Genomic DNA, 144,179 nt, shown 5'->3' with positions numbered 1-144,179 from the left:
TTTTCATGCTGTACTTTACTCTACAACATGTTCCCCTCTTTCTTATTGTGCAGGTGGTGTGGAACCAGCATATGCAGACTCAGCTGAAGAGCTGCCCGTGGGGTCTATGAAAGTGCCTATCCTTATTGTCCCCAAGCCCGGAGGAGTCCCCTCCACAGGGATGGAGTGCCCACCCTTTCAGGACATAAAAGGGTCACATCACATGTTGGCATCACAGGCTGGTGGAAGAGCGCGTTCACTGGATGACTCCCCCACCATCAAACAACGTTTGGCCCTGAGGCTAAATGAGAAAAAAGGGCAGGACTCTGATTCTGCCATGTCCCAGTCCCTGAACCTCCTTAGTCCTCACAGCAAAGGCAGCACAGACTCTGGTTACTTTTCCCGCTCAGAGAGTGCAGAGCAGCAGATCAGCCCTCCAAATACTAACGTCAAAACTTACGAAGAGATTATGTTTGGTCGGACTTGGTACTACCGACCCAACTCCAGATCCAGACAGTCCATCACAGTGGGCATGGCAGGGGCAGACCCCAGCAGCTTGGCTAGCTTGAAGCAGCCAGGTGCCATTGTTGACATGGGAAAGATAGCTGAGGATCATATTTGTTTCAGAGGGGATGTAGGAGTCTCTGGAGATGCCAAGCAATATCCAACAGGACCCTGTCAAAGCAGTACAGGGCTTCTGGAGCCTCCTTCAGATTCTGGGACCCTTATTAGGAGTAACTCCATGCCAACTTCCTCCCCTCCTAACCTCAGTGTCCCACCAGGGATTCGAGGCAGTCACTCCTTCGATGAGATGATGACTTCAGATGATGTGTTTTACCCACCTCGCAGACTCAGAAGACAGGCTGCATTTGAACAATCAGCTAATGAAGCCCATGTAGGAGAGGCTGAGGGCTACGGACACATGCCCAAGAATGTAGCTTCATCTTTGGGTATGAAAATTGGTGAGCGCAGTCCAGGAGTTCCAGAGCACATTGCCTGCAGCCCTTATGGTACTAAAGTTAGCATGTCAGAAATAGCCACAAGAAAAAGGAGGAAAGAGAAGAGTGTTGGGGATGAGGAGGACAGTCCTGGACATTGGGACAGTAGCTGTAGTGGTTCTGTAGAGATGATAGGGGACTATGAGTATAAACAAGGTAGTTTTGATGGATCGAGAGGCACACCAACAGGGAAGGGCTCTCTTCACAGTGCTCACAGCCAGTCGGACAGCTTTGATACCTGTGCCAGCATGTGCTCTGAGGACATTGCACTGTTTCCTGACTCTGAGGGCAGGAAGGCAGCTGGGAATGTCATATCAGTCATACAGCACACCAACTCCCTCAGCCGGCCAAATTCCTTCGAGAAGTCTGAGTCTTTTGAGCTGCCAGGGTATCAGCCTTCAGATAAAGCTCCATCTAGCCAGTACTCTGAACAGTCAGACACAGAGATCTTTGAAGATGCTCTGAGTCCTGAATCTGTCCTACTGAGGACAGAGAGCATGGAGCAGCAGCTGCAAAGTGACAGTGATCTGGCCTCCCTGTCATCGTCATCAGCTGCAGCCTCACCCGGCCAGCCTTATCACATCCCACATAAACTAGTCCGACAACCCAACATCCAAGTTCCTGAGATCCGGGTGACAGAGGAGCCAGACAAACCTGAGAAAGATACAGAAGCTCCAATGACCAAGGAACCGGATAAGCAGCAGCAGCACGTGGAGGAGTTCCAGCTGCCACAGAGGAGCGACACGCTCTCCCAGATGCCATCGGAAAAGCTCCCACCCAAGAAGAAGAGGTTGCGCCTGACGGACATGGAGCACTCGTCTGGGGAATCGAGCTTTGAGTCGACCTGCACCAGCCTGTCTCGCAGCCCCAGCCAGGAGAGCAACCTGTCCCACTCATCTTCCTTCTCCATGTCCTTTGACAGAGATGAAGTCCTCAAGTCTGTCTCACCTACCAAACAGGTACCCCATACTATGTTTAATACTTTCAAGTATCCTAAAGTTCCAGTATGGGATTCTGGAGAAAGATTGCTGATTGAAGAGTGTCATTCCTGGCTCGTCATATACCGAGGCTTTAGGCTAATTCAAACCCTTCAGTATTTGACAATCTGGGATTGAGACTCAACAATCAACTATCTTTCTCCAGAAATGTCTATTGCAACTTAAACTACCTTACTGGCTTTTATAGTATTGTTTTCATGGCACTTGTAATTGCTCTTACCGGCTTCATTCTATTAAAGATAGAACATTCCAGGTGGAAAAATGAAGGTTGGAACCATTTTCTTTAACTCTGAACTAGGATGACTCGTTGGCATCTTGTGGTGGACCTAAGCAGTCGGAGTTCCTGACAGTGCCTGGCAGCGGTCACTCCAGCCACCACCAGCAGAGGGAGATGAGGAGGTCTTCATCGGAGCAGGCACCATGCACACTGCCCACAGAGTTGCCTGAAATGCGAAGCAAATCCTTTGACTATGGAAGCTTGTCTTCCTCCAGACAGGGAGAGATATATTCCAGCGCGTCTGCAATGAAGGAACGCCGGCGTGGATATCTTGTCCGACAGGTAGCATAACAATTGTTCTGCTATTCTTGAAATATTTGCTAGACATTTCAGTAGATTCTTGTCCTTTAGTTTGAGGACCTATCATGACTTAGATGGGAGAAGAAGACAGGGTTTAGTAAGGTCTAAAGCACCACTACGACTGATTTCTCTACAGTCTTATTCAATTCAGAAGTGTCACAAAATGGTATTTAAACAGCTGACCGACTTTGTTTCCCTTCTTACACATCCATTTCACAGGCTTCACTGAGTGTTTATCCAGAGGCAGTCACCCAGGAACCAGGAGCTGCTGAGATATCAGTTAAACAAGAGAGTTTGGAGCATGTGGCATGGCCTGGGCCATCAGGATCCCCCCACAGCAGCGATCTAGCCTGTAGAAACAAGAGGCTTGGCAGTAGCATTGGCGGTAAGCTTTGCGTAACCGCACTAAAACTGTGTTGTCAGATTATCTGTATATAAGATTTCTTTGTATTTTACATAGAAAAGTACACTTGACGAAGGGTATAGCAAGGTCTTGTTTGTGATACTTTCCTAAACCTTTCATTCAGATCGCAGCATCATGATAAAACATGTTGGGCTCTTTCTCAGCTCGATAAACTTCTCTTTTGTTTTATGAACTGGGTGTAGGATCTCACCAACACCAACAGCACAACCAACATATCCTCCAGCAGAGCATCAGTGAGGACAGTCTACAGGATGAACCTCTGTATAGGTAACAAATTCTGGGTTTACCTAGTAACTGATAGCACTCATTATTTAGCTGTGATGGAATAGACTCAATTTGGACGACATGAAATACAAATTCATTAACATTCCAACAATTGCTGTTGCCTGAGCTAATTCCACGCCTGGTTCTACTACTACAATATTATTTTTATGTCAGCTATGATAATGATTTAAACCATTTCTTCATAATAGATCCCAGCCACATCGCCTGCAGGCCCAGGGCTCATCATCTGAAGGAGAGCATCCAGGTCATGAGGTCATAAACAAAGAAGTAATCCAGCAATACCAGAGCGGCCCTCCTTATCTTACCTTCCAGCAACCAGGTGTGTTCTGGGGTCAGGAGGCGGGTCAGACCCCCAGACAGCAGCTCACACTCCAGGCCCAGCAGCAGCTCCAGAAACTCCACATCAGATCACCTGGACATCCACTCCATAAACAACAGCCACTCCATTCCTTGCAACAAATCCATGATCAGCAGCCACATGATGGAAAATCTGACAGCTCTCAGATGTACCCTGGATCTTTCCCATCTCGCACCTCACCCTTGTCCCAGCAAAACTTTGCCTCTCTTTCCTCCAAGCACTCCTTGCCCAGCTCCTCCACCACCCCCATGCCTCTGCAGCAGATCCAACCAGTCTTTGCCACCCAGAACCTGGGCTCCCAGGCCACCCTGCCTGGAATGCTGGTTCCTGTGCGGATCCAAACACATGTACCATCCTATGGTAGTGTTATGTACACCAGTGTTAGTCAGCTAGTAGCTACCCATGGCAGTGGGGTACAAGGGGTAGGTTCAGCCAGGCCAGGCATTGCTGACAGCAGCAACATGTCTCCCCCAGTTGGTGTTGCGAGTGTCAGCAAACCACCTGGAGGAATTGGAGGAGGTATAAGTGGGACAGGTTTCAACCTAGCACACTTCCTTGGACAGACCTGCCCACTCTGGAAGGTTCCAGATTCATTGCCAGAGCAACGCCTGAACACAGGGATCCCATTGTCACTCACATCAGGCACCATATCCACCACAGATGCCTCAGGATCAGGCATTGGAGGCAGCAAGCGCATGCTTTCCCCCGCCAGCTCTCTGGAGCTCTTCATCGAGACTAAGCAGCAGAAAAGAGTGAAGGAGGAGAGAATGTATGGACAGATTGTGAAGGAAATGAGTGCTGTGGAGCTGAGTGGAACTGAAAACAGTAACAAGCATGAGAAAGGGCAGGGCAGAGGTCAGCGAGCCCGTCTGAAGAGTGAAGGCTCCATAGATGATTCTGAAAGGATGTCCTCTTCTCCTCCACTCAGCGACTTCCCTGTTCCCAGCAAAATCGCCATTCCCGTCCGTTCCTCTGCCCCACACCTCCCTGATGTACCCCGGGTTGAAAGCTTTACCCCCCCTCTCCAGATTGTCACAGACCGTTCCCCGGTTTCAGGCGGCCGGGACTCCCCAGAGGAGCTTGATGTGGATGAGTCAGTCCCAGAGCCCAGCTCCAGCCCCCAGTCCATGGTGTCCTCCAATGATGCAGAAGACATTGACACAACGAAGCAGTCTGCACCCAGTAAAATTCCTGTTAGCATGCTGGTTCAGCTAGCTGCAAACCAAAGCCCAGGATTATCCGGAGCCGTGGGCCAGACTCTGCTAGTCACGGATGTGGCTGACGTCCAGCAGTTTTTCCAGTTCCCAAGCCTGCGCACAATGAGCAGAGTCAGCTGGTGTTTCCTGAACTACACCAAACCCAACAGCACTCCTGCTAACCTGCGTAGCTCTGTCTACAGCTCATGGTGTGTAAGCTCATACAACCCCAATCCTCTGAACCTGAGCACCAAGGCTTCGCTGGCCCTGCTGAGGTCTAAACAGAGGAGAAACACTGATCTGATGTTCACAACTGCAGCCATGTCGCCACCCAGCTCTGGAAAACTGGTGTCGTCTGTGGCCTGGAAACTGAGGTTTGATCAGGTAATCCCTGTAATGATGTTAAATGTAGAAATGTAAAACATTATTAACTTATAAATATATGCAGACAATACCATTTTTTGTTTTTTCTTCTTTGATCTCTGTAGTTGAAGCCAGAGCTGATGCCTATTGATGTCAGTCATTTTGGGAGGAAGATGAAGGGAGTAGTGTCATGGGATCGTTCGAAGGAGGAGCAGGTGGAGAAGGAGGTCTCAGTCAAACAGCCTGCTGCAGAACCGACCCGCATCAAGATCTTTGAAGGCGGGTAAGTCCAGCAAATACACACACACACAGTCAATAACTTTGCTCCAATAAAAGGACAACATTCACCTCAGAACTATTCTAGTGACCAGGATGAGGACGCATGTCTAGTACTTTTTGATGGCAGTTTTGACGACATGAAATCTGAACGACAGATCTGACATTTGCCTTGTAAAACTTTTAAATATAGTTCCTTATGTTTGTCCTTGCACTGCAGATCAAATTACACAGATAATTCTAGAGTTTGTTTCATCCTCACTTGGAGACCAGTAGGGTAAAGGGCAGATAGCAGATAAGGAGGCTGTCACGGAAGGTGTATGTGACGGTATCTTTTTGCATAGTCATTGATAGAAAGGCTTTATTTTTCTTTTACATAATTACCAAGATCACAACATTTGTCATAGCCAATAACTGCAAATGGAATTATCATTGTATTTCACATTTCCAACGGTCATTGGACTAACCATGTGCCACAAATGATACGTTATTATATTATTGAGAATTGTGCTTTGGGGTTTTTTTTCTATAAGTCAGTAACCATTGATGAAACCTTGCATGGAAATAAACATTTGAATTCATATTTTCAAATAATTATATTTGATATAATTATATCATTTTTTAATAGTATTCCTCAGAATCCCAAACTTTTTAAAAATGTTGAGAAATGCTAAATCTTGATTACCATTGGTATCTTTGTCAGCAATATCTGAAAAAGAGTTTCAGTGACATCTGGTGCACAGGAAGTACTTTTGTTGAGGAATAACTGATTAGATTCTGACATTTGGACTCCAAACCACTAAGGCAATTTTCAGAGAATCAATTAATCAACCTACTGATAACAACGATGTCCGACTGTGATAGAAAGCTCAGTATTGCAAGGTGTTTTATGATGAAACACAGTATCATCCATTATACTAGAACATTTTTACAGCAAGTGTAAAAGGGGCTTTGAGTGAGTAAAATCAATATATTAGGTCAGCAGCTAGAGTAAATAAGAGAAAATGAGGCCTTCTGGATTTAAAGCTTTTTAGAATAGACAGTTGCCCAAGATCTCATATTTAATTTATATCTGTAAAGGAAACTAAATCTATTTTTAAAGTTGAGATTATTATTTCAGATATAAACTTAGAAAAATCTCACCTGATCACAAGCTTTATTCACAGAGCCTCACTCTGCTGAACAACCTTATCATACATTAGACACAAACACAGTCTAAACAGCCAAAGAGAACAATAGCCATGCGTTACGGAGAAGAAAACACCGTATTTGTATTTAATTGAATTATAAGAACATGTCATTGTTTTTGATTTTCTTCAGTTGTTCTGTGCCTTCATTGTTATTTGTTGAATATGCTATAAAATATACTTAAAATATGTCAGTTTACTCAGTGATTGGGAATATTGGGAATAACTGCCTTAAATCCTACACATGTAAATAAATCTTTAGGCCTCAGATTGTCAGGTAAAGAGCTGGGTCTTCTTTGTTTTTCCTCCAAGATTTAAGAGAATAGTAAAATAATCAAAACTTGAGGATCTCCTCTCTGTACAGCAGCTGTTCTCAGGTCCCATAAATAAGATAAGCGAGGCCTCAGACTGACAAAACATTGAGCTGTCTGATCATATTTGTCTTCTTTTTTGGTTTTATCCTTACAGCGCAGTATCAAACAAAAATGAACTCAGACAACCTTTGTCTGAACTGTAAGGACATCTGTTTCATTATGATTAATCTGAAAATCTTCTTAGGCACACAAAACTGAGACTTATTCTTTTACAACCTATTCTTTGGGCTTAATTTGTGTCTGTGAGAGTCAGGCCAAGCGCCTGAGCCTGGTAAACCCATCACAGGCTAACGACTTGAGCTGCATCGCTGTAATTGGACGTCAGTGTTCATAATTCTCGCTCTGTCTTTTATAGACTGGTGTGAAGTGGGCTTTGTCCCTCGTTAGTTTTGTTTTAAAAGCTTTTTCACTGTTTTTCTACAATCAGCAACTGTAGAGTTTATTTAGTTTTAGTTTCTGTTGTATTTTATTCGATTTCTGTTACAAGTATCTCACTCATAATAACAGGGTATTAAGTTTTATTATTATGTAGTGACCTCGGAATGTGACTCGAGTTTGCAGTATGTGGCATTCTGTTGCTACTGGAAGACTGAAACCTTTTTTTTGCGTTTGATTGATAAGATTCAGGACAAATTATTCATATTTACTCCTGAGCAACAAAAAAAGTTTTCTTCCATGCAATACCAGGAGAGAGCAGAACAAATAACTGTTGTGAATGTTTGGATTTCGTTAAGCTTTTTAAACTTGGAAAAACTAAGACCATAGCTACCTCCCAGAGGTGGCAGAAGTCCACACATTCTTTCCTCCAGTAGAAGTACACATATTTTATTATGTACTGATTCAACTTCTTTACTCCTCTCATAAAGTACAGGCTCTGAAATGTATTCAGAGTATCAAAGTATAAAGTCTTCCTCTGAATGCCATTTCTGGTCAAAGCTAACTGAAGCTCACATCATATTAATATAATTCAGAGACTATTAAACTTAAAGGTAGAATCAGTAGGATTTGTTCCAGCTGTTCCCAAACACACCACAAAGACAGTTGACTGTTGAGTCTCATTCCCAGGATTTCAAATAGCCACATGTTGGGTTGGTAAAGCGTCCCGAGCAGCAACAAAGTGAGAAAATAAGATACGAGACACTAACGCGCCTTTTCTTCCCATTCCATTCTCCCTCTCTGTCTGTTCCTGTCTTCTTACGTCTTTGTTTCATCTCCATACGTCTGCCATGTGTGATGTGCACTGAAATTAGTCTTGTTATGGTGAGAAGGCAGCGTGCAATGACGAAAAATAAAAATAATCCATACGCAAATATCTGAACTTTCTCAAACTAAAGTAACAAGCCTGTAAAAAAAAAAAGTAAGGAGGAGAAATTTCAGATATTTGTGTTCAAATGTAGGGAGGAAAAGTCAAAATAAAGGTTTATGTAAAGTACAGATACCTGAAAAATCTACTTAATTACAATAGCAAAGTATGTGTAGCTCCTTTGTAGCCTACCTCCCACCTCTGCTATCTCCTGAAAGCTTTTGACAACTCAAGGAGTTGTGACGTGCCGTCCGTTCTGCACAACGTAAATGGTTATGCCTTTAACTACATTGCGACAGCTTAGAAAAATGTACCTAGTTCCAAAAAAACAAAGGTAAACTACCTAAACCTAAAATTATATTCACATGCAAATAAAACCTCTTGTGTAAAGGTTTTTGTAAAAGTTTATTTCCACATAGCAAGTGCAGGAATTAGTCTAAAACTTTAATTAAATGGTGAAATAAAGGCTGTATGAGGGAGTTAATGCTGTAAACTCCTGTAGTTGAGACATTCCTACAGTATCATAATGTTTTATAGACTTACAGTAGAGCCAGTAAGACCAAGGTTAGTGAATGGAACAGACGGTGCACACACACACACACACACACACACACACAGGGAGTTATTAAATGCAGCAGACAGTGAAGTAATTCCCTTTTGTCCCCAAAGGACACTTTAGAAGCAATAAGTGGATCAAAGCAGACGGGGCAAACACACATATACACTCACGCGCTCACATAAACAATATGCATGCAAGTAATAAGCAAACGGGAGTGCGGAAACACACACATAAGTCTTTATTGGAAAAACAGTCACGATCGAAATCTTTTCCGGATGAAAGAAATCCACCAAGTGCAAGTTTTGGCAGAGGAAACAAATCCATTACTTCTCTGCGTCCCCTGAAAGTTTCAGTAGTTTTCTGAAAGACAATCTGCTTTATGATCTTACCGTGTGCTGCGAATAAAAGAGAATAAAACAAAAATAATCATCATAATTCATTTTCATAACTGGCCACAGCTGTGTAAACGTCTCGACTCAGATGAGCGTTCGGAGGTATTTCCCGCTCCACGCTGCAGTTGAAAGACAAATTTCCCCTCGCTGACACAGACGGATCGTTTGATGTACCTGATATTTGACCTCCCTTAACACTCGAGGCCCTCGACTGCATGTTACCTGCCAGACAGGACAGGAAGCGACACAATTCGCCGGCCAACTTTTCTGTCTAAGACAACCCGAATGCGATGCCGCTGCAGCAGACTGACAGACAGAATGCACCAGCGTTCGACTGGTGGTTGGTGGTAATTTCCCTCCATGACAGAGAGAGTCTGCACTGATCCTGTTGCCAAGTGTCCGCTGTTTCACTCCGAGCCTCATCTGGGGTAGAAAAGCATGTCTGACAGAGATGTTTTCTTTTTTAAAGTCTTGTAAAAGAATAAGTGGGACTTGAAGGAGGGCTGCGGTTATCTTTTTTTAGAAAAAAAAGCAGCAGCGTGGACACAAAACCCAGCGATGGAACGCTACATTGTTTCTCGTTTTAGCTTCTGATCCCTGAAAACAAAGAAATCTCTACTACAGTTGCATATTTCTGTGGGTTGTGACCAGGTCAGCTAAAGAGGGATTTCTTTCCCCTGTTTAATTTGAAGAGAGGCTTTTAGAGGTCACTGTATCCAGAAACTCAGGGAAAAAAACTAAGATGAAAGGAACATCTGAATAAAAAGCTTTCCTGATATATACATCCCGTTAATCGTCTTGATTTGTCTGATGATACATCGGGAGGAACAGATTTTAGGCTCACCACAGACCACGCGGGAAGTCAGTCACAGTTGAGGATGCTGACGGGGTCAGTCTATATAATGATGTTATTGTAAATGGTGCGTGACGTATCCAGTAGTTATCAATTTAACAATTTGAGATGGTTTTGCACGACAGCAGTAACAAACAAGCAACAGCAAGGAGATAAAGAGAGAGGGAAATTTCCCAGACTCCCTTATTAAATCGCAAAATTTTGTGAGCTGTAAATTAGGAGAAACTTTATAAACTTCGTAAAACACTGCTAGTGACAAATGCGTGATTATTTAGGCCTTCTTGTTAATTTGGCAAATATTATATATACCAGATGTATATAGATGTTTATCATGAAATAGGAAAAAACACTTAAGGTTGAAGAGCGATGCAGCACCTTTAATCCGTCTTTTAATCTCACTTGATTTCATATCAAGTGAAAAAAGATGATGATTCATGGACCCATATTCTCCACGTCAGAACAGTTTCGTTATCCTCTTCTCAACAGTTCAGATTCTGATATTTACTGTTGGGTTTCATAACACTTGCTTGCTGTTGCATCCAGATTGATGTCACTCTCTCTGAGCCCTCTCAGACCTTTCTCTCTCTGATTCTCTGAAATCCCTTATTTCAGCCATATTCAGCTTCTGTGTCAGCAGACATGTGTGTCCCAGAGAATGACAATGAGTCTCCACCAGCTGCAGGACCCTGACCTCTGACCTCTCTGAGGAGGAGGATATATATAGAGATAGGGTCAATAGAGAACACAGGGAAACTGAGAAAAGGAATATACTTTCATACAAAGTGGATGTGAATTAAGAACCTTCTTTCCATCAGCAACCTGTGCTGACAATTATGTCTTTATGTACAGTGTATGTTTAATGACATGGGATGATAGAAATCTATAATGGCTACTTTTTAATGTGTCCTTTTGGGGATTAATCAAATATGATGAATTGTATTGAGTGCCAAATTATTTGCCAAATTATATGCCAAAAAAAAAGTTGGTTTTTTTTGGTATTATTTTTGAAGTGAAAGTTACATTTGCAAGATAGCCATGTGACCTTTACCAGTTATTTAGAATAAAGAGTCTAAATTCATATATTTTCTATTGATTTGAATCACTGTCTCAAGAAACCATGTGATACATTAAAATGAATACACTGCAAAAATGTATTTCTTCTGTAAGGAAAGAAAGAAAGAAAGAAAGAAAAAAAGAAAGAAAGAAAGAAAGAAAGATGAATAAATAAATAAATAAATAAATAAAAACACATTACTATACAGTCTTTGGTCCTTGCTGTCTTCCAGGTACAAATCCAACGAGGATTACGTTTACGTTCGAGGTCGCGGTCGGGGGAAATACATCTGTGAGGAGTGCGGCATTCGCTGCAAGAAACCCAGCATGCTGAAGAAACACATCCGGACACACACCGACGTCCGGCCGTACGTCTGCAAGTTCTGCAACTTCGCCTTCAAGACGAAAGGTAGGGCTTCTTTTTACTTACGCGTTGTTGTTGACAGATCCAAATGTACTTTTAAAAGGATAAGTGCAGACAGGTTGAGCGAACAGTTTTAGCTCAGCAGCTGCAATATATGGAGCTGTTTTTTATTTTTTTACTTACCTTTTTTTAAACTATTTTTGAATCAAGTCTCCAGCTACTTCACTTGTTTGGGAGAATGCTGCTTTTCTGTTTTGCTGTGAAGCTCCAGAAATGTTTCTTGCACCACAAAACTTCACCTGATGTTCCATCAGCATGGGGGTGAGGAGATTGTGGTGGGCTGTTCCTTTAAAGACCTAATGTTGAGTTTCCTTTTAGAATCTTCTTTCAAAGGCTGCTAATTTAAAAAAAATTAGATTAGTCTGTTTTTTATAGTTCAAAGTTGCTGCGTTTTTCCTCCCTGATGAGAAGCAAATTTATCAGATTATTATTATTTTTCTGTGACACCAAACAACATGAATTTTACTATTTTGCTCACAAAAATCACAAATATTCCACAATCATCTGATAAAAATGCCCTAAAACCTTCTTTAAATACAAGACTAATCATATTTTTTCAGATTCTAGCAGCTGTTTTGAAGCAGCTATTCATAAGAAAACTCAACGTTAGCTCTTTAACTGAAGGATTAAACCCTAGAATAAAGAACAAAGTGGTTAAATGACGGAATAAAATGTGCAGAGAGGCTGTTTGGTGTCTCTGCGGTCAGACAGGAACCTGCATCATATCAGAGGCTGACGATGCTGACTCGCTGATATCTGATATTTGATAAAGAGCCATTATCTGCACGATAGATTTCCAGTCCCCCCTTTATGTTCCGTACATGCGTCTGACTTTGCATTCGAGTTCAGACCAAGTTGAGTCATTTTGTCATTAAATTAAATTATGTAGAAATTATATGTAATTTCTAAATTCTAATAATTTGTGGCGTCGCTCGTTCTTTCAACGCTTCTATTTCTTTTGCGTTTTTGTGTTGATGCAGCCAAACAAGCCTTGGTTTCCAGTAAGACTAGTCGAAGGGTCATTAAATGTGTGTGTGTGTGTGTGTGTGTTTTACAGGAAACCTGACGAAGCACATGAAGTCTAAGGCTCATATGAAAAAGTGTCTGGAGTTGGGAGTCTCCATGTCTTCTGTAGAGGACAACGAGGCCGACGAAGGAGGTAGGAAACACACAAACACACACAAGTGAATGTAACACAAACACGCACACACACACTGTGTGAGCTGCAGTGACATCCTGCCGTCTCGTTGAGAGCTGCCTGCAGTGTTTCTGGCTCAGAGCGGTTGTACAGAGACAATTAGTGTAATGGAAAGCAGAGCTCACCCTGACAGCGAGGACTTGTGTCAACAAACCACACGAGCCGCTTTAAAAGCACGAGAAACATCCTTCCAGCTTGTTTGGACTCTCTTATTATATTATTGTAATATCCCCATGAGTGATTCGAAGACCACAATTCTATTTTCCACCAGTTGCTCTGAAATAGCAACAAATATTTGCCGCTCATCGCCGTCACGGCGAGTTTCAGCCAACATGTCCGCCTTACCATTAATCAGCTGATTGAAAATAATCTGAAAATAATTACTGGTAGGATGCTGTGGCCAGAGAGGGATGAATGTGGTTTCCTATGAAATATTCACAAATAATAAATTGTCATCAGCTGTCTCTCCAGGCTGTGACTCTTGTCCGAACAGATGAGAGGTGTAGGCATCTCGTTAATCTTCTGATGAGCTGATAACGAAGCTGGAAATGAGTGTGATTACTTTTACAATATTTGGTTTATACCATTAACACCAACAACAACTTCTTCTACACATTTACCTTTAAGTCGTTGGTAGATTTTGTTTCTAGGCAGTAGAGATGCGTCAATGAATCCATTTTGATAGACGATAAATCTTTTTTGTAATTTCTTAAGAAGAAAAAAGTCAAAATTCTGTTTCAAATTTCTTAAAAGTGAACATTATGTGGTTTCTTTCCTCTTCTATGACAGTAAATTGAATATTTTTGATGTATGTTTTACACACCATCCCAACTATTTTGGAATCAAGGTCATACCTGCCAATAAGGAACCAAAAAATCACAATAAGCTGAAAGATGTCTGACGTTATCTTATTCTGAGAGCGCTAAAAAGTGTATTTTTTAAAATTTAACATGTCCACTATATCTTCTTGATACGTTATCCTTATTAGAGCCCGACAGATATTTCTGTTAGCGGATTATATCGACTGATATGAAATGCTTCTTTTTAAAGAACATAACTCACACGCTTGGAGTGATTTATTCTTCTTCTGTTGTCAGTAATTTGACTGTTTCCAAGCACCAATAGCAGTTTAGACCAGCCTCTCCTAAAGTGTGACTGTGAGTAGTTTTGGTAACATATTATGTTTTTTTTCAAACTCTTCGCGACACCGAGCGACTCCAAAGCCTCGCAGTGAGCTGGATAGATGTGTTGTTTTAAATATTAAATCAACGTCCTTGTTAATTAGTTAATTCACATTATTATTTGAATTGGCTGCTCTTCACCGATGTAACTGAACAATCTGTGACCATTTTGCGACGCTGCCTGCAAAACGTATTTAAGATTCACGTCAGAACCGATCAGCCGTCGAGCGCTCCTTGTATGTGAGACTAGATTTCTCCAGTTTGCAGACATCGCTACACTGACGTCTCTTATCTTCCCATTAAGAATGCAACAGAGACGATGACTGAGTTGGCGACGCTTTTTAGCCACACTGTCAACTAATTAGGCTTCAATTTGTAATATACATTTGTTTTGGGGAATGTTGGGAAGTTAACACTAGGTGGTTTTTTGGTACTTGGTCTAAAAGTTTGAGAAACACTGATTTAGACAAAAAAGTGTATTGGTAATCCTTAAAATATCCGCCTCCATCAAATATTGATTTTTTAAAATATCAACAATGTAATGACCTTAAAAGCAATCCAGTGTATCGAGTGAAGTAACTTTATGTGCCAGCCTCCAAGTTCGTGACCTTTGATTTTAAAGACTGTAAGTCATGGATGTTCAAATGGAAATACATAATTAATACATTTAGATTTGCATTGTTTATTTTACATCATTCATGTAATAAAGTGTAGTGAAGTGCGATAAGGTGCAATAATGTGTTTGAACCTGGTCCCAATCATGATACTATCACCTGTTACCAGTGAACCTGTTTACCTGTGGAAAGTTCAAAACAGGTGTTTTGGAAGCATTCCACAACTTTCTTTCCAGTCTTTTGTTGCCCAAAGCGAGCATATATTTACAAAAGTTGATGTAGCTCATGAGGTAAAAACATCAAGTGTGTTGTCTTTGTATCGTTTTCAGTTGAGCAGATGTAAGAAAAGATGAACAAATGGTCACGTACAACATCACAACCTTTTTTGAATCAGGGTTGTAAATGTCTTGCGGTTAGAATTCGGTGTCCCTGGAGACATTTTACCTGTCAGTAGATGATGAAGGGCGGTTGGACGATCTCAGATCATTTGAGTGGGCTAACTGGGCTGTTAGCGTCACATTATACCAACATCTGACTGGTGGCTGGTGTAATTTTCCACCATCTCGACCACCAAATTATATTTTACTTCAGCTGACTCTGAGTGTGTGTTTGTTGGCCCGGCATCTAATTGGGACACAAACCCACACAGGCTCACACACACACACACACACACACACTCACAGGGGGTTTTGGGAAAGGGAGAAAGTCAGTCAGTGAGTCGTCGAGACATAAACATTTGCGGTTTGTGAGAAACTGTTGTATATAAGAGACTAACTGGAAAAGTAGTGCAGTGTTAGTGGATCTGATTTCCGCTCAAAGCAGCCGGCTACAATTTATTAACTCCAAACGACTCCTGCTCCCCAACTCCTGGAGGAGGTCCAGGAGAGCCAAATAAAACTGATGAGGAAAAGACTCGAGGATGAAATATTTATCACGAGATCACTTTTAGATTTTGATTCCTCGCCAGATGAAACCAACAGATCAGGTCGGGATCGCTGACTTCATCAACTATTTCACCGTCAGGAGTCACAACACAACAGCGTCTTCAGCTCAGATTTCCCTCTTTTTATTCAGCTAATCAGCTCCGTTTTATAATAAAGTCAAAGTGATGGTTGGTCACCTGCCAACAGTAACTCTGCAGCTCCTGTACACGAGACCTCGCCAACATGTGGCTGCAGGCAGAGAAACCAGAGCGTCGAGGGTTTTGTCTCAAATAACTTTTGTTTTATTGTGTTTTATATTTTATTGGTTTGAGCTGGTGGGAATGTGGTTTCACTGCTGTTTTGTTTCACATCGAGACTCGTTCTGCGACCGCAGATTAATACAAAATGTTTTTATCTCTGTTTGCTGTTTGCTCGACTACTGCTACTTGTTCCTCCTCCTTTTCTTCCTCTCGGGCTTCCTCCACTTCATCGTTTTCTCTTCTTTTTCTTTGTGTCTTCCTCTGCACCCTCTTCCTTCCTTTTCATCAAACAATTACTTTCTATTTTTTGCTCATTCTCTTCCTCAGCGACTTCCTCTGCTTCACTTTATCCTGTTGTCTCCTCCCACTTGGTCTACTTTACTTTTTTTCATCCCTTTTTTCTTCTGCTTCTTCTACTTGCACTCTTTCCTTATCTTCATCTTCCACATCCTCTGCCTTTCTCTCCTCCTATCATATACTCTCCGGATTCATATACTTTATTATATATCACATCCTCTTCCTCTCCCACTTCCTATATTTTCACTTTTTCCTCCTCTTTTTCTCCCATTTTTCACTCTACTGTTTATCTTCTTCCTCTCTTGCTTCCTCCCCGTTTTTCCTGTATTTCTTCCTCTTCCTGTACAATTTCCTCTTCTGTCTCTTCCCAACTTCTTCTCCTTTAACTTTGTCCCTCTCTTCCTGATCTCCCTCTTCATTTCCTTTGTTTTTCCTCCTCTTCTTTCTTGTCTGCCTCTTCTTCTCGTCCTTCCTCTTCTTTTTCTTCTTTTGTCTCCTCACCCACTTCCTCTACTTTCACCTTTTCCCTCTTCTTCTGCTGCCATTGTTTCTACTCATCATCCTCATCTTGTTCCTCTCCTGCATCCTTTTTTTCTTCTTCTTCTTCCTGTTCTGGTTTATTGTTACTCCTTACACCTATGTTTTCCTTTTCTTCACCTTCCTCTCCTAACCTTCTTTTGTCTCCTCCTCCTCTCGTAGATATTGGAGATGAAGGCCAGAGGTCTGAGAAGATGTCCAGGGGTGCGATGGCGGATCACCAGTTCTCAGACGCAGACGACTCAGAGGGTGGGGAAGAAGATGGCGATGAAGTTGATGATGAAGATGATGAAGAGGATGACTATGATGGTGACTCCACCCCGAAGACTCGTTCTCGCTCCACCAGCCCGCAGCCTTACGGCCTGCCGTCCATGTCAATCACAGCTGTGGCCTCCTCCCACCCTGCTCCTCACCTCTCCCATCACTCGGCGTCCGACCTCCTGGGAAGCACCAACAAGCCTCCGCTGTTCGGCTACTTCACCACCGTGCCGAGTATCCAGATCACTCCACAGGCTCCGCCCAGTGACCCAGCCGGGCGTGAGCGCAGTCAGGCGGAGTACCAGCGTGGCCTGCAGAGGGCGCTGGGCAGCCGGCTGCTGGCTCCACCCTGCTCCTCCTCCTCCATGGATGAAGACCTCCCTGTCCCCTCTCCAGACCTCTCCTCCCCCTCCTCTCGCCTGTCCTCGCCTGGGCTGGAACACTCCGGCTGCCCGTCCCCCATCTCCCCTTCATCCTCACCCTCAGCTCACCGGTACCTTTCCCCACGTCACGACCTCTCACCTCACCCCGGACACCTGTCACCCCGGCGGGACATCTCTCCTCTGCGTCACATCTCCCCAAAGAGGGACCTGGGTGTGGCCGGGGGATACAGACGGGACCTCTCCCCCAGGAGGGGACACCTCTCGCTGCTCTCCCCTCTGTCTCGGCCCACGTCCCCCGCAGGAAGAGACTACAAGCGCGACCTTTCACCACGAGGCCGCCACCGGGGGATGATGCGGCCTGTCTCTCCTCGCCGAGGGCTCCACCAACACCTCCACCACCAAAGGTGAGTCAACTGGAGGGTGACCTGACTGACTGAGGGTTCACGAGCTCTATATTTAATATGACAGTTTAAATTTGTCTTTGTTTTTATGGGGGACCAAAACTGCCAAAATTGTATTTAAATAACAAAATAAATGACTCAATAAATAAATTAATGCACCAAAATAAGTACATTTTACGGACACAGTTTATAGGTTGGTAGAATTTGCTGAAAAAAAATCTACCAGTACCTGCTTAAATAACAAATAATGTAAAATAATAATAATAAAATAAACAAAACTCTAACAAAAATAAAGGGACACAGAAAAGCTCTTTTTTTTGCAATCCAAAAATGCAAAAAATCAGCAATGCATGATCAATTTTACAATGTTTTGTTAAGTGAAAGACTGGAGTCTGAAGTTTAATTCTTGATGATGGTTTAATGAGATATTTCTACTTCTCTGTGACTTCCAGCCAGCAGAGTGGATCCCGGGGCCTCAGGCCGGGTCACCAGGTGGGGGTGTTGGGTCAGGCAGACCTGGATCCTCTGGGACGTCGCAGAGACAGTGCAGAGATGGAGACGGTAAGAGTCCATCATACTTCCACGGGTTGCGGGAACGAGGGGTGCTGAAGGGGCTGCAGCACCACCCGAAAACGAGGCTACAACATGTGTCTGAGCAGGCCCAGTTAATTAAGAATTTGTTGGAAACGGCGCTTCACAAAGTTTATAGTTTCAGTTTCCTCTAACTCAACAACTCACAAAATTGACAAATTTTTATAAGGGAGTCTGGGGAATTCCTCTTCCCTCTTCCCGTCCTTGCTGTTGTTGATGTGGCTGCTCTGACCTACAATACGCTGGTGTTGAGTTTGCCATCTGCTGTTGTGCAAAACGTCCTCAAATTGTTGTCAGTTATTTGTTAGTAAAGATCAGGCGCATGTTATCCTCACTGTTCAGATTAATACAAAAAAAAAAAACAAATGTTGCGCACCGTTTCCTGTGAAGTCATTATATAGGCTGACCCCTCAGCGCCCCCAGCTGTGACTGTCGACTAAAACAATCTTATCCTTCTTTTCTCCTCCGTCAGTGTTGCTGGTCGCTTTCGGTCGATACTGTAGGTGCACTCGGGCTCGCTCGCGTGGCAGCGTGATACAACAGAACACATGCATTTTTGACTCCCTAAACATCCCCGAAAGGTGCTTGAACTGTGATTTACCGAGCCTTCTGCAGCTCAGACTGTGCTCCAGTGCGTTAAACCTGAGGCAGAAATGTGAAAGGTGGAAGGAAAGGACAGGAATAAGGGGAAAAGCGGGAGCAGAGAAAAAGACTCGTCTGGCGGACGGAGCAGAAACATTCAGAGAGGATGAGGGAATAAAGAGCGAGTCAGATGGAGTGAGTGTGTTAGAGAGAGGGATGATTGAAGATAGGGCTGCTGGCTCTCGGTGGTAATGGGATCTTGGCTGGCGGTGGTGTGGTTAATAACGCGGCTGTTTTTCTTCTTAAGAGCTCTACTTCAAACCCTGGCTGCTGCTGCCGGTCCCACTTAAACAAAGCGTGAAGCAGAGAGTGAGACCGGCTCGGCTTTGATAACCGACGGTCTTCAGATGATAGATTAATGTTTTAACAGCCGTCCTGCAGGCGCGAGACGTTTGACTGTGCCTTCGCGCTCTCTTGTTTGTTTTCTGACCAACACCTGCCATCCAGCACAACCACACGTCTCTGTTTCTGCGCTCCTCATCAAGACTCATTAATTTATTTTGTCACATAATATTTGGCTTTCCATCGCGAGGCCGCAAATGTGTGTTTATTGTAACAGGCTCTGTCCAACGAGTGTGCGCGCTCCTCCTGTGGTTTTCAGCCACGACATTAAATCTAAATGTCAGACTTTAAATCAACACAGACGTTTCTTCACAGTTTCTGTGGAACAAGGAACTCTAAATCCAGCTCACCGGTTCATGACTCCGTCCACAGACGACAGCGCGGTCCTTAATCTTCGTCTCTTCTTGTGTTCTCAGGAACATCGTCTGGGCTCGCCGTCGTCAGGGGAACGGGACCAGGGCGGTAGTCGCGGTAACCAGTCCAGCCCACCTCACCAGGTCCTGTTCAGTCACCTCCCTCTTCATTCTCAACTCCAGGTAATCCATTTTCATTTGACCTTGTAGACCTTGTTTTTTTTTTTAGAATTTGTTTTCTTTATGTTCATTTAATATTTTGATTTGATTTTTGGTTTTATTTTGCTAATTTATCGTTCATTTCATATTGTGTACCGTATAACTATGGGATATTTACAACTATTTAAAAACTTCATCTTGTATTTATTTTAATTTAACACACCTTCAATATTTTAAGGTGCATGCATGCATTCCTTCAAAACAGCATATAATGAAAATAAATATTATTGCCATAATATTTTTGAAGAGTACAAACAAACATATAAATGAAAATTACGACAGAGAGATTCAATAATTCATACATGAAAGGGTTCATGTAATTTAAAGTTTTATTTTATTTTCAAATTTTACATTTTTATGTAATTTGTTTGGATTTTAGTTTTCTTGATATACCTGTAAGATTTTGTAAAGATTTTTAAAAATTGTATATTTGATTAATTTATTTTATTATATTGTAAGTAATTCTTATTTTCATTGTATTTACTATTTAGATTGATTTTTTTTATATTTTATTTAAATGTATTTTGATTTTAAGTTTTTTTTCTTATTTTATTTATAATTTTTAGCAATTGTATATTTAAATGTGGATTCTATGTTTGAAAGTACTTCCGCACTTGTTTGGGACTATTTTCAATGGCGGATGAATCCACATTTCCTGCCTTAATGAGAATTAAAGGAAAAAGATATATCAGGCTTTGATCCTTACAGAATACTTGTTAGTAAATACATTCACTGTTGGTTTTGGTCTTTTAATGAAATATCACCAGACTCACTTAACTAACTTACTTTTCCTTTCAGGTGCGTTCTCCGTTCCCAATGATCCCCATCGGAGGGATCCAGATGGTACACTCCGTCCCCACGTCTGTCACCACCCCTCTGGCCCAGCAGGGGGCGCAGCAGGTCACATCCCGCCTGGTGCTGCAGAAGAGCACATCGGAGGACTCAACCACCAGCGAGGTCGCCTCCCATCATTTCACCTCCTTCACCGAGAGGGGAGCTCAAGGAGGAGGCGAGAAGCTGAGGGAGTCACCTCACCCGCCATCGCAGGAGAGGGAAGGAAGGGGAGGAGGAGTGAGGCCGGAGCAGGAGGAGAGCATTCACACCTGCACCAAGGCCATCGCCTCGCTCTGCATCGACTCAGAGGAGCTCGCCGAGAGAGGTGGAGGAGGAGGGAGAGGGGATAAAGGGAGAGCCTCCTCCTCCCCCTCTCCTTCTGCGTTGTCGTCCGACTCCCAACAACAGCATCGCTCGCCATCCATCTCCATGTCGCCGCCTTCTCCTCAGCCTTCGCCATCTCCTCCACAAGGTCCCGGGATTCAGCACTTTAGCGGCCTGGAGCTCAGGCCCCCCTACCCATCGATCCCCGCCTCCCCTCACTCCTCCTCCCCCTCTCCCTCCTCCTCCTCCTCCTCTCCTCACCCTCCCAGCCCCGGATCTGACACCCTCCAGCCTTCGACAGTGTCCAAACCTCTCAAGCTGGAGAGGGACAGGGAGGCAGAAAGCACAAAAAGAAGCAAAGACACATCGTAGGGCTGCAGGAGGAGAGCGAGAGGGACAAACGATGGACTTCTTTTTTCGTTTTTGTTTTTGGATAATAGGAAGGGATGAAGTGCAACAGAGAGAGAAAAACGACTTTTGCACACTTTACACACATATTCTTCTACGTCAGTTTATACACACCCATACACACTCTCTCTCTCTCTTCACACACACATCTAAATACAATGCATACAAAGAAAGTCAAAAAATGACTAAAAACTCAAATGGACCTCTGCAGTTTTAATGTTTGTGTACAGCATGCCTGTTTCAAACAGGGGCCTGCTCTCTTCTTATTTAAAAGACTTTCAAGAGGATCTGCATACGGTTACACATGTACTCCCACCGACACATGAGCCCGACCAAAATCTGATTTTAGAGAAATGAAAAAGGACTCTGGTTAAACGGTACGTTAAAAAAAAAAAAAGAAAAAAAAGGAAAAAAAAATCAGACAGCTATGTGTGTGCCTTTTCTTTACTCTCTATTTGTTTGTTCTCTTGCTTATATTCTTATAAGCAAACGAAGCAGGAAGGTAAATGTAAATACAATACTATCACGTTTTTGCGTATCAGCTTTGTAATAAATGCAATCTCCCTCCTTCTCCTCCTCCTCCTCCCCCCCTCCTCCTCCTCTTCCTCTCCCGACCTCCTGTGTTTCTTTTTTTTTTTTTTTTTTTTTTTTCTTTTTTGGACACCTTAAAGTCTCGACAAGCGATGTGAAGTTATGGATATTACTATTACGTACGGTTGCACTAAAACATATTTTTATATGAGTGAAATTTTAAAAAATGGCTTTTTTTGTGTACAGCGGCAATTCTATAATACTATTTATTATTGTTACCATGTTTCATAAATTGTACATTTTTTCTTAAATGTCGTGGATGCCTTTTTCTATGTAAAGCATGGGTTTTTTGCTATCGCTTACATTAGGGCGAGGATATGTACACTGTAATATGGCTTTATATGTTAGACCTATTTATATACGTCTAAGTGAGCCCCCTCGACTTGGAGGTATATACACATAGAAGTAAGATTTACCAGAATATTTACCCAGCATATGAATACATACAGTATATAGAATCTATCAACCTGTCTATCTATCTATCTATCTATCTATCTATCTATCTATCTATCTATCTATCTATCTGCACTTAACATTTAGAATGACATTCACATTAATGGTAGTTTGCTTGTACATTTTCTCCGCTGCTCTTTGCCTGTCTCCCTGGTTGTGATTTCTCTTGGTTTTTTACTTCCTTTTTTTCGTGGTATTATTATTTCTCGTTTTGATTTCTACGAGGCACGGATCTGCTCTCAGCATTAAGTGAATGAACATGCCTTCTTGCACCGTGGCACTCTGCTCAATTGTCGATTTTCACCCCCACCCCCACCCCCCAATACGACGAGTATCGACGTTACGTTTGTCAAAAGTAGCTCCGCATTCGAAAAAAAAAACAAACAATTTTTTTTGCTTGAATCAGATATCCGAACGGGGAAAACATTCCAGTCCATGTAAATATTCAGTCAACTCCCCCCAACACACGCACACACGTTTCTTTGGCATTGATGCACGTTGTTGCCATGGCAATCAACCCAACGAAAACTCTTTATTTAACGGCGCTATTTCTGGGGACACATACACCAAACTCTCTGACAAATGCACCTTATACTTCTTCGGATCCTGGCACTCTGGTCAGTTTTGTCGCAGCAAACTTTGATTGAAATGAAAGTGTTTAGGGGGGAACTGCTCCGCGCTCTGAGCCCCAAAATTGTCTGAAAATAAAATAATCCACGTAATGGTTGTGACATTGAGGCTTTCTGCACTGCTTTTTTTTTAACCCTTCTGTGATCCCCCGCCTCCTCTCCTGGATGTCCCTCGTGTAGCTAAGCAATATTTAGCCAAAACTCTGCTCACCAGCAGGGAGTGAATTTGTTGCAAGGCAACAACAAGTAAAAATCCTAAAACCAGGAGAAGAAGGGAGCAGTGGTGGTGATGTCAGTGACACAACTCTTTTCTCTTTTGACAGTTTTGGGCGGAGTCGGGCAGGCTGCAATGTGAGTGTGTATCTCTGTATTCTGTAGCGGTGTGTATTCGACCAGTATATCCTCTTCTTACGACTCTTTTCTATTTCAATCCTCCCTCTGTTATGTACACTTATCATGACGACAATGATGTCTTTAAAAAAAAAATTCTCTTTCTCTCTTTCAAAGATATCAAAGCACAAGTCATTGTTTAGAAATGACAACAATACAAAATAATTTTAAAAAAAGGACAAAAAAAAGGTAAACGTGCATATAAAAGGGTAACTTTTGTGATGGTGTTCTGTGGAATTAATACAAATATCATGTATGAACCCAGTTGCAACAAGGAATCGCAGTAGAAGTGGAAAAAATGGATTGTTGTTTTCAAATAAATATGAATAGAATAATTTGTTTGTGCCCCTTTTATTACTGCTTTTTGTTACTGTGGTTTTACAGATGATAAGAGTATCTTGTTTTAATGGATCAACCAATGTGTTTTTTCATGGCCCACACAAATAATTATTTAAACCTGAGTGTCCAAATTTTTGATATAATTGTGTAGTAACTGGTTAAACACATTAAGCTGATGCAGAGGTACCAAACTCGGTCCCCATAGATGAGATCAGCCACATGTCACTTTCCTGTCGCCAGAATGACCCCGCCAGCCTCTGAGTGAAGTCAAATGCTGTGAAAGTGCTGGTGCCAGATTGAAAACAGTTGCCGTACTGCATATTTCAAGTCAACAATAAAAAATCCTAATGGTTGTGATTTTATTCACAAACGAAGGGCAATACAAGAAGTGATCTGTGGCTTTAAGTCATCTGCAGACAGGATGAAAATGGTGAACTGTGAGACCCGGCCGGTCTGTGTCAAACACCTCAACTCGGGTTTGTTAATGTTGCTGAATAAATGTGCCGTTTGTGGCTGAACATCGAAACAAATCAACAAATGAGCCTTTGTAAAGTTGTCACTACAGTTTTTACTGTGAAAAAAATAAGGCCCTACTATAAAACACTTGTTTTTACAATGGAGTTTGGTTTACCAGTCTGTCCACTCGACAGACCACCAGAAGCAGAGGGTGATTTAATGTTAATAATACAAATAAATTGAGCTAACTTACCTTCTAATTGTAAACCGCACTTAATTATGTTTAAAGTGGAGCTAAACCCACCCTTTTTTTGAACTCCTCTAGGTGGTTCCACTTCGGGGAAAACGTGGACTCCACCATTTTTAAAAATCGATTTGATCGACTACCACATAGCATGATTGTTTGCCTGGCTGTCATTCAGATTTGCAAAAAATCCATACAGTATTCTTATTTTATGTTATTAAATTGGCAGAGACCCCAGAATTGACATTTACCTTCAGTCGAATCCAAAAGGGGGCGGGGCATGAAACAAGGGCAAAGTACCCTGATGGGCTGTCCAACTTTACAGCACAAATGAACATGTTGACAGCCGACTACAAAAAACTGTTTTGTTCTCTACACCTAATTTATCCCATCATGACAACTGTACAATGGGTACATTTTTATATCACTCACCCTTACTTCAATTAGGCTTAAAATTGCGCATATTTGAGGGCGTGGTCTATTTGAATGACAGGTAGCCGGCTTCACCTCAGCTAATTCTGTCTCTGAAATAATCCCATATTTGTGGGGTTGATGCCTTTTGGAGGATATTAATTCAGATATCGGACACACGATAAGTCTTTCTGTGTGGTTAATTGGACTGACAGATCGGTCTGGAGGGACAGAGGCCAGTGTTTTGGATTAACAAGCGATAACCAGCAGACAGCATCTGGAGCGTCTGGAGGAAAACACTTGGAGTTTAGGAAAGTATGGAGTTGGATTTCTTAAAAGTGTTGGGATTCAAAAACTGGATGTCTCTTCACTCTTGCCTTCCATTACGAGCCAGGGAGGTTGGGAAAGAAACTAACCTGCAGCATAACAGAGAAGAAAGGATCTGGTCAGTGTGACAAATTAACCCTCAGTCAAGTTTGCAGGTTATTTTAGGCGAAGTTCTCTAATCTTTAGCTCCACCGCTGGTAGTCAGGTCAGGCGCTGCCAAGATGTCGACGGCCAGTACCACCTGCCCTTATGGGACCTTGTTTCAGAAAAACTTTGTAAGTTAGTGAATAGAGAGAGACATAATAATTGATCATGTTTGAATTGTGTCATGAATCATACGCATGATGTTTGTTAATTTAAAAGATAATTTTGCAACTTGAGAAAGTTTCAGTTTGTCGTCAGTCGAGTAAAAATATCATCTAGTTTCGTGTTAAACCGCTCAGTGAACCACATCAAATTTGTATTTTCACACATCAATCAATCAGCATTCTCTTCAAATGCGTTCATAATCTGTCTTTTGCTTGTCAATCAAACACGTCCTACATCCTCTCTCTCCTCAGAGGCTTGGAGACAAAAGGATCCGGTTTTAACATATTCCTTTTTCAAAATCAAATAAAAAGTTTGAGTGCAAAAGCAACGAGATTTGTAATTTCATTTGGAGCGTGACCTTTTTTTTTTACATAGAAATAACTAGAAAGTAACACATCAGTGAAATACAGGACACTTGTTTTTAGACAGTTTCCGTTGGCTTGTTTCTTTTCTTAATACAAGCAAGAAATGCCTTGTTTTCACTACTGTTACTTATTTTTGTGAAAGTGAAAGAGAACAAAAGGGGGAAGAAAATAACATTGGCGTCACTATTCAGTCCGTCCCTGATTAATAGCTACTGCTAGTCATGTGAACAGTAACACCAGTCGTAATGGAATAAATAACAATGGCAGCAGCAGTGATGGTGGTGTCAATATAAGAAGCAGCTCTTATTCAAACCCCCCATCAAGCACAAAAATCCTTCTGAAAACACTCTTTGAATGAGGTCAGCTAATAAGTCTTCGCCACATATGACTCCAGCTGTATTAATTTCTTTATTCTGTCTTCGCCCTTTTTCTCTCTCACTTTTATTTCTAATTTTAATGTAGTCCCTGTCATTAGCCATGTCCCACATATGTCTACCTGTCTACTTTTTTAGGTGGTGTTTTTTCTTTTCTTTTTTTTTTCTTGTTGTTGACACAACTGGGTTGGTGTCAACTTACATTTATTCTGTCAGTCTGTCCACGTGTCGGTGAGTCCCGTGGCCTTTGATAGGAGATGATCAAGCGAGTTATTTTGGTCCTGATTAGCGTTCGGAGGAATCGCTTTCATCACTAGTTTGTAAGGTGCGAGTGTGAGCCGAGTTTTTCATGGTTCAGTGGTGCGAGCATATGGAAATCTCCCCTGAGACTTGTGTGTGTGATTGTGTGTGTTGTTGTGTACGTGTGTGTCGAGAGTGTCACATCCTTTGTGTCTGTATCTGTAGGTGTGTCTGCGCGTTGTGTGCACGCATGTGCGTAACACTGTTTGAACATGCGGACAGATTTTACATGAACGTTTCGCACAAACACGCTCCTGTTATCCAGTCAATCAATCTGTTAATCAATCAGCAGTTGCACCTTTGTTATTTAGTCCACGGAGGATAACACGTGATTAACGCCTTTAGAGGGTTTTCTTTTTACACCACATTGCTGTTTGTTAAAAAACCAAAGACCCATTTCTAACAGTCATTATTGATTGCATGAAAGGTGTTTCTGTTTATTTCACAGTATATCTATAGTAGGTTTGAGGCGATATGAGAGTTTCATGTCACAATTATCCTCTTCAACATAATAGCAATTCACAGTATTAATCAGCTAATCATCGAATAATTCTTAACTGTGGATTCGGGTTAGCTAGCAAGCAGCAGCATGCAGGGAAACAGGGAGTTTGTGTCGGTATGTTGAAAGTCAGGTCAGCCTCTGACTGAACCCAGCACTCAGCAGAGACTCTGGTTCTCTCTCTCTTCTTCTTCCCCTCTCCTCCCTGTAACGTTACATTCATGATGTGAAGTACATTTCCCCTCCAGCTCCAGTCAGCAGTCAACTTTCCAGAGCATAAAGACCCGATAATGGAAGTCACCTCTGCGGATCAATGCTGCAGTCAGGCTGATAAACAGGAGTGAAGATAAATCCACTTTTTAATCCCCAACATTTAGAAGTAATCTCTGAGCTCTTCTCCATGACTGTGACTCCCGGTGTTTATTCCATCCAGAAGTATGGCCGACGAACATCTTCTGTTGTGATAGAGAGACCCCCAGTGGCAGAAATCGCTTGAGCAAGTAAAGCTCCATGACAAGACTCGTGTCAATTTTCTGTGAAAACGGTGGCGTTACAGCTTTCAGCAAATACAGATTTGGATTAAATGATTTAATTAGCTGTCTGAAAGAAGTTCCCCCTGAGGCAGGAGATCCAGAGGCATTCCCACTGGTTACTGCAAAAATAGGCAGCGCAATCATGATAACAAACATGCAATTTATTTTCAGTCAAACTTGAAATTAGTGACGCAACTCGAAACCCTCTACAAAGACAAATTCATGATTGCAAAGACAACATGGAGCCAGCTTGAAACTAGTAGTTCTATTCACTCTTCAGCACATCGTTTCACAACGTGGATTTATTTTGCAGACTCACGCTATCGTGGCCACACTCTCAGAACCGCAGCCCAGTTGACATGGGACAGATCTCTGAGCGCACCCTGGGAAAGCTCTCATTTCTGGTCGTGTGTCACCCAAATCAGCTTGTTGACATGCCTTAATGGTTAGTAGCCAACAGCCTGTGGTGGGACGCCCCGTGTGTGTCTGCATCTGTGTGTGTGTGTGTGTGTGTGTGTGTGTGTAATAGGGAATACCACGTTTAGCTGCAGAGCTGTTCCCGGCTGTAATTAACTCTAAAGATAAAGCAGGGTTTTCTCCCTCTGCCAGGTCGTTCTCTGGGTCGTTTTTAAAATTTCGGCATACAGAAAATGATCCAGCAAACAGCAAATACAGTATTAAAATTAAACATCTAGTTTATATAAACTTTTTACATTTTAAGTTTTAGCCTCTCTTTAATTTGAGGATTTTACAGTCATATACAGTAGGTTAGCAATAATATTACCCAACATGCTTAGACATTGAAAAAGTAGCTAAACAGGCTTTTCTCTCCTGCAGGCACAAGCTGACCACCTTCAGAAAACTGCATTTCTAATGTTTCTTTGTGACCCGTTTGCATAGAAAGAAACCATCAGAGGAGTAAGTAATGAATGAAAAGATGTTTTGCTGAATTTCCATCTTCACTACTTAACGTTAGCCCGCTGGAGAAAGGATTGTTCACTCTACTGCCGGACGCTTACAGGGAACCTTCAAGGCGAAGGGTTAAGATGTTTCCTTGCGTGTTACTCAGTGCAGTAGCTGATATTGTAAATCAGTGAACACACCTTAAATGTTACCGTTCCATTGGTTTTGATTGCCTCTCTCTCTCTCGCTTAAGTGAGGATTGGAACTGGAAATGCTTAAAAAAATGCACATGAAATGGAACTGGATTATGTGAAATGCAACTTTATAACTTTCAGACACTCAACGTAGATGCACTGGACGAGAGGTGGTTGCCAGAAGTTGATCAAGAATATTATAATTATTATTTTTACTCAAATGTGTGCAAGTGTGGGGATGTAGACGGAAGGGAGGGGATTGCTAACTGCAAGATGGATGTAAAGTTAGCCAAAAACAATTGTGAAAGCAGCTTTAATATTACCATTATTGTAGTTTTGACCCTTTGTAAATAACCTGTAGTTATCATTTTGTAGCTAAGCAATTCACAAAAAAAACACCTAATATATATATATATATATATATATATATATATATATATATATAAATATATATATATATATATAAAAATGTTTTAATTAATGTAATTGGTCAGTAATGATTAAGCGCAGTTCTTAATTGATTTTGCAGACTAGTTAGTACAACAACATCTGTTACTTCATCAACAATGTGGCAATCTGAGGACCACTGTCGAATGTCTGGCTGAAAAGAGGTCACATGAATGAAAACGTGCTACTGCTAATGTAAGCATCACTGACTGATCAAATTATCGTACGTTTTATTCTAGACATTATTGATCAAACATCGCACAGAGGGCAGAATGATCATGCAAATACAATCACTGTGCTACACATTGTTGCGGAACACACAAATGTGTTCAGTTCATTTCATATGATTGCTTTCACTTGCTGCATCTGGACAGTTTGACGTTTCTTGTAAATGGCGCACATAATTTGGACATCTTCATTCAGTCTGAACAGTCTGTATCCATCTCTCATTTCCATGGAGAACAACATGAATAACATCTTTGTGGAAAATGACAGTTGGCGTGGACTCGGCTCCATTAAAGCTCTTTGACTGACACTGCCTGTTTACGATCAGGGTGGACATGATGTAACGTGATGTAGCACACAGGGGAAAGGGCGCAGAGTGATTTCATCTTTGGACGGTGGAGAGCTGAACCTGATCGCGGAGGGCCAACTTGACATTAGCGAGGATGAGCTTTCACCAGTCTGCTGAATATTAAAACAGTGCTCGGTCGCTGGTGTCTTCAGGCTTCCAGAGATACTTAAACCACATTTTTTACCAAACCACAAAGGAAAAACAGAAATACGAGTCAATTAAACCAACAGGTGTTTTCAATGGAAACAGGCTCTCTGAGGCTGCTGTCTGTTCGACGTAGCAACCGTAACCAAGGAGTGCGGAGGAGAGGCGAGACTTGACAAAGGGTCAATTTGGCCTAAGAGTGGCTTAGTCCGTCCCCCGCTGGAGCACTCCAACGTCTCCACCAACGCTCTGAAAGCTGCACAGATCTGTTTCAGGAGAAGGGCCTGAGAATATTTTGCAGTTTTTATTTCCCTGCAAGGAGGAGAAACGTCACATCAAACGGCAGAGAGCGACGCAGCAGCTGATCACTGTCTGACTAACTTGGAAACACACAAACTGGAAGCGTGTGTGTGTGTGTGTGTGCAGTTTGTGGGTTTGATGGGAGATAAAATGAGGGGTGTGTGTCTGTAGAGGACACAGCCATGGGTGGTCTGTGTGTGTATACGTGCATGTGCCTATGGGTGTATTCAAGGGCTTGTGTGTGTGTGTGTGTGTGTGTGTGTGTCATGGAGGCATCTGTTCATTGGAATAAACAACTTTCCATTTTTAGCTGCCAGGAAAAAAAAAGGTGGAATTAGCAAAAAAAAAAAAAAAAACCTCCCGTCTTCGTGTGCATGTGTGTATGTGTGTGTGCGTTTGTCCAAATGGAAAGTGGAGATCAATTTCTAAGGGAGACGCCAGCAGGAACGACTCTAAAATTAATTATTTTTAGTCTTTAAAAGAGGAGGGCAGAGGAGGTGGAACGAACCGAGAGAAAAGAGAGTGAAAAGAGGAGAGAAGTCTGTTTTTTTAACTAAATTAAAAGGACAAAGGAGGAGATAAAGAGGAGGTCGGAAAACAGGATGAGGTGCAAAAACAAAGAGGAGCGAAAAGAGGAGCTGTGACTTTCATAATATTTTAAAATACAAAATGAAAGGAAGAGGGGAGGAGGGGAGGACAGGAGATGAAATTAGATAAACGGGAGAAGAGGAGACGACAAAACCAGAGAAATCTTTCTCTGTAATTTCCAAAACGAGAGCAAAGGCGAGGGTTACGGGGCAGGAGGATGGAACAGACGAGATGAAGGGACAGGAAAGATGAGAAGAGGAAAAAGACGATGTGAACTACCGATATTAAAAAAAACAAGACGCCGCAGAAGTGCGAAGACCAGAAGATGAGGTGATATTAGAAAGAATTGGAGATGAGGCAACAAAGACTCTTGATTCAGCGCAGTCTCGTGGCAAAGCTGGAATAGAATCGCCAATCCACTAGAGGTCAGCGTGAGTGTTCAGAACCATGACTGCTTCCTCAAGTAGTCGTTGTGCTTTTGTTTTGAAAGAGTGTCTATTGCTACAAAATGAGACCTTGTTGTTGTGACTGTGTGTCTTTGTTAGATGGCGATAGATCTCTTCTGCTCAGAGCATGTGGGGCTCCCAGACCTCGTTGTCTCCCAAATATTGGACACGTTTTCAGTTGCTGTCCCTCGTCTTTGAGTTTGCTGCTAGCTGCTTTTTTGTATTTCCAGCTTCTGGGTCGCCCGCATTTACTTGTATCTTCTGTCAACTTTTTCAACATGTGTTGAGGCGAAGAAACTGGCATGAACTCCCACCTGAAAGCTCCTGAGATGGTTGATTTTTGAGCCTCAGTCCCGACTCGTCAAGTCAAATACTGACGCTTTCGGCCGACGAGACCTACAATCCCAAAACGTATTACTATCTTAGAAAAATGAGTAGAGTGAGAGACAACAGGAAGGAGAATGAAAACTCTTAAATATTTGAGGATCATTAACAGTTTTGTTGCAAAGTTTGAGCACTTCCAACCGTGTTTAAGGCAAAAAGGAAGGTAGGTAAAGCCAAGACCTGATCTTTTCCTAACCCTAACCCTAAGTTGTGCCTGAACCTAACCAGAACATGACAGGGTTCGTACACTTTTTTCAAGGTCAAAAAAAGAACTTTTAAGGGTCATTTACAAAATTTTCCAGCACCTCAATGCTGGGGTAAAATACATATCTACAGGAATATATATACTCATGATTATTTTTTTCACTTTTTATCACAATTATGTACATTGTATTATGCTGTAAACACCTAAAATGATTTTTCATGATAGCAAAAACTTTAGAAATTAAAGGAGAACACGAAGTTTTATACAAAAAAAGGGAAGCCACTTGGCGTTCTTCAGGTACACTGAGACCTGAGAGCACCCTGTAATTTTCTTTTTTGACATAAACTTTTATAAGCCATATTCGCTTATTCATCAAAGTTTATTAATACTCAACGTGTCATCAGTCCAAATTGCATCAAATTCACCTTCTCCTCAGCCATCCTTCTCTATTGCTACCAGGTTGCATGTGTGATGATACACACACACACACACACACACTGATTTTATTTCTCTTTGTAATAAGAAAACTATCCAGTCTGATCCCAATGTTGCCAAGACACAGAGTTATAATGTCAAGCACTTTCAAGCACTTAAACTAAAATCCAAGCACTTTTCAGACCTTGAAAACACAACATTGAAATTCAAGCACTTTCAAGGATTTCAAGCACCCGTACGAACCCTGACATAAGCACAGCGTTGTCACAACATAAGATTGAAACCTGAATCAAAAGAAACATAAAGTTGCAACATATCAGTTTCATTGACTATCAAAAGTAGTGGCTAAATCATGAAAAGGGCATTAATTAAAAGAGCCAACACGTTTCAAGTATCACGTCTTTTCTGCTACTATTTTGTTTATATATTTGTTAATATTTCCTTCCTCCTCTCCCGACATTATCTTTTTCGGAGTGCCTGGGTTACTTCTGAAGTCACCCTACCCAGCTTTTTGCCGCTATCGTGCAAACAGTCATCTTCTCTTATATCGCTGGTATTGCAGAGACGTAAATTGCTAACATTTCTTCTCACAGTGTGGTTGGAGGTGGAAGCCAGAAGATGAGCAGTGAACAGAAAAGATGAGACAAGGAAAGGGAAAGAAGCGTGGGGACAAACGCTGAACAACTTCCTCTACAACAAACAATAGAGGAAGACAAAAAACGAGGGGAGATGAGATGAGGCGAAAGAAAAAACAGATAACACAAAGGGAACTCTTCATATTTGTAGAACAGCAGAGACGGCAGACAAAGGAGTAGGACACTACAGGAGTGTGGGTACCGGGAGAGGAGGAAAGAGACAGAAGAACCTCTGTGGTTCTTTATAAATCAATAGAACAAAAGCGGAGATGGCGTTTGAAGGAAAAGCGTGTAGAGGAGAGGACGGACCCAAGAAAGCGTCCTCCTCTGCAATTTCCAAAACGAGCATGAGAGGATAAAAGGATGGAAGAGGAGAGATGAAAAAAAGGTGCTCGACAAGACAGAAAATAAGAGGAGAAAAAGCTCAGGAAAATACGATGGAAGCGCTTTAAAAAAGGAAAAGAGAGCAAGAAAAACACGGGAGGCGAGGAGAAACGAATAAATGAAGAAAAAAGAGGAGAGGAAGTGGGAAAAGAGTGCAAGAGACGAGAGGGGAGGAGAAAAAAACTAGAAAGACTGACTCCTCGGTCGTTCCTAGAGGATGAAGGGCAAGAAGAGAGGAGGAGAAATGAGATGAGGTGACAGAAAAAAAAGGGGAAGACGAGAGGAAGGATGGACGAATGGAAACTCTTCATGTCAGAGAACCAACGGCAAGATGTGACGGAGAGATGACAATTTAAAGGCGAGAGGATAAACAAGTGAGGAGGCAAGAAAACAGAGATTCTCCTTAAAATATGCCTGTTTGTGGCAACGAGGTAAGAAAGAAGGTGAGAGGAGAGGAAAAACAAAGAGGTCTTCCTCGCTGTTATGAATAATAATACAAGAAAGAGAAAGAGAGAGGAAGAGCTGATGTAGTTCCACACTGCCCCCCGTTGGCACGCTGCAGTACTGCACCCGCTGATTTGGAAGAAATGACCAATGTTTTCCTCCTTGCTTCCTGGAAACCGAGAGCCCATGAAAGACCCTGAGTCATGGGGACAGTAGAGTCAAAAACATTATTTCATCAAAAGGTTCAAACCACGCCGCAAACATGAAAGCAACATTTAAAAAAAAAAGAAACACGATTGCTCACTTTCAAACCAGCCAAGGGCTTCCAGGTAGCAGCTGGCCGGAGAAACTGCTGATGGCCTCTCTTTTTTTCTTTTTTTAATACTGCGGCTCTGATTCAAATTACATGAACAACAGGTGTAGTTTGTGAATCACCAGTGTTTCTGTGGTCTGTATATTGCTCCCATTTGGTGTGTGGGTGTGTGATTGAATCAGGTCCATGCCTTAACAAGCACCAGATGTGGACACAGATAAGTTGTTTACTGCTGTATGTTTTGCCGGTTATTTACGGGAAGGCCCCGTCCTGTTGAAGCCGGTGCAGAGCCGCAGTGAGACCCCCTCTGTGCAGATAATACTGTCTAAACTGCTGTGCCCCATATGTGATTAAAACCATTTGTCCCGTCTTCAATTACAGGACCAAAACCCTTTATATGACACTCAACGCTTCTTTCTGTCTATCTATTCCGTGACATTACAGTCGCACCCAAACATTCTTATATTTAAAGGATCGTACCACTTTATTTGCTGGAAGCCAGGTAACAACGTGCGAAGAAACTCCACGCTGAGAGGCGGTCACGGTGGACGAACAGGTCAAACACAGGACTTTCACTCAGGAGAACAGCGTTTGTGTGCTGTGTGAAATTAAAGTAGTGGTTATCGTAGTACTTCTGCGCATTTCCTGAAAAGCTTACAGATGCAGACCAACAGAGCAGTACCTCCAGGAGCTGTAGGGGGCAGTGTAGCCAGTAGGTCAAGCGAGGCACAACCACAGGACAAGTGGAAGAAGTTTTAAACATGTCTTTTTGAGGAATGGTTACTACAGAGCAGCTGGGAGGAGACTCGAAGGGAATTAAATGCGAGGTCGCAACATGAATAACCCCCAAATTCCACCAGATCCATGTTCGGTGTTCTGATAGGTTTCCCTCTGATCTATGTGTCTACTTCCATTGGTTCTGCCCCGCTGCGTATCTGCTTGTAACAACTCCGCCCGTCCGGAACCTTCCGAAGCAGATACGCAGGGTTCCCATTTCTGGAAGAGCCGCTCCGCAACGTACGTGAGTAATCAGAAATCGACGTTATATGGCCATGGGCAATTGGTCTACAATGCTCCTGCAGAGGTCAGATGGAAAGCATCTTGTGTTTCTGACATCTGACTGCTGAAAAAACACTTTAATTTCAATAACGGAGCAGAAAAGAAGCTGGAGGCAGGTGAAGCTTCGAGGAAGATCTGCTGATGGAGCAGGAAGCAGGTCCAGCCTTCGTGGATCCTCCCTGTGGGTCTCCCCTCCACCAGAGTCCTGTTCACCACCTGCACCTGCAGCCCAGAACGTTAGCCCATATGTCTTCGCGATCTTCAAGGTGCACTCTGGTGTTCCCTATATATAGAATTCAGCTGACCGCGCAGAGGCGCTTGTTCTTCTGCTTTAATGGAATTTTGTATTTACAAGTTTTTGAAACCCAGCTTTAAAATGTGACTGAAAGAAATCTGCTGAAAAGTGGATTTCGTGACGCTGACTAATTGGACTTAGGGTAGCTGCTAACTGCGTCAACGCTTTGGAGCCAGATTTCAAGTGTTTGATGTTGAAACGCTGCTCTCCATCAAAGGTCAGCTGCTCTCATATAAATCAATCTGTGGCTGAAAAACCGGCGTGACTCCAAACTACATCTGTTCCCGAAATACAGACACCCATAACAGATACCTTTCAGCTGCACCACTCCAACTAAAACTATTAATAAGGGACCCGAAAAGTGTGCGACGGTGGATAGAGCTGGGATTTGTGTCTGCAGGTTTTTATTTAAAGCTTTTCAATGACGCTGTCCACGCAGCGTTGTGATCTGCAGACTCTCTCAGGATCCTCTCCATCTGGGTGTCCTCCAGGTGGCCATGTTGGCAGCCTCCCATCGTCCAGACTGTTCATCACAGCCGAGGTGGACGGTGCCAGTCCAACGTGACGGCCAAAAACACACTCTCCGCTCTCTTGAAAAAAAAAATCAAAAGGTGCTCTATTTAAAGCTGTAAATGTGACGGATGCTGTTAAGTCTTGTGTTCGTCTCCAATATTCATAAATTAAAAGGCACATTAAAGTTAGTAATATGTATTTTAGGCTGGGTTCATTATTAGAGTGTCAACAGAATTGGGTGTTGAGCCCATCTAAAAATATGATCGACTTTGCAGGTTTACGCAGCATTTTCAGCCTCTTTCAGCTTTTTTGTTTGTTTTTTTCTGCTGTTATTTTTGCACCTTTTACCTCCTGGTTCAGTCGTAAGGGTTCAAGCGCAAGTAAAGTGTGAGTTCTGTCAAAAACAAATGACATGTGTGAATGTTACAAATGGGGATAGCAGAACATCGAATTAAAATACTTAAAACAACGAGACCTTTGTTATATAGCTACAATTAGGGATAGATAGAAATAAATCAATACACATAAGAGTCTACTATGATTCAGATATCTTTTAATCTTTAATTAATAGTGTGATGTCAAAGGAACACAGGAATTCCACTCGATGCATGTACGTTACGGAACGGCTCCTGTACGCTTTTGCTCCGTGCTCCATCGTCCGGCAACCCCCACCGACTCCGTCTTGAGTGCAGCACCTGCGGACAGCTGAAGTTGCGAGAATGAGGAGTTCCCGTGATAATTAAAGAATTATGCGCGACCGTTGAAGTCACACGCGAAACAAAAGAGAAAACACAATGAGAAAGGCTACATGTCGCGTTTGTACGTACGTCATGTCATCATCCTCTCAGATCAGATCAAGATGACGGCGTGTTTTGTGCCTGAATGTCCCCCTTCCAGCAGGAACGGCTGGTCTGTTTTTCGTTTCCCCGTCTGATCCAAAGACTCGTTGGCTCAAACTGATCGGGTAAGAGATGTGTGTATGCAAATTTTGCAAAGATAACTTAGCTGCTACTCAGCTGTCTCTTTTGTCTTTTCATTTATTACGTTAGAATGATATACAAGTAACAGGGCTGACACCTCAGTAACAGGGCTGACACCTCAGTAACAGGGTTGACCATATTGGTTATACTGCTTGTTAGGGTACAGTTATGGCTATAATCAAGTTATAATGGGACATTCATAAATCTTTAATTCAACATGACTAGTGTGAATATTTTGGAGACAGATTTATTGAGAGGTTTTAACACAGAACATGATAAAAAAAAAATAATGATGATACTCTGTATGTAAATGCATTCCAGTTGTTTTATTCAAAACATGAATGATATTGAAATTATCATTCATGGCTGTGGCTCAGTGGGTAGAGCGGGTCGTCTAGTGATCGGAAGGTCATCAGTTTGAATCCCGGCTCCCCCTAGTTGCATGTCGAAGTGTCCTTGAGCAAAATACTGAACCCCAAATTGCTCCTGATGACCAGTTGGCGCCTTGTATGGCAGCCTCCGTCATCAGTGTTATGAATGTGTGTGTGAATGGGTGAATTTGGCATGAGCTGTCGTTAGACTGGAAAAGTGCTATAAAAATGCAGACCATTTATATTGAAATCGTTCATCTTTTGCCATGATGATACCTGGGTAGAGCCCCTTATCTTATTTCAGGACACACCATTTGGACATGACCCACCCCTCCCCCCAACATCAGGCGCTCCCTTGCAGTGGCTCGCTTCGAAAAAATTCCAGGTGCCACTCTCAAAGCCTCTCTTGCTCAATTCTGAACAGGAAGAAATTACCCTTCTGCCTGTATCGAGTACAAGGACGATTGCTGAAGAAGTGGACCACAGACAAAAATGGATGATGGGCTTTTACGTGGTCCAGTACTGGGTCAAGATGTTGCCAGATTGCCGGGGGACCTTTTTGCTTGGACTGTGAGATGGTGCAGAAGCAGAGAGAGCTTGCATCTGCACCAGCATACAACACACCTGTGTGCACTGTTGCCTGTTGATGTGAGGCACCGAAATGCACAGCCTGGATCTCTGCACTGTACTTACACAAGTAGCTTTCCGAGAAGTCCACAAGTATAACGCATTCCTACGAGGAAAGACTTCTCTTTAGTTCTCTGTAGAATGAGAATAGCTGCTTAATGTTGAACACACACTTCTTAAACATGCAGCAGACAAGTGAAATGCTCAATGAGCTCCTATAAAGAGCTTTCAGTTGTTTTTTTTTGGCTGTCACTTTGAATGACATAGCCTCATTTGCTTGTGGCACGGTCTTCTCTTTCTCCTCCATTACCCACTGTGAGTATATAACACGCATCATGAACAGTAGCCAGTGGGAAGCTTTTCAGTTTGCATGTCAGTCACTCTCCATACATGCACTCTTTACTGTTGGTGCTGAAAGAGACCTCCTCTGTCAGCCTCTCAAGGTTTGAGTTGGTAAGCAAACTTAGTTGCTTCAGCTTGTCAACCACAAAGCCGAGGTTCTCATGGATTTTGCACATGCAAGCATCTCTGTCCTGAATCGTCAGATGTACAACCCAGAGGGGACGATATCAGCCTTAAATAAACACTTAGAATATGGAATATGAGCTGAATGCCGCCATCTAGTATCTCAAGATCGTAGTAGCGACAATAAAAAGGTAATTCCAGCAGTCGGGTTGCCAGGTTTGGACAGGGCAGGAGGATTGGGCCACCTCCGTTTCCTCTGTTTACTGGGTGTGGAGGTCGATGGGTCACGATCAGTATTCTCATATCTAGGATCAACGTGATATAATGAAAATAAGTATAGCAGAGGAGTTTGACCGACAGGTAACGTTAGCTAAGTTAGCAAGCGAGTTAGCTTACCGATCCAGGAGAAAGTTCGCCATTTCCGCGTGTGTTTTGATGCCGTGGAAATCCTTTACCGGAGTCCATCGAGTGTATGCTTCACCGATATTTACTCTGGTTTTTGCTCTTCTCCGGTCACTCAGCTGCTGGGACAGATAACACACCGTTCGCTGGGGCTCTGAAGAGCTTGCAGACTCCGCCATTTTACCCAGTGTCAGCCTAGCTGTGCCGAGCTTTGCCGTGCATTGCCGAGGTTGCGAAATTGGCAACCCGCAATGCCGGCCGCTATTTGGCTGGTACGATGTAAACAGGAAGTCATTGTTGAACCCGTCAAAATTTCTTAAATTATTTATTTCAGACTAAATATAATTTTTCAAGGAAACGCATTACTTTTAATCTGCGCCCCTCTTAACACCCCGTGGATGTATTATTTTTGAAAAAATATAGCTTTTAATAAGCATATTACATATTCAACCTTTAATTTATGTGCCATATTTGATCCAGATTTTTTTAAAAGTACAAATGTTTATTTATTTTCAAGTCAACACACATGCACACCTTAACATTTTTTAACATCGAACCCATGAACCAGGACTCTGCACCTGTAAATACGGTCAGTCCATGAACCAGGACTCTTCACATTCCAGAACACCATGTGAGTCCATGACCCAGGAGTTTAACCTGTTGTGCTATCCATCCCCTGCTTTCGCTTCATCCTCTCCATTCTGCCACCAACTCTATCTGGAGCCAGATGTAACCATCTTTTGATGGTTGAGTCGATTTCCTGATCCGTGGCCCAAGATGTTAGGTGGTTACGCCTTACAGCAGCTGAAACATACATGCACAAAGCACAAATGATTTTGCAATTAACATTTTGTATCATTAGGTTTTTGACATTTTCACATTGAAATAAATCAGTGTGAATCTAGGTTCATGCAGTTAAAATCACCCAGTTCATCCATTCATAAGTTTATATGGCCTGAGACTGCATAGCCAACTGCATTATCACTTATATGCACAGTAAAACAGGCATGCAACGATGGCCTCTGTACAGCAGGTTAAAACCAACAAACGTCCAACCCGCCTGTCCCATTTCGACCGTTGCTGCACAGAAAGATTTGATGCTCCACTCTCTTGTTTATGTTTAAAAATGCGCAGGACAACCTCACATAAGACCATTACTTCAGTCTGACAATTTGATATAAACCAGACACAGCAAGTGGCACAAGTGACAAATTTAAGAAAATCTAGCCTGAATTTGAATATCATATAACTGCAGAGTCTTCAACTAAATGTTGGAGTTGAAGCAAGATATATTTGTCATTGCTAGGCCAGCAGGAAAAAAGCCAATGGTCATGCTAGCAGAAGCTAGTGGCAGTACTAGCCGTAATGTTAGTACTAGCCGGAAAAAAAACCCAGACAGACCCCTGCTAGCGCCCACGACAAAATGTCTGCTATTCAAGGTTCATCTATATCACTTATTCAAAATGAATAAGCAAGTTTAACTGCAAAACAGTGCAGTCCATCCTTTCCTGAGCTGCATTTTGGGCTAACGCTAATCGTTAGCCACATAGCTAGACGTTAGCATCCTAGACTCTAGACAGAAATTCTTTGTATGCCAAGTGCCGACGCACAGTCTCAAAAAATACAAAATTGATGCATTTCACTGACCATGTCTTTGTTGGCTCACTGGAGTGCATGGGCAGCAGTCAACACTGGCAAGCGGACTTGACAGCCACAGGCGGGATTGTTTTTCCGGTGACGTCAACTGGACCGTTAGGTGGCCTACATTGAGTGGATATTGATGAATTTGAAAAATTCTCTCTCTCTCTCTCTCTCTCTCTCTCTCTCGCCTCGCTCAACTCTCTTTTTTTTTTTGGTTCAATATGTTAAGTGGCTTTTTTTGAATCTCTATAATGGAGATTCAAATCAAATATACAGTATATTCATATATATATAAAGAATAAGAATTTTTTTTTTTTTTTATCAAATCTGGAATGTTAAACAACAACTCACTCAAAAATATCTAAACTTTATTTTAAGGCTGGGATGAGTTCAGCCTCACATTATGTGGCCCAGAGTTATAATTTGATATATGGGCTGAATACTACACTCAACAACTGGCCCATATCTTGTCTGCTAGAGTCAAGACGGTGCCAAATTTGCCACACCTGGGCCATGTTCGGTTCATATGCCTTATGCCAGTGTCGACTGAAGGCCACCTGTGCCAGCTTCATGCCAAATCTGGGCCAAATGTAAACACACATGAGCTCTCTCTCCCTCTCTCTCTCTCACACACACACACACACACACATATCCTATTGAATCTAAGTTTCCAAATGCTACAAGACACTATAAGACATAACCTCTCTTTCCTCCAACTCTTACCTTGAGGGCCCTGGTGCTGACTCCAGATCTGGCTCTGGCTCTGGACTTAGAGGGTGCGTCATGCACTGATCTATGGCTGCTGCACTTGCTGCTTTGGCTGTTCTGCATTTCATTTATGCCGCTCCTCAATTCAACTGCTTGGCTCTCCTTTCGCTGTCATTTAGTTCACTAACAGACAGCTTTTTCCCTGTGTCTCTGTCCTTTTTCCACTTTTCCTTCGCTTTTTCTAAATATGCTTCTCGTCTCTCAGGATCAGCATCTCTACGCTGTCTGTATCTGATTTGTTTCTCAGCTGCAGAAAGAGACATCCTCACAAAATCATATAAAACACATAAATCACTTTATTGTTAAGACTAACCTATTTCATGCAGTAAGTTATAATCATAAAAATAATAATGAATTTAATTGCATTCGATGACATTCCTAAAACACAAGTTGATAGTGTATTAAAGTGAAACTCTCGCCAAAAAGCAACCAAGGCTTTATTTGTGATTGTATATGACTCAAACCTTTGTGTAAAAGCATTATTACGATGAAAGAGGCACTTTTAAGATTTACCGTAGTTTCGTTTTCGGGCAAGCTAATTTATAATGGGGTTGTACTGCCCTTGCAGCGCGTTCTCGAATGCAAAGCTAGACAGCCAGTTAACATGCAAATGTCCTCCAATGAATACACAGGGCTTGACTTTTCTTGATTTTACTGAAGACTTGTTGCTGCATTTGCTTTGGTTGTAAAACTGAAATGTTACAGAGATAAAACATAAATCAGTACACAGTTTTCCATATACATGTACAAATAACACAACATAAGAAGCGTGATAGAGAAGCCTCCAACAAATCCATGCACCAAGCAGCGCTCCTCCTGCCTGCCTGAACTCAACTGAAGCATGTGTTGCAGAGTGTGCATGCCTGCATCAACTTGTGACCAGTAGGTGGCAGCATAGAGCATGAACTAATACAGATAAATCAACTGTTTTTAAACTTTTAACTTAAGAAGCCCACTTTTTGAAGCTTTCATAATGATTAACTTATTAAAGTTACATGAACACGAGCATTGAGAACATTGTTTGCGTACACAGAGTTTCCTAAAAAGAAGGTTTTTGGACAACTCACATTAGCAGTAGCACCTCCGGCGCACTGCCGTCATGGCAGACGAAAAGTGCCGATCCCCGAGTGCGACCTAACAGGTAGGAGGTCCACCGTTACTCTCCTGCCTGTTAGGTTGCACAACGGGAACGACACTTTTTGTCTGCCATGACGGCAGCGTGCCGGAGATCCAGCTCCAACAGTGACTAGTTCAAAAACCCTCTTTTTAGTAAACCCTGCGTACACAAACAATGCTCTCAATGCTCGTGTTCATGTGTAGAGACCCTGGTGATACTATGAGCAAAGTTTCATGTTGTGTCGAGCCTTCTTAGTGTTTTAAAAATAGAGATTTTGACGCTAGCGTCACAGTGCCCCTGCACCCCATTGAAAATTAGCTTGCCCGAAAACGCAACCACGGTAAATCTTAAAAGTGCCTCTTTCGTCGTAATTATGCATTTACACGAAGGTTTGACTCATATTCAATCACAAAGAAAGCCTTGGTTGCTTTTTGGCGAGAGTTTCACTTTAAGATAGATCAGTATAGGTCAGTAACCTCAACAAATTGTAGCCCGCCTATCAGTAGAATAAATAGAAAAACATGATATTTAGGAATTAAACTTGCAAAAACATGTAAATTATGTAAGTATATTTTCATGTACACACAAAAGCATACTAGCATACTTTTGTTACCCTGGAATGGTAACAGGGTTGATGAAAATGTTATCGGCAGCCATTACTAGCCATGTGGTAAATGTCATGACACCACATGGTGTGCATTCATGAGAGGCTTAAATGTTGTTATATATGTACATTTAAAATGTCAAACAAATAACTTTTCAAAATATGCTTTTGTGGTAACAGGGCTGATACAATGAGCTTGCCCCCCTTTGTCAGACTTTGCATAACTCAAAGAAAATTCATTAAAAGAAGAGGCCACACACTTGTCTTTTCACCATCAACTTCACAAAAGGCAGATGATTTCACTTCCTGGAAGAATGCAACTTTCGGAACAGTCCATTGTCTCTGAAGGGGTGTTTTCATTGAAAGTGACAGGGTTGACAACAACCCAGGGACCCGAGTAAACTGTTGTTTTTTCAACCTTTAACACATATTAAGAATAAAACCCATTCATGAGTAATGGAACAACACTTGAGGCATTATAAAGTTTGTTTGTATATGATAGTTAGAATTTTTGGCCTTAATAGCTTGTAAAGGTAGAAAAATCATACTGTGGGACAGGCCATTTTTACATTTCTTGCAAGATGCTTTGCACAAAAAAGGGTTTAAAACTCTAAAAACAAAAGAAAAAAGCTATTAATTAGTTTTTATGTTACTAGACATATCTAGACAAGGAAATTAAACGACATACAGCTCAGACACCGGCAGTGTCACTTTGGCGGTGGCAGTCTTTTTCCACCGACGTCCGTCACGCTGAGTTCCCGCATAGCAAAAATTGCAATTCTGTGATCATGGTTAGGTGGATCGCGACATGCAACTCGTGTTTGAAAACCCACTGAAAACATCTTAGATGATGGACAATATCAGTGAGAATAGTTGGTTCATAGCCTGTTTAAGTGTGCACTTTGCCCTGTGGATAATGCAGTGTGGTTACCAGAACCACAGCAGTTAGCTATGTGAGATGATGCAGAATGGGTTTGGATATATTTGGACTTGCGTGTTCTGCTGGGTATAACAGTAAACAGACTCTAAAGGAATGGCTAACTTTGCGCTTGGTGCAATCAATCTTATCAAGAGCTTAAGTTAGCCACTACACTACAGCACTTGCAATTCACAAGCTAGTTAGCTAGTGATGTCCCAACACTCACCAAAACCTTGTAAAGCTGCTCCCTCGCGTGGACAAGACCGACCATCTCCCTATCAAGAGCAGCGAAGAGGTGTAGTTCACAAAGTGGCCTCACACAAAACAAGCTTCATCGTGCTAAATTGTTGTCTTGTTTGCATGGAGAATTATCTTTAAAAAACATTCATGCCACAATTCAAAAGGGACCAGAAAATATTTATCGCTTCATTCATAATGATTTGCATCTGAGGACCCATGTACGGGAAATGGGAGGGCGTGACTTCGCCACTCTATTATGGCGGGAACTCCTCGTCTTGCATCTCCGGCTGTCCGGCAGTGCTTCGCAGTGCTGCACTCAAAAAAGGAGCTGGTGAGTTAAACTGTAATTCATCTTCAAAAGAGGCAGCAGTTGCTGGCTATTTAAAATGTAATGACTAAATAACATATTTCTTTTTTTAATAGATTGATGATACGAGCAACAAAAAATTAAATGATCAGGTGTTAGAAAAAGAGAATTGAAGAAAAACTGAGCAGTGGAGGTGTAGCTGGTGATTCAATTACTAAAACACCAACAGAATTAATTGCCAAATCTAGAAAACAAAGCAGAATGTTCCTTCAGATTTTGTCTGTAATATGTGACTAAAATCTATTTCTTAGTTTCACCTTCAGCGGTAGGCCATCCGGGATGTCTTCATCCACTGATTTATAACCCTGACAATAAACACACTCATCCAGTCCTGCAGAGCGTCTGCAGACTGGCTCTTTACAGGAGTCACTCTACCCACAATGCCTTGCAGGCAGTGACAATAGGGGTTGAGTTGTGGCTAATAACTGCTGTGATTTAGGGCAACTTGTGTGTGTGTGTGTGTGTGTGTGTGATTGTGGAGGTAGAGACTGCATCAGTTTAAATTACAGAGAGAGAGAGTGAGAGAGAGAGAGACTATAAAAGTAACCTGTTTATGATCCAACACGCTTCACCGGGGAAGTGATGGGCTTTCTCCTTGTGTGTGTGTGTGTGTGTGTGTGTGTGTGTGTGTGCGCGTGCGTGTTTCCTGCAGAAGATTTATTTAACTCACAATGTCAGAAAAGACACACGCAAACACACAACAGGTACAAACTACACACAGTGTGTAGTTTGTGCCTGAAACTGTCCGGTGTTACACTGAGAGCCTGAGCTCAGAGTGTGCTGCATACTGTATTATTTCAGTCTGCAATTCACATACTAGATTTCATACAACAGTTGGGACATACTGACAAACCCAATGCACTGTTTCAGTGAATTTAACAGCAGTACATTTCAGACCAAGTGGCTGAGTTTAATCTTTGGGTGCAGCACTAAAATAAACATACAGCGGACATAATAAGCCGGTTTAAGAAATATTTATGAATTTCTTTTACAGTTATTAAAATGGTGACACTTAGACATGTTAGCAGGGTTATTATTTGTGTGTTGTAACTCGTCTGGATGCTCAGTATGGCAGAAAAAGAGTTCTTATTCTTGCAGGAATCATTCTCATCCTGCACCATAAGAACAGATGACGACTCTGCAGCCCTGACTGAACGCGGGGGAGACAGGCTGGTAGCATTTATAATCGTTGTGACGCACGAGGTGGACTCCTTTCTGTGCGCGTGTGTGGGTGTGTGCATGCGTGTGTGTGTGCGTGCGTGCGCGTTATTCATAGTCTCCATTGGCGTCATCAGTCCTGAGCAACCCACTGCTGTTTCAAAAAGACACGCTGTGATGCAACATGTTAACCATCAGCACGCGTTATGGCCCACTCCCAACTACACACCGAGCTGTCGCCGTGTGTGTGTGTGTGTGTATGAGTGTGTGTGTGTGATGATGCAGACTGAAGCTCTATAGCTGTGTGCACTGTTTGTTTGCTTGCGTTCATGTGTGTGTTACGTACATTATTCCAACACACTGCAGGTTCTGGTGGAAGCCTTCAGGCAGCCTCACCACCGGCACTCTGTTACACCGGAGACTCAAACACACACAGAACAGGTGGTTAGACGAGCTGCGATGGTGTCATGTGTCCACCAGGTGTCAGGATTTCCCCTCACAATAAATTATAATAAGTCTTTCAATGAGCCGCTGTCACGTCTGTGGGATTAAAACACATCTGGAGAGTCTACAACATTCAACCATGAATTCTGTTTACATGATAATGCATCAATAACAATACTCAAATATGACATTTCTATAGTAATATGACACTTTGGAAGGAGCCAGTCTACATGATGACTATTTTTATTTTTAACTCTACACTGTAAAATGTGACAAAGTGACTTTACTTCAAAAAAATCTTGGAAACTGATTATCTCGAAGTAAAGTAAAATTTGAAGTGAAAGTGAAACAGATGCAAAAAGTGTCGATCCCCGAGTGCGACCTAACAGGCAGGAGAGCAACGGTGGACCTCCTACCTGTCAGGTCGCACTCGGGGATCGACACTTTGTCTGCCATGACGGCGGCGCGCCGGAGGTGCTACTGCTAACTTGAGTTGTCCAAAAACCTTCTTTTTCATAAACTCTGTGTACACAAACAATGTTCTCAATGCTCATGTTCATGTGTAGAGACGCTGGTGATACTACGAGCAAAGTTTCATGTTGTGTCGAGCCTTCTTAGTGTTTTAAAAATAGCGATTTTGATGCTAGCCCCTGCACCCCATTGAAAATTAGCTTGCCCGAAAACGAAACTACGGTAAATCTTAAAAGTGCCTCTTTCGTCGTAATTATGCATTTACACAAAGGTTTGACTCGTATTCAATCACAAATAAAGCCTCGGTTGCTTTTTGGCGAGAGTTTCAATTCAAAGGTGGTTCACTTTGCAGTATTTGTCATCAAGGTCAGTAATCCAAAAGGTTTGTTTGAGAAAAAGTCTTCAGGTGATCAGGAATAATCCAACATGTGTGTCTGTAATGAAGTCTTCCAGTCGATCAGGTTTCGAAGATTTCAACTTTCCATCAACAGGTCCGTGACAGGTCAACTTGTGTCAAGTTTAATTTGTGAATGAAAAATGAATGAGGCCTGCATCTTATATAGCTTTGGTCAATGTTCTGTTTCACGGGTGATCGAGTGACAGAGATTCTATGCCGTAAACTGATTAATACAGTTTTTCTTGTGTAAAATGTGGTCATTCAATAATATGTCATTTAAATTTGCTGACAGTGTAACTTCATTCATGCCAATTAAGTTTATTTCAATTGACAGATGTAAACTGTGGGATTAGTGTGTGTGCAGCAGAGCTACAAGAGCTCCACTTCAAATCTTCACTTTGTGGGGTCTAAAATAACTGACGTTAGACGCAGAGATAAATTAATACATGAGAGACTTTAGGAAGCCCTGCCGCGTCCTGTGGAAGCCCTTTTCCACCAGTTAAAAAAAAAGACTTTGAAGAATGAATGTCAAAATCATGATAAAAGTCAAATAATTAAATAAAGAGACAAATTATGAGATAAACAATCAAATGAATGACATAAAAAGACAAAAGATTTCCCCATTTTGATTGTTTTCTTTACTAATTGCATACTGTTTTCAGATCATCTTGACTTGTTCAGGGGTAAGTGAGAGTATTACTATACAGTACCAGTGGGATATTAAGTGTTGGTCTGCAGACTAAATCATCTCTAATCTATCTAACATTCTGTCACAGGGTATTTTAGAAACATTAATAAAATAAAAGAAATAAAAGCAACACACATCGATGCAAATGAGCCAGTGCAGCACCTGAAAAAGGAAAAACTTTATACATGGAATGCAACAATGATGAACACATGTCAATAATGCACTGTAGATCATTTGAAAATTCAGTATGAAGAACCTGCTCTTGTGGCCCAGCAGTTTCGCGTTCTACATTTTAAAACAAGCCTCCAGCTTCTTCAGTTCATGAAGCTCCAGAAATGATTTGTTTGTCGACGAAACATCATCTGACTTTCCATCAGCGTGAGGGGGAGGAGATAACAACTGAATTTTTATTTTTGGGTGATCTGTTACTTTAACACACACACAAAGTCAAAAACGTGAATATCCAGCTTTTACATAAAAACACCTTCTCCGTTTTTAGATTTAGACTGAAATTGAGGCCAATACAACATCCAAAATCCACATCTCCTACATCATCGTTCTCCTCCTACCTTTTTCCTAGAAGACTGAGCTCCGAAAACTCCAATAAAAGTTGAAATGTGTGCCAAACCAGTAGGAAGCCGCCCGTCTCCATGTTACATGCAGATCGGTTACTTTCCCTCAAGTGATGCCAGAAAAGCCGCTGCCAAGTGTGTCCCGACATGTTCTCGGTGTGTTTTCTGAGCTTCAAAGCGTCGCAGCAGGAACTCCCAGAGTCACCAAACCTCATGAAAACAGAATGAAAACACTGTAAAAGTCCTGCGAGTAGCACTTCAGAGAAGGGGCGTTTTTCTGGTTTTGGTGCAATTATGATTTAAAAAAACACATGTGGGAAAAAACGGTCGAGCCTGAACCTCTGCCTGCTGGTGTTATTTTAACCCCTTCGCAAAGCCCTTAATGTGTGGTGAGCTGATGAGGCTGACGGGAAACATGTTGGCGGGACAGAGTTGCTTCGTGGAAAAGGACCCTGTTCTCTGACATTCTGGGAGTTTGCTCAGTCTGTCATTTAATATTGCCGACGTTGGTTTTGTTTTTGTCAGTTTCATCCTCATGTGTCATGTTGCGTTACCTCCTGTCGTTCTCTTGTTTTCCCTCCCTTGTGATTGTCCTGGTTCATTTCAACCGTTCCTGATTAGCCTCCGGTGTAATTAAGAGCTTGTTTTCCCTCCTTTCTCTCAGTTTGTCTGTTTTGTTACCGGTGTTTCTGTGTTGCTCCTCGTGTTTTTGGATTCCTGCCTGTGTTCCCCCGGGCTTCTGCTTTGTTTTTGTGTATTTCTCTTTGGTTCTTTTGGGATTTGCCCCAGCCCTGTTTTTGTCTGTTCTGTTCTTTACAATATGGACTTTGTGATTAAAGCTGACATTGTGTGTCCTGCGTTTGGGTCCTCACACTTTTGCCACAGTTGTACTTTTTGTTTTACTAACAAAGCAATACATATCCCAAGATTCTTTGCGCGCCCGGAAAAGAAGAAAGAAAGAGAGAAAATGGCGACATCGCGAGGCGTAGATCGTCACTTTCTTGGGCCTGGTGACGCAACCAGGAAATGCTCCAAAGGCTAGACCGTCCCATTTAACAGCAGCTGACGCGGTTAACAAGGTTTCTCCGAAGACCTCAAAGGCCGGGTCCTTCAAAGGATGCAGACCCTGAATTGAGACACAGCAACAGAGTATGTGATGAATTTTATTTAGTTATCAATTTTTACTTGCATGGTTGAATATATCAAGCTGTATTTTTGATTTATTCTTTTATTTACAGTGACTGCCAGGCCAGCTAATGGATCTTCATATGCACCAGAACAGCCACAGAATGAATCATCTTGACCCTGTGGAAAGGCATTAAGAGCTATTGAGTAGGGCTGGGTATCACCAGGTACCTCACGATACGATACTATCACGATATTTTGCCCACGATAACGATAATATCACGATACAGCGATTCTGCGATAATCGATATATTGCAAGAAATTTCATCCACGATACATCACGATATCTGTGTCACTGAAGAAATTCAGAATTTATTGACTGCACTGAATCCATTTCACAGGAATTACAAAACATTGTCAATCAATTTCACATGAATGACAGCCAAGTAAACAAAGAGTATATTGCACAGTGTCTCTTCTTAACAAACACACTGACTACAACTATCATTAAATATCTATATGTGTGGGTTTCAGAGCTGCTTAAACCATTTTTTAAATTTTATTTGTATACCGATGTTTGAATAAAGATGAAGCTGTCCTCCGAAGAGGGGTGGTGGTGGTGGGCCAAAAAAAAAAAAATAAATAAATAAATAATAAATAATTTTTTTTTTTTTTTTTTTTTACATTTTTAAATATCGATATTTGGCACCAGTGTATCGATAACGTACCTCAAGACGAAATATCGCGATATATCGTAGTATCGATATTTTGGCACACCCCTACTATTGAGGACCAAAAAGACACAGATGGTAAAACAATGTTTTGTTTTTAAACTAGAAGTAATCAATATTTCTTAATTATAACCATACTAACTAACTAACTCTTTTGCGTGTTTGTATAGATCTCAAGACCCAAAAATGAAATTCAGGACGACTGGGTTATCTTAAAGCCCCTGGAACCAAGTTGTCGTTGCACAAAAAGCTCGAGGGGCAGAAGACCTTCCTGTCTCTCTCGGCGTGTTAAGGTCATGGTTTATCAGTTGTTATCATGGCCCCTCCTAGAAAAATGTTCAAACGTAAAGATGGCGCCGATAGCTATGACGATAGTGATTTCTCTGACCACTACGATGGCGATTGGAACACAGATGATGAGAGAGCTGTCCCTTTCACCAGTGAGGGAGTTCGTGGTACGTATGCTCTGTTTGCACAGAAGAATCATTTGCCTTGTCGACAAATATTGGTGATGATGTCAACACAGCGGCTAGAAGGCTCAAAGTGCGGACGAAACGACTCACTGCCTTAAAAGAACGTGTGTCAAGTATGACTTTTGCTTTTTTCTGCTGAAGCTGTTGCTAATGTTACTGCTACTTATACTGTTGCTGCTACAGTTGATGATGATGGTGACGATTATGGTGCTGATGATGATGCAGATGATGATGATGATGATGATGATGATTATGGCATCGTTGCCGCAGTCGATTACGCTGTTGGGGTGACACAGTTATAAAGATGCAGATTCGCCCTCTACAATGTCCGCAGGATGCAGTCTTTCCTCACGAAGGACGCAACGCCTCTCCTGGTGCAAGCTCTGGTCATCTCCTGCCTGGAGAAACTCAGGAGAAGACATTCAAATCTACCAACATTAATGTGGTGATGCTACAAAAACTTAGCAAATAGCTCTTAGCAGCACTTGGCATTGCTGTGCTGAATGGCTCGATTAAGCGCCCGCAGCTCTGATCAGTTTTATTAAAGGCTTTCTTTCATCAATCTTTCTTAAAAATCTACAATACTGATTAAACTAATAGATGTGGCAAAATGCTCAGAGTCATGTTATGTCGCCTGCCTGGTTGTCATCAGTCCCTCCCTGCCATACTGTCTTTGATTACTCTCAGTCTTTCTGGTTGGTTGCTTCTGTCACTGTCAGTATGAGACCGTCCTGGATGAAAGCGTCATTTTTGAAACTATAAAACCTACAATCTAAAATATATGATGGCTCAAGGTATCTCTGGGGTCTTTCTGACATAGTGAGGGATGGAGGAGAGCCTTTGGCCTGCACGGGTTCGACTTGCGGTTTGGATGTTGTGGTGGCACTCATGGGAAATACACACACACAAGCACACACGTGCCCACACTGTGCCTGGCAGCCATAATGTTCCTGTCCACAGGCAAAATGAGAGTAATCAAGCATAATTTCCTCTATTACTCTGTTCCATATTCAGGATGTTCCTGAGCGGAAAGCAGCCTCTTTTTCATGCATGTCTGTAAGAGTCGAACGTGGAGACACAAATACAGTGAGAAAATAAAAAAAACATGCATGTCTCCCTTTGTTTTATATTCCCTGAGTGTATTAGTTAGTTCTCTTACTGTTCTGACTGCAAATAAACATGTTTTTAAATTCATGAATCAGGTTTTCTTTCAGGAGAAACTGTATGAGTCTCTCTTTTCCTGTCCATCCTGCTGCAGTGAAGCAGTCTGTCCACTTGGTGGCAGCCTGGATCTGATTTTTTTTAAATACTTTCTCATACTTTCTGCTGATGTCATTTCAGTCTGGTGAATTTCAGAATTGAGCTAAATGTGCATTTTAATTTATGAAATCGTGATAAAAATACCTGATTTGAATCCTTCCTCTTGTCTGTTTAAAATGAAGTTTATGTTTCCATTTAATAAGTCATTCATTTAACCATACATGGAGGGACGGAGTCTGTTGGCAGGTTGAGCCACAGAGGTCAAAGGTCACCTCTGAGGTGTGCAGGGTCCAACATAATATCTGTAAACACTGCGCCAAAATAGTCAAGATTTCCCATTATTCTCCTGCTGCTTCAGGGATTCAAACGTACGCACTGCATAGTTGTGGGGGATAAAATTTGAATCAGAAGAGAAAGATCTTAATCATCTTTTTTATATATATATATTCATATATTATGCCTAAACAAACTCATTAAAAACTGTTTAATTCTGTTATACTTTGTTTATATTTGGCGGACCCTGCCACCTTTCTGGCTTCAGTGCGCTGCGGACCTGGTTTACTCTGAGAACAGCTTGTTTATTCACTTATAGAAAACATGAATATTTCTAAGTTTGGATTATTACCTCATTAATATTGTAAATTTTAAAATTCTGAGTTTGAATTTCTACACAGCGCCCTTTCATATAATACTGCAGGCTGGTGACAGGAAACACTCATTGCTAAGTTTCATACAAGTTTTTTTTTTAATTGATTACAGTGTCTTTCATTTATTAACAGTGTATTCCCCATTACATTAAGTTCAAACCAAGATTTTTTTTTTTTTAATCAGAGTACAAAGAAAAGTAAAATATAATACAACATTGTATAAGTCAGGACATGATCATGAGATATAATACAAAGTGTCCTGAAACACTGCAGCTCTCTGCAGTCCAGAGGCACAGAGCTCCTTCACTCTCTGTTAACATAAAGCTCAAAACATCCCACTCAGACTGTCGTCATCCTCTTCACCGTTTACATTAATTCCCTGCGAGAAGCCCAGCAGACTGACCGGGCTGAACGGGACCGTCCTCTCCAGGAGCTCAGTGAAAGAAAAAAAAAAAAAAAGGTTTGCAGAGGTGCAAATTAAAATGATCCTTGTGAAGTGTTTTCCTTGTCAAGTCATCATCATTTGCCCCTGCTCGGTCTGGAGTTGATGATTTTGGTGTTTCTGATATAAACAACCATCAGCTGAGTGCTACTGATGTCGTCAGCTGAAATCTCTTTAATGGACACTTTGTGCAACATTCGACCCGTCTGGTACCTGGAGGTGATCTCATCAAAGTTCTGTAGCTACTCCAGGTTGTGTCTGAACTGTGGGGATATCTGCCGCCTGCTGGTTGCTACGTGCTCTGCATGGCGCTCTGTCGACTCGAGGAATCTGCAACAACAACAGCGCCAACACAATGAAATAAAATACCAAACTTATCAGCTGAGTTCAGCTCATTACAGATGTGTTGCATCAGTGTGGAGCAAAAAAAAAAAAATTCTTATAAGATCATAAAAGAGGTTTATTTTAATTGTGAAATCACACCCTCCACTCCACTCTAATTTATAAACATTCAGACTTTACGAGCCCGTATGACTTTGCTTTGTTACCTGTGTGCAGCGTGGTCGTCTTTATGCGGCTCTCCTCCAGCGTTAAGAAGCAGCTGCTCTTCTCCCCACTCACGTCTCCTGCCCCGATATCACAGGTCAGCACCATGATGGGACCCCTCTCCCCCTTCAGGTGGACCTGGATGCAGTCCTGTGTTAACACAAACACAAAGACACACACACAACCCAAGTCAATATGATGAAACTTTTATTCTGTCTACCTTCTCAATGCATCAGCTACAGGTATGTATTACCTACATGAAATAAAATCTGTGTTATCAACATATTACATAATATTTAATTTCTACTGTCTCATATCCATACATATCAACTAAAGTAACATGAAGTATCTGTTTATCTAAAGATTTTCTTAAATACGTAACCGAGACAATTCAGTATTGAAAAACAAAAACACATTTTATTCCAAAAATAAACAAAGAGCACATTTATATTGTCATATAAAAGGTTGGTTGTTCTACCTCTTTGGGCGGAGGAACCTCCAGTTTGGTTTCCTCTGGAGCTTTGACGACGAACAGCGTCTGCTCCTGGAAGGCTGCGAGCCGGCGGATGTCTTCGTAGGTCACATAGGCCGACGTGAGGGGAACGTTAAGGTAAACCTGCTTAGTAGTTAGCTCCCTTATCAAAAATATACATCTAAATACATTCTGCATTCTGGGTTAATTGATGGTTTAGAACTTGTGGTTGAAACCCTGTTTCTCCGTCCTCATCTGTCGTCTTGGTGCATAATGTGATATATAAATCCAAGTCATTAAAATAAAATGTCATATGAAAACTGGATCAAAACCATCGCTGGCAGATTTTAGCAGTTTGATTTACACTTGCAATGACTGATCTTTTGGCCACTTGGGGGCAGTAAAGCAAGCTGTAAACACATCACTAATCTAATAAAGACAACATGGAAAACTTTTGGCAGACAGAACTTTTTTACACCTAAAACAGGTACGGAGAAAACTTAGCATTCATTCCATGTCAAGTCCAGTATTCACTCTCCTCTAGCTCTGGTATTGGCTTCCACTAACTCCAGATGGAAAAATCTGCTTCTTCGGCAGCTTCATGCTTCACTATGTTCGGTCTGCTGGAGCCAGTGGTGCAAATATTAACAATGATACTGATGATTAAAAGTCATATGTAAACCTGAAGGAAAATCAATATATACACTGTCTTTTCCAATATCGTCTGTCCCAAAACTGAGGTTCACCGTCCAACTAAACACCAAATAAAAAAGACAACATTTCCTGAATTGAGAACTTCCAACGACATCCAATTGAAACATCCTGATTTAACCTTTATGGAAATGCAAGACTTAACCAAGAACCATTGACTTGCATGTTCTTTAAGTTCAGGTTACGAACTTATGAACTCAATTAGCAGCAGCGCTACTGCTCATCTAAAACTGGGTTTGATGTGAAAGGATATGCAGCGCTCTCCGTGTCGTCGGTCATGTCGAAGAGCTGCTGAGCGCACCTTTTGATGAGGGTGTCCAGGGTTTCCTCCACCAGCTTCAGGCTCTCCATCTCTCTCTCGAACATCTCCTGGTCGTTCCACAGAAAGTTGGAGATCTGCTGCTTTCCTCTGGGCAGACGACAGGAAGACAGCCGCTTTAACGTAACGATTACAATCTCAATAATATAATTACAGTCCCACGAAAACCTGGAGCCATCTGATGACAACTGAGCAAACTCCATTCACTGATGGAGGACAGACTGAGTGAAAAGTAGTAAGATAGGAAGGATAGTAAGTGGAGCTTGGTATGATTCAAGATAACAATATCTCTGGCTCGTTCGCGAAACAGTGATGTGATTATTATTTTAACAAAGCATCATTCAGCCTACAAAGAAATCAAAAAACAGAGCCAGAGGGGATACCTGCAAGTAACTTGTCTTCTCTGAGTTATGTTATCATTATTTTATAATTCTTTGAAAACATATAAAAGCTATTTTTGTGTAAAATTGAGTTCATAAAACCCCAAAATATTAATGGAACACGCACAGTGGATGATAATGCAACCACATGCTTTCATCTGTTCACTCACATCCACTTGAACTTGTTGGCCGACTGCCTCTCGACGAGGCTGATGCCTTCTAGGATGTTGATGATGTCATAGATACGCCTCCTGCGGCACTGCATGTCGCTGATCACCTGCCTGATGTCCAGCGAGTTGTCGGGAGCTGCCAGCATTAGGTCCATGAAACGCCGCGTCAGCACACCCAGGGACACATCTGGGTACAACACAAGACACTGTTAGAGCTAAAAAACAAAACAAATTGTGTATTTATCCATCATCCTCTGATTCAAACTCCAAACTGTTGTGGTTCTATAACGAGATCTTGTTGCAAACAGTTGTTACAGCAAAACCCCTGAAAAATGTGTCAGTTAAAAGAGAGAAGCACGCACCCTGTCTGTGGTTGACTCGCTTTGTCTGGTTCACCTCTTTCTTCTGATCAGGGTGGACGCTGGAAAGAAAACATCTTACTCAACAAAGTCAAATTTGTCTTTTTCTGTCAGGATCTTTACAGAAACCTGCAGAAGCAGAGAGGTTTGTTTACCTGGTTGTCCTGGCCTCTGAAGGCTTCTCAGCAGCTGGAATCTAAAATTTGGAAAGTAAAACGGAGCAGGTTTAAAGCTGGAAATACTGGATTATTTGACAGATGTTCAGAGGGAGCATTAATTTATCAAAAAAAGAAAAATCATTGGTTACAGGAGTTTTATCAGGCATTTTCATGAATATTTTGGGTGAAAATACACGTTAAGTCCGTTTTTCTGACCTGCTGTGGTGGATCCACTGCAGGAGGTTCTATTGGAGGAGGAGGTTCTGGTGCCAGAGGTTCCACATAAGCAGGAGCATCATCCTCAACATCATCATCATTTCCACCACCCCACTGGTCCTCTTCCTCAGATGACTCTGCTCCCCAGGGGCTGATCATGCCCATGGGCCCGTCCAGGCAGGGGGGCATGATGGGAATGGCGTCGCTGTTGACCCCATTTTTGGAGATGTCCTCCGGCAGGAAGTGGTCTTCGCAGATTAAATGCTGCTCTGTCGATTCCTGCTTGTCCGTCTCCCTCAGAGCCGCCAGCCATACCTGAACAAGATCATCACCAGTGTTACTGCTGTCTGCTGTATGAATGTACGCTGGACGTTTACAGATGTTTACTAGCTTTTCTGATTTCTGATTCCATTTCAGATTACAGATCGTCCCTGACGTCAACAAACACTGCAGTCATGTTTTTCTACAGTTTGGGGCCCCAATTAAACAATTTAGAGCCTTTAGAAGGTGCAGGAAAGGACGTCATGAATATCATGAAATCTACTGACACATCACAGAAACACTTTCTTTTCTTTTGCATGACCTTACAATAATATCAAAATATGTTTAGGCCATATCCCAATGTGTGATATTTTCCTCAAGATTCTGAAATATCATTAATGCCAGGATAGGTCGACAAAATCGAACACAACAATATTTTTGACCCAATAAGCTCGACTTCGATATAAGAATTGCAACGGTATTTTAGGAATGACTACTGCTCTTTTCACAAAATAGCATCACTATGCAAGTGATTCTTTGAGTTCTTTAAACTGAACAAATCAGTAGTGTTTCCATTCACTGTCGTCGATCCAAAGATACACTTTATGGTTTGGTCTATGGAGCGGCATTGACTCAATATTTAGCAGACAAGCTTATTTTTTGAGTTTGATTCAGATTTAAACCTGATTACTTTTTTTTGTTAAAATGGGATACATAAGGTGTTCCTTCCTCTTTCTCAGTGTTCTGCATTTAGCAAAAAAAAAAAAAAAAAAGATGATGTTTAATGTAATCTTGAAAATGCAACACCAAAGTATGAAGTAGATTTTTTGCTACCTTCATCATTTCAGTACAATTTAAATACAAGTTGTCGCTAGCATTTATGTGCGTTTTCGGAAAATTTTGAGTGGTTGCATGTCTTTGTTTAAATAAAACATGTCAGCACTTCTCCCAGCACTGATATCTTTAAAACAAGACAGGTCAGGTGTCAGTTCAGACTGTCGTTGTTGTTGATTAAAAGTTGTTGCCTAGAAATGGACTGAAACTAACCACTCCATGGACCTTTAATCAATTCATTAACTGATTTAAAAACTGCTCATTACTAAGTTACAGTGTTGGTTAACTTAGAAGATGAGCCGAAGCATGCCACTGATGTGTGTAAATTGCTCCTTTAAGTACAGGTCGTTGTGTTAGCTAATACATGTTAGCATGAAGTTAGCTAGCCGGGAAGAAGCGGATAAAAGAAGGAACCATTTATTCAAGTAAAAGCGCCTCCTACACGAGCCTGTCTGAGTTTGTGGTCCTCTCATTTCTCCATAACTCACCTTGACTCGCGCTGGGTCTGTGGGGAACTTAAAGAACCTCTTCGGCGGTCGGTTGTGGACCCCCCGGTTGTTAACGGTCACCACGCGGTTCGGACACCCAGAGACAACACACTTCACCATGCTAACCGATACTCCTCCACCCAAACCGAGCCGAGCCGGGCTAACGGTACATCCGAGCCCCGTTTGGAACAGTTAGGATTCTGAAAGAAGCGCCACGGTACCGCGGTGTTTGTTTACGTCGTGATTCACAGGCGGTTTGCAGAACGGAAGGGGCGTGTTTTTGACCCGGAAATACAACGATGGAGGGAAAACTGGCAGAGCGATGGCGCCAAATGTGCGCCCTCTACCGTCCATATCGTGTTGCACACGTTAACTTATTCATGTACATTTATCATTACCTACCGATTTACCTGAACTCTTTTTAACAAAGGTGAAGAACCCTGTTTTGTTTTTATTCAGTACTCACATTACTTGTCAACCTAGAGACCCCATAATACGGAAAATTGACCATGTTTCCTGCATTCTGGTGCCATTATAATAACAAAAATAACCAAATAATAAGCTAAATGCATCAGATTTTTAATCAAATAATTTTATTTTTAATTTTCTGTCGCAGAAAACACAACACAATAATTTGCAACCTCTCTATTTAGCACTTTACATTAATTCCCCAGATAGCACACATACATATTGCAGACGCTGCTGACCCAACTAATATTATTCACGCTGTAAAGACATAGTACGGGGAGCATTTGTTGAGTGGGAAGACGTTGGCCAGACATCTGCATTTGGTCGACGTCTTGCCCAATGTCTTGCCAATTAGCAAATGCTAACACACAACACAACCCTATGTTTATAAGCCCCTCAATGGGAAATTGACATGGAGCAACCCCTGTGATGAACAGAAGAATGGACGTTGCATAAACTTTTCATAAGTAATGAAAATTCTTCTCTCCAGGGCGTCTGAAATGTTTCCTCTCCTCTCCATTTCTCTGTCCATCTCTCATGTACTGAGGAGAACAAGGGCATTTACTGAAACATCCATTAAAAACAACCCATTGACTTCGAGACGAGGGAACCGGAAAAATGTGAAATGATTTTCAGGTTTGAGGACTCAGTATACACTATAGGCTACAACAGGCTACTTCTTTTGAAGAAAGAAGAAAGTGGAGAAAGTCACCAAACCCCCTTTAAAAAAACGCTCAATTTTGAGACTTGTTGCATCAGGAGAAACTGTATAAACTCTCTGAAACGCTGTCTGCAACACATTCTTAACTGCTCAGGCCTGCTAATTAATTTGGCACATGTTATGCATGAAGATATTTCTTTATTTGTATAAAAAAATGTGTGTCTCTGTTCCAGTGATGTAGGCGTATATTTCCATATGGAGTCGGGAGGTGATATCTGATCACAAGAGGTCACTCAAGACGCATTTAATGCCAGGTGTGAATAGACGGGCTCCAAGATGGTAACTTATGATTAGTTTTCTCTCTCTCTCTCTCACACCTGTTTACTGTATGAACATTTGGCCAGAAAAATGCTGATATGTGTCAAAAACACCCAGCACTACTTTAGGCTACTGTGATGATGTATTAATCTGCTCATAGGCTTAGGAAGCATTTAAAATGTAAGTGGGACAATTTTACTTAAATATCATTATTTTTTAAATATCAAAAATGTGTCACTTCACGTGTTCTGGTACCTTTTACGAGAGGTATTTGTCATTTCATCCAGAGGAAGTGCCCCAGATCACATATTTGGAGATATAAAAAAGCTAAAAGTATGTTAACTGATTCAGTGACTCATGATATACTGTACTGTTTGGGGGAAAAAAATACACATTTCCAATGGAAAATAACTTTAAAAAAATGATTATATAATAGATATCATGACCTCACACCATTATAACATGCATAGTTGTATCATCTAATGTAGTGGTAGAGCTGCACCAACAGTTAAGATTTTGAGATAACAATACAACATTTTAATCTGTAGAGCTCCTCCCTGCCTTCATCCCTTTTTGTTTACTTCACATGTTCCTCCTCTTCATTTCATCCCTTTCTTTCTCTCCCTTTGTTTTAGTCTCTTTTACCTTCCTCTTTTCCTCTTTCCCTTCTTCCTACCTAGTTTACTCTACTTGTTCAGGGCTTTTTATGGTAACAGTGCGTGACCCACCTTCACTCAGCTGCCTGCCCCTTAATGTTTGCAGCCTATGTGTGTCAGTGTAGGTAGCAGTGAAAAGGTGGTCAGGAGTTTCATTTATCTAGGCAGTCTCTCAATAAGTAAGAAGACTGGTTTTGATAATGAAGCACTGCTGCAGCGCTCTGAAAAGAGCCCCGAGTGGAGAGACTGGCGCATTTTCAACACAGTAAAAGTTGGGTTTACTAAAATAATAATTCAAAAAAGGGTCTAACGGCTGCCCATGAATCGGCAGTACATTTTAAGATTCATAAGTTGATCATCATAGCAATTATTTAAAACATTTGCCTCGAAACGATGAGAAAAAGCACATTCGGCAGTGATCATCAGCTTTCCATTCAAAACAAGAGCGGGTCGTGAGCAGTGTTGCAACACAAGATTTATTCAGAGCAAGAGATGCCGACACCAGCATGATAAAAATTGTACAAACTTCACAAGTCAAATTAAAATATCACGTAGCAACTCGTGACCTTAAACATACAGCAAAAATACCAACGAAACCCATGCCATGTGGTAAGAAAAACTTCTGTTGAAAGTCCGCGAGTGGCAGAGAAAAAGGGGTGAAAGGAGAGAAAATGAATGTTGTATAAAAACCCCTTCTCAGTGCACCGCTCAAAAGAAACTGCAACATCTTCATAAACGGATGATTTCACATATTCATATGGATTTCTTTTGCATTCTAGCATGTCACATGTTAGTGTTGAGATTCTCTATGTAAATAGTTACAGTTTAGCTTTTACATCTGATATTACAATATCTAGTCTATTGACTGTCTTTAAGTGGCAGAATTGTGCTTTAACTCCCATTTCCTTTGTTTCAGTAAGAATAACTGACTGAATAAAAAATACAAGCTGTCAGTCTATCTAATGCAGTAGTTTACTGGCAGGAAGCTGCAGACACAAAGCTTTGGACAGAGATGTGAAGTCAGGGAATGAGGCTTTGCAGCAAAAGTCCAAAGAAAGGAACATCTTTAAAGGAAAACTCCCCGTTAGCACTGTTTGCTTTGCCTTCCCGTGGAATACTGGACCGAGAGCAGAGAAAAAAAAGCAGAGATAAGTCAACCTGGTGTTTAGAAGAACCCTGGACGCCTGATATAACTCTAACTGTGCAGACGGGTTGTTTAAGTTGTCTCCTCTCTTCTGAGGAAGAGAAACAAGTCTGCAACAATGCATTCACGTTTGACTATTTTCATTTCCTACATTATGTTTCAGGTGGTCTAAAATGGAGCATTTCTGACGTTTAATTAAAAAAACCACGGAAGGTATTCAGACAGAAGCTTGTCGAGCGTGGTTCAGCGTCTTGTTTTCGCCAGATCTTTTAAAATCGGTTCCGATGGGTTAACGACTACACCGGAGTGGAGCGGGTTAACGGTGTCAGGGGACCAGGGGGAGAGTTTTCCTTTAAACGGCAAGTCAACTCAGTGAGATTTGTTCCAGGTCGCTTTCAAACAGGAATCACCAGCACAAAGTCTTGTCGAAGTCACAGTTTCCACAAACTCGCTGTACAGTTTTTGCTTCATTTACCACATGATAATACTTTGACATACTCCAATAAAGTGCATGCATGATCGACGGTGTTCAGAAAACATACTCCATCAGTACTACTGATTTTCAGACCGAATGTCATCGTAAGGCCGATTCAGATCAAATACTCAGTCTTTTGATTCAGTGCACAGACATCGCATCACGACTGCTGGCTCTAGTTTTCATTCATCTTTTCAAGAACAATCAAAGACAATAAAAAAAGTGCTGCTTGGTCATCACGTCGTCTGGCATCATGTCCCATTGTGGCTCAGACAATAAGATGCATGATTGGAAAGACGTTTTCTACAGGACGAGTGCAATATACAAATGACGGATGGGGACGTTTGACCCTGTAAGTCCAGTGGAGCCATCAGCCTTAAGGAAGGTAAATCATATCTACAAATTCCTTTCGCCTGCCAAGAGCCTCTTAATCAACAATAAAAACATCAAAACATGGAAACAAAGGTGTCCCTGTGCAAAGTCGAACATGACAGAACCAAAGTCCTTTCACCCGCGTCAGATTCCTAAAACATGATTGTAGTAAAAGGTTTATACAAAACGCAATACATTTATAGTTAGTAAAAAGATCTATCAGCTCTTTGCTAGTTTTATTCATAAGAAATTGCATATACCCAAACATGTTTTCATATAGATTGCATCCCATATCTAAACAAACGATTTAATATTATCATACCAATATTGCTGACACGTTGTCCTATTAGCTAGTCAAGGTTGATGATCAAAAGAAAATTCAGAATGGCAGATTGTCTCCTACATTTTCCGTAGCCATCGGTCTCTCCGCTTTCGTTTTCCCCGCACCAACAAAGAAAAAAAGCGACAGAACAGGACAGGTTGAAACGAAACAACTCCGAAGGGGATGATGGGATTTGCACCAGTAAGTTTCCGTGTCATGATGTTTGAGATCTTCTCGCTTCTAGCATTGGTTCTTCTTCTTCTTCTTCTTCATAATTTTAGCTAAAGATTTACAGTAACATTAGTGTCCACACGGTCCACTTTTTCAAACATTACAAAAATGAATGAATTTACATCCATTGAACAACCTCTAGCTTCGCGGCTCGCGAGAAAAAGCCTCTCGAAAATGATTGCTCCTCGCGCTCGCCGCTCCGCTCCCCCAGTAAAACCCGTGACGCCCATTTTTTTCATGTATGTAAATTGCATCAAAATAAAAAAATGATTCAAGCTTACGATAAATAAATACATACATATACACTAGAATGTGCATACATTAGCAGCTATAAACAGTACATCACATTATATTAGATCATATGAAAATGTACAAAACGTGAATGTTTAAAACGTTGGTAATTTGTTTTTCAAAGCAAGGCAACGACAATCAAAAATAATAATAAAAAAAAAGAGATACCCATGGAGTTGAGAGCATAACAGCAGAAGAAATAAAATAACTATGGTAGATTACAGCAGCAAAAAACAACCAATTCCCCTCTTTTTGACCTTTTTTTTCTCTTGTTGTTGTTTTTGCTTTGCATTTGTTATTTCGGCCTCGGTCAGGGCTACACCTGGATACCCTGGACAGCCTGTTTGATGTTCTCCAGCAGCGCCTTGTTCTCCGGGCTCTGGTACTGGTCCTGGTGAGTGTACATGTCTGTCAGTGTACTCACATAAGTGTCAAAGTTCTGTTCATTCATTGGCTCCTGTGAGGGGAAAGAAACCCATGAAGAAACAAACAATCAGAGGGACTAGAAGACATGTGTATGTGTTAATAGACAATCAATTTCTATAAAACACTGTGGGAAAGAGGACAGGCGGGGCAGAAAGGGGGAAGGGAACACTATCAGGAAAGCATGGCTCAGCTACTCCTTTCTTTACTACCTTTTTAATATCTATATTTCAGCCTGTGAAGGTCTACAATGCAACTCCAAACCATGCAAAAATCAGGAGAGGGATGGTTAGCTTGTGGATAGATGGAAGGTTAATGTTTAGCATATGGAGACAAAATCAGGATGTTTAAAACCAATGGGAGGTTAATGGGCAGATGACAGAGACACAACTGTGAATTCAACCTAGCTGACTGGAAGTTTTGGTTTCTCAGAGATGGAACAGCTTTGGCTTCAGAAACAATCTAATTGGTTGAGTTCAACCTCAGTGTTTTACTGTACAGGTCATTATACGTTTGTTTGGATGAACACAGTTTTATTCATGGTGTCCCTCAAGGATCGATTTTAGACCCATTTTATTTATTATACAGTTTGTGGTTTCAGAGCTCTAGAAACTGTCTATAGTCTGGTTCAGCACCTCATGTTAAATGTCTGTTCCCACTGTCCATTGCCAATGCAGGAAGTGTTCCTTGTCTATAGCGAGGGGGGAAGTAAAATGATTAACAATCCTTGTTTTGGTTTCTAACCCTAACCACAATCTTTTCCAAACATTAACCATAACTTAGTTACCACATGCAAAGATTTGAGAAAGGTTGTACATTTTTACAAATGTTATAATTTGGTTTAAAAATTAATTCTTACTGAATGCAATCCAGTATTTTGTGAAATCATCAAATATCATTCTTTTGGTAATATACACATATTTTATAGATATTTTATATGATGTCCAATAGCTCGTCTTAATTAAGTTTAATAATCAGAATGATTTGTCTTATTTTGTTCAACAGAATGTTGCAACAGTGTTGCAAAATGTCACATTTTCTTACTTGATCCTGGCTAGATAGACACCATTACAAGAAATAAAACAGTCTTATAACACCATTTCTAGATGGGATGCTTTTTAAAAGGTAAGGAATGTTTATTTTATTTAGACTGCAGTCCATTTCTTTCATAATGTGCCCTGTGACACTTCAATTTGACATTTATGGTTTTCTTAGAACCACGACTATGACAGATGTTTACATTTCTTGATAGGCGGTGACCTTTCGCGGTGGTAGCAGTTATTACGGCGGTAAAGGAGGAGGTAAGTAGTATAAAGAGCAATAAGTCTGCAAAAGGGAGGAGGTTTGGAATGGTACAAGACTTTCACCCAGGAGACCACTGCTTATGTCCAGTGGGAAAGCCAAAGTCAACTGAGAGATATTTTAACTTACTCAAGGACTGAAGTTACATCACATACATAAGGTAGGTGATTTGTATGTGAAGTTACATTACTGCTGTAGTATAGCAACATAGTTATTTCAAGCCAAACCATGATCTTTTCCTAAACCTAACCAAAATGCCAGCGTACAGCAAAGGTTTGGTATGCCTATCGTTGGTACACTGCATTGGTCATGTAGTTTTAGGAATCAGCCTATGAGGATGTGTTAACACATTTGCACTTCTATCACTGGGTCCCGTCAACTGTGGTTTAACTCAACCAGCCAGATTATTTCTGATTCCAGAGCATCTCATCTACCAGGTTTGTGGATCCAAAACAGTTAGCATAGCTGTGACTTGAGCAATAACAACATATTTCCTGTTAAATACTTACTGTTACTTTGTCATGTGAATCTCATTTGTATTGGAATTCAAAGGTCCATGTCTCAGCTGAGACTTGGACATGTCACATTTTAGGTTAGTTAGGTTTTTCAGTTAATCTTTGTATGGGTTCATCATCTATTATTATCAGGATGAAATTACAAAGCAGAGGTTCCTGACACTCTAAAATGTGACTTGTCACTTTAAAAGGAAGTCGCAGCTTCTCATATGGGATTCATTATAATTTTGGGGGGGAAAGTAATAAAATGCATCAAATCACATCAGATGGTTGTTTGTCTGGAATTTGCCACATGTAGGTTCACCACTGAGATTATACTGCAGCATACATGGATAGTTGTGATGTGCGGACGCCACTAAAGAGGGAGGGGAGGATGACAGTGCAGAAGAGAAGGATAATTGGATAAAGGATAAATGGATCTCTTACTCTGGGAGGCATCTGTAAACAGCAGTTATGCTTTACTGGGGCCTCTTTCTGTGGCAGCGGTCTCTACAGGAGAGGGTGTACAGAGAAGTCTATTAGCCCGCTAGACACACGCCAGCGGTCACAAGGCTTCATAAGCTACACTGAAAAAAAACACACAATGTCCGCCTTAACAATCATTTCCCCTCCATCTCTCCTTTATGTTTCTAGAAACAAGAAAGGGAAAATTCTACCAATTCTACCATTTTGAATGTGGAAATTTCCACTTTGTCCGATGCAAGATCTAGAGGTTGTTTTTAGAGGGGATAAAGATGAAATTCCTTGTTGAGACGGACATTTTTCCTGCAGTGTGATATGAAGCAAATCTCGCACATGAACGGAAATACAGGAGGCTAAGAGTCCAGTTATCAAGCAACTCGATTCACACTGCTTAAACAGAGATTATCCAATTAGCCCCAGTCTTCCTTCTACACCGAGACAACATGACGTCAAAAACAGCCACGAGCACTTCACTCAAACTGAAAAAAGACGGGGCTGTTTCCTTATGTGAAACTCTGTGAGGCGTTGTAAAGCACAGAAGAAGCACAGCATGGACTGCTGGGAAAAAAAGAAGGTGGTGAACAGAAAGAAGCAGATGAAGAAAAAACCTGAGTGTCGCTATACAGAAAAGGCTGGAGACGACTTTAACAGCTCCCTGGATTAAAAACTGTGAGCAGATGTTAGATGACCTCAGATCAGTTTAAATCTTTACTGTCCCACAAAGAGTTATCAGTGTTTGAAGTAAAGCAGGAGATAAAGTTAGGACATTAAATATGAAGCAAACATCTGAAAGAAAATCTAATTTCCCTCAAATAGAATGATGACATATATTCGAAGTTTTGATTCTCATTTCAACAGCAGTGTTTTCAGTTTATTTTTTACAGAATTAATTTGGAGAAAAAAAGAAATAATGAAACGAAATAATATCATTTTTGAATTTAACATTTCTGCAGTGCAAACCACAGATTCGTTCAAATTGATTTGTGTCACACATACTGTACGAAATTCACTTGTCTACGTGTCATATCACGTCCACATTACATGTTAATGGACAGTGGAAGGAGCCGGTACAGTTCCTCAAGAAGACTACCAAGCCAGAGACCACTGTTCAAGACAACGTCTCAATTACTGTAAGCATGAAACGACTGGATAATTTGAACTAGAAGTCTTGGACATTTTCCAGCCGTGTTGAGGCAACAAAGCTGAATATTTTGCAGAGAGATTGGGACAATTTGCAGCAGACAAAACTGGTATTTCTAATAAGATGTCAGGACAATTTCCAGCTGTGTTTTTGGCAACAGAATAAAGTAAGCCGAAAGATGATTTTCAACCCTAATAAATAGCTTTTTGCAACTAAATCTAACCCGACCATAAAGATAGTGTTGTCACAAATTACAATTTAAGATTGAACCTAAAGGAATGTAAGGTTGCAACATATAAAAAGTACATTTTTGAAATATTGGTGTTTTGCAGAAACGTGCATTGCCAACATTTATTTTGGAGAGTGAGTTGTAAATTTCAGTTTCTCTCGAAATTAAAAGCTTTACAATTACAATACAAAATTCAGTCCAATCCACAAAAAACACATTTTAGATATCACTGCACTTGATCTCATTAAATAATCTAAATCAGGATCACTGCTGAGGACCTCAGGTCTAACAAAATCAACAACAAAACAAAACAAACCAACTTCACAAATACATTAAAGCCTGAAGGACTTCGTGTTTGTTTAGCTCAGTGTCGTTTGGTAGGAAGCTTCTACCAGACAGGCATAAGTCAGGGCAAAAAAAAGATCATGACCTATTTAAAACTTCAAATGCACTGTTCTCCCACCCTATTTCTTCAGAATATTCATATCAACATAAAACCGGTCAAGTGTCTTCTTCAAATCAGTCAATTTACCTCCCAGTGTGACACATCAGAAATTGAGATAATTTGACTGAAATCATCCTAAGGCAAAGCTGATGAGTTAGGTTTTTTAGCTATAAAGATTCCATTACAACGTTAGACTGTGAAAATATAAGTCTTAACAAACCATTTGCCTCAGTTTGGATTTGTAAAGGTCCAGTGTTCTTACCATATGTGGAAGCTGGATGTTTGCTAAGCTGTTGATGAGCGACTGGCTGAGGTTGGCCAGCTCGTGCAGCAGCGAGTCGTTCTGCTGCTCGATCACCTTGTTCTCCTCCTCGATGGACTTCAGGTTGGTCTCCATGGTGGTGATCTACCAGACCAGGAAATCAATCATCAGCATGTTACAGTTTTGGTAGCAATTTGATGGAGAAGTGAAAGGAAACGAGTAGAAGAGATGTGTAAAATTCTGATATCCATACCAGCATCAGTGTACCAATTTACTCTATGTATTTTAACTGCACATTTAGAAACTGTCTTACTTGTGTCCTCAGTTTTATCATGTCTGATTCCACTTGATTGTTGGACTCGTTCAGATCTTTGATTTCTTCATCCAGCTGTTTGATTTCTTCATCATTTTCGATGCCTGAAACCAGAAACAACTTTTAATTTGAGTCTGATTGGTTTTAGGTTTTGTGTTTAGGATTAGGATTAGACTTTGGTTCTGACCTTTGCTTGCTCTTTGTTTGATTGTCAGCATGTCCACGCTGCTCATCCTGGCCTTCTTCATGGCCGAGGTGGCACGGGGACACCCGGAGAGACTGAAATAAAACACACACACAATGAAGATAGGTTGACTGCATTGGTTCATCGATCTGCTGCAATTTTTGCAAGTCTCTGCTACTTTATTTGAATTCTAGGCATAACATTTGTACTAAAGAAAATCAATCTACATGTAGTGTAATTAACAAAGCAACTGGAAGGGTAAGCAACATAGTGATTATTATACTGAAAACAATAGTAACAACAATGAAAAACAATAAAAACTGATATAGTTGAAAGAGAGTGACACAGAGCCACGCCCACCTCCGATGGGTCAGGAAGCTCCCACTGACGTGTCCTGAGCCGTCGCAGCCTGGGGTCGGGCAGCTCATGCCATCCGTCTTGCCGGACTTCCAGACAAACTGCGAGCCGTTGACGTAGCTGTCCTTCTGCCTCTTCGCCGCCAAGGGGCAGCCTGACGCACTGCGATGGGAGGCATACTTCCCCGTCACGTGACCCTGTCCATCACAGCCTGGCACAGGACACCTGAGAGGAAGAGCACACATAGAGGTGTCACTTTCATCACCAACAGGCTAACGATAGAGCAGTATAGAGTTGAGTAGAGGAATACTGTTGGCACCAGTGTGGCTATATGATCCTCTGGCTCATCCAGAACTGCACTTTACTACTTGTCACTCTAACCGTGAAGGTCTCACTATGCCATAAAGCCCAGGATACAATATAGAATAGTATCAAGTAGAGGAATACTGTTGGCAGAAGTTTGTCCATATGATCCTCTGGCTTTTCCATGACTCCACTTGTCTAGTACTAATCATGCAGATGACACGATGCTGTAGAGGAAATAAGTGACAATATAGTATAGAATGTATGAATACTACAGGCAGCAGTGTGTCTATATGATCCCGTAACTCTTCTGTGACTAAACTTTACCACTTGTCACATCAATCATGAAATTGACAATACTGTAAAGCATATAAAGTCTATAATATAATATAGAATTTAATATAGGAATAGTATAGGCAGCTGTGTGGCTATATAACCTCACTCTTCTGCTACTACAATTTCACACTCAGTCACTTTGATAATGAAGGTGACACTACTCCATGGGGTATAGAGGCTACATAGTATAGGGCTGGGTATAGGAATATTATAGGCAGTGTGGCTATATGATCTTCTGGCTGTTCCACACTACACTTCGCTGTGACCATGGAGGTGACACTACTCTATAGAGGTCACATTGTAGTATTGAATTGAGTATAGGGATACTCGAGGCAGCACTGTTCCTTATATGATCCTCTCACTCCTTAACAACTAGTATAGAATTTAATATAGGAATAGTATAAGCAGATGTGTGGCTATATAATCTCACTCTTGTGCTACTACACCACTTCTCACCCTGATCATGAAGGTGACACTATTCTTTATAGTATATAGGCTATCATATAGAACAGAACTGAAGAGAGAAATATTGTCGCCAACAGTATCTATAAGATCCTGTTGACACTATTCTAGAGTATATTGGCTATAATAATAATAATATTAAAGGCAGCATTGTGTCTACATGATCCTCTGGCTCTTCTGCAGCCAACTTCACATCACAGCTTGGCACTATGGTCATTTTGCTAACAATGGGGGTGGCATCCATTCGTCTCCTCTTTCAGATAGTGAAGACTGATAAATGCATTTCAGTGACTTGTCATGGCTGAATCCAGATAAGAAAGGTAGAAATTAAACATAGTGTGTTGCCAGCACTCCATTTTACTGTGTCATCTTTTAGTTATTGGGCTAAAACATGGCAAACCACTGGTACAGTCTCCGCTTGAACTCTATGCAGGTGATGGAGGACTCACAGAGTCACGATTCACCTACACCGCCCCTCCTCCCCTCCAAGGCCTCCAGGCCACATCGGCGTAACCATGAGCAGGACAAACACCTCTCGCTCTGCAGACAACACCCCCTCAGCTCTCAGACACTCTGCTCCGCCTCGTGCATCCCAAAACGCCCTTCGCAGTGACATTTGAGCTGATTAGAATGAACCGAGCGTCGGCGGGCCGCTCCCCAGCCGAGCTCAGGTTAAGCTTAATTATAACTTCACTGTTAATGATGATGGTGGATGGAACAGAGGTGGCAGCAACAGCTGGCTGCAGACTGACACCGGCTGAACTTTAGATTATTCACAAGGTCGTATTGGCTTAACATTATGGCTCTGCTTTAACGCAAATGTCAAACGCTCACTAGTGCTAACCTTTACTGGACCGGGCCTGCTGGGAGCGGGAGGTGAAGTGGAGGACTGACCACAGCTCCACTCTAAAATATTCTCTCCTGAAGTTAGAAAGGTCGGCAAACACTGGCAGCATTTTAAGAGAAGTTAGATGGATTAATCTGTTAAGAGCATGACAGACACTGTAATGTGGATGCTGTACGTTCTGTTACACACTAGGAAATATTAATTTTGTATTTTAGTATATATGTGTGTAGGTATGTTATTGAAAAAATAAAATTTATGAATTTTAATTTAAACTACTTTTTCAGACTAGTGCTGAAACATTTTGTTTATTGCTGTATTAGTCAACAGATCAGTTACTTTACTCAGAATTATTTTAAATTCCCACTAAATAATCACTGGTTTCAGCTTCTCAATGTGAAAAATGTGTTGTTCTGCTCCGTTTTAAATCATTGTCAACTGAGTATCTTTGAGTTATGGACTGCTGATCAGACACAATCTGCTGAAGAAAAAGTAAGAGATGGGATGTAACTAAGCACATTTAAGTTGTGTTGAGGTACTTGTCCTTTACTTAACTATTACCATTTTCTGCCACTTCAGACTTCCACTCCATGACATTTTGGATGCAAATATTGGACTTTTTACTCCACTACATTTATTTGATAAGTTAGGGTTAGGGTTACAAGATATTTTGCAGATTACATGGTGCATCAGAACCAAGAAACACATTTCTTTAATTCAATTTATTTTTTTGATTGGATTTTAAAAAAAGATGATCGGATTGATCATTTGATAGGCCAATAGATGCCGACCCATTGTATACAGTATGATTCACTTTCTCATTTTTTTTCATTTTTTTACTTAAGTACATTTATTGCCAGAAAAGTATGTATTCATTTTGGAAACTTTCACTTTTTTTACCATGATATCTTCACAGTGTTGTAAAAAAGTACCCAAAAGTTAAGATAAGTATTGTCACATTTTATCTGCTAAAATATTAATTGATTAATCTTCAATAATTAAGACAATTATCATTAGTTGCAGCTCTAATTCATACACTCTGTACCTATTTTTGTTGACTACCTGCCAAAATCAAATAAGAGAAAACACTGTTGAGAGTTTAGCCGGTGAAGCAGTTGGTAGAAACCCAGGTTTGTTTCTCCCGAGTTGGTGGAGACTAAAAACGAGCTAAAAGTTGTAGTGATGGGAGTCATTAATATATCCAGACACAAGCTGGCCGCAAACGCTTGCATTCCTACCTGGAAGCCACACTCATATTGCCTTGGCTACAGGGAGGTGCAGTGGCAGAAGAAGATGCAACACAAGGCTGTATGTGTGGGCTCTGCTGCAGATCTTCATAAATGTGTTCGCTAAGGTCACGTTTCCTCAGTTTTAATGAAAGGTCAAAAAAAGAGTGTGAGAGTGAATACTGGACTTGGATACGTCACATTGTCAGAAACATTTCTACAAATAGATCCTTATTGGATACTGGATGTGTAAATATGCCACTTTATTTTTTAAAGTGTGTATCTACATCTTGTTTCACTGCCCACAACTTGTCCAAAAAGTCCATCCTGCTTTTGACGAATATTCAATTTCCTTAAAAGATAAAACTTTGCTCTCAAATGAGTTCGTTAAAATCCTAAAATACATGACGCTAAGTTATTATGTGCTTTCTGTTATCCGTCCTTGTCCTCTCCACACCCTCAACAAAGACTGCTCGGGCTTAATTGGAATTATTCTGATCTTGGACTGAGACACTTCAGGTTTTGGCATTGAAACAAAACACTGACTGGATGAAATAAAGGTATGAGGTTGCCTTCTATAAAAATGGAGGTGAGCATACTTTAGCAAATTGCGGGGAATGAAATAAGAGGTGAAACACTTCCCCACAGGCTTTATATGAAAGCGGTGAAGCCTCTCTGAAACCTTACTTGATTGGCTCCTGGTCGTCTTTGTCCTCTTTGCTGTGGAGGATTTTGATGCCGCTTTTCTTGGCTCGTGGACAACCGGACAGACTGCAGGAGAACAGACGTGTGTGTCATGAAGCACTCTACGTTTTTTTTGGTGTGATTTCGTGTTGCAGTTGTAGGAGGTGGTGTGGTTACTGTACCTCCTGTGGGAGGCATAGTTTCCAGTGATGTGTCCAGATCCATCGCAGCCGGGGGTCGGACACCTGAGGCACAAACACAGTGACACTGGAGGTTAGGACAGCATATTTAATGAGCAGAGATTTGATGTTTTGGACCGTGTTCAGATGTGGGCTTGTTTCATGGTCTTGACTTCAGCCCTGCAGTATAGTGACTTTGTAGACTCACTTGAGTTCCTGTGCGTTGGTCGCCATCATCCCGCGGATGTTCTTGTCGGCCAGCTGGCAGCTTGACAACCTGCAGGAGGGAAGGAGGCACAAACCAGCATCCACACCTTAGCTTGAGTCTGAAACTTGTAGTTTTTTGGGGGTATTTTGTATCTTTCCGTCGATATTATATATATTTAATTTGTTGTTTTTTGTTGTTTTCTGGCCTCTGTCTTTTTTCTGGATTTGTTTTTTTTATGCGTATATTACTTTGTATTTATGTATTGCATCTGTTAAGTCTGGTTGGGTCTGATCGAGTGCTTCTACAGCGTTGTGTTGATCAGTCGGAGGTGTAAGGGGGGTCTTACGTGATGAGCTCCTTCTTGCTCTCCTTGCAGGGCGGGTACTTGTGGTGTTTGGGGCTTGGCATGGTGACCTCGGCCGGGTAGCGCTGCTCATCCAGCAGCTCCTGGAAGGGATCCAGCTCGTCGCTCTGGTGCAGGGACGAGAAATAAGCAGACTACAACACGTCACTATGGGCTCAGGGTTAACACGTTTATTTTTAGTACAATTTAACATAGATAAAGACAATACCATTGGGATTGTTACCTGTAAAAAGAATATTATCTAATTTAGAATGTATGTCTTTTTTTCTCACTGTCTTGAGGACAGAAATTTTACCATTTTCTGTTACGTAGTCGATATGTTTACCCGCTGTGGGGCCGATAATAATTCATTCAACAAGACATATGAGCGATCACACCACTTCTGTCCCATGGCTGCAACTAAAGATTATTCTCATTAATGATCAACCTGCTGATTAATTTAGTCAGTTATTGTTGAGTCTATAAAATGTCTAAATTGTGAAAAATATTCATTAGAATTACTCAGAGTACAAAGTGACAATCAATGCTGCTCTGCGTGTCTGAATATGTGGTCCTGTAGCCATTTAAGCCATAAATTATGTTTAAAAACTACTTCAAACTACAGATTTGTGAACTTCTGATCTAACATTGCAGTGAATTGTTTCATCATTGCTTTGCCTTTACTGTGCCAGAGAGATTTCTTTTAGGTGTATTATTAAGTGCATGTTCCTATGAGTTAACGCCTCTCTATGAAGCCTGATGATATCCTTTACTCACAGTCATATTCTACTTTAATTACTGCTCTGACTTCTTATAAACTATATCAATAATCTTCATCTTTTGGGAAATTTGATAAATAATTGTGTTATCGGTGTTAAATAAACCAGTGATAAATCAGTTAAAAAACAAATAAAGCACCCAAAAAGTCATAATTCATTCTGTCACAACTGTGGTTTGTTGTTAATTAATGATAAACTAAAGTGTTTGAGCAGCTTTTCTAATGGACAACAGGATTTATTTACTTCTCAGTGTGTTTTGTAGCTCGTTTTTTTACTGCAACAATATACAGTATGTTTGGTAGCAGGGGGTCGTTATTGACAATAAGACGTAAATGACTGTGTAACGTCACTATCAACTTTAGGCTTGTCGGTTTAATGACAAGGAAGCAGATTCTTTAGGTGACAAAATATTAAATTCACGATCCCGATTAGAATTGAAAACAGTAACTAGATCCACAGAAAAATAATGGACAATCATTTACTCTGATAATCAGTCATTTGTTTCAGTCTTGAAAAAAAAAATCAAATGTTTCCATCATATTTATCTTATCTTTAAGTTTTTTTTAAGTTTTTAACTATTGATAATTGTTTTTTTTTGTTCCTATTTATATCTATTGTTCCTGTTCATATATATATATATATATATATATATATATATATATATATATATATATATATATATATATATATATATATATATATAATTGTGTTTGAGTTTATATCATCAGCAGTATCGGTTTATTCTTGCACTATTTTATGTAACTTTAATTACTTCAGCACGACATGCACCTCCTCACAGTTTAACTCTCTCAGTTTGCACAGACTGAAGACAGTTAGTATTTATGGTAGCTTTATTATCACTTCACGGCTGTGTGTGTTTTTTATCGTTATATTCTGTTCTTACTTTGAAATTCTTGTTGACACATTATACACATTATACTCTTATTTTCTGTTTGTTTTGTGTTTTGTATGTGTCGTATATACTGCAGGACAGCTAAATTTCAAGTATCAATCTATCTAACTACTGTATCTATGGTTTAGACTACTCATGATATTTATTACATTATATTGGGGTTTAGGGAATTACAATTGGGTTCTTTCAATATAATTAACTATTAAGTTATTTTTTGATATATCATTGACCAAAGAAATATTTTATAACCACAGTATGAATACGCCTGAAGAATTATGACCAACTAAACATGCAGGACATCCTGACAATTTGTTTGAGAACCTAATATATCACATCATGTATATTAACTTAACATTTAACATGCTTAACATATTATGTTCCATTAAAACCCATTCAAACTTTTTTTTTTCATCCCACTGTCCTTACAGTGTAAAACCATGCATCCCATGTTTTCAGGCTTTCATTCTGTGTTCCTGGATGAGTTTTTCTAATATACTTGTATTTTGGCCGACACTTATTTGTGTTATATTTATCATTTATAATTTTTTATTTATATCTATTATCTATCAAGTATATGAAAAATACTTTTGAGTGTTTTTATTTAAAAAAACGGTGGCATCGTGTGAACAAACTGGTATTTAAAGGGTTAAAATCCTGAAAATTAATGAATATTTGGTTTTTTTTATCAGGACTGAAAAATGTAACCCTGTGAAAGCTGAAAATAATATTATCATGGAACATTGTTTGGACTGAATGTTGTCTGCGTACATAAAAAAAAAATGTATTTATCTATTTTCTTAGCAGTTATTAATCAGTGTTTTCATTTACTTCTTCTGACAACTACTGTTCTGGTAATACTGTCCCAAATGGTACTTAAAAACAATTAAAAAATTCACATGTCTGTACAGTGTTGAACTCATCTGTATGCTCAGTTCATCATTTCTAATATCTCTCCTCTCATCTAGCATCTGTAAAAATCAGCTGAGGATGAGAGTGAATCTCTCTCTCTTCCTGCCTCCTCTTTATCCGCACTGTTTTATTTGATTATTCCTACACGTGCTAATGCTTCGGTGAAATAAATCATCTCCAGTTAACCAGTTCACACTCCCTCTGCACCAGTTGGATCTTTTGTGGCTGCGAGCGCTGCAGTCTGCTCTGCAGTCCACACATCACACCTCCTCAGTGGGGAGCACAAATCGTTCAGGACTGTCTGGAGAAAATCCCATCAGCAGCCTGCCTGCCTGCGAGCTCCGGGCTCCGGCTTCCTCCGCAATGTCGTGCTTCATTAACAAACGCAATTACTCTCCTGATTAAAACCTTTCACTTGAGCGCTCTAAATCCAACGAGGCAAATGTAGCAATTTGCTGCATGGATTGCTCTGTGTGATATCAGATCTGTGAGGATTTAAAGCGTGCAGATGATCTATCATGTTTTACTTATGTATTAGAGGTGTAATTCAGCATTTTAATGCACCGCGCTCGAGCTCCTCAAGCGTTCGTGCAGCCGACGCAGTGCCGCTTTTGACCACATGAGAGCGCACCGGGCCTGCTGGAGAGATGGCTGCATCCTTCCCATCAACCAGGGATATTCATCAGACTGCTAAAAATGAAATATTAAACTTACTTTTACTTTTACTCCTGCTCAGAAACGGGAGAATGAAAGCTGCTAATCAAAATTCCTTGGTTTTCTAAACCAAAGTGTTGGTCCGTGGGTCCTTTATTTCCTGCATTCTAGCGACTTTTATGGAATGTTTTGTTAAATACTTTTAATCATACTTTTAATTAGACTTTTATTTGTCAGAAAAAGAATCCAGAATCATTGACCCTTCTGACGAACATGCTCGAATCTCGGGCACAAACTAATGTTCATCATTTTTTATTCATTCATCCATTTTTTGCCCCGTCCTCAGAGAGGCTGTGAACGCCGCTGCCCTGTGACTGTCGGCCTCCAGATGGTGACTGACGTCATGCCTACCTGCGTCTTTGCTTTCAAACTTTCGGTGAAAAACAGGGGTATTTGTTTCCGTGACGTCTTGTATAGTTTGAACTATTGTTTTTTTCAGGAGAATTGTGGAGACACCAGGAGAGGGAAAAGAATAGCAGGAGTCATCGACTACCAAAGTACGTCCACTGAAAGAGCCTGTTTTTGACACTGACAATATGAGATCGTTATTCTACGTGTCTGTCAACATTATAATAATTCTAACGCTAATATTAATTTATAAACACAGTTTACAAAGTGCTTTGACAGACAAAGCTAAAAGCAGGACTCTAAACCTGGAAACGAAAGGATCCCTTCAGGAACTCCCACGATGTCGCTCTTGCCAAAGTCACCAGACAAAAACAGCAATTTTGTAATCATAACAACACACTTCATTCAAACTTGACAGAAACAAAATTAAACTGAACAAAAAAAACAAAAAAAAACATCTGAATTCATCTTTTCCCTGTTTCAGCTCGATAGCAAATAAACCCATAATTCAATTACGAAACTTTTTTCATTATGTTTTACAATAATTTACACACCAAAATATGCTTATAATAAAGAAAGGGTCCAGGTTTTAAAAATACTGAAATTCCCTTTTGGTTAATTAAAGTTTATTTACTTAACACCAATTTGATGGTGACAATCCTGCTGCTGTCAGTGATGATGCAAACGACGACGACTGATAAGAGTCTGAAATCCAATTTGCAGCAGAGCAAAGGACTGAGCGTCTACTACACGGAGAGTAATGAATGAGTGTGGACGCGGCCGAAGTCTCTGAGCAGACATGCGATCGTGTTGTTGGAAGTAAAAAGAGAGTAAGTCGCTTGAGATGATGTGTGGTTCTTCTCTTTCAGCGGGTTAGGGTTAGGGCTAGTAGTTGAGTGAATATGGTTCGTGCACATTAAGGCATTAATAAGCACTTTATAGTGACTGACCAAGCGCCAATATGCTGCTGATATGCAGAGATGGGACGTTACAAACTACAAATGCTTTGTTACTGTACTTAATTAGATTTTCAGGCATCGGTGCTTTACTGGAGTATTCATTTTCCTGACAACTTTTGATTTTTCCTCCCTTTAAGGGAACACAAATATCTGAAAATTGTCCTCACATTTTCAGAACGGGATTGTTACACTAGTTTGATGCATTTGAGGGGAATTATGGATTATTCTTTTTTTGTGACATCACACACCGCCTTCCCACCATCACGGCACAGATTACAGTGCACATCACACACGGCAGACATAGTGAGACAAAACAAAGACGTAAGAAGACAGGAACAGACAGAGAGGGAAACTGGAATGGGGAGTAAAGGCGTGTTAGTGTCTCATATCTGCAGAGACCCTGCAGCCCTCTGCCTGGATTTTCTTATTTTCTCACTTTGTCGCTGCTCGGGACGTTTTACCAACCCATCATGTGGATATTTGACGTCCTGGGAATGAACTCATGGTCAAGTGTCTCTGTGGTGCGTTTAGGAACAGCTGGGACAAATCCTACTGATTCTACCTTTAACTTTCTAAGTCTTTGAAATATACTAACATGATGTGAGCTTCAGCCAGCTTTGACCAGAAATGGCCACTAGAAATGTCCTTCAGAGGGAGACTTTTTTACTTTGATACTCTGAGTACATTTCAGAGCCTGTACTTTATTACTTTTCCTGGAGTAATGAAGATGAATCAGTACTTCTACCTTTGCCAGAGCCTTGTTTTACATGAGTATCTGTGTAGGAGAGAATGTGTGCAGTTTTGACACCTCTGCATGTTAATCAGCAACTAGTTGATGTGTACTGTACTTTTTCTTTTTAGAAAAATCTTAAGAGTAATCCTCAGAGGATCAATCTGATCCTATCAGAAGTAGCTTCATGCCGCCTGACTGTCCCTGCCTGTGCTGTCTGTGACACGTTTTCTTCTTTATATCAAACTTTTTAAAACTCAATCATCATCTTCTACATTCTCCGCTCTCACAGGCGGCTGTCTTTGTCTCCGGCCTTTCCATAAGATTGAACTGTTTGTAGTGTTGAACTATTTCTACTCAGTGGCTCCGGGGTAAAACGAGAAACGGAGCAACTTTGGCAGGCGCCGTCGCTCTGTGCAGCTTTCATGCCTTTGGTTAGCGAAGGTGTACATACACACACATACTGGACCGATCCAAACTCACAAAAATTCCCTCTTATGTATGTAAAGTGATGCAAAAATTATGCGTACTAGCAACCACAAGTCCGCCCTCGCAAAAAAATAACTCCACAACTTCACTATGGCGCTTTTTCCGCTGTGCGTCAGAGGACAAGCATCCCTTTAAACAGCTTATAAAGCCTAATCACGTCTTAATCTATGCACGCAGCCTTTAATATAAACTCTGTGCTCTTAAATCTCTCAATTTCATGCTTCAAATTATCCTTACTTGGCATGATTAGGGGACAGGCCGCCTAAATATTAAATTAGGTGGTTAAAGCCCTCAATCATGACTGAGGGCAGAGTGTGGTGCCTCAATCTGGTCTGAAAATGATGAGATTTTTTACCTTTTCATGTCTTATTTAATGCATACGTTACATTAATCTTCCAATGAAATGTTTAAGGTGGCTTTAAGGTTTAAGCGATGCGGGTACAACTTTTGAACAGTTTCAGCTGAACCTGCCTCATGGAGATTACTCCGACGATCCGTTAAGTTATCCGTTCACTTATAAGGATTGGGCGTACTACCGAGGCCAAACGGATGTAAAATGAATATGAAAAGCGTCTAAAACTAAAAAAAACTAAGTGATATTTCACAGGTACAACAGTTGTAGGCCTAGTTGGACCTCACACACGAAACTCATATTCTGGTCGCCTGGTTGAAAACTCAAGACTGCCCTCGTCATTATCGCCCCCTGCTGGTACTGCTCACCCTTGCATGCGTAGATTTTAAGCCAGGGCGAGGCAAACCCTCACCCTCACACGCTGTCTTCTAGATGATCGGCAGGTTGATTAACCCGCTCAGTGAGTCCGCTCAATTAACAATCATAGACACCACATGTTGAAGGTTTAAGTTGTATACTGTGCTGTGTATAGAACCTGGATTATTTCTTTTGACAGGGCAATCTTTTTGAATTAATTAAAAATGTTAAATTTTTAATCATTTTACTTTTGCAAATTTTACTATGATATAGATAAAAACATTTAAAGATTTGAAAAAACATATTTTTCTGCATGAGTCTGAAACGATCAATGCTTAGATTACATATTCACAGTTTTGCGCCAGCGGTCTGTTGAACATCTGCAAAAGCGTTGGTGTCTCACGGATGCAACAGAATGGGCAGAGGTTAATGACAAACTCGACTTGTAAATTTGTGAATTCTGTAAATTTCATTTTTCCAGCTTTTGTAAACCTGATAAAAAAAAAATCACAATTTTTAAAACTACCTCCAAGGTCTGAGGCGTTTCTGTTCACTGTAAACTGTAAATCTGTTCACAGTAACAGACAAACCAGTGATAGCAACTCTACAAAATAGTGATTATTTTTTTGAATGTTAACTATAACCTCTGTAACTCTTACTGAACCATGAACTCTCTCCACTGTAATGGTCTGAGCTGTAAACATCATCTTTTTAACCCTGAGTCCACGTGTTGGGCGTGTCATGTCTGAACGACGTAGACCTTCCTGTTACCTCTTTGTGGTCCTGCTCTTCTCCCAGCCGCTTGATCTTGGTGTAGTCGACGGGCAGGTCCCAGCAGTCAGCGTCGCTCAGCTGGTAGCAGCGGCTGCTGAGCAGAGCCTGCCGCTGGGGTGACATCGGCTGCAGGGGGGTCAACACCGTCCCGCTGCCCTCCGGACCGCCGGGCTGACCGGCCACATCCACCGCACCGCTGTCATCCAGGTCCCCGACCGGACTCTGGTGGAGACAGGCAGGGAAAAGGTGTTGCAATATACAAATGAAGAGTTGGCTGGTGGAAAGTCTGAGGGTTGGTGCAGAAAAGCAAGTTTTTTAAGGGCATGACTAAATCACATTTCTTTAAAAAATTCATGAAGTTGGGAGGCTCACAAGTCATCGATTTAACATAAAATGATTAAAATAAAAGCAGCAGAAGTCGAGATTTTCTGACTTTTAGTCACTACCGTATGAGTCAAGAAAAATCCTGGCTCTACAGTCCCATAATCATTAGACTCTGCTTGTAAACACCCACATCTTTCACACACCATGTCTTACCATAAAAAAAAAGATTCTGTTAAAACTTCTCAAACCATCCGAGGATTAATTTACACGTCAGTACTCTCCCTGTTGAGTAAACCGAGTGCCCCTTTAGAGGATCCTCATGTTACAAAGCAAACATCACCCTCCAAAACTCAAATATCACAATCAGTATCTGCCTAAGAGTTTCAGGTCCATATCTGGATTAACTGCCAGCATTAAAGCGCCCTTATACTTACACTATCATAGTTTTGTCCATGATTTCAGTAATAATAACACTGTACTCACCAAGTTGACTGCTGAGATCTGGAAACAAGGAAAAAACAGTTTATCCACATTATTTAAGCCATTTTCTTTTGAGCAAGTGAGCGCCCCTGAGATGCCAACGATAATCCAATCGGGCTCTCCTGGCCGAGCCCAGCAACAAACAGCACATTTACAATATCCCTAACTAATTTTTAATTGTTTATATCGAAATTTTAATATTTTTTTGGGTAATAATATTTGGCTAAATCCAAATCTGTTCACTCTACTCAAAAGGCTTTTTGGAAACGGCTCACAACACGAAACTTTCCAGAACAGAAACATTAAAGTTATAAGTGCACCTGACACATTAGTGGACTGGGGTTTACAGTGTAGAATGTTTCAGGACACTGTAAATTCTGAAACTTGAGTTTATATCAAAAACAGTCAGGTAACCGATTACCTCAGAATTACTAATTAAGTAGACTATTACATTTAAGTTGTGTGAGCTAAAAAAAAATTAGTCTACTTGTCAATTTTGAGAATCGGTTTCAGTGCCTTCGTTTTCTCTTCCAAATAAGTTTAACCACACTTTGTATTTTCTATCTCTCGATCACAACATTGAAAAACACACAAATGTAGTTTGATGACGCCGTGAAGTAGTGTGGAATCATGGGAGTTGTTGTCTTTATTGGTAAACAACCGCAGTTGCCAGTTGGTAATGTTTTAACGTTTTAGTCACGCAGCGATTACGCTTACCGACTCCCTTACTTCACTCTCGGACGAATACCTTGATTTTTTCCCAGAAGTACCCTTAACTTGAATTAAATTAGGATTTCTCTGGTTTGAACACGGTTGGAAACATTTTGGGTAATTCAAGTATACAACTCAACAAAATATGTAACAAAGGTCCAGTTGTTTTTCGACATTTTGATGCAGAAATGCTAAACAACCTGCCTGATTGTCTGAATGCCTGGGTTATTTTTTAGCGATTTAAGTGATGTTTCCAGATCTCAGTTATTAACCTTGGTGGGTACAATGTTATTATGACTGATGAGAAGGTCAAAACCACATAAACGACACTCAAGTTGCAATAAACTTTGATTCGCCTATAAAACCTCCACGTGATGAACATGAGTCAAACTTTAACTGTCGCTCGGAAGACTTTATTTGATATCTCATATAAATTATATCCTATAAATGTCAACGTGACATTCTGATAATTATTATAATGTTTCTTTAATCCAGCCGTAGCGTGGGAATGTGATAAATGGGTGCAGGCGTGTTCGTGCACACCGCCTCAGTCTACCTGTGTCAGCAGGTCCTGGGGTTTCCCTCCCAGAGCGTGCGGGAGCTCCCTGCACCTCGTCGACAGGTTCAGGATGGCCGTGGCCGCCATGTGCGCCGCCTCCATGTCGTGGGTGTAGTCGAAGCTGCTCTTACTGCAGGTGCTGCTGGCACTGCTTCCTCCTCCTCCTCCTCCACCGCCTCCTCCTCCACCGCCTCCTCCTCCACAGCTCAGGCTGCTGCTGCTGCTGGGAGCGTAGCTGCTGGTCGTACTGCTGGCTGGGCTTGACGTCTTACAGTAGCGCTTCGCTGTTTGGGAGGCACATATGTATGCTTGATTTTTGATGCTTTGAAACTGAACAGCTCTTTCATTTACATATCATGATGTACATTTTTTTTTTTTTTTTTCCATATTTCATTGTCAATCTTTCTATTTTCTCTCCCTACCTCCGGACTTGCAGCACTTTTTATCCATCTATATATTGTTATACTTGTGATTGTTATACACCCCAAAAATCAACAAATTCCTCATATTTGAAAACCTACTTGGCAATAAACCTGATTCTGATTCTTATTTTGATGCTGGCCGTTGGCCAAACAGTGCAGCAGATGGATCGCTACAAAGGATCTAAAATTACAAAAAGAAGTTCTGTTGCATCTAAAAAATGCAAAAAAAGACAGACAGACTGCAAAGCAAAGAGAAAGAGATACTGACTGAGGGGCTGGTGATATTTTGCTTCAAGAACAAATCCATCGATGCATTGATCTTACCAACAAGTATTATCAGCAAAGCCTGATATATTCTCACTCTGTGCCACAGAGCTCCATTTTTGCCCCAAAACTATTAAAAACGCATGAATGAGCCACACAAATACTCATTGGAGCACCAAATATTGATTGAACCGCCGCTGAAAATAGTCCCCAACAAATGCACCATGTCCTCCAAAACCAGTGATGTTTGATTCAAGGAAATTCTCGACTTTTCCTGCTGTTCTCCCATCCCCCAGATGGCAAAACACATTTCAGTTGAAGGTTAGGATAGCCCGAATGTTGGTTGTTGGTTGTCGCCTGACTATTTGGCCTCCTTTCTTTAAGAAATCAATGTTAGCCTCCCAGAAAACCCAGAGAAGAAGAAAGGCTGAGTGTGCTGGGGACTTTGTTTCACCATTTGGCATCATCCAATTAAGAGATACAAAATTATTGAATCCAAAACTTAATTCCCCAAACTGTTTGCTTCGCTTTTCTAAATATTGGAACTATATGTTGAAACTCCATATTTCTTGATGATATTCATATACTTTTCTGGGTTTTCAGTTGAAGTGACACAGACAGGAAGTCAAAAAGCTTTGAGAGAAGAACCTACACACGTCCTCTTTTGGTCTTTACATGGGATTCGTCTAGCACAAGAAAATATACATGAAATCTCGCCAGAGAAGGAGACACAGAGAGTCAGCCGAATAATTAAATAGAGTAGGAGAAGTGAGGAATCTATGGGGACAAAGAGAAAGGGAAAGAGACATTAGGACGGTGCGCTGGTGTGATGGTGAGTCGGGGCTCAGCAGGCTGGAGTGATGCTGATGGAGGAAAGGAGGGAGGGAGTCGTGACGGAGGGGAGCGCAGACACCTCGTCTAAAAAACCTCCCTCTCGCCTGCATCTCACTAATGGCTCCCAGCCAGAGAAACAGGGCTCGCCTCCATTATCTCTCTCCTGTTTCACAATCCCTCCATCTGCACCTCCTCCCTCCCTCCTTCCATCCCTCCATCCGTTGCTCTGAGGAGGCAGGCTCTTAGCTTGGCATTTCCATAACTCTGCTCTGCTTTCACTCTAGCCATGTGGAGAGGCGGAAAACACCGGCGCTTTCAGTGCTATAACAAAGAGAATGCACCGAGTACTGAGCCAGTGTGTGCGCGTGTGTGTGTTCTCATGCTTTTGTCGCCAAGTACAAAATGCTCACCCTAGAATAGGAAAATGAATAGAAAACCCCCTAAGTGAAATCATTTTGCAGGCTGTATTCCCTTCAGAAAAGACAAAGGGCTGACAGTAAAAGACAGTAAGAAAAATCTGCAGAAATTACGAACTCGAAGAAATGAATTTTGGCGTATCTTTAAAGAGGAAATGGGATTACGACCAACTGTAACAGATTTCTCAGAAAAATAATGATAAGTGTTGTTATTCTTCTTTTAACGTACTATAGATGCAGCATCTGTGCACTGCTGCCACCCGCTGTGACACATTTTGTTCCACCAGGAAGCCAAAAATAGAAGCAAAAATATCCGTAAACAAGAACGCCAGAGCTGCTTTTACACAAAGGAAGCAAATAAATGATAAATGACACTAACATAATGTTATTGTGAGACTGATGATTTAGAATTCAGAACATCTTGGTGGTGTGCGTTCATCCGAGTGTTTTTCTTACCATCGTATCCCTTCGGGGACGTGTCTCGCCCGTGGTGGGACTTGCCTGTCGGGCCTCTCTTTCCGTAGCCGCCGTGCTGGCTGTCGTAGCCGCTGTAGTCGTAGCTGGTCTTGGAGTATTTTTCCAGTTCCTTGGCCAGGTTGGACCGCGGCGTGCTGGTGGGAACGTTGTTTTTGTAGCCATACTGAGGAATCTCCAGCTGCTTGACGAAACACATCGGCCTGAAAGGCAACCGGAGGGCAAAGAGGCTGTGTTTGTAAGTGAGAATTTCACTCCACCATTTAGCATCCCCTACATTTTTGATTGTAAATATAATCAATATGTTGCCAACCAATATAACCATGAACACGACATGGACAAGTAAATCCTGTGTTCAAAGTTTATCCTGAAAATGGGACTGCACCATTCAGCATCACTTATTGATAAAAAGATATACTGAATGCAGACAGGAGGAGAATGTTTGCATACTGCCTATTTCAAAGCATCATTTGACCTGCTTTCTTTATGTGAAAAAGTAAATGTATATCATAACCAACAAGAACAAGTGCTTCTGTTTGTAGAGGTTTTTTTTGTGCATTTTCTTTTTACTGACTATTTGGCATCCCTGTTTTAAGAAATGAAAAAATTCACTGCTCTATTTGGCATCCACAGTGTATCTGAACTGGCATAAAAGCCCAACAAGTATTTTCCTGCACATTGTGCATCCCTGGTTTAAGTATCAAGATTAAATGTATTTTAGTTGTTTTGTTTTAATTGTTTTCTCATCCCAGACAGTAATTTAAAAATCACGGTAGGCTCTATTTTATGGTAAATGCTTAGATTTCAATGTGCCATTTAACATCCTAAGCTAGCCAAAGCATATGACAATAAGAGGGTAGTCAGCATGACCAAAACATTAAAAAAGATATTTAAACTGGTCCTACATCTTACTTGCAACCAGCAAGAATAGATAATTTACGTTTTCCTATGATGGTTATTTACTGGCTACTTGGCATCCCTGATTTAAAAATCTACATACGCACATATGAAGCTTTTCAGTTTCAGAATCCAATTTAGTTTCCATGTAATCCAGGAAAGGAACCAGACTTAATGTGCCATAAACCTTTTTTTCGCACCATTTGGCATCCTCCATTTAAGAATGTCAGGGACAAACTATGTCTTATGAGTAGTAAAATGGTCTGCACTATCCAGAATCAGTAGTTCCTGTAATTTCAGATGTAGGGATTTCACTGAAGCATTTCAAATCCCTAATTCAATTAGCAGGGGTAAATATAGTCTACAGCTGTTACATATGCATACTGGCTTCTTCAACAACCCAGGAAAATTAAATACTGGTGGTTCATTGGACCATTTGGCATCATTAATTTACGAGACGCATAAATATTGAATCTATAAAGTTCTATAAAGTAAGAGATCTGCAAAAGCCTTCTTGTCCTGTACAACTTTTTGAGAGGCAAGGCCGGACTGTTTGTCCACTGTTTCCCAAACCCAGGATGACAATAAACAAGATGCATTAGGCTTATTATGTTTTGATCCAATGTACCATTCAGCATCCACATGATGAAAACACATGATTATCATTAAAACACATTATTTAAATGTAGGGGGGGGGGGGGCAGTACCTGAGGACCCGATCTGACGTCTGATTGGTCTTACTGCCAGTGTCAGTCGAGTGGCTCTTCTCGTGTACCTTCGCCATCTTCTCTGCGGCAGCAATGGGACAGCCGGACAGACTGGAGGAGGAGGGGGGAGAGACAGCACACGGCCTGGTTACATACTGTACCGCACACACACAAACACACACACTCACACACACACACACACACACACACACACACATAGCATCTGGCTCTGAATGAAGAGTGGCTCAGCTGTCAGTAACAGCAGTTCAGAATGAATTATGGATTTTAAATGGCCTACTTCATGATGACTGCATTACTGGTTCACTGACTGAGTTTGTGACTGACTGGTTTACAAACTCTAACGTTGACTGGTTTACTGACTGGCTGACTGACTGACTGGTTCACAATCGTTGGAGCTATAGGTTTGGCCTGTGAACCTAATTTCCATGTTATCTCTGGTGAAGACAGTTTCTCACAGGGCATCTAAATAAAGTTGGTTTTGATTTGACGCCCAGTCATTATTCTAAAACCAAAACTTTCTGCTCTTCCGCCTGTGCATCACTCCAGACAAATCCTCATCGCATCATACACAGAAGGAGAGAAATATTCGCAATGCCAACAAACACAATTTTTAAGGATGATAAGAGTATGTACGAAGTGTGTGACAGATCAGCACGATGGCTGCTGCTGCTGCTACTGCTGCTATGGAGGCGTTTCCATGGCGACTGCCAGGCATGAAAGCTGTGTGAGCCGGTAGCTAACAGTGGCTAAGCTAGCTAGCTCGTGCTTTGTTTCCTCTCCCAGCGGAGCTGTGCTACATAACACACCCTGCAGCCACGTCTGAGCGAGTGTGTGTGCGCCTCTCTGTCTGCCAGCGCACGTGTGCTGCTGTCTGTGAGCTAATTTGTAAGCGTCTTACTGTGTGTGTGTGTGTGTGTGTGTGTGTGTGTGTGTGTGTGTGAGAGAGAGAGAAAGATAGGGAGAGAGAGAGAGTGTGTGTGTGCAGATATGTGAATGTGTGTTCTGGAGTTTTTGTGCATGAAGCTGTGTGTATGTCTGAGATCTGAGGCTCTACGTATGTGTGAGAAAATGAGTGTGAATCCTAATCACATTACATAACACAAAAATATGCGTGTGTGTGTGTGTGTGTGTGTGTGTGTGTGTGTGTGTGTGTGTGTGTGAATGTGTGTTTGCTGCCTGCATGTGATGCTCTGCTCTGCCTGTTAAACAGCTGAACTGCTGATGTGTTGCAGACACACCTTCAGCTCAAACATGGACTATTTTAATTTAAGCCCCTGTCCCACATGGAGTTGATGGAGGGAATATTCCAGTGTTTTGATTGATGATAACAGAATCAGAGTAGTTTGTTTCTACGAAGAAAAATATGCCAATTATTTGTATTTACGTATCAGCTTTCTTAGGACAGAAACTGTTACATTAGTGGACAAAAAAACACAAAAAGAAGCGCAGATCTCACGTCTAAGAGGTTACATGTAAAACTGGAGACTTCCAGTAGAAACCTCATGTGAACAGTTGGGTTTGTCCTCTTATTCTAAAACCAGAAGAACAAGGTAACTGTTCAGAAATGTCAACTTCACACCAAGAAACCTTTACCGAAGTCAGCTGATCCGACATGACGCATATGAACACACTGAATTCTGAGGAACGCCTGCCCAACTCAGGAAAAGGGACCAACTGAAGTCCTTATCTGTACCATGGGTCATTTTCTCTGAAAGGTGAAAACCATGCTTGTCAAAATGGCTGGTGAAAGACTAGTAACAGTCTGAGATCGCTTACTCCTTAGGTGGCGATGAAATGTTTTGTCCACTAGTCGGCAGACGCCTGAGTTGGCTTAGCGATTTTATAAAAAAACATTCCAAAACAACTTTCCACAAATAATACGTTTTTGCATGTGGTTCTGTATGGTCTGAGGTCTCTGGTGTGCCCTCTAGTGGATCCTCAGGAACTCATGTTTGTACAAGAGCAAGTACATCTCTGGAGTAATTGTCGACATTTAGGGGCTGAAAGACCTGCAACTGACATGGGCTTTCCTAATGAAGACATGGAACTTGTCTTGAGCCTTGCTGGGGAATGCTGTTGCTGAATTATGTTTCATTTTCAGAAAACAGTGTGAGGTAACAGTGAAGCGTGAGTAAATGTGACGACCTGGAGATGTGGCTACCGATCAGAAAATGGTCAACTACAGTATCACAGTATCTGTGCCGTAAATGTGCCACATTGACATGTCGGCGGTGTTATTCAGCTGTTAGCGGCCCGGCTGAAGGACGCTCACTCACCTGCGATGCGAGTTCCTGTTGCTATTGACATGACCCCGTCCAGAGCAGCCAGGAGTGGGGCACTTTAAAACATTTTCATACATGGCAAGGACTTTGACAGACAGGAGAAGGTGAGAAAGACAGTGAGGGTTAGGAGCAGACAGGAGAGTTACTAAGCGCTCAGCTACGACGGTTAGGCATGCACACGGACCAGTGACTTTCAAAAGATGAGAATGAACACAACAACAAAGATTCAGTGTTATGACCAACCCAAGCGTGGAAGGATTACGTGTCAGTATCACCTGTAGGTCCCATAAAACAGCTGACTTAAAAACTGAACTTTATCTATGAACCTTCAGGTTCTGGTTGTACAGTATCAAAAAATAAACATCTTTCCAAGACAAAAAGTTTTTGGCACAAGTTGCGAAAAACATTGAAGTTGTCCTTATGAGCAGCTCTCTCTTTCTAGTAATTTCTTGTTACATGTAATCATTTCCTGCTGGGGAAACAAGAGTCTCATTTGCATTTTGATCACTGCGCTCGTTTCATGAAATTTCATGAGACGAGAAGCAAGAGTTTGTCATGCACTGTTAGAATCTACTGATGACTCTGCAGATGGTACAGGAACAACGTGTGGCGTGATGAATATACAGGAGTTTATGAGTTTGCAAACTAAATGTTTTGTTACAACAGAGGTAACTGCATCTGAACCAACTATGTTTTTACGTGTATATGTGTCTACTGTTTCATATTTTGCAGGTCCCACGTGTAGCTAATTTTCAGGTTGATTCTTCTACTTTAAAACAGGTTATTTTTGCTCCCTTTCCATTGCTGCCACACCCCTGTTCATCTTCTACGTGAACGCTCCTGTCTCTTTAAGGCCCCCCTCCCAAAAAAAAAACAGTCTGCTCTGATTGGTCGAATCTCACAGGCCTGAGCAGGCACCGCCCACCATATTTCCAGAAGGGAATAAGACAAAGGAACTTCGCTTTTTACAAAATGGGAGCCACAAAAAGGTTTAAAATACTTCTTTCACACTTAAATGTGTCAAATTGCTGAAGTCACCCTTTAAGATTGATCTAATATAATGTAACATGTTACCTGTGAGTTTAGTGTTTCGGGATAGAGCAGGTTTGGATGTTTGGAGGTGTTCTCATGCAGGTTGTTTTGTGAGTCTTTGCAGGCAGCAGCAGGCAGTTTTAACTGATTGTTCATGCTGTTCACGTTACATCAGCAACAAAGATACCAAAACCAGACGTCAGGCAGGTGTGATGAGGAGGAAGAACAGAAAGTAAAGGAGGACACAGAAACTAAAGCAAAACAAAGATACTGTATGAGACGACCGACTCTTTGTGCCATGAAGACCGTGCAAAACCGACTCAGTGTGCAATGTACATGACTTTTGTATGTACACTTTCGATTCTAAAGAAAATTAATATCGTGTGCACTAGAAGTGAAACTATATTCAGTAGTTCAGCAGTCTTCGAAGCCCTCAACCTGTTTTGCTGTGATCAGCGAATGATCACAAAGATGCCAGAACCAGCTGTAGTCCGTACATGTTTTGTCACACGCTTAAATTCTGATTTAAACCATTTCATGTGACTTATTGATAATGAGCGGCACAACCTCGGCTCCAGCTGTAGCTTTCACCGAGTCAAACCCAGAGCAACAAAACACAAATATAGAGTCATGCAGGACGGATGCATTATGGTGGACAGGTAACATGCCCAACATTGTCCAATGTTCACTGCTTCACAATCGGTCTAACAAGTCATTTAAAGTCAGTATCGATTCTTAAAACCAGCCATGATACTACGTGTTTTTATGGACACTTCAGGACAATGACATCTAAATACTGTCAGATAAAAAAGTTGTGGGCAGATTTTTCATTTGATTTTTAGGTGGATTTAAATAAAGATCTCAAGAAAGGTTTTGGAGCTACAATTACTATTTCTCAGAGGCAATAATAACCTGATTGATCTAATCAAATTAAACCTCAGGGGACGAAGCTGCATTCACACAAACCAGGAAGAATTGAAAACCCTCAAGGTCTTTCCATCTTGGGTGCATTATTCCAAGATATAGCAGTAACCACTTTTGGTAGCTTTGTAGACAAACAAAAGCTGAAACCAAATACCTTTACTTTACTTTATTTATCTGTAGAAGTTTAACAGGTAAAACCAAATACAGACAGCGTTTAACTCCATTTTAAGTGGCTCTTTGGAACTTACGTGGTGCCATTGAAGCTTGTCATTAGTTTCTGTCAGCGGACTCCATTTCTATACTAACGTTAGCTACATTTTGCTCTGTGTTAGCAGACCGGAGAGAGGCACTGAGACGAGGCCCTCGAGAATCTGCATAAAGTCACGTCCTTTGTACCGTCGTGGAAAATCCGACGCCGATTCCTTCACAGAGAAACAACTCCAACAAATTGTCCACAAGCTTGTTTAAGCAACACAGAGAGACGGGGAAGGTTTCATTTATTGCATCATGTGACAACCAGCTCACATGTGGCCAATAAAAAAGTGGTTAATACATGAAAATGGCTATGGATTATTATTAATAATAACAATAATAATAATAATAATAATAATGCATTTTATTTAAAGGCATGATTGCTACAAAGAGCCCATTTAATTAGCAAAATCAAAGTAATTGGAGTTAATATTGGATTTTCTTTTATGTTACTGCCAGTAATGGATTGTCCACAGACATTTTCCAATGTTTCATTGAGGCATCTTGGGTGTAATGCTTGGAATACCCAATATCTCCAACTTAGAATAGAGAAACTGCCAGGAAATTTGCTTCTATTGACAACTAGTAACTTGTCCAAATCTGCTAAAACCTGAAATTCAGTCCGGTAGCTCTAACCTTAAGTTTGAAATTAATGTTAGCTAACACGCTAAACTTCAAACATTGTATTAGTTCCTTCTTTGCCATTTCATGTTAGCAGTTAGCCAACTTTCCTAATTAGCTCAACGGTCTGAAGCTCCCCCAGCTGAGGTTTAACTCAACCAATAATCAGATTTAAGCTTCAAAAGCACCTCTGAGAAATTATCTTGTGATTAAAATCACAACCCACAACATCAGACTTGAAGTGCTGCACTATCCGAAATGACTTGTCAGACTGTTATCATTTTGACTGTTTTTTTTTTTAAAGCTAGGTGTGTTTTCAGTATAGCATGGCATTCAGGCAGTGGACCTACTCTCAGGCGGGACTCGGTCTTTGTGAGGACACCCGGACAGGCTGCGGTGGTGCGGGTACAGACCCGTCACATGACCGGTACCGTCACAACCCGGCGTCGGACACTTACTCTCCTTCTTCTCACCTCTGGAAGAATCTAGAAAAGCAAAGAGAAGTGAGAAAGAAATAAGACAGAGGTGGGGTTGAGTCTAACCAGCGGCTGAGTGTTGCCTGTTTTCTGGCATCAAAGGACCGAATCTGAGCCGGGTCTGGCCCTTATACGGGTTCCAGACATGGCTATTAGTCTGGGTCTAGATCTCTGGATTGCCACCCACATCTCAAATTTGTTTAGCACGTCACATAGGTCTGATGCTGTACCCACTGATAGCTGTTTCAGGCGGTTGAAGACACCAATTGGCCAAACAGAGGTCTAGGATAAAAGGGACGGTTCATCCCAGATTCCAAAATACATATTACTCCCCTGACCTGGTGTGCCATTTATCCATCTTGATTGTTTTGTTGGTGCCAATTTTCACAGACCTTGTTCGAGGCAGTTCAATGGAGGAACTATTTCCTTTGTGCAAAATTGCACCTCCCGGCCGAATCACCACAGAGAAAGAAGCATGCATCGATTCATGGATGAGACGCTAGGCCAGCCAGAGTGGACGTGCAGTCACAAGCACGAGCCTCTCATCGTTGTTAGTCAAAATTACAACTATTAAATCGACATATTTATTTTATCGTCAAGAAAAACATTAACTGTTCCTAGCAGACACTAGATCTTCCATGGGATTGATACATCACTCTCTAGACTATTAATTTGCCCCCTTCCGACAAGAAGTCAGCTTCCATGAGCACATTGTCAGGCTGAATGAATGACGTGAAACAAAATGACGTGCTGCAGTTTTAGGGGTTCAGATTTGCTCATATTAGCATGAGAATCAGCTCCAGTTAGCAGCACTTGGGTCAACTCTGGGCCAGAAGTTGTCCTGAGTGTACTGTCTTTGGTCAGACTCTTCCCTGTGGACTAATATCAACTTCCCATGGGCTAACAAAAGCATCTTCCTGGCTAATGAAGCAGTCTGAACCCCATCTGAGTCTGTGGTGCGGCTGATGACTGCACAGCTCCGAGTCCCTCCCAGCGGCGGTGGGCTTGTATTTGAGTAGATATAGAGAAATAGGCCGCAGATAGTGTCCCACAGATGGATTTGCTCTCCTAACAGGCCGTGCAGATTGCCATTACTCATGCCTGACAAGTCGGCCGTCTGATGTTCCCACACCGGCCTATTTTAACAACATAAGCTGCTGTCAGAGGAAAACCATGCATCTGCAAAAAAAAAAAAAACTGTGTTGGTCCTGAATGCAGAAAATGAGTACCCATTATCTCATTGGCGGCCATGTACAGTGTTTCTGAAACAACACAATGGGATTTTAACAGGTTTTAAGAGCCCAGGGGTCAGAAAGCTCAGTCAACCCAGCAGTGGGCACAGGAACGTTTGAATCATGGAGGAAAAAGACTCACTTTAAAGTTACACTTATGTGGCTTTTTTTGTTTTTTTTTCTGCTACAGCACTCATAGCCTCTGGCTGCCGCAGTGTGGAGGGTTACAGTAAGTCAGGCAGACAAGATAAACTTCCTCCCTGCTGACCTGGGGTCAGATTTCTGGAATAAAAGCAGATTCAGGTCAAAAGTGATGCAAAGAAGTGATGTGAAATTGGCACAATTTGGAGAGGAAGCATGATCAGAAGACTACTCTGTGAATAAAGTTCAAACACTTGCGTTTTCAGGAGCATTTGTTATAGAGAACAAACAGATTTCATTGTTTTTCATCTTACAGTTTGACTTTCCCTGGGAAGATTTGTAGTTTCATACCTGGCTTATATCCTAAAGCTAAATTGACATTTTTTTGACATCATTTTGTTCAGGCGGTTATATTTGTCTATTTTACACATATATTTTGTAAGATTGCTGTTCCTGTCCCTTGTGAAACAAAAAGTCAGCGGTGAGTTATTCTAACGTACTGACGTAGTTAATGCATGTGACAAACATAAGTGACTCACATACCTAAGTGAAGTTAAATGATTTTTGTACTTATTTGAACCCAAATCAGGATGTTTTTGATAACCTAATCAAGGCATTTGTTGCCCTAACCTCACCAAATTGGGACGTACGAAGTGTTAGCTGGCGACCACTGGTGGTCATAGTTATTATTATGAAAGCAAAGGAGAAAGTCAGGTGATGGAGTATAAAGAGAGACAAAGTCCACATTATGAGGACGGGTTGGCGAATGGGTGAAACAAACGCAAGACTTTAAGCCAGGAGAGCACTGTTCATTTGTCAAAAACCAAAAGTCAAAGTTATTTATTCAACGTGGTGTTTTTTACTTACATAATTAAGTTACCTCACATACATGATGTAACTTAAGTTACGAACGTAGCGTAACGTAGGCTATTTAACCCAAACCACAACATTTTCCTAAACCTATGACCATCTTACTCTATAGGGAAGACCTCAAAACACAGCCAATATCAGAACTTTCATACCCTGGAATGGTGTCCAGAAAATCTATAATACAATGTGATACCAAAGGCGTGAGACAGAGTTAAGTATTTGCTGCTAAGAGACTTATTGAGTTAAAGATTTTCCGCAGAGTCCATAGTGAATAAACATATAGAATCAACATTTAGTCTTAACAGCGATCAATAATGACCCAGTGAGGGTCAGTGTGTGGGTTTCTGCTGCCTACCTTTAGGGTAGTAAGCCCTCTTCAACCCGTCGTGGTGCATCCTGGACTTGCGCTCCTCGCCGCCACCACTCAGCCTTGGGCTGTGCTCACCGTGGCCGCGATGATGATGATGGTGATCCCGGCGGGGAAAAGTGTGCTCTGAGGCCATTCGGTCCCTCATGACCTTCGCCCTCTCTGATTCCAGGGCGATGGCCTTCTCCAGCAGCGACAGGTTTCCCTTGGCCATGTCGAAGGTCTCGTCCGAGCGGTCAGAGGCCACTGACGTGGTGTCTTCATCGCCCTCCTGGCTGCAGCTGGTCGGATAACCTCTGGACGCAGGGCTCAGCTGCTCCTCCAGCTTCATCAGGTTCACCATGTCGGAGTACCTGGGCTCCCCCGGTGCTCCCTGCTGGCAGCTGTCATACCTGAGCCGTAAAGAGGACGAGAAATGACCACAGACGTGTGTCAAACTATGAGAAAACTCTTGTGATAAGTTGAGGCTGTCGAGAAGTTACAAAAGGTCCAAAATTGTTCTAAAAGTGTGGAGAAACAAAGATGTGTCCATGACACGAGACATTGTTTGGAGGGCAGACACTAATAGAGAAAAGTTTGTTGCTGGTTTGTTGTAAAGGAGGCAGTTGAACCGTGTGTGTATAGTCTGAAATAACTGTTAATGTCAGTTTTGGAGACACAAAAGCTCATTGTCTGTACCTGCTTTTGTTCCACTAAATCAATGGTTGACCTGTGGGCCAGAAAAGTTTTCACTCTCACCATTTACATCAAAAGTTTTACACGATTTCCACAAAACTACTGTTGATAACGATGGAGATAAAAGGCCGATGTAAGTACCAATTATGACCTTGTGGCATCTAATATGTCCGCACATGAAGAGGGAGGCAAACCAACAAAACTGCTGTTCGGAGGTAGACTACTTCAGAACAGTCTGAATCTAATAAACTTACCCGATGAATAACATTTAAAAAAATAATACAAATCTAATTAATTTCAATGACTGAATGTCGAAGTGAAGCTCAGTGATAATACCGCAGCTTCAGCCTGCAGTATCTGATCAGAACAAGTATTCTGTCTTTCAAACACAAACAGATGGCGTTTGCGCAGGAGTGGCACGGCGGTGACATTTTTTTTTTTCAAAAGGCAACAAAAACAACAGTAGCTACCGTCGTCAACCTTGAATGCAGCAGGTCCCTGTTTATCCAGTGTCGGTTTCATCTCTTGTCTCACAGGGCAGCTCAGAACATACATTCACATATGCGACTCATTTTAAACAAATGCCTATCAAAATAAATTGTAAGAAAACAAACAGAAAAAAAAAACGTTTTTTTTTTTTTTTAATCAAATCTAAGTATAGTATATCTCAAACACTGACATATTCTTATATAGGAGACTATTCTCGGTCTGCTTCCCTCCAACCTACAGGACCACATCTTTCAAAAAAGTATGGAAAATTATGGCATTCACTCCAAAGATTTATGTCTTCTAACTGTCCCTGAAGTCCGTGCTAAACTTTGTAAAAGAGCATTTTAATGTATGCTGCTCCCTCAGCTTAGAATCAGGTACAAAAGTCTGAATCTAGGGGCTAAAACCACAACTGGCTGAGGATGTTTTAAAGGTTTTGTCTCAGCAATTTGTCATCTCTCTTCATTTTAATTGTTATATATTTGATTCATGGCTGTAGCTGTGCTGCTGCTTTGACCACAATCTCAGTGAGATTATTCCTGGTTAAATTCAATAAACAAAATGTAAGACAAACAAACTGACTCTAAGTTTTCTTTTTACATGGGAGTAGGTGGTTTTTCAATGTCTGGCACTTCTTAAATATCTGTCCCCGCTTCAAATTCAGCACCTATGTTGCTTTCATTTTGCACACAGTTCTGTTGAATAACTCATCTTTTAGTGCTTTCATGGCACAGACTTTACTGAGTATAATCAGTAATTGGAGGGATGCCTCGTTAATTCTCTTCCTAAATGCAAACAACAATCTATATCTCTACCTATGTATCTGGAAACATATTCCAAATAGTAATAAATCCTCCCTTTCCCTCAATAGCAAAAGCTTCCCGATTAGCCCCAGACTTCCTTCAAAAAATAACACATTTTATGAGTTGTTGCGTCAAGGGAAGCTTTATGAACTTATGAAACATTGTCTATGGCAAATTCTAAATTATTTGTCTGCTTTTGTAAATTCTGCACCGGTGTTGCATACATTTTTCACACAGCTCTGTTGAATAACACATCTTTTGGTGCTTTCATAAACCTATTACAGTATAATCAGCAATTAGCGGTGTTTGTGGGTTTTTTTTCAGTCTGAATTTGAACAACAACCTGTATTTCATGTTAACTAGAAACAATTATACACTGTGTGTGGATAACACTTTGTTGTATTGACTACCCCAGATCCAAAATCAGCCAGACAACGTCCAGATGTGGGCAGGCAGATCCGATCAAATTCATCATTTTCATCGTTTAAATCATGACGTGTTTACACCTTGCAGATAACGTGCACTTTCCATTATCCAGATCAGGTTGTCATAGTGCCAGAACTTCAAACTTTGATACAACACTGATAAAAAAAACAAAAAAAAACAGAAAAGATACTCGATACCTCTTCAGATACCAAGGTAAAAAGGGACAAAAAGTCATGAGCACACAAAACAGGACAGTTTTTTTTTTTTTTCAGTATCAACCTGCACACACTGCTGGTGCAGAAAAAGTTCCTAAACACAAACCAACAGCAACATTTGCGGTAACGTTATCATCTGCGCAGCCTCGGGTTGAAAATCTGGTTGTTGATGTTTTTTTATTTGAAAGTTTATTCATCTATTTTTATAGCTCTGGTACTTTCAGCACTATCAAATGCAGACATTGAATCGCTTTAAACGCGTAGAATAAGTACTTTTAACAACTTTAGTGTCCGGATACAGATCGCATTTTTTAATACCAGGGTCTGTGGGTGGGTGCCCACTCAGACAGAAGCGAGACATCTGCATCCCCCTGCCCACCACGCCATACCGAGGAAGAGAAAATAATTCATTTAGGTCCGAGTAGATCTGCATGGGCTGAATACGCAACCATTTCAAGGCAAAATGCTAAGTGAAGGGCTTCCTGAGGTAAAAGGATGAGAAGCTGAGATTCAGACGTGACTCCTCACACAGCTGAGTTTTAATCAAAGGGAACTGTGTTTGTCCTCAACACATAATAGGTGATTTAATCACAAAGATTTGTTAATCAATTCCTGCTTAATCAAAGTGGATAATTTGTCTCATCAACCTTCATACAGAGATGAGTCACTTAAGTCAAACAATATGTCAAAAAATAAATGAAAAAATGATAATAATAATGGACCAACAAATATTTTTGCTCTTATCTTGGATGTCTGCATCATGCGATGGATGTACCCGCAACAAAATGTGCAATTCTCAGTCTGGAGTTAAAGGGAGGGTCTCTTTTCTATTATTCCTCAGTCTTTGTGGACATTTATTCATCACTCTCTTTATTTTACTTTATTAGACGCAAACTGCGACACTCAGGCGCTCAGGGTTTTTAAGTATTTTAATTGCCTCCGTGAGCCGTGTGTCACAGCTGTTAACTGTGTTGATGAGGGGGTCAAATCAGCGGGCGGAATTACAATAACTAACGTCCTGTTGTTTTTAGAACGCTGTTATGCATCTGTCTCTTTCACTTCAGTCTCTTTTTGCACCACGTCTCCCCCCTCCGCGTTGAATCCCCCGGGGAGGCGAGCCTCACGGTCTGAAAAACCTCTGCTCTGGGGGAACAGCTCCCTCCGACTGCTGTCTGCTATAAAACAACCCAGATTTCCTTTCAGTCGAAGCAGAAAGGCCAGTGGTAAAAAAAAAAAAAACAAAACGAAGAAGAAACACGATGAGTAGCAGTCGTACCTGCTCAGGTGATGCATCATCTGCTGATCTGTTTGGAGGTGGAGCTGGTGGTGGAGGGCGGGGCGATCAGACGTCTGCGTCTCGCTCAGTTTCCGAGCCAGGTCGAAGCACTGGTTCCTCAGACACTCCAGGCTGCTGAGGCACACCTCCTCCTCGCTCTCGTCCGCCTGGGCCCTCACGCGGCCGTTTGCGTGGCCGCCGTCGTCCACCATGGCGCCCTCGGGGTATCCGTCCTCGGGCAGCATGGCGCCGTGGCCCTGCGCCAGGAGCTTCAGGGAATCTACCGTCTCTCTGACCACATCGCTGTCCAGGTCCACGCTCAGCTCGCCCTTCCCGTCGCCCTGGTCGCTGCCGTCGTCGTCCTCGTCGTCCTCGTCCTCCCCGGCGCTGTTGGAGGAGTTGCTGTTCATCTCGGACTCGGTCATGGCCTGGTAGGCGGCGTCTTCGGCGATCTTGCCCAGGTTGAGCAGCGACTTAGCAACCAGCTCGTCGTAGTTCTCGTACTCCTCTCCGGTGCCGTTGCCGGCGCCGATGGTGCAGCTGTTGTTGTTGTCGTCCTTCAGGATTGGAATGAGCTTTGATTGTCCACTGGCTTTGTAGTGGTTCTCTACTGTCAGGAGAGAGAAAAACAAACCTCTCAGGCTTTTTTTTCAGGCATCCGAACACAGAACTCATCGCACATCACAGCCAGTTTTTCACAAATCAGCACAGCTTCACTCTGTATTTTGCACAATAAACCAGATAAACAGTAGGTAATTGGTCAAAAAGAGGAAATGGATTCATTTTGTAGATAATAAGACAATCTTCTCATTTATAGAATATAAAATCCTGCAGATGAAAAGCAAATGAGGCTCATACAGCCTCTGATAAACTCAGCAATGCTGATGAACCCGGATTCTTCTCATATATTTCTGAATACATTAGCTGCATCCCTCCCAATTATGATTCACTGTTTACTCACAAAAAACATACAACCCAGAGCTGTGCAGAGCAGCGCCGCTCTCCCCGCTAAGCCTCGCTGTTGATTTTGGGGACAGAGACGTCGAATGAGAGCAGAGAAATTGAAAAGGGAGGCGTGCGAGGTGCTCCGATTCGGGAGCCATAAATATTCTCAGGAGGAGAAGCCGAGCGCATGTGACACGTCCGCCGAGACGAGGAGGCGAACGGGGAGGGGAGGAGAGAGAGGGGAGGGTGGGAGTTAATAACTCAGCAGAGCTCCTCTCCCGATTATTCGTGAAGCGCTGTCAGAAGCGATTGAGGACACGGGGGGTGTTGGGGGGGGGTCGAGGGAAACGTGGCGGGCGGGAGAGCGCAGAGCATCTGGTCTACCAGAGATTCAGCTCAGCAGCTCTCATCACTTGCTCCTCTAACACTAAAACGCGAAACAAGATCGGACAGTAGTTTGACCCAGAACCAGAGTATCAACCCCTGGATTCAAGTATCTGTTAAAGTCGTCCCTTTTTGGGGTTTTTGGGGAAAAGTTCCAGAGGTTGACTCTGGTACAACGCGACGAGACACCTGAAAAGCTCTCCCAAGATATCCTCCCACACAAAAACATCATCCTCTCAAACATCATTCTCAAAAACTCGATCTCTGACCCGTTTTAACATTTTCCTGAAAAAAGTGACCTCTCTAATAATGACTGTAATTATTGTAAGAATGCAATAATTGCGAGGCCACGTGAGGTCACTTTGAGCCCTTTTCAACATCTCGTTGTTTCAGCTATTTCCTTTGTACTGAAACAAGATGGCGCTAGTTTAGAGAAACCCTGATTACGCATCATACGTTGAGTGTGTGATTCTGTATTTCAGACAACCGACCCCGTATCTGTCATGAGCGGCGCAATCGCGTCTCAACAAACCATGCAAACCTAACAAAACCTTCTTGTCTCTGTATTCACGGGGGGACAACCGTTTCATTAAGTTGTGGTCAATATGGTGAACCCATGTTATTGCACACTGCCACAAAGACCAGCTGGGAACAAGGCACCGTCTATCATAGAGCTGACACATAAAGACAAACAGTTATTCAGACCTACTATGGGCACAGTCAGCCAGGTAACCACACCCAAGTGTATTTGCGCTGCTGTACCTGGAGGAAACCCGCTCAGGCACAGGGAGAACATGTAAGAACTTTTCAGCAAAATTTCCCATACTTTACAAACTCTGATTTTACAAGTTGGCCCTGAAAACACGCTAACTCTGGAGTCTCTGTATGAACACTGGATTTTCTGCGCCTGGCAACACCGTCCCTCAGAGGTAAAGAAGGAAGTCTTGAGGCATTGCAACTTTTGTTGGATGTGCAGTGTCTGATATTGACATGAGCCAACACATTACTTCTTTTTAACCAACAGTCATCTTTGGCTTCTGTTAACCATAATCTTTCCCAAACCTTAGAATGGTAAAGTTTTTAGGTAAAGAGATTGGTTCCCTAAAAAGCATCGCACGGAATCTCCCGGGAAAATCCAGCACCGTTACTATCTACTTTCACGTCTCCATTATACACGAAATGAATGAATAAATTCAGACTTTTCACTTGTTCTGTTGGTGTTTGCAGCTCTGAGGAAAACTCAGTTATCCATCTCTGCAAAAACAATACCACCAATAACACCACTGCGATGGTTCTGGTTGTCTAAATCAGTGGTTCCCAGTAGGGGTGGGCGGATCGATCCAAATATCGATAGTATCGATACCAAGGTGAGTATTGGTATCGGATCGATACTAGCGCGATGAGATCGATATTTTTGTTGCAGTTTCTCTTCTATAAGTTCAGCAAATCACTTGTATTTCTTCACAGAATTTGTGTGATCGCAGCGTCTTTCAGTCCTTATGCGCAGTGCTCCTCTCCACCTCTCTCACACCGCTCACTCAGGTTCACTCTGAAGTATGAATATGGCATAATATAATAAACCTTTTGCATATCTGTTGAAGGAACATTAGTATTCCTATTTAGGTTACATGCAGATTATAGGTTATAGATTTAATTATGTTAAATATTATTTTCTTATTTGGCTCAAATCTTTGTCCTGTGTTTTATTATTGTCATAATCATGATCAGCTAATTAGAGGCAAAAGTACAAAATCATTCAATGATCAGGAATTTTCAAGTAAAAAGTATCGGTATCAGTATCGGTATCGGCAGTACTGGCCCTGTAATTACTTGGTATCGGATCGATACCAAAATTTGCCGTATCGCCCAACCCTAGTTCCCAGAGTGCCGTATGTCTTTGTGATGACGATAGCCAACGGGGATCCTAATAAATTAATAACGTCAACATGGAAGGAATAGGTAATAATCATCAAAAAAATTATATTAAAGCGTAAAGATTTTCTTTAAATCAAACCTAAGATTTTTTATTCTATTAATTGACAGTCATTTTTCACCAACAGTGATTAAATGCATTTGCTTTACGGAGCCCCTAAAGACCTGCCATTTGTTAATCTTGTATGCAGAATTATTATTATTATTATCTGCAAATTGACTTTAAAAGTTGAATTTCTTCATGTAAACCTGTGTTGCATAAGGACAAATCACCTTGAACCTTTAAAATAATCACTTGCAGGACTGTAGGGACTACGTTTTAGAATGTTATACTTAATTGTCATCACTCCCATGATGAACTCAAATTAACTACATGTGCTCAAGGGATTGGCAGGAAAGGGAGCACGCGCATTCAATTTAGTGTCGCTGTTTAAAATTTTGCCTCAGCAAATGTTGAAGAAGGAGTGGCACGTATTGGCAGTTATTTGTCACAGAGTTTAGCACCGATAGCAGTTAAGAAATGGATCTAAAGTACAACATGTTTTCACCTCAAAACATGAAAAATACCAATTCTTTACATGTTTTTTGATATTTTGGAGTGGACTGTCCCTTTAAATGTAACCGAGCCTTCTACTTTTCTCTCGCATGAATGGTTTGATAAACAACCGTGTGAAAACCAAGACGGAAATGCAGGAAATGAGCAGAAAAATCCAAGAAAGAGAATCATCAAACTCACCGTGCTGATGATTCTGCTCCTCCTCTTCCTCCTCCTCCTCTTGCTCGTCTTCCTCTCCCTCGTCCTCCTGCTCCTCCTCGTCATCACCGTCGTCCACTTCGTCCTCCTCCTCGTACATGCCCTCCTCCTCCTCCTCCGCTCGCCCTCCTCCCATTGTCGTGTCCGCCCTCTCCACCTCCACTTCCTCCTCCTCTTCCTCCTCCTCCTCCTCCTCTTCGTCTCCCTGCTCCTCGTTGTCCTCAGAGAACTCGTCTTCCCCGTCGCCGTCCTCGTCTCCTTCCCTCTCCCCGTCCTCTTCCTCCTCGTCCTCCTCCACTACCTCCCCTTGCTCCTTCCCCTCGACTCCCACCTCCATGGCTTCATTCTCGTAGCTGGTGTAGGCGCCGGCATCCTCCTCCTCTTCCTCCTCCTCGCCCGGGCAGGAGGTGAGGAAGGGCCTCCTCTTGGCAGCCGGCTCCAGTGGCTGTTTTTCCAGAGCCTTCCTCTTCTTGGCCAGCGGGCAGCCGTAGACACTGGAGCAAGACAGAGGGCACATACATGATCAGCAGCCATCTTTAGTCTCTCATTTACTATTTGATCCTTTTGAGTATGTCATCCTCAACTTCACCGGCCTGAGGAATGCTCTTCTGTAGCAAACTGGAGCCGATTCTCAGGTCAAATGAGTCTGAAAAACGAGCCAATCTGGCTGACACGTATGGGCCGGATTTGATCCTAAAGAGTCAGAGCACATCCGAGTGTGCCAACAGAAAACCCTGCCCTGGTTGGCTAGCTTGCTCTTATATTATTTTTGGCCCTTGAGAACGATTAAATGTTTGATAGACAAAAGGTCACAACTGTTTGGATGACGGTGAGCTCCAGGCCTGCTTGATGGAAGCCCGTAGAGGTCAAAACATCACCCAAAATGTGTTCTCAAGATCATTAAATTCGGCTCTGAACACTACGTGCAACACTAAATGTGCTAATGCTAAGAACAGGAAGTGATGCAAACAAGCACTGACATGTCATTACGGTTTGGAACAATGCGTCCAAACTTCAGAAAAAGCTTCCAAAATAGTCTCGGTAGGAATATTACAAGGAACTCTTGTTCAGCTGTTCAGGCAAATACCGGAGAGCACACCTTTGCCCCAAGCGATGCACGCGGGCCGTGCACACACACCTTTTTCGACATTATTTTTAACAACATCGTAAACTTCTTTAGCTGTTCCAAAAAAAAAAAGGAAAGATGTTTATTCTTTTTTTGCTGCCTTTTCATCGCTGCTAGTTATTCAATTCACAAAGACTACCGGCATCTTTAAGGTGGAACATCTTCTTACATTTTACTTAAAGCATGAGCTGACGTCGTGAATAAATGAGCGCACCATAAATGTCAACATGACAATTTTGAACATTCCGGGTTTTGGTTTTTTTTTTGTCCTCCTGCATGACGAGAGAACTTAAAGCGCTTGAAATTTATATTTTCAACCAGATGATGCAAAATGTGAACTCTGGGACACATTACCAACTGCAATTGAACTTAATTCCGATATAAAATCATTTTCTGTCTATGATTTGTCAACAATCGGTATCGGCCCTGAAAAGAACATAGAAACAGAGAAAGAAACACTCTGGATTGTTTGCCTTTCTTTAAATCAGTCACTTGGGCGGCGCAAAAATGATGTCTGGGGAACTTGTTTTGCACGTGGGAAGATGAGTCATGGCATTGAAAACAGCAAAATCCTCGCATAAGAAAAGGTAACAGCTGCTTGCGGTAAGAGGCTACAGTAGATTGCTGGCTCGGAGGTTGTCGTTGCTGTTGTTGTAGAGACAGATATTCTGGAAAACGCAGGTAGCAGAAGGAAGGACAATGCCAACTGAAAATGTGAGCCAGCGGCACTGTTATACTCATAGTCTACTAGCAACACTTTGAATTCATCAAGATTCAAGTCGGCATTTGAGAAAAGCCATTCTGATGAGTATTTCAGCCCTGATTCATGGTCAAAAGACTGGTTACTGTTGGAATATAGAGCTATTTAACACATATTTTAATAAGAAAATAAGACTTACAGCAGCTTAAAAAAGGGCATTCTATGTGAAAGGGAATTCAGAATTTCTGAAATCTAAAAAACACAGTTTACGAAACACTGTTGCTGAATTATTTGTGGTTTCAACATTTCTCCCAGTCTTAAAATAGCTTGCCTTGTCGAGATCACACCATAGTTGTAATGTTTCCAATTAAAAAAGCAAAAGCTCATTAGTGTTGAGATAAAAAAATATATATATATATATATATATCATTAAAAACATGACAATAACCCACGGCCTCTTCAGCTTGCACAGATTTCACTTGACTTCTGATGTTTGTTTCTATTCGCTTATATATCGGCCTCGAATATATGCGGGACTTGCATTTTAATTCAACAGTGGTCACAAAATAAAAATGGATGTGGTTCCGTTGTGTTCAGAGTTGTTTTCCAGCTCAAAGAAAAGTGCCTTTCGTCAGAAATAAAAAGCCGGACTCTGATGGCGTGCAGTTAGGATGGTGATCAGAAGGACGAAAAGCTCTGTGTGTAAAGGTCAAAGGTCGCAGTAATGTGACTCCCTCTGCTGCGGTCCGTGTGTGGAGACACTGCAGCGGATATCCACTCGCCCTCGCCGAGAAGGAGAATGAGCCCCTAAAAAAAAAAAAAACCCAAAGCTTATTCAACCGGGGCCTCAATTACGCAAAGCCCATTATAGTCATTAACTGTTGGGAAAATTCTGCTTTAATTGCTCCAAAACAGCAAGCACAATTATACACGGCTTTAATGTAGATTTTAGGAAATCAATTAGTGCATTTCCATATGAAAGAGCTTATTTTGTGTTTGGAGGGCGAGTTGGAGGAGGTGGCGCTGCTTTTCTGACTGGAGCCGCTGTGTGTTTGTCTGACAAACCTGCAGAAAATAGGACATTTAGACCGTTTAACGACGACTTTGTTCTTTTTTCCTTTCTTCAAGTGACAACGTGTGACAATGTTTTAATCAATCTTAACCTGCTACTGAACCGCCTGCATATGAATTATTAAGACAGTCGGTTATTTCTATCTAGATCATTACTGAGATGGGCCACTATCTCTTTTTGGTAAAGGAGAGGTAGAGCTTTGGTGAGACGCAGGGGCGGTTCTAGGGGGGGGCCAACAGGGGCCAGTGCCCCCGTAACTCTGAGTCTGGACCCCCCGGTGGCCCCCCTGACAGGGAGTCTGCATCAATAATACAATGACAGATTTCTTGCAATGATTTTGTTCTGAAGGGAGAGGCAGAAATAAAATGTCTCAGCAGTTTACTACCCAATCAAAATTGTTGAAATTGTAAACACTGCTTTGTCTGAATGAGGGATTTATCCTTTTTTCCGGGTTGTATGTGCCCCCTAACAAAAAAGCCGGCCCCAACCTGGCCCCCCTATGAAAACTAGAACCGCCACTGGTGAGACGTATACAGCCGAGTCTCCAGAATGTCATTTCAGCGCTTAACGTCTCTTAAGAAGACGGATACGTGCGAGGATGACGTGTGTACCATCGCGTTCTTATTAAATCCATTTTTGTGGCGTCAAAACTGGCTTTCTTTCACAGGAAGCCGGACCATCTCCATCCGTGATCGTGGCGAGCAAAACAGGTGTTTTAAACCAACCCATGATGTTTTCCAAACCAAAAGTGTTTTTTATGCATAAATCTAATCAGAGCATGAGCACAGCGTGGTGACAAGAGCTGCATTATCGGCAGTGGTGTCGGCAGCGGCAGTGTCATCGGCGTTGTCAGCAGTGGCCAATTATCGGATCTGATATTCAACATTTTTCTGATTATAATAATCACCGTTTTTTATTTTTTTTGTTGTTGTTGTTGTGGTTGTTGTTCCTCTCACCAGATTGAAGACAACATAAATTAATTTTAAAATGTGCTGCTTTGGCTCAGTTGCAGCAGAGGATCTGCAGAGTAACTAGTAACTATCAAATAAACATGGTGGAGCAAAAAGTACAACACTTGCCTCCAAATGCAGTGGAGTGAAAGTATAGAGAGGAATAAAACTGAAATACTCAAGGAGAGTACAAGTACCTCGAAGTTGTACTTGAGTAAAAGTACTTAGTTACATTCCATCGCTGGTTTTTAGGTTTTAACATTGACGTTAAGGTCTTCGATCGATTCAACACACAGTATCTTATCAATCACGTTGCATCATGTCAGACTGCAGCAGAGCAGTTTAGTAAGAAGAGAAAATGTGTGAACCCCCCTCCTCCTCCTCCTCCTCCTCCTCCTCCTCCTCCTCTTCTCTCTCTCTCCCTCTCTCTCTCTCCCTCCACATAATTACCATGCGTAGTCTCTCGCCCTTGTCTGCAGCATTCCCTCGTTTCAGATCTGCTTTAATTACCACCGGAATTTTAATTGGCGGGAGACAGCAAGGTGGCTGAGGTCACACACACACGCGCACGTACACGTACACACACACATACACACAGATACACACTCAGACACACATACACACACATACACACACACGGGCAAGCTGACAGCTTATAAGGTAAAAGATGGAGTGATCATTAGAAGAGAAGTGTGTGTGCGTGTGTGCGTGCGTGCGTGCGTGCGTGCGTGTTATCTGTTAGAAATATACGCTGGAGTGTTACATGGTGAATGAAACTGATTTAATCAGTTTCTCTTCTCTCAGTCTCTAATCAATTTAAAATTCCATATTGGCTTCTCTGACATATCAAGTGTTGCCATTTCATGAACATATTCAAGAGACTAATTACATTACATGAAAGTAAATGTACTGAATGTCTCCCTGTGAAGAAATAGAAGCATTGTAATGCAAAATGATAATAGATAAAGTCGTCTTCTGAAGCAATAATGTTCACAAATCATTTCTTTCTTTCTTTTTTTTTTTTTTAACTAATTTATTATCGATTACATTTAGGATGGATTATTTTGTTTTTGGAGTGCTGGGTTTTAAGCACAGTATTTCAACTGTTAAGTTTGTGTAGTATTCAAAAAATCTGAACAGTGACACTCCGAAAATCTCATCTATCCTGTTCCTCAGGGGTCAATCCTCGGCCCTCTATTATTTTCAGTGTACTTTCATTAAATGTTTTGGAAACACCGTATCCGTTTGCATAATATGCTGATGACGCTCAGTTATATATTCTACTAAAAGTCCTGCGGTGATGTTTGCCAGATTAAAGGTGTTGGACTTCGCAGAATTTATGACAAAATTACATAAAATCTTAAGTCCTTTTATTTTGCATATTCTTATTAGCAAAGGCTTTTTAAAAAAACGTTAGTCACAATAGAGCTGTGGCTCTGGGGATGTCAATGTCGGCCTGTCACTCTATTGCTCGGTTGGTCCACCACTTTGGTCCAGACTAAAATAGCTTAAGAATTGTTGGAATGAGTATTTTAAGTTCTTCAACACCGGTTTATGCAACTGTGCGAATCATTATCACCACGGGATTGAGTAGTGTATTTAAATTTTGTGTACTCCTAGTGTTCATGTCGAGAGGGTAACTAAAAGTCAGCGTTGGCAAGTTGTCTTAACTTATTACGTAGTTAATAACATCGCATGCATAACATACCTTTAGTTAGGGTTAGGGTTATAACATAGGTACATTCATAACTCAAGTTACATTAGTGATGTAGTTTTTTTTACTCAAACCACAATGTTTTCCTAAACCTAACCGAGTAGTTTTAGTGCCTAAACCCAACAATTTTCAACACTACAGCTCCATATGCATGTTGCCTGTACAATGCAACGGTCATGTTGTTTTAGGAATGGGCCTTGTACATTTCTCCAAACCACAGATATGTCAAATTTGATTGATTCATATCAGACAGATAGGTGCTGGTTGCTGGTCTGGTTAAGGCACAAAGAACGCTTGGCTAGTGGTAGAAATAGAGGATGTTTTGGCTGAAAGTACGTGGTTTTGTTGCTTCAAAGACGGCTGCAAAATGAGTTGACGTCTCAAAATTTCTGGTAGTTACCCCAAAGACAGCTGCAAAATGTTTCAATGCCTAATGACATTCCATCAGCCTCAGCGGCAGATTGTGTTTACACACCAATTTCTCCCACTTTTAAGACGCCTTGAATCCATTTTTGCCTCCGTGTGGACACCTGGAAATCGATTTTTGTCTCTGTGTGGACACCTGGAAATCCATTATTGTCTCTATGACTACCAATCCATTCTTGTCTCCAATTTACCACAGCAACAAAGAGAGGCTGTGTTTAAATCCACCTATGTGCTTTACAGCATGTTCGTAGTCAGTTTAACCCACAGTCAGGTCGGTTTCAGCCATCACTTGACTTGCTGTCAGAGCCTAAAGCATCTGCACTGTTGCTAAGGTACCTGCAGTTCAATATACGTTCAGCACTTATTAAGATCGGAACTGTCTGAGGTCACTACCTGTCAGCCAATCACAGAGATTTTCTACAACTGCGTGAATCCTTATGCACCACTCGAGTGAGCTTTACATTCACAATTACATTTTGTTTATCCGCATCAAAAAAACTATGCACTTACTCATTAATTAATGTACAGTAGGCTGAATCACTCCTGGGTATGAATTATCATGCTATCACTTAGATTTAGATTTTATTATTACACCGTTTAAAAAAAAAAAATGCCTGTCTCCCCATGGGACTTCCGGTTGCAGGGTGTTAATTATTAAAATGGTGCATTCAACAATTACTATGATAGTATAAAATTGTTTGTTTTTTTTAATTGTTATATTATTATCTCTATTAACAGTAGAATTTCAAGTGACTTTAAACTGTGAAATAAATAAATAAAAAAACAAATGATAGTACTTGGTGAATGAGGACAGTTATACAGGAGCCACAAATAGCAGCTGCGGAGCGATAATTACATCTAGGTATGTGTGGTTAGGTGGGATCTCTGCCGCCGGCTATGCCACATGCCAACACTCATTGCCCTGGCAACGCTTTGGCACCAGCAAACAGGGGGAGTTGTGGGGGGGGGGGGGGGGTGTATATATATAAGAGACGGGTGGTGGCAGTGAGACGAGGGGAGAGGAGGGGGAGGAGGGGTAATGTGGGCGACACGATGTTCACATCCTATAAGAGCCGTTGCTATGGGAGACAGGCTGCATCCCTCCTGGTCCTCATACTGCAGCATCGGCACGGTGCTGTCGCCATGGTGACATCCTCCAGAGAGAGAGAGGGAGGGAGGGAGGGAGGGAGAGACAAAGAAAGGTAGGGGAGGAAGAAAGGAACACTGGGGGGGGGGAGAGATAGAGAGAGAGAGACTCTGAGCCTGACTACAACCCCCCCACCCCCACCTCTACCTCCACCCCCAACTCATTCAGTAGCAGGAACAACAGAAACTGTGCCTCTGCTTTGAGAAGTTATAGATCCCAGCAGGGTGACGAGGAGAGGTGGAGAAATGTTGTCGAGTTTGAGCATTAGGAATAAGATTAGGTTAGAGGAAAGCAGGCTACAAAGACCACATTCTCTAATTTCCTTAATCTCGAAGACTCCCATGAAAAAAAAAAACCCCATGCATTGGATTCAAACTGCATGCCTGCCTACGCTCAAGGGATTCACATGCTGTGTTCCAATTTCATAGCACAAAGGACGGACCATGTGTCCCCAAAATGATATATATTTTTAGTCAATACCATCTTCATGTTTTGAAATCTCCTCAAAAGCCTCAAAATGCTTGGACCGGGCCGTCAAAAAAATCAGATATCACAATTTTTTTTTTGCCAAATTAGATTTTTGATAAATAATCATCAGTGGTGTGATTATTATGAAAGGTTGAGACAAGCGTTAGAGCAGTCTGGTGCAGTATGTTCAGAGAATTACAGCCCATTCTCATCAAGAAAACAACCATAGAGGTCGACTGTGAAAGCAGCATATTACAGTGTGACCCATATTCAAGTTTCCTTGTTAGGCGGCGATCTCTTGTTGCTGTAGTAATTATTATGGCAGCAATGGAAGAAGTCAGGTGAAGTAGAATAAAGAGTGAAAGAGGCTGCATGAGGAGTAGGTCGTGGATGTGTTAAACAAAGTCTAGACTTCCACCCAGGAGACCGCCGTTTTATGTACAGTGTGTTACAATTAGTCAGCAGCGAATTATTTTAACTGACTAGCGTAGTTCGATTATGTCACGTACCTAACTACAGTTAGGTATGTGTTTGTAACTGAAGTCACATTAGTAAGATAGTTATTTTAACTAAACCACAATGTTTTCCTAAACCTAACTAAGTATTTTAGTCCCTAAACCCAACCAAACTGTAACACAACACCGAGTAAGCCTGTTGCTGGTATGCAGCAGTCACACTGTTTTGAGAGGCACTGGTAATCGCCTTATTCGGCCCTTTGCGTATAAGGATGTTTTGGAAAATTACATCACTTTCCTTTTATACTAATTTAAAAACCAGGAAAAGGAACCCTGCCAGATCACAATATAATGACATCTGTAACAGCATAATTTCAATTCCTTTCCCAGCCCTACAGACTGGACACTAATTGTATAATTCAATCTAAAATTACTAGTTTAAACCTGCACTCATTAATATTTTTATAAGCACGGTGCTAAAATGACTATTGTATGTGAAAGTAGTCACTCCACTCAGCTCTACAGAACGTTTCAACATCCTTTCGGATCATTGTCTTGTCTTACAGCCCAGACTGTTTTCCTCCAGTCTCGTCATTTTCATAATCGTCTTTCCTGGCAGCAGCAGGGAGCTTTTATCATTTACAAACCTCTGACAAACCCACTGTACTTGACCTGCCCAGCACCAAACACCAGAGACCGGCTGGTGACGAAAGTGATTTAGCCTTGCTCCACATTATCAGTCAGTCTGCTACCACTTCACAGCTACTTCCAGTCTTTGTGCAAATCAACTGCCTCTGCTGATCACGATCATACATATAATTGAGAGCTCCTGTGACACGGACCTTGCGATGGAATTTTTTTTTTTCGACAAACAAAAGAACAACCCAATCGTTAATTGAATATATCCAGTTTTGCTGCTCCAAATATGGCTGCGAAATGTCTTGATGTCTTTTGCAACAAAGACTGCTGCAAGTTTGTCTCTTACAAAGTATCTGATTTTGTTCCCTGAAAGATAGCAGCAAAATATTCAGTGTCTCCTTAACAATATCTGGCTTTATTGTCCCAAAAGCATCTTGAGTCTTGGGCAGTGGTCAAACACCAGGTAGACAAAGTTGGAGACTGGCTGGCTGGTGGAAGTGTGGTTTAAACTTGCTCTCCATTATCAAGTAGTAGCTACCAGTTCCCAGCTACTTCTAATCTCTGTGCTGAGCACGATTTAACACATCCTTGACTTGTCTCTGTGCTGGACACACTGAGATGAAGCTGATATCCATCTCCTTCTCCGACTCTGGGGAATGTCAAATGAAGCAGGTTAGATATGGTTGATCACTGTTTGATGGAATCGGAGGAAACTTCCCAAGCTGTAGCTATAGAAGGGATAAAAATAAAGCAGGCCGAAAGAAAGGAACTGATACTGTGCTCTCCCCCTCTGTGTCTTTGTAAAATCAGACGTTTGTGTACAGTATACTCCTGTGATCAGCCGATGATTAACTGATTAAATGATTCAGCCGTTGTTTTCCCCAGAGAGGGAACCATCAGACGACCTACTTCTCTCCCTTTTTCTCTCAGTCTGTCTGGCTCTACCTCTGTCTTTCCTTCTCTGCCACTTCAGTAGTTCGTCGGTACGACTGTTTATCAGCAGTGATGAAAGGAAAAACGGTCTTGCGGTGAGATTGCTACTCCTGTTTCCAGCGCCGAGAGAGAACTTTGAGCCTCTGCTTTTAAGTGAGACGTGTAAGAGATGTCCTTAAAGTGCCCGGAATATGAAAAATCTACAATTCTGTGAGAACTGGGCAACTCCCTCCGCTGATGAAGATGATGTAATATGATTGAGGGCTCTAGAACACCAACCAAACAGACCTTGCAATGAGATGCATTTCTTGAAAGAAAGGGCCAACCCAATAGCAAGAATAACTTGCCATTGTACATTTCAGCAAACCACCGATATGTTAAATTTGTACATTTCCGATCATCCAGATTTGCTTACATTTTCAACTGTATGTGGTGGTTAAGGACAGGTTAGGTTTAGGCACAAAAAACAGACACTTGGTTAGGGTTAGGAAAACAGCATGTTTTTGCTAAAGATATCTGGGGATAGGGCCTGAAAGACGGCGGCTGAAAGTTCAGATGTCTCGGTAAAAATATCAGGTTTGGTTGCCTGAAAGACGGCAGCTGAAAGTTCAGATGTCTCGGTAAAAATATCAGGTTTTGTTGCCTTAACCATGGCTACAAAAAGTCCCGACGTCTCGATACAAGCATCCAGGTTTGTCCCCTAACACGGCTGCAAAATGTCCCAATGTCTTGGTATAAGCGAGAGGACTCTACATCTCGGTAAAATCATCAGGTTTTGTTGCTGTTATCCTCTCCTTGTAGATCTCAAGTTTTGTCGGTGTGAAGCAGTTCTCTGACAGAAACATGCCTGGTGACAATGGGACTACTTGTGGGGCTAGTGTGTGAACTACTGAAACACACTTAAGCTCGTCCTTGTCGGTCATAGCTCTCTGAGCTTCTTCCTATTTTCTTTGTATTGTGCTTTAAACTTGTGGATTTTGTTTTTAAGATTTCATTTAGAAAGATACTGAAATAAAATAAAATAATTTTAAAAAAGAAAAGAAAGAGATACTGAAGAGGTAAACAGCTCTGATGCATTCATGTTTATCTGACTGATTCCTGTCTCACGGCTGTCTGTGAAATATAACTCTCGAGCAGTTTTAATCCAAAAGAGGAGATAAAAAAAAACCTCTGACACAAAGCACATAAACTCAGTCCATAAACTGGACTCATTTTTAGGTTCTACATCTCCTCAAAGGTCGGCATAGTCCAAAAGACTTACTATTGGTCAGCAGTGCAAATTCTTTCAACAAATCGAAGCTGAAAATTGCAGATTATTTTGAGTTGAATTGCTTTTGAGGCAAAGTTTGGCAGTTTTAAATGCTGCTGTAACCGGGCTTTTACACCATGAACCGAGGGCAAGACAAGGCATATATTATTCAATATTAGCATATAAGCATTATTCATATAGCATATTTCATACCCAAAGGCAACCCTGGTGCTTAACAGAGAGCAAACAGGCAGAAGCACAAGAAGCAAACGATAAAACAATAGAAGCAAACAGGAGAACGTGCACGGAATAAAAACAATCCAACAAACAAACATGTTCTTTGCTTTACTAGCAATTTGTTTCACATCTGAGCAGCATAAAGGCGAAAGGCAGCTTTCTCCATGTTTAGGTTCGAATCTGGGAACAGCCAGAAATCCAGAACCGGGTTCGCACAGGGTCGGGAGATCTGATATAGCTGATTTATAAATAGATCTGACAAGCATCTTGGACCTGAACTGTACGGTGATATTGCAAGGCAATGGAACTTGAAAGTTGATTCTGTGATAAAATGGTGAAGCTTAACTTAAGTCAAATATGACCTTCAGTACCTAGAACTCTGTAATAAGATAATGTTCTATTGCCGAGCTCCTGTTATAATGACAGAGTAGAGGAGCGAAAGACGGAGAGGTAAGAGGTTTTTCTTTTTAAAATCTCGTCTTTGTGTGCTTCCATCCTCTAAAGAAAAAAAACGCCATCAGAGTATTCATAAGACGGTATGATTAGCGCTCTTATTTTGGTGTTTGACTCCGTGTGTGCCTGATGCTGAATTTTCCCGGCGTGTCTCTGTGCCCTTCGCAGCACCATCAGTCTGCTCTGCCAGCGATTCGCCACCCTGCCCTTCTCATTATCTCTCTGTTACCTCGGGCGTCAAACCACCGCTGTCCTGAGCCGCGCAACCTCTATACGCCCAGCCTCCCACTCACACGCAGCAGAAATAACACCACTGAGATCCTCCGAAATAACCTCAAAACATCTCAGAGAGTGTCTTGATTTTATAATGGATGTTTAAATCAGGTTTTACAAGAAAAAATATTTAAATTCCCTCCTCCACAGCCTCACTGTCAGGCTTCAGATGATATCGTGTCTTAGTGAAAACCTCTACTTCAATGCAGCTGCATTACGCTTTGATTTATATTTCACCTGTCTTACAAAATTTATGACGTATCGACCACAAGGCATTTTTGCAGCTTCAGTGCAATGATCTTACTCTGCCTGCAGGTTCACTTCAGAGGATTTCACGCCGGACATGAGCTGAAACGATTCGTAGAAAGCGTCACTTTTTTTTACGGTGGCCACCCCCCCCCCCTCCGTGTTTGTTGGTAATTCACCGTTTCCAAAAGCTTGGGAGATCTGAGGCAGGAGCTATCCAGCAGCCCCGATCCCTCGAGCAGCAGGACGGACAGCCATCGGTTGGTGTGACCCGGAGACTTCACAGCTCCACACTCTGCCTGATTGGTTTTCTATCCGCGGCCCCGGTGACAGAGCGCCGGATTCACTTGAGCTGCAGGCTGCAACCTGCGAACGCCGACGATCCAGGAAGTCTGAAACCGTGACGCAGGCTCATTTACTGTTGGTACGATTTTGGTTTCTGAGCTGCTGAGTTAGACAGGCAGGGTCGTCGCCAACCCCACTCCCCCTAGTAATATATCCTTCTTTCATATCATTTTGTTCTTTTGAATACATTTTCTGTAGATTTATCTTCCTACATGTTGATCTGAATGCCCGGAGGTGTCCACACATTCTTTCCTCCAGCAGAAGTACAGATAATTGTGTAAAAACGTAGTTAAAGAAGTACAGGTTCGGAAATGTTTCCCTCAAATGCATTCATACTAAAGTAACAAGCGTGTTTTGAAAATGTAAGAAGGAAAACGTACAGATATTTGTGTTCAGATGAAGAGAAGAAAAGTCAAAAGTGTTGGGAAAATGATCTGCACTTTGTTTCTTCCCCACTCACTAGATACTACAATGAAGTCATTCATTTATTATTTTTGTGTTGATGTACTGTGTCACAAAAAAACATTTTCAGCCTTTAAATGACTTGCCGTGCGTTATTTGTGTGTTATCACAGAAGAAATACCCAAGACACGAGCTTGGTGTCCTCAGTGTATAGTGACGGTCCTGCCTGCGCAGTCGGCGGCTCCATGTCGCTTCAAACAGCCCGATAAGAGATGAAATCAAGGCCTTAGGAAATGTTTTATATTTCAGGTCTCACTGAATGAAGCAGAAATATTTGAACACTCACCAGGTAGTTTAACAATTGCCGAAATTGCAGCGAGACGCAACCTGCCAATTGAATTAATTCAGGTAGGTTTTAGAGAACATTTGGAGGGAAAATGTTCCCAAGCACCTTTTCACGGACGCTTACTTCCTTCAAAAAATAGCTGAAGAGACGAGACTGAAACCAGTAATCTCAAAATCTGATTCTTGTCCGAGCCTCATCAGATCTTCACACTATTTAACATTTGACAAAAGATGCTTCTAAGCGCCAACATTTTCAACTTTGGAACAGCAAGAAAATAAATGCATTGCTTTCTTCGCTTCACATGTTCCTTTTGGTACAGTAGAGAATGATAATTACATTTTGACTCAATGGCAAAGCTTAAGACATACTTGGATGTCAGCGATGCTTTTCAGACTTCATACAAAATAAGGCAAAATAAAACGACTTTAATGCAAAATTAGGAGATCCGAGAGCACCAGAACAGACGTCCGTGAAATCAGGTGAAAATGAAATCGCTCCTTGCATCCAAAGTTTCTTTGACATCGACACAAGGAACTGTCTAAATCTTTCATTATCAGTGTATAAAACATGTGGTGCAGTTCGTACCTGCGGTGTCTGGCGTACTTCCCGCTAACGTGACCGCTGCCATCACAGCCTGGGGTGGGACAGCTGTGGAGGAAAAACACACACCCGATCAGAACATACGCAACAGATCGTATATTGCAATGATGACGCAACGTGAGGATTTGTTTCCATCAGAACCCGTCTACGTGTCTGGAGTTTGTTTTTCACCTGCTGGTTCTGGAGCTCTGCGCAAAGTGTTGGAATTAGTGACTTACTTGCAAATCGCCGAACGTTTGGAGCAAATATGAAAACAGGGATCAATGATGGACGAGTGGGCCATATTGCAACCAGAGAAAGAGCAGCCTGAGAAATTTCTACGAATGATTCTCTGCCTCTATCTGAATCTGTTCAAACGGCTACGAATCAAAGATGACTTCAGCCAGTGTCCTCCAGAAACAAGCGAAATACAAACCTGCTTGGTAGATTTGCGATGAACTATTATTAAAGGCTGTGTATTTCATGAAAGAACCAGCCCCGTCTCATCCAAGGTTGACATTTGTACCAAACGTTCACATTACATGCCTGTTAATCACCTTTCACATCAGGAGGTGGAGGGGACGGTGGAGTCCTTATTACAGCCAACAAGGCTGCCAAACGGTTCGAGCCACACCACTGGATATTTTTAAGGATACCTGCAGACATCGCCAGCTACTGTGTGGCGACCAAAGCCAGTTATGTTTCACGGGAAGTCAGACCAACTCCATCCGCGATCGTGGTGTTGTGGCGCAACAGAAATAGAAAATAAATTTACAACATAAAGAAACGTTCAGTTTTGCCTGCCCCGCCTTACTGCAGCCTTATTGACGTAACACAGAGGCTGAAAAAAGCAGGTTCACCGAGTTACCTGGTTCAACTTTATCACAATGCGATCTGACCTCATCCAGCAACGCACAGTGTTCCTGGTCCATTCCTGGTAAGTTTTCCCTTTTGATCGTCATATTGATGATAAAATACTGCAGCCATGAGAACTGTTTACATGTACTGGCTTTTGGATTGCAGAAAGATAAGCTGGTTCCAAGGGCATTCAGCTAATGAGATCTTTTCAAATAAATGAATGCATAAATATAAATACACCGTTTTACTCCAAAATATAATATACATAGGTTTCTTGACTCGATTCCCACTGCTTATAGACAAGTTTGCCTTTCTGCAGTTTTGTCTTTTTCTGCCGCGTAAAGTTTAACATCACAAACGCACAGAACAGTGGAAATCAGCAGATCATGAACCACGTCCAATTGCATTCAGAAGACGTTCAAACTTCAAGAGTAAAAGTTAAAATTAAAAAGAGTTCAATTAAAAAGAAACAAAAATCTGTACTTTTTAATATCTTTTATTTTAGTCTCTCTGTCAGACTCATTGCCGTCTGAATGATAATCGGGCGCCGCTAAAATGGAGACGGATGGAAAAGTATTTAACGTCCTTAATTTCAACATGTGTCATTGCATCGTGTCGGAATAGGGGTGGAAATTAGCGTGTCCACTCAGGTGTTTCCAGGTGTTTCCAGATGTATCCATCACCACTGGGCAGTCTTTAGACTTTTAAATAAGCATTCAGAATCATGGATCAATGACTCAATCCTGCTGTCTGCGCTGGATGTCAGTGTCTCACCAATACCTGAATCACCACCCTTGCGTCACCGCTGGGTTATTGTTAGCCTCAGGTTGATAAATATGAATAAGCACAAAAACAAGGTTAACTGGCATGGGCTTTCTGCAGTCCTGTGTTAGAGAGGGCACAGCTCTAAGAGAGGTGAGTGAAGTGGAGGACGTTACCACCAATTTAAAAACCCTCACAGTTCACACAGTATCTTCATGTGGTCTTAATTCGGAGAACCTCTCTCGTTCCCCGTGAGCAGCACATGAAGCCTTTCTGTCTGCATGTTTTTGGTTTTTTTATTATCGTGGCTGCAGATTTCTCCGGAGCTCTGAGTCACTCTGCTGCAGCTCTCAGGCCTCTCTGCCCTGAAGACACGCAGACCGCCGAGCCAACGCACGCCGCCCTGGCTTCAGGGACTCCACACCCGAGACCTCTGAACCCCGCACTGCACAGCTCCGCCCACCCCTCCACCCAGCATCACCTGATCCATACGCTCCGTCACCGCGGGCTAAAACGAGAGCCGTGTGAAGCCTTAACATCACGAGTGCAGGGAGGCAGAGGAGGAGGACAAGGAGGGAGGAGGGTGAGAAGGAGGAGGGAGGCGAGGAAAGGGATGAGGGTGAGGAAAAAAAAGATGGAAGAGGAGGAGTAGAAATAGAAGCAGGGGCGAGAGAGGAAGGGGAGGAGAAGCAAAGTGTGTAGAAAGAGGGGAAAGAACGGGAGGAAGAGGAGAGGGAGAAAAAAAAAACAGGAGGAAGAGGAGGCAATTTGTTCAAGGAGAGGCGGCTCATCAATCAGTGTGGGAGCAGAGAGTGATCGTGTCGGCTTATTGATCCCAGCACAGCTCTGTGTGTGTGTGTGTGTGTGTCTGTCTGTCTGTCTGTCTGTCTGTCTTTAACACCCCAATAAGACGTCGAACAGTCCTTCCATTCATGCTATAATTCACGAAAATGCATCAGCGCAACCTTAACCTTAACAAGCTGCTGCGTTGAGTCTTAAAATCCTCCAGAATACATCTTCCCCAGTCGCGAGAAAACTTCAGCTTGTTTCCAAAGCAACTGAATATTTCTTTCAGGAAGTTTCTTGACTCCAGTATCATTTTTCTTCTTTATCTCGGTGCAGAGATGCGTATTGCTCACTGACGTCAGCGTTATGACTCAACGCCGAGAGGGGAGCAGACGGAGCTGTAGATGACTGTTAATTACCTCCCCTCACATCACGAAACGCTTTTTTTCGTCTTAAACCGGCAAAACTGTTTTGCCTAAACTTTTAAAAAGTAAAATACTGACTGGACAGTGTCAGGGTTGTAGGGAAATGACACTATCCACGTACAGATTGGTTCACCTATAAATGTTGCTTTTACTGTGCTATTCAGTCTGCCACCAGGCTGGATTTTTCCCGAAAAAAAATGGAGGTCGGATTAGGCCTCAAAGGAAGCGCATCTGCCATTGTGCAGGGATGAGACAATCAACTATCCTTCCCCTGTCAGGTACTTTCATGCACTACAGGCAGCACTATCTATCTCAGGTGAGACAAACTGTAACTTACACCTATGTCTGTTGAAACCAAGCCTTTTGCACTCACTACTTTTTGTTGCTTTTTTCCTATTTTACCCAACTCATGACTTCTGTGTAGCTAATGTTACAAGGTACAAGGTCATTTATTGGTCATTATACAACACAGGGTCGCATAATGAAAAGAAAGCTCATAAACTCCTTCATTAGACATACATGCAGTTACTTATATGCAAACATACATAAACGCGTAGGGCAACTTTTGGATCTCTGGGTAACACTGTCCATCAACTTTGACTGTATGTAAGCATCAAGTCCTGAAAACAACCTGTAAACAGTCACATCGATGTCCTATGAGCGCTTCACTACAGTTTTAACGTCTGTATCTGTAGAATATGTCACAGACATGAAGATAATAGACACAACAGGTGAACAGTGCTCTTTCTCTCCCTCCCTCTCTCTCCTCTCCCCACCCACTTTCTCGCTTTTTCAACGAGGAAAGGAAAATCACATCATTGTATTTGCTGATAGTTGTCAAACTCCTAGAAACAGATAGAGCAGGCAGGAGCGTTGCAACATATCTGTGGCTTGCAGAAACGTGTAGTTCCAACATTTTTTTTGTGCCAATTAGGTTGGAATTTTTGCATTTGAAAGCATGAAACCTCTCGATGTAGGGACATTTTCCTGCCATGCCTGTGGCAACAGAACCAAGTATTTCAAACCATGACATGATCTCTAACCAAGTGTTTCTTGCCTAAACCTAACCAGACTATAATCACAGCATTTCAATATAAAATGGAACATTTTACCAAAGGAAATGTGTTTTAGCGTAACATGTATTCTGGAGATTAAGTTTAAATTTTGGCCAAAAGCTACTTAAAATATGGTCAGACATCAGGACTGATCCTCAGGGGACCATGCATATCCACAGCATATTACATAAAAAAAATCTGGCCACTCTAGAGTTGTAACATCTCCATCTACTCATCTAGCAGGACAGAGATCAGGTATAGTCACTCTGGAGTTGAATTTAAAACTCTCAGCTGTGATGCAGCAGAAACGGCAGATCTGATTCCCTCTAAGCTGACAGATGTGATGTGTTTATTTAGCGGTTAAAATTAAGTCATGGAAGACTTTTTAATATCATGGCCACATGTCTTTTCCCCCCAAATCTGCCAGGCCACAATGACAAATTAATTTGTATATGTTTATCCCTGCAGATTAGTCCGTCACTGTGATGGAGAAAATAAAATTGATGAGAAAAAATTCAATGATCGCTCGTGACACGCTTATGGTATTTTGCGGCATTAGCTGCATGAGTCATTTCTTACTTCAAAGCATCTCTGTCCACGTCTGGCCCTGGGTGCACAGCCCTCACCAGCACCCATCAGATTCATATTCTTGGTGAATCACGCTGAGTTTTCTGCTCCTCTGCTCAGGGCTCACACGGCGCAGACAGGACATGTTGTTTACAGTAACGCGTTGACCTGGATCAAACCAAGTTCAACCGTAATCTGCTGCACGCACCAATATTTGTCAGTTTTACTAAATGAGATTAAGTGAAGCAGAAACTACACCCCCTGCACACACAATCCCACACATACACACACACACACACACACACAAGCACAGGTAGCACTCATATTCAGCAGATACTGTCAGCAGCTGCCGGTGTTGCCGCAGAATGTACGAAGTCATCAAAATGTAATGAATTACTGGTCGAAATTCTTGTTCATGTAACATAATAACATGACCCACTGCTGACCTACCACTGAGTGTCATAATATTATGATTTCCTCAGAGTTACAACATCCATATTTCCACTTTGCCTCCAGCTCAGCACCCTCTTCAATTCAAAAATCTGGCGTAGCTCCTGCATCGCTGCCAATGCACCGAATCAATCTGCCTGTTAGTCCTCCGCTCCATCTTACTCAGTGCAATCTGCAAAATAAACCTGAAGTACGTTTCTGCAAAACCACGGGTAAGTCAAAACGTAATCGTTTCTTCTTTACGTTTGTTCAGGTTGAATTTTCAGTTTCTCTCTCGTCACAACGCTGTGCTTTCGCTCTGGTTAGGATTGGGCACAAAACCCACTTGGTTAGGGTTATGAAAACAAAATGGTTTGGATCAAAATGCCTATTTTGGTCACCATGATCATGGATGGAGAGGGTCCAAGTTCCCTTGAAAAATAGCTGGTTTTGGTCGCAACAAAAACAGCTGGAAATCTCCACAGGTCTCCTTAGAAAACCCCCTGCGTTGGATGTGACAGAAACCAATGGAAATATCCCCGGGTTTCCTTACAAATATCAAGTCACTCGAACTGCAGAAGAGGCAACAGAACTCTAATCATCCTGCAAAAGGCAAACATGCAGCTCTGGGCCGGTGGCGAGGCGGTGTCTGATCAAAATCCAGAAAAATGGCCCCTAGAAGCCAATTTATTTTTGACACTTTCGATACATTTTGCTGACAATTCCAATGCACGACTCGGAGTCTTTTAAAATTGCAGTATTGCTACTTTCAGCATCTGAATACTTCCTCCACCTCTTAAAAACCCCTGCTGTGCCAAGGCAGCCAGTGTAACATCGTCATTTAACGTTATGTCAGGAACACCGTTTCATGTCCTTGACAAGTTTTTACGCTCGTTCCTGGGTGACACGATCAAACAGCACATGTACACTGAGTTCACAACCAGGACATCGACAGTGCTTCATCTGAATCAACAAGAACAAACACCTAACAAAACACCATCAGGGACGGATCAGGCAGGTCAGTTATTACCACATTGCACAAATTACGACATCAGACAAATTTATGAGACACGTAACTCATAATCACGAGGTCACGTCTCTTAATGTTATTTTCTGTGAATGACTGTACGGTGGTGACTTAATGGAATACTAATAATGAATGATATTATGATGAATGTGTGGATGAGCAGAGGTTCACCTACCTGAACAACTCCTGTGTTACAGCTTCCACGGCGGCTTCAGACAAAGACGGTACAAAAAGATTACTGTTAAAACCAACAATAATTAACACATCTGCAGTATGCAGGCTTCAGATTAACATTAAAAATCAACGTTTAAATATTTTTACCACATATGTCTTGCTCTGTTTATTACAACACTGAATCTCGCTTTGGGGCAAGACTGTGGTGACAGCTGTATTGAAGTCTATGGGAGATGATGGAGAAACACACCAATATCCGACGACATATCTAAGTCGTATGACTTCTGAGGAAGAAATGCCTTTCAGAAAATGAAAGAACGCACTTTAGAGAGTAGATTAGCGACTGATTTTTTTTTTATGAACATGTTGTTCCTTTCCTCAAACTTGTGTAGGAAAGGCTCCTGTTTGTACTGGTGTTCACGATGTAAGTGCAGTCTCATCAGCGGAAATCAGTCGGACCTGCCTCGTTTGATCACAATATTTCCCGCCCGTCAATCACTCAGGTGGAGAAATCAGTGGTTAACCGACTCTCTGAAGTACTTTCTTTCATTTTCGGGAGGCAGATCTTCCTCAGAAGTCATACGGTGTGGATATGTTGGGTTTTATTGTGTTTCTCCATGCATCTCCCATAGACTTCAATATAGCTGACACCACAGTCTGGCCCCAAAGCAAGAATCAAGGACGTCATGATCTGACCTTCATCTTTATGTTGGATGAAAATTACTTTAAAAAAATGAAAAAAAATATTCAAAGAATGACTCATTCTGCACTCAGGGACGAATCAACATTCCACTGAAAGGCAAGATATTATTCACTTTATAACTTGTTTATCCTCTTTTTTAACAAGACTCGCCCTTAACGACTGTTTTTATGGAAATGCATAACTATATGCCGACGTAAATAGCAGTCCATAAGTTGTTTCATGGGATTTCTAACCTATTTGTATTTAGCACAAGGGTGAGGACTGCAAACAAAGGGACAATCTGACTGAATGTCAATTTAGAGATAATTTATCGTGATGTGATTCATGTTTCAATTCTCATACATAAATGTTTAGTGTCGGAAGCATTTGAGTTAAGGCAGTTATGGCAGCATGAGCAAAAATAACCTAGCAAGCATAATGTGGCCAGGCTGCCTACATTCGCGCGTGTCTTGTAATGTGCAGTGATTCAGAAGTCTTGAACGAGGCTATAATAAGACAAAACGAAAGCAGACAGACTCGTACCTCTGACTCCTTTGGATCGTGTGCGATGGCGTTTTTTAACCACATTCACCTCCATCTGAAGAGGAAAACACAAGTCAGCACTTACTCTGAAAGAAAACATGCTATATATAATTAAACACATTATAGTGTTTCCTGTGCACAACCCTCCTAGGAAAATCAATCTCAGTGAACCCAATAGACTGCTAGCATCACCTTAGCAACTAGCTACCTTGAAAACCATATGTATCACTTTATCACACCTTAAAACTACTTGGCATCGAACTAGCTAACGGTTGCCAAAGCAGGTAGTATGATTTCAGAGGCATCAGCGGCCACCTCTAAACATGCTAGCAACCACTGCTATCACGTTTGCAGGGTCGTAGCAGTCCACCAGCTCCTGCAAAATAAGGATTTTAAAGACTCCAATGCTAACAAGCAAAATCTCAACAGGTAGCAACATGTTAGCTCCCACTTTAAAAAAGTGTGGTAGTTGTTGCTAACATGTAAGCTACAAGCTAGCGCAAACAGGACTGGGTTGAGCCCGTTCTTCCTTCATCCCTACTTAGTGACAAACTAGTTGTAAAGTAATGACTTTCTAAGTCTGGCTGAACCACTGAAACTTGAAATTAAAACTACGGATTTAATTGACTGAGGTTGTAACATAACTCCCAGAAAATAGTTGCACCTATTTTCATAAAAGCACCTATTTTCAATTTATGTGAACAGTCCATTGCTTATGTTACTGCTGGGTGCTGGGTAACATATGGAGTGCTGGGAGTGCTTATGTTACAGCTGGTTTAACCACGTCCTGATTCCTAAACAGAGAGCAAGTTTTTTCTTTCCTCCTGGTAATGTTGTTGCTTTTTTTCTTATTTTTCTGCTTGTTCACTTCAGATTCTTTTTATCATTGTTCTGATTTTATAAAATATGCAAAACAATTATTGTGGCTTATTGAATTTGACCAGACCAACAGCTGGTTGTGACGATGTACCCACCTGGTCAGAGCTCGGTGTAGCACTGGTCATGTAGCTGAAGAGTCTTTATAGCAATTTCAGAATTTCAGAGGGCGTCTTCCAAAGTCATGATCTGCAAAAGAAAAACACGTCGACATCTTAGTTTTGCAGGAAATCAGATTCCTGTTTGGAATTTCCTTGAGAAAGACACTGAACGGTGGCCCACTCACTTCCTTTGGACGGCTTCTAAGCTCAATTCTCTCTGTGAAATGTATAATTACGATATTCTAGTGACATTTTGACATTTGAGAGACTCCTGCCAAATACCATCGACACATTTTTACTGATAACTTCAAATGTGAAATCTAATTTAATGTAATTCATTCAGTCAATTATGTGTTACCCTGGAGAGGTTGCACAGGCGCACTGCTAAAAACATTTCTGTGACCTACAGCATAACATTTAATTCATTCAGTCAATTAGGTGTTTCTCTGGAGAGGTTTAAAAGATTCACTGCTGAAAACATTTCAGTGACCTACAGCATAGCCAGTGAATGACCCATAACAAGGCCAACAATATGAATAAAAGCAGTCATTTATAGCTGATGGGGCCATTCATACAACAGAAAAATAGTTGTAAATAATTGATATTTATATTTGACTTGCTAACGACAAGCTGTTCCATCGTTTCACTGCAGTACGGGTAATTATGACCAATAATGACTGCAGTCAGCCTTGGCTTCTGATGAGGTGTAAAATTCTTGCCTGTTCTTATTAGACAATTTTGCTCAAGTATTTTGTTAATATTTGTTCAAAGATAGAAGTTTTCAGGACACTGTTGAAAGGAAGAACATGGACAACAGAGTTTTGTTGAACATGTCGATTATATCCTTGGAATTTTCTAGCTTAAATGGTCAGTATGCAGCAAACCAAAAGAGGCAAGTTACATGGGATCATGAGAGTTTTTGTCCTCACTGTTAGAAATGGGTCCTTGAACCCAGAAAGTAGTTTTTGCACTTGTAGCACAGTGGGTTTGCAGTTACATGACTGAAATAAGATCTGAGGTTAACGTGAGCTTCAGAGATTTTCATGTCTTGTTCTACGACATAACACGCATCCGTACATACCCCAGGTTTGAATTAAAAAGCATTGAGGTGTTTTAAAAATGGCAGTTGCTCACAAGTGTCGGAATGAGACTACCTTAACCGTCATCGTAGCGAAAAACAGAGACTTATCTACTTACCATTCCGTCTTTACTTCAGTTACAAACTATTCTAACTTTAACTTTACAACTTGTACATTGATCAGTTTAGAGTAGAATGTATTGAGGACTGCAGTAATGAATCCTAAAACCAGGAAATCAGTTAGTATTTTTGCACTTCTGGTCCCCTCGTCTCAAAGTCAATTAGTTTTTTGAATTGATTGAAGGTTAAATGTCTGAAATAAGGTCTGTGGTTACCACAAGCTTAGGATCTTTGCACAGTTTGTTCTACACCATAAAATATGCCAGTAAATCCCCTATATTTGAATTATAAAGTGTCATAAAAGAACTTTATGTCGTGCTGAGCACGGAGAGGCATCTACTCACTAGTTCATCTTTACATTACATTTACATTTGTTTACATTAACTTAATTTATGTGTCAACAATCATAAAAGTGTTGAACAAAACATGTAAGTATCATCACATTTTCTGCAATAAACCAAAATCTAATTGAGAAATCCCATAAGCTTCTTGTCAAGCAACCCAGGGCGATGCTAACTTCAGTTAGCCCACAAAAACATATCATCCCTGCTGCCATGTATTGCTTATGAAATTGTACCTGTGTGACCGTGGCACAAATGTTTAAAGACGAGATGATATTTAAAAGTTTAATTCACATTACGTTAAGTCACGTTCGTTCGTACTTTGTACAAATACAGGAAAGCCCCAGTCTTTTCTTAAGAGATTTTAATAAAGATAATCTGTAATGGTCCACATTAACAGTGCATTCATCTTACTCCTGAAAGCTTCAGAGATGAAAAATATTCTTATTATACCAACCATGATATAAAGATTTGAAAATGACGATGGCAGAACAACCGTGCTTTAGTTCTGAGAGGAGCAGAGGGTAACAGTGGATCACGATTATCAGTAATATCATTTTTAGGACAATCATTCATCTGAACAGCTCAGCTCATGGCTTAAATACATTTTTCGGTTTCAATGTGAACAACAATATTCATACAGTTGAAAAGTTTGGGGATTGACTTTGGACATCCAGGTTTCTGAAAGGAAAATATTTTTTCATAAACAATGGTATGTGAATCAAAGCTGGAGCTTTTCAAGGCTCGGTGAAAAATGAAACTCTCCCGGTTGAATTGTGAGTACAAAAGATGAATAACTCTGTGGGTGCACAAATACCATGACGAATGAAGGAGCATTTAATTACAATATCAGAGACCTGGAACAAACTTTCAGTAAATATAACAATGGCCCTGACTTTAACTACTTTTAAATACAGATTCAGAGCTTTGACATTCATTATTTTCCTCCTCGCACTTACATGTTACCCTGATCTTTAATTAGCTGTGTGATTCTTTTAATTTCTCTTAAAATTGGGCCGATTCAGATTAATTTGAGGTAGTCTGGACAGCAGTCTGAAGTGTATCAGAGCAACAACTAGCAACAGAGCACTATAGGGGGAAACTCAGAGAACAACAGTCTCAGACAGTCATGCTTAAATAAATCTGCTCCGTGATCGTTTGAAGGGCGAGATGATGGATCTTCTGAGTTGTCTGGACACAAAAATTAAATCTGATCACTTGCAAATAATGGTACAGGCAGTCTGTTTTAAAGATTCGATTTAAAAACAAATCTGAATCACCTGCACTCTGATCTAGACTTCTGAGATGCTATCAAAGGCTCCACAAGCAAACTTGCTTTTCCAAAGAAACACAGAATCAATGAGCTAAAAATTAAACTTTGTAAAAAGAACTTGATAAAACATTCAGCAAAAAGAATCTGCTAAGTTTTAGATTCTGTGTCAATTCTGAAACGTTTTATGTGAATGAGCTGTGTCTCAATTCTGGGGCTGCATCCTCTGAAGGCTGCGTTTAAAGGCCAAATGCATCACAGCGGCGCAACAAGGCCGTCCCATTTTGAAGGCTCCTTTTAATGCGGAATACGGCCGAGGAATGTGGCTTTCGTTCCTGTGCCATGAAGAATACAATCCTTTGTTGCATCCTTTGTGGCCCACCGTATCACAACATTTATTGCACTCAGATGACAGTTGGATTTGTTCTCCCTGAGGACAACTACGGTGGACACACAGAGCAAAACAGCAGCCCAATACACTTTTAAATGTAAGTATGAGGTTTCGAGTCACTCAAGTAGCTTACAATAATTTAAAAAAACAAGGGTCCCCAATACAGTCTAGGTTGCTAAGCGACAGGAGCAGTGCTTCGCAAAGTAAGTAAGGGTAAACCGAGGGGAGCCGGCGATGTATATAGGAAATTCCCTGCACACCAGGCCGAGGATGCAGCCCCGAAATTGACACATAGCTATGGTGTTTTCATCCCAAAGGCAATAATGAAGCATTCTGATGTTGCTACAGCTTGGATTTTTGTTCTCTCAACAGGTTTCCTCTCCAAATTCACAAATTCATCACCAGGATTAAATTGTGGCAATTTTCAGGCCACATTAAATGTGTACTTTTCATATGTATCATATCAGCATTTCCACAATCTATGCCATACATACACTGCGGTGGAGGAAATTTCAGTCTGCCAAGCCACAGACTACTTTTTCGAAACAGGGTTTGTGTAAAGATTGTGACGATCCTTCATTGTCACATTGCAGCATAAAATTGAACGAAGAACCCAAGGAAACATAAAGTTTCAGCATATCCATGGTTTACAGAAATGTACATTGCCAATTTTGATTCTGGTAATTAGGTTGCTAGGGGCTCATGGTTATTGAAGTATGCAAAGCAGTACCAAGCCGTGAGCCAGAAACAAATGTGACGTAATGGTCATATCAGAAACATCTTTTATTGTTGAATTATCCAGGAGACTCTGGTGTTGGTATGCTCAGAGCCTCTGTAGATGAACCCTGATAGCTAAAAAAGGTGGCATTTCCAAGGATCTGTCTGAATGTACTCACTAATATCAGGCACTCAGTAGTCATTGAGATTTTTCATTATCACTGCAGCTCAAAGACCCCTGCAATGCTATTACAGCACCAATACCATCCAAATGAAAGTGCTGCATTTTTATTTTTTGTTTTGTTTTCCAAAATTTTAAGCAACACAAAAATCTCACTCTGGGCTGTAATTATTACAGCGGAGCATGAGCTCGCTGGGAGCATTTCAATGCAAACAGCAACATAAAAGAGAGAGAGACAACACAGAGGCGACGGTTTGAAGACGAAGACGTGAACACAGCAGCTCTGCGTGCTTCGCTCCCCTCAGCTGCAGTGCAGCTCGAGGGGTTTGCAGCCTTAATATAAATGTAAATTCTGGACAGCCTCGCCTGAACTCTCAGCCTACTCCCATTATGGTGCCACAGCATACCGAGGCCGGGTGCATCTGAGGCCGCCACTCCACTGAGCGTGCTCCAACGCACCACCCTACATCAAACACAGTCTTCCCTCCCTCCGCCATGAAGAGCTCAACTGAAAAAAAAAATTAAAAAAATCCTCCACCTCCCTGGAAACTATACGACTGAGTGGGCTGCACACTTAATGGGTGTGTGTGTGTGCGCTGCAGTGTGTTCATGCATGTGTGCACATGATGTACTAACCTCACCAGAGAGTCTATGTGCGTTTCCATAGGCTGTGTCCTTGTTCTGCCTCTGCATGTGCGTGTGTGAGTCTGGGTTCTTGTGCTTGTATCTTTGTGAGGACCAGTTTTAGTTTCAGACCTACAGCAGGAGGACATTTTGGGTTATCAGGACATCCATGGAGAGTGAGGACAATTTTTAAAGAAAAGAAAATATTTTTTTTATACAGTTGGGACCTTGTGTAAAAATTGTTATCTTTTTGGATGGTCAGTACTTTTGTACAGTGAGGACATGTGACTTTTTTAGTGGAAGGTATTTATAGAATGTGAGGACATTTCTGAAAGGACAGGGTATTTTTAGAAAGAAGATCAGGACCTTTTACAAAAATTATGGGTGGGGCAATATTTTTTTTTTTCCATGTCCTCATACTAAACGATTGAACAGGTTAAATGCCAAGATTCTTAAAATACATACATGCAGTACATTATTACTGAAATGAATCCCCGTGTTAACCTGATGATCACTGATAGGCAGAACGCTGTCCAGGTCCAGAACCAGATGCTGTCCTGTCCAGTCGTTGAACTATAACTTCTAAATTATATTTTTTTTTAAAATGTAACATTTGGTCAAGCAGCATTCCTTAAAAAGTGAGCCGGTTTCCATGATTTACATAAATATTTTAAAAGTGAGGACATTTACCAACATTTTTTAAAAAGTTTTAAATGGCCAGTATGTATTTTGGAGAATGAGAACATTTTGTCCTGTCTCCATTTCTTTCCTTCAAAGGGTTAAGACTTGGAGGCTGGGGTCTGTATACTATCAGCATCGGGCATCCTCACATGTATAGAAGTACAAATATTTGTGTGTGAGCATACACATCTGTGTATAAAAATGTATAATATGGCTATGTGTAACAGTAATGAATAGCAATGTTAAGATATTGTGCTCCCTCCTCTTGAGATTTTTCAGAGGATCTTTGATTTATTTTGGTGTTATGGAAGCCTACCCTGAATTATTGAAGCAAAAAACAAAAAAAAAAACATGCTCGAGTTGTCAGTCCCTGTGTGTGTGCTGTGTGCATTTCTCTGTGTGTGTGTGTGTGTGTGTGTGTGTGTGTCACAGTGTCCTATATGGCTGGATTGGCGCTGTGTGAAGAGGAGCTTCCTGCTGTTTAGTATTCAGTCCGACACTCTGCCTGTCTGGTACAATATGATGCAGAGCTCTATACTGAGACACACACTCCTATACACATGCACACACACACGCGCGTGTGTTCCAACACTTCACATCACATACACACATGCAGACATGTAGGTTTCGCCACAGAAATATAGAAACATACACTCTCTACCTGTGGGTCTTTTCTCTCTGAACACATTTTAATAATGAGCCACTTGGACTGATGCTGGTGGCTGCAGGGCCCCCTGTAGGTTAAATCCAACACCACACCTCACCCTGCTGACAGTTGTTTTTTTCTTATCACTTTAGCTAATCATTTAAAGGGTAACTCCACCAATTTTACACATTAAAGTGTGTTAACAGGTCTTGGTGAGCAAGTAGCTTAAAGCCTTTTGTGGCTCCAAGGAAAGCTGCATGTAATCTCCAGTGATGTCACTCAGTGGCTAAATTGCATTATGGGTAATGAGGGCTCATTTCATTTTCCCCACATTTGGTAATCAAAAAAATGGCCCAACAACCTGAGGACTCTATATAACATTCTTACAAATGTTGTCACAACTCCCTAAAAATGTTCCAGTTTCCGGCCTGAGGAGTCCGTAACACACCCAAACACAAACACTGAGGCAAATGTTTGTGTGTCGAAACAAAGCACACACACACACACACACACACACATACGCACAGCAGCCAGGTGAGTTGTGTGTTTGCGGCGGAGCTCAACAGCAGCTCCGTGTTTTATTACAGCAGAGCACTTTTATCAAACCCAACAAACAGAAACACCTGGTGTGTGATGTGACGCTGCAGTGCACAAACCAAACAACACAACCGAACAGGGAGAGAGAGAGATGCAGCGCTTCCTCAGGTCTGTCTGCTCTACTGTCTGTCTGCACATCAGCGGAGTTTGTTATTCTGGACATGAACTGCTTATTAAAATGTAAAAATGCCTACAGTTTACCACAGCAGGCATGGTGATGGTGATATGTCAATCGATTCCATTACTTTGTGCCAAATTCAAATATCTAACCAACTTCTGGATGGAAGCCTTTTATTTATTAGCAGTTTTGAAATTAACAATAAAAAGACTTTCTGCCTCCCTCTAATGTTTGATTATGCTTCAGCTCATAAACTCTTTACCCACCGCCATTTTCGCGTGAGTGCTGGATCAGTATGCATGCAGTTCTCAAATGAGATATGTAGACATGACTGTTACGTTATGCTTATTCTTAAGCCATGACCATGTTCACATTGTCATTGTGAGTACTGTATATTAGCATTTAGCTCAAAGCACTGCTTATTTTCTGTGTATAATAAATTGCTTTTTTCTTGATTTCTTAAAGCTAAGCAGCTTTTAGATTTCTAGATGTTCTCATCAAGACTGTCCTCGTGAGACAGTACTGGTTGATTGTTGAGACCTAAATTATGTAAGTTTACTTTCCCTTTTCAAGGCATCCCGTGGTCATGTTAAAGTTAAAAACGTGTTTATTGAGCAACAGCAGAATACAGCATAACTCTCGTAACAGGTCAATAGTCACCATTGTATTTTGTTTTTACCCATGACCACAAAGATTAGCGCAACACTGTGCTCTCATTGTAGACATTTTGGAAAAATATTCTCGACGGTCTCAGCCTGACAGGAGCTGCTGCCTGAGAGGCTCAACTTAGGGCAAACAAATTCCACATCTAAACCCATCTGAGATCATATTAATAATATAGTATGCTGCCTGCATGGATAGAGGCCAACAAAGATGGCAGTTATTGTACTTTAAATAGACCTTTCTTTACAGATTAAGATTTTACATACAAAACTCAGTTCATAAAATACTGTACGTTATTATCGATCAAACTACCTAAGACATATACATATAGTACTTAAGATGAGCTTAATATGCATATCAATAATAATAATCAGCTAAAATATAATATCACTGTTGTCACACATCACTGTAAAGGGGAGTGTCTGCATGACTACTTCTCATTTGTTGATAACACTTCTGTACATGTGCATGATTTCAATGTGTTATTGCTATTTTGACCATTGAAGACTACTCTAAATGACTATGAGTACTGTATACTATTTAGCATTTAAGCTATCGCAGCTGCTAAAAAAAATATCGAATGGACCATTAATGAATTCTGTTATGACTAACGTATAACTGCAGTGCAGTCTGTACACACACGCACAAAAATAAAATAAAAGCAGCAGCAGCAGCAGCCCTGCTGGTGTGACGCCCTGACTCCCTCCTGTACATCAGCCCCACTCCTGGTTTCCATGGAGACTGGACTGATCGGGTGATTAGCTGCATCAATTAACCTCTGACCAATCACAGAGAGAGCCTGAGCAGCAGCAGCTGACTGTGATTTGCAGATACGATCACAGCTGAATTCAGACATCTGAGCGCCGCATGCTAAATAACAATGAAAGCTTATGGGAGTTCGACATTAGCATGGTAAATCACATTCCTGCACATGTTTTTTTTTTTTGTCTCGTCCTTTATATCATACTCCATAGAGTAATCTTTGTACTGCTGGTCTTTAAAGCTCTGCGGTCCTTGTGTTCACAGTCTGTCTAATCTGGAAAACTGCAAAAAAAAATTAAAATGAATGAAAATTTGTGTTTTTGCTTTTGTTTGTGGGCTTCAACAACGAGAAAAGACTTTCCTGTTTTCATCTACTGCCGAAGCCAATATCAGAAAATATCTTTGCTCCGTCCTATTATTTTTAGAGTCTTTTTGAGATTCCACTTTTCCAAATGCTGGATGGATACATGTGCCCACTCCACACATGAACTCGCCCGATTCCCCTGCAGGGTTTCCTGGCCGTAATGAACCCTGGTCCCCTTCATGTTCACCCTCTAAACCCTGCAAAAGTGGGAATGTGAAGGGGCCACGCTGCAGATTTTCACGCCTGGACTCAAACACAGCGTCGGCCCGCTCCCCCCTTCTCGATGACCAGGTCCGTGGTGTCATGTCAGCACTTCAGAAGAGATAAAGTCCTCTTCAGCCCTCAGACAATCTTCTGTCAGAGGATATTCACCTCATAGCAGGAACTCATCGACTGTGAGTATCTGCACACGGTCGCAACATTCAGTATCTGCAGGCAACTATGTCAGTTTTTACAGTGAATTTTACTCTTCATGATGCTGGTGAATGCATGCAGTTGGTTCTTTTGTGGGACTAGTCCAACTGTTAAAAAAAGGGTAGTCAAGGCCAAAAGTAAGTCCTCTTAGCATTCTAATTCATCAAAGCAGTTTATTTTCACCGGGGTCAGTCTCTTTACATGCTATGCAACTATAACCTCTGTCTCTCTAGCCAGTTATTTCATTCTTCAGAATCGCTTGATTGTGCTAAAAAATATGTGAGTTGATTTCTTGGATGATCGGGTTAATGTCCGGAGGAGTAGGTCTGCAGGAAACATCTACTGTAACTAAGTTGTTCATGCAAATGAGGGTGGGGAATGCGGACTCCTTTGCTATGGTAGACAAGGAGCACACTTCCAATTGTCTTGCCAATGGGAAAGGACACGATCGCTTTCAGTCAGTTTAGCCACAAACCTGCATTATACACCCTAATGTTCTTGTTCGCTGCAGTACTTCAGCTCACTTCTGAAGTCAGCTTACGTCAAATTTTAAGTTACATGTTTCCTCCGCTGCCGGTGCGATGTGATTCATAGTGATGATGCTACTAATCGGTGTTAAAACCACCAGTTTACACGCCTAGTCGCAATCAAACTGACATTTTTCACCGTGCAAACGACGTGGCCTCTCCCTCTCCCATCATTCACCTCTGTCTGCGAGGGAGCAAGGGGGGGGGCGGGGCTCTGTGATTGACAGGTGGAACGGTGGATGTGGTCAGTGAGTGAAGCTTTAATGATCTGTAACAAGCAGACAAGGCAGGTCGTCAGTGGCAACAGAGCCGCAATCGTTACTGCTGGATTAATGTGTGTGGGTAATCAGAGGTGATACTGACTATAAACCCGGACAAAAGACGATATCTGACTCAAGGTTTTTCTTTTCATCCAGACAGAATTCAGCGATGAGAGGATGTCACAGGTAATGGATTACAGGGAGGTCAGAGGTCACGGCGGACGGAGCGCTTGAAGAAAGTTTTGCATTAATCCCAGAGCTCTTATTTGGATTCCACAGCTGTCGGTCTGCGCCTCACATGAATGATCTTCCACCAGCGCGCACACGCTCCATGAAGAACAGGATCTACCCACGATGAGTCATTAAAAATGTGTGTGTGTGGATAACGACTGAGTGTGTGTATGTGTGGCTCTTACACTATGAGTCATTCGGTGCTCCAGAATAGAAAGTGGATGATGCCTTCTGCAGCCCGTGTGTGTGTTTGGGTGTACGTGTGCGTGTGTGCGTGTGTGTGTGTGTGTGTGTGCGTGTGTGCTGGACTCCATTGATCAGAATGAGTTAATCGGATTGATGGCTGTCTTGGCAGCAGCTCAGATTTAATAAACCACAGACAGACAGTGAGACAGACAGACAGACTGGCAGACAGGTAGTTCAGGCGAGGTCTCACTGGTTCGGCTTGACAGTTTCATCACCGACTCGACAGTAACCAGCTGATCCACCGTCATGGAGGAGCACAGTCTGCGAGACAGATGTGATGCTGATCGTGTGTGTCAGTCTCATGTCGGCGTCTCATAAGCACCGGAGCTACATTTCCTGCCGTATTGGACTTTTCTGTAATACCGAGCAGACGCTGGCAGACTTTGGACCTGAATTGGTCACTCCGGACTATTTTTAGATTCGTGCCCAATTTCTGCCAGATTGGTTGTCGTTTGAGGTGCAGTTTGAGGTCACAGCGCCTGATTAATTGCCTGAGCGCTCAACCTTTAGCTCACAGATGGATTTCTGAAATGTCAGAAAATTTGGTTCAGTCCTATCGTGGGATTTCCCTCATGGCTGGTGTCAAAGGATCATTTATAAATGGCGATAAGCTTCTTTTAACACAACTGGATCGGTATTTTATATGTTGTGGCTAAAGTTGTCTTGGCTCCGATGCAACATCCGTTCACACAATGTCCTGCTCACAACACTATCTCACTGGTAACATTTTAACAATTAAAAATATATAAACAGTAAACTGGTATAAATCTGCACAGTTACTAGTAACTAAATTAATCAAATAAATATAAAGTATACATATAAAGTATTTATAAGTATAAAGTATCAGAAAATGGAAATACTCAAGTAAAGTACCTACAAATTGTTCTTAGGTTCGTTCCCTCACTGGTTGTTCTAAATTTGGATGTAAAGTGATTAATTTTTACTGCAAATTAATATCAGTCCCGAATATCCTTTTTTTTTAGTCTCCTTGATTGCTAATAATCAGCATCGACATATCGGCTCTGACAAAAGCCGTTCTCGGGCGACCCCTAGGTAGGATGTGTTTGTAGATACGTTCAGATACAAACATAAGTATTTCCAAGTATAAAAGTGCCATAAAAATAAATGTTTAATAAATGCTCAGTTTAGACCAAAGATTCAGAACAAGATGTAAGCATTTCAGAACGTTGCAGGGAAGAACTGCAGCAATGTGAACTGGCCAGTCTCAGCTCGATTCAGGCCGGCTGATGGTGTCGCCTTCGACTCCGCTTGTTAATTCACCAGTGGCTGGTTTTAGAACATACCTCACACCACCTTAAACCAGCAAATCATCACCTCGCAGTAAAGTCTGCTGGTTTAAATGACTCCATTTCGGACCAAAGAAAAATATCAGTTGGCCGATTTTATCAGCTGGTATTGGCCTATATGTTGTCCAATTTTGGCCGATAGGAAAGCTTTTTACCGTTTACAGTTTCAGTGCATTGATTTCATTTTAGACAATCAAAGTTTATTACTAATCTGAACAAATCCTGCCTCCATCATATGTCTTTGTAATGAGTGTTTGACATTTGAGCTAACACTGCAAAAAATGTGTGTATCTCAGCCGATATATCGATATCAGAATTCTTTACTCCCTAATGTCAGCATCGGCTCCAAAAAACATGTGCCGGTTGGGCTAGCTATAAAAAAGACAGCCGTGAGAATGAAGGTAAAGAGACTTGTTGCAGTAGAGATGATACATCATCTCGTCTGGTCGCGTTGGTGCGAACTGGTTGACATTCACTATTTTAACACGATATCCTTACTTTTAGATAGGGTTACTTTTCAAATATGACTTTGGAGACTTATTACAACAATGATGGAAGGCCACTTGATCTGTATAGTATTTGCAGGTTCTGGCTGTGCAGAGAGCCCGACTGAAACATATATTGTCAGTTAACAGAACATATGCAACCGATAAAATCATCTAGAGTCTTAGATATTTAATGTGCAATTTGTTCTGCTTTCTCAGAGGAGTGACATTTTCTCCTTTGGTCAGACATCTCCTACATGCAAAAGTTGCTAATTAGTTGCTAATTAGGGGCTGTTTGTAAGTCTAGGGAATCTAGATAAGCAGCGTTCAGATAAAGCTGCGTCTTGAGCCGGTTATCTTGTGCCTGGATGCATTCTAAATCCTACCAAGCTTTTCTGCCTTTGCATGGGTCAGACGTATTCTATTTTATGTTTTTTAAATTTAAAAGAAATGACAGTTTCTCATCATTTTGGACCATTACTGTTACCATATCTTTGTACAAAAAACTGGAGAAGAAAAAGTCCTAATTAGCTAAAGGTCACTGGGGACTATTAGACAGAGGAAAAGTTAGATATCAAGTTAAATGACCAAATAACTGACAAGCTAACTGGCTAACAAACTCGACTCCCTGAGGAACCAGCTCGAGAAATGCTATCTAACACATGGGACACCACTAGAAAATTGGGAATGTTTAGCTTGGATGGACAGTCATCTGTCTGAGAGAAACAAAAAATTTGGGATTTTCCAGGCATGAAACCTCTCGGGAAAATGGCATGTGAAAGCAGATAGAAAATGGTGCCAAGCTGCCAGTCTGACTGGATCACCAGTCAGGGGGGAAAAATGAAACCTGGGTGGCAGCCTGGCACCATTTCTATCTGCTTTCATGTCTCCCCTAATGACTAAATCAACAAATAAACTCAGATATTTGCCCAGTTTGCACATCATATTTGGAGGAGGGGTTTGGAGAGTCTTACCCGGAGGAATTGTATGTGTTTCGATTTTAAAAATCTGCAGTTTCTCATCATTTTGGACGAAAAGTTGGAGAAGCTAGCGCAAAAATAATTAACATAGATGAAGACCACTGGGGAATACAACCATTATATGGGGAAAAGTAATTCTGTAAGTTAAAATGCTTTCTTCATTGATCTTACATACATTTTACTTTAATCTGGTGAGTTAAATATTATTATGCATAGGAACGAGAGCTCTAAGGATAACAAACAAGTTAGAAATAAACTGAAATTTCAGCTCAGTTGATCACAGAGATCGGCACCAGGCCTGGTAGTGGTGATGTGAACAGACCTACAGGTGTGACCAGCAGTCTGGTCTGGTCTGACTGGTCGACTGAAAGCTGAGCCAGTGTTTAATATGCTCTGTCACACACAGGTGGTGCAGGGCTGCAGAGAGGAGGAAGGTTTATGAATGATCACCTCGTCTGGACTCTGCAGAGAGCACACAGGAGATAAAGGAGGGTTTTTTTCCTTTCATTATTTTTCAGCTGAGTTCACCTGATCTCCATGTTTACACAGCAAAACAACCGCAAATCAGGTTGAACTGAGACAGGTTACATTCTCAGCCTCAGCAGAAAGAGAAGGTCGGACGTCAGAGGTCAGACAGCCAATATCCTAGTGACACCAGAATAATGAAGATGATGATGACATAATGCTGCTCGAGAAAAAGGTGCGTTTCTGGATTATTTTTGGCACTGACTATCAAAACTACTACCCTACTACACAGCCAAATAACCGACAAGCAAATTGGCAAACAAACGCAACACCCTGAATAATTAGTTCTACTGAGTAGAAAAATAATAATAGTTGGACCTTCTCAACAGCAGCACAGCAAGAAGGACCTGGATTTTAGACTGGGCAGGGCCGTGTTTGAGTTTGCATGTTCTCCCTGGGCCTGTGTGGGTTCTCTTGAGGTAATACGGCTTCCTCCCACAATCCAAAGACATGCAAAAGTTAGATAAATCAATTACTTTAAATTGTCCGTAGGTTTGTCCCTATATGTGAGCCCTTTGACGAACTCGCCACTAATCCAGGATATACCCCTGCCGTCGCCCAATGTCAGCTGGGATCGGCTCTAGCCCCCAGTAACCCTGAAAAGGATAGACGGTGTCAGATAATGGATGGATGGGTGGCTCTTGTCAATTGAGCATTGTAGTATTATGTAAAATTGGTGGTGAAAAAACAAAGTGCATCTGTCGCTGTAGTATCCACTATTCCATCCATTTAATACGCCTTCTACGTATTTTTCGTGTTAGGCCAGTGACATTTGCATTTTTTTTTCAGGCATGATCTAGATTAGAAGTGGAGAAGTGGTGTCAAAAATGTTGCAATATTTTGTCGTTTTTGGTTACTTGTTTCCTGTTTCATTTTGTAGATTTTATCCTCACGTGTCATGTTTTACTTTTCACTTCCTGTCTTTGTCTGTTTTCCCGCTCTTTCTCCTCTGCATACACCTGTGTTCTCATTTCCCTCACTCTGTCAGAGTGTTGTTGCTGGTGATTCTGTGTTTGCTCCTCATGTTCCCTGGCCTCGTGTTTTTTTTGCAGTCCTGCCTGAGAGCCTCGAGTTTCATCGTGGTTTGTACTTTATTCAGGTTTTGTATTTCTCTTTATTCTTTTGGATTTCCCCCCGCCTATGTTCATTGTTGTCGCCTGCTCTTTTCGCAGCCTGGATTTTGATTTTTACAAAATCTGACTACAGCTCGCATTATTAAGGCTCTTTGTTTGTTTTCTCTTCCAGTCTGCCAGTCATTGTGTCTGCATTGGGTCTTGCATTTTCAAGCCATAACACTAGTTTCAAGCCATAACACTGGCCGTCAGCCGTAATCTTTGTGGTGTGTTCAGGTGCAGGTTTTTAGCCAAGACAAAAGTCTTACAAGTGGTTTGGTGTGTGTCTGGGCCAAAATTCAGTCTCTTTTAGCTCAGGTTTTCTTATCCCAACACCTCCTGAGAAAAACATATGGCTCTCAAATTGTTCCACTGTGTTCCTAGGATAGTTGTAAATGTCTCAATAATTTTGGTTCTTGGCAGGTAGTGTACGGTGGGTTCATCAGCTGCCTACTGCGGCTGAAAACGATGCAGTAAGTTCATGACCAAAAATACCAAAACAATGGCCTGAAAGAGGCTAAAATGTCCTGTAGAGATTTAATGCATTTTTAATATAATAGTATTGACAAGTGCAGCTTTAAGGGCAAATTTCACCTTTTTACTTTTTTTATTTGATAAAAAAAAGTACAATTATAGTACTAAAACATATCGTTTTGGTGGCACTCCTTGATCTACTGTGAGTAAATGTGCTTTTCCATTGTAACTTACTGTATGTGTAAACTCTTGACATAGACACTTTGGCACAAACTAAAGATATTCACCAGAACCCAGGAAATGAGTCCTTTCCTGCATTTCAGATGGCATGTCGCCTGTTTTGTGACACTAACTGAACAATAAAACAGCCATAATGTAGTTTAAACATCAGTTAGCCGAAATGTGGTTTCCAGTGAATTAAATCATCTTTTTTATACAAAGCATATAACTGCCTGCTCTCACCCTGCAGCGAGCCATCCTTCTCAATTTTTCTCTATTTACTGTTGATTTACAGATGAGCGTCGGAAAGTTTAAAAACACATCAGGACATCTGCATCACTCCTCTGACTCTGAGTGTGTCTTAAGTGTTCGAGCCGCAAGATCCCGAACTTTCCTCCGGTGCACTGCTGATGTTATAAAACCACTGCAGCAATAAAACTTTTTATATTAAGAGACTTAAATGCAACTCTCTGTACACTCACTCCCAGCATGAATAGTGAAGATAGTTTCACGGATATATTAAGGTCACTGGAGGCTCATGTATTTCTACTGTAGAGAACATATTATAGTCCATACTTCCCCCCCAGTAGACTTTACATTACTGATGATTGGACTGGCTGCTGATGGCTGGATGTATTCCAGGTTTTACGTCATGCTGTCACTTGATATATATTGTTCGATGTTATATTGCAGGAGGGGATAGCAGTTGATTTTGCTCAGATCTTTAAGTAGAAGCAGCAGTACTGCAGTGTACAAATACTCAATTACAATTTACAAGCAAAAGTCAAGACTTAACCTTTATTTAGGTAAAAGTATTTGCATTAACTTAAAGCACCCAAAGTAAAAGTACTTATTAATCTGATACTACTGGATTATAATTATTGATGCATTAATGTGTTCATCACTTTAATTTTGAAGATGGTAACAGTGGTTTTAGTACTTCTGGTTGAGCTACTGGGTAGCTTGTGAATTTCTCCTTGGGGATCAATACACTTTTATCTTAAGCTATAACACTACATCAGATTTAATTTGTTGATCATGTTTCATATCATGAAGCTCCAGAAATGTTTTGCGCACCATGAAACTTCACCTCACTTACAATCAGCATGCATGGTGAGTAGATAATGACTGGATTTTCATTTTTGGGTGAACTGTTCCTTTAATCAATACTTTTACATTCCTACAATTCAGGTCAGATATTCATGTTTTAACTCCCCTACAATAATTTGACAACTATAGTTACTACTGTTGCTAATAGGGTTGGTTTAATAATGTGAAACATAATCAACAAAAAAAATTGTGATTAAGATAAAACTGTATTGATCCCAGAGGGGGAATTCACCAGCAACCGTACCCAGCAGATAAATAAAGCTGTTAAACTACCGTTACCAGCTTCAACATTCAAGTGATGAACACATTAAAACATCTATAATTGTAATCTAATAATAGAACATGATTAACATTATTCTGAAATAAGTCTTTCTGCATGATGAGCACTTTCCATCATCATGCGGGTAAATACCACATTTCCTTTTACGGAAATACCAAGTAAAATAAAGTGTTTTGCTACATTAGTCCAGTGTTACATCAACAGAAACTTGTGTTCATTTACCTATATTTTACTATAAAAGAGTCAATTATTTGGTGTAAAGATTCAAGCAAATCAAACAACTGCTTCAAGGATAGTATAGACACACTACATTTAGTAAAAACGTGTTAAAGGTCCCTGCAGGCTACCTTACTCAAGTGTTACTTCAACATAAACTCATACTTATATACCTTTATTTTACTTTACAGGAGTTAAATGTTTGATTTAAAGATTCAAGCAAATCAATTGAATATTCAGGCAGACACCTGAAGAATAGTATAGACACACTGCAGTTTGGAAAACTGAGTGGATAAACATGGAAGCATTGCAGCAGTATGTTATATAATAGTTAACATACCGCTTTTAATTTATTTCAGTTCTGCTTCATTGGCCAAGTGTTAGTTCAACACAAACTTGTCTATATCTTATAGTCAGTTACCAATTCAAACAAATCAAGTCATTCCTCAAGAATAGTATAGACAGGCAACATTAAGTGAAAACTTGATAAAACTGGATAAACTTGATAAAAGTTCCCATAAGGTCACTGCACACTCACTAATTAGCAGCACAGACACACTTTAGCCTAACTGAATTTGAGTTAACTTGCTATTCTACTATTCTAAAGTGTTGCTTTAACATAAGTCTATGGAGGTTTACCTTGATTTTGCTATGGGAGCCAATTATTTGATGTAAAGATTCAAGCAAATCAACCAAATAATTCAAGAATAGTAAAGACACACTTCTATCGGTAAAAACTGAGAGGTTAAACTCAAGTGTTACTTCAACTTAAACTCATCTTAATTCAGCTTAATTGAACTGGAGTCAAACAACTGGCGCAAAGATTCAGACAAATCAAGTTGATATTCAAGGACATCAAGTAAACACTTCAGGAATAGTATAGACACCGTACATTTAGTGAAAGCTGGGTGGATAAAGTTAATAAAAAGGTCCCATAAGGTCACTGCAGACTCACTAATTAGCAGCACAGACACACTTTGGCTCAGTGGAAGCATTACAGCAGCACTGTGGGAACACTGACACTCTGTGACACCCTGTAGGAATACAAAATATTACACACAATACCCCCAGCCTGGATTATCATATCCCATTAAGCTCTGTCCTATAGCTGCTATACATAACAATACGGGCTTCACAGCACCCTGTAGGAACATTACGGACGTATTACCAGGATATTATAGGATGTTATAGAGCAGCGGGTGCCTCAAAGTAATAATAGAGAAATTATAAATGACTTTGGTAATGACACATGAGCACAAACACAATCAAAAGGTGGCATAAGGTCACCACAGAGCAGGCGGGAGCACAAAACTGAGTAAGTGAGCTGGAATATCAGACAAACATCTCTGCATGATGAGACCATACAATGAAAATATGAGGATGTTACAGGAATATGATACTGACAGGGCTATAGGAGAGCATCAGAAAGCAGACAATGTCCCTGCACACACACACACAGACACACACACACACTGTCAGAGGAATATCAACAAAAACTGAGCTGAGGAATGGCACAAGCATGACTGACACACTGAGAGGATATTACAGGCAAAAATCGCAGAGGTGACCGGAGCCGTGCAGCCGCGCAGAGACGCGCAGGAGGAGCGTCACGAGCCGCAGATCATTATAGCAAACATTATAGAAGAAAGACATGGAACGTACTGAAATGGCGAAGATGGAGACTCCTCTATCTCTGCCTCTTCTTCCTCCTCTCCTCTTCCTCTCTGGTCGGAAAGTCTGCAGCCTCCTTCACTCTTTCTCTCTCCCTCTCTCTCTCTCTCTCTCTCTCTCACTCTCTCTCTCTCTCTTTCTCTCCGTCAAGCTCTCTCCACCGCTCTCTCTCTCTTTTGTCGCCGTGATATCTGGCCGTGCCTTCACTGGAGCGAGGGAAGGAGGGAGGGAGTGAGGAGGAGGAGGAGGAGGAGGAGGAAGGGGAGGGGGGAGGGGGGGACCCAGACACACAGACAGGAGGGAGAAGAGGAGGATGATGATGGCGGTGATGATGAAGATGGTGGAGGGAGACTGAGACACTGCAGCAGCAGGAGAAGGAAGAAGACGGCGGGTTTGCCTCTCTCTCTCTCTCTCTCTCTCTCTCCTTCCTCCTCTTCCTTTTTCCTATTTTTTTCTTCTTTATTTCTCGGGGACGCGCACGCAGAAAAAAAGAGGGCGACGCGCTCGATGGAGAGCGAGCGGGGGTGGGGGGGGCGCGCATGCAGGCTCTCCAAGGATGCCAATGCATTGCCATCCTCTCTCTCCCTCTCTCTCTCTCTCTCTGAATTAATTCAAAGCATGTAGACTGTGTGTGTGTGTGTGTGTGTGTGTGTGTGTGTGTGTGTGTGTGTGTGTGTGTATGTGTGTGCCCTGCAGTCAGTCTCTGGGTGTTGTTTGGATTTTCCAGCCCGCAGACCAGATCACACACACACACACACACACACACACACACACACACACAAGTCTCTACAGGCGTTGAAATGCATCAGTGTGTAATTTCCTTTGTTCAGCTCTGTGCAACAAAGCCGTCAGACTCCAATTAAAACTGAAACTTTATGATTATTAGTATTGATAATTCTGAAGATTAACAGATTATTAATAAGCGATTAATTAAAATAACTTCCAGGCTGTCAGATGGGGAAATCTCTCCTCCTGGCGCGACACTTTCTTTGTCTTTTCAGCCCTCTATGGGGACATTTGATGAGCTTTTGAATCAAACTCCATTAAAAAAAATCCACCTTTTTATTTGTTTTTTTTTTGTGTGTGTGTGTGTGCGTGACATCCAAACCGCTCTCCACAGTCTCCGTGTGCAGCATCTGCAGGGCGGTCACATTGCTCACAGATCGAAG

The 144,179-nt window shown here is 41.5% G+C and overlaps 3 protein-coding genes and 1 long non-coding RNA gene across 24 annotated transcripts in view; 1 reads left to right on the top strand and 3 right to left on the bottom strand.

Moving 5' to 3' along the window:
* hivep2a (HIVEP zinc finger 2a) overlaps positions 1-23,762 on the top strand; it is a 122,754-nt gene extending 98,992 nt beyond the window's left edge. For 4 of the 7 annotated variants that reach the window (XM_030404485.1, XM_030404486.1, XM_030404487.1 and 1 more), the window contains 12 exons: positions 54-1,936; positions 2,274-2,534; positions 2,772-2,937; positions 3,159-3,243; positions 3,450-5,199; positions 5,304-5,461; positions 11,409-11,584; positions 12,657-12,758; positions 16,772-17,654; positions 18,104-18,212; positions 19,643-19,762; positions 20,597-23,762. In XM_030404485.1, coding sequence (XP_030260345.1) covers positions 54-1,936; positions 2,274-2,534; positions 2,772-2,937; positions 3,159-3,243; positions 3,450-5,199; positions 5,304-5,461; positions 11,409-11,584; positions 12,657-12,758; positions 16,772-17,654; positions 18,104-18,212; positions 19,643-19,762; positions 20,597-21,328 — 6,425 coding nt within the window. In that variant the 3' untranslated portion in view covers positions 21,329-23,762. The remainder of the gene's footprint in view (positions 1-53; positions 1,937-2,273; positions 2,535-2,771; positions 2,938-3,158; positions 3,244-3,449; positions 5,200-5,303; positions 5,462-11,408; positions 11,585-12,656; positions 12,759-16,771; positions 17,655-18,103; positions 18,213-19,642; positions 19,763-20,596) is intronic. The other 3 variants (XM_030404491.1, XM_030404490.1, XM_030404489.1) reach the window with 3 other exon arrangements.
* A 15,035-nt stretch (positions 23,763-38,797) lies between these two features.
* LOC115573706 (uncharacterized) lies at positions 38,798-41,383 on the bottom strand. Of its 2 annotated transcripts, XR_003982337.1 has the most exons (4): positions 41,057-41,383; positions 40,340-40,453; positions 39,271-39,496; positions 38,798-38,811 (listed from the first exon to the last, which is right to left on the bottom strand). It is a non-coding gene; the product is annotated as an uncharacterized LOC115573706 (long non-coding RNA). The 2 variants fall into 2 exon arrangements; XR_003982336.1 differs by lacking the exon at positions 38,798-38,811 and having other exon boundaries at positions 39,154-39,496.
* Positions 41,384-52,415: 11,032 nt separating this feature from the next.
* e2f6 (E2F transcription factor 6) lies at positions 52,416-57,961 on the bottom strand. Of its 2 annotated transcripts, none has more exons than XM_030404242.1 (9): positions 57,671-57,961; positions 56,088-56,402; positions 55,869-55,909; positions 55,717-55,790; positions 55,355-55,541; positions 54,739-54,894; positions 53,781-53,895; positions 53,305-53,452; positions 52,416-53,086 (listed from the first exon to the last, which is right to left on the bottom strand). In XM_030404242.1, the coding sequence occupies exons 1-9, from the start codon at positions 57,788-57,790 to the stop codon at positions 53,049-53,051; spliced, it is 1,194 nt and encodes a 397-aa protein (XP_030260102.1). In that variant the 5' UTR covers positions 57,791-57,961; the 3' UTR covers positions 52,416-53,048. The 2 variants fall into 2 exon arrangements, with proteins under 2 accessions (XP_030260102.1, XP_030260103.1); XM_030404243.1 differs by having other exon boundaries at positions 55,717-55,775.
* A 2,269-nt stretch (positions 57,962-60,230) lies between these two features.
* myt1la (myelin transcription factor 1-like, a) lies at positions 60,231-143,287 on the bottom strand. 13 transcript variants are annotated; one of them, XM_030405091.1, is made up of 26 exons: positions 143,002-143,287; positions 129,135-129,254; positions 124,398-124,488; positions 123,424-123,478; positions 122,200-122,233; positions 116,122-116,184; positions 102,338-102,849; positions 98,341-98,950; positions 94,445-94,848; positions 91,721-91,855; positions 88,536-88,626; positions 86,239-86,349; positions 84,617-84,837; positions 82,222-82,508; positions 80,958-80,975; positions 80,148-80,372; positions 72,830-72,981; positions 72,484-72,552; positions 72,279-72,341; positions 72,100-72,183; positions 68,239-68,466; positions 67,888-67,979; positions 67,701-67,804; positions 67,388-67,531; positions 65,275-65,337; positions 60,231-63,065 (listed from the first exon to the last, which is right to left on the bottom strand). In XM_030405091.1, exons 3-26 carry the CDS (start codon positions 124,425-124,427, stop codon positions 62,925-62,927), a joined length of 3,936 nt encoding a protein of 1,311 aa, XP_030260951.1. In that variant the 5' UTR covers positions 124,428-124,488; positions 129,135-129,254; positions 143,002-143,287; the 3' UTR covers positions 60,231-62,924. The 13 variants fall into 13 exon arrangements, with proteins under 13 accessions (XP_030260951.1, XP_030260952.1, XP_030260950.1 ...); XM_030405092.1 differs by lacking the exon at positions 129,135-129,254 and having other exon boundaries at positions 98,341-98,947; XM_030405090.1 differs by lacking the exon at positions 129,135-129,254 and having other exon boundaries at positions 143,002-143,286.
* Positions 143,288-144,179: the final 892 nt, after the last annotated feature.

Source organism: Sparus aurata, chromosome 22 (assembly GCF_900880675.1).
Source record: "Sparus aurata chromosome 22, fSpaAur1.1, whole genome shotgun sequence".
Taxonomy (NCBI): domain Eukaryota; kingdom Metazoa; phylum Chordata; class Actinopteri; order Spariformes; family Sparidae; genus Sparus; species Sparus aurata.
The sequence above is the reverse complement of the archived record's forward strand: the minus strand, read 5'-3'. Positions and strand labels throughout refer to the sequence as shown.

What these genes read in the sequence shown, in the direction of transcription:
- e2f6 (XM_030404242.1), bottom strand. Translation starts at nt 57,790, where the DNA reads ATGGTGAAGTGTGTTGTCTCTGGGTGTCCGAACCGCGTGGTGACCGTT. An exon ending in GCGAGTCAACCACAGACAGG is followed by an intron (nt 55,542 to 55,716) that starts GTGCGTGCTTCT and finishes TGTTGTACCCAG; the next exon opens with ATGTGTCCCTGGGTGTGCTG. An exon ending in GACGACCACGCTGCACACAG is followed by an intron (nt 53,087 to 53,304) that starts GTAACAAAGCAA and finishes TTGTTGTTGCAG; the next exon opens with ATTCCTCGAGTCGACAGAGC.
- myt1la (XM_030405091.1), bottom strand. Translation starts at nt 124,427, where the DNA reads ATGACCAGTGCTACACCGAGCTCTGACCAG. An exon ending in CTACACCGAGCTCTGACCAG is followed by an intron (nt 123,479 to 124,397) that starts GTGGGTACATCG and finishes TTTCCTCTTCAG; the next exon opens with ATGGAGGTGAATGTGGTTAA. An exon ending in AACAGGAACTCGCATCGCAG is followed by an intron (nt 86,350 to 88,535) that starts GTGAGTGAGCGT and finishes CTCCTCCTCCAG; the next exon opens with TCTGTCCGGCTGTCCCATTG.